Here is a 140,178-nt window from a genome sequence, read left to right on the forward strand (position 1 = left end):
TAACATATTTTTATGAAAATAGTTTTCTTCCAAAAGAAAACAATAGCGTGAAAACACTGATATCGTTTCTGTTTTTTTCCAAATGTCTTCAATGTCTGGCTTAATGGAAGACGGCCGAATTTACATGCCGTGCTCCATCTGTGCAATATGTTGCTTTGATTGAAGTATCTGAAAAAATATCCAGCTCAACATTCTCCTTTTTCGTAAAAATTGGTAAGGCCCCGCCCACTACGGAGCAGCCAAGAGGTTTGACCAACCAGGCTAGTCTAGTTGTGAACGGTTTCGGGAGAAAGCGTAGCCTGGCGCGCCAAGAGGCAGTTGGGCTGGGATTGGACAACAGACGCGTCCTTCTGATAGTTGCCCCCGCCTCCGACTCCCGCCCCTCTTTTTTCTCAGTGGTAAACCAGCTATCCCTAACGCATGCGTCTTAAGGAAGTTGGCATTTCTGCCCGCCCACTACGGAACCTTCTGTTCCCGCTCCAGTTTCCACGGAAACTACAAGGGTGGCCAAGACGGAAGTAGTGTGAGGCGTGTGGGCGGGGTTAGGTGCAACAATGTCGACGGCCCTGCTGCGGCGGGGCTTGGAGCTGCTGGGGGCGCCCAAGGGTGAGGAGACCCTATCGGGAGACGGCCGGGACTTGGCGGGGGTTCAGGTCATGAGCCTGGAAGTAACGGAACAATCCACTCCGGGCTTATCTCTAGTACGATGGGAAGCCTGCGCGCCTTCCGACCCGGGTCCGTTTCTCTCTCCCCATAGCCGTCAAGGCCACTCCGGGCCAGGCCAAACCGAGCGGGACACCGATGAAGCGGCCCCGAAAAACGAAGATGACCCATGCCGGGAAACTGCGGAACTCGGCCAAGGGAAAAGTGCCCAAGTCGGCTCTGGGTAAGCTCGGGAAGGGGCTCTTGAGGCAGGGCTTGAAACGTTCGTCAGGCATTTCTAGAATACCTGCTGCGCCCCGTGCGCTGAGCGGAGGCTTGAAACACATTTTTCCAGTTCTCGTGGTCTAACCCTAACCCTAATCCCTGGTGGGGAGAGAGGCATAAAAAGTTTCAAAATCAACGCGGTGTGATGAGGGCTTTGAAGAAGATTTGTGCTCTGAGAGACTGACAATAAAAGGTCAAATCAGACTTCTCCAAGGAAGCGACACTTAAGCCCAGATCTGAAGGAAGTATAGAGTAGCCAATGGGAAGAATATTCTAGAGAGAAGGGCATGCAGAGTCAGAAGAGGTTTAGAGAGAAGTTTGTTACCTTTGAAAACCTGAAAGAAAGAGGCCTAGTAAAAGTGAAATATAGTGAACAAAGCTCAGAGATGGAGCATTTAACAGTTGATCTCTGTGTGCCTGGCGCTGTTCTAAACATTGTACAAATGTCCACTCCTTTAATTCCCAACAGCAACCCTGTGAGGTCAGTACAGATGGTACAGGTGACAGCCAGGCAGTGTGCTTTCAGAGCTCTGCTCTTACCTACTCTGTTCAAGTGGAAGGCACTGTGAGCTGGGCAGTGGGGAGGGTGCAAAGATAAGAGAACTGTGCAGGTAGAAGATATGGTGAGAGGGAGCGTTGATGGGCTTCAGTGGTGAAGTGGCTATGAGGATGGAGGAAGAGGGAACCCAGCATGGAGCCCAGTTTCTTTTTTTTCCTTTTTCTTTTTTTTTTTCCCCCAGAGACAGAGAGAGAGTCAGAGGGATAGATAGGGACAGACAGGAACAGAGATGAGAAGCACCAATCATCAGTTTTTCATTGCGACACCTTAGTAATTCATTGATTGCTTTCTCATATGTGCTTTGACCGTGAGCCTTCAGCAGACCAAGTAACCCCTTGCTCGAGCCAGCGACCTTGGGTCCAAGCTGGTGAGCTTTGCTCAAACCAGATGAGCCCACTCTCAAGCTGGCGACCTTGGGGTCTTGAATCTGGGTCCTTCCACATCCCAGTCCAACGCTCTATTCACTGCACCCTGCCTGGTCAGGCGGAGCCCAGTTTCTAAAGAGCATTTTGTGGGATGTAGTACCACTTAAGGAGATGTAGACTTGGAGAGGGGCAGATGTGGGCAAGAAGGTGGGAGGATATGTGGCAGGACTTGGTGAGCAAGAGTGTCTATGAATCCCCAGGGTATGGTGTGTGAAAGGTGTTCAAGTGTTTGTTAAAAGAACTGAGAAGACCAAGGAGGAAACAGCCCAAGCAAAAGTGTGGAGTCAGAAAAGTTAGACTCTTCAGCAACAGTGATGTTGGTGTGAAGAGCATAGGACACCAAAGGTGCTCCCATCTAGCCCAGACCTTGTCCCATAATTGGCACATAATTGATGAGTGAGTGGATTTTCAAGCCTCTTTGGCTGCCACCCCTGTGAATACATCATCTCTCGCCTGGATTATTGTGAAAGCCTCTTAACTGGTTCCACCACCCTAATCTTTTTCTCAGCGCAACATCCAAAGTGATCTTATAAAATCATGCTGGACCTTTCTCTTCTCTGCCCCACACCCTCCTGTGAAAGCCTGAGTTCTTATGGTGCCTTATGAGGCACCTCATGGTCTGCCCCTTCTACTGCTCTCTCCGCCCCTTCCAGCCACCTTCTGTTCTTCAAATACATTAATCACACCTCTGCTTTAGAGCCTTTACACTGGCTGTTCCTTCTATCTGGAATGCTCTTCTCCCAGATAATACACTCTCTCCCTTGAGCCTTTGCTCAGACATCATTTTACTGAGGTTTTCTCAGATCCTCAGGTTTAGAATTGGAGCCCTCCACCCCGGCATTTCTCATTGCCATTTACTATTTTTCTCCATAAAATGTATCACTTGAAATACTGTTTACCACCTCTCTTCCCACTGGCGTATAAGCTGTAGGAGGGCAGGAATGTTTGCCTGTCAGTTTCCTGCTATATGCTCTTCACCTAGAACAGTGCCTGACACATAGTAAGCACTTAGGGCATATTTCTTGATTAAATCACTGGAGCAACTGGGAGCCAGGGGGACTTGGAGCAGGATCTGTGTGGAGTGGATTTGACAGAAAGGAACCCAGGCCATTGCAGTTATCAAGGGAAGGAATGACGAAGCCTGTGGCGGGGCCATGGGGATGGGGCGGGGAGTAATGGGGATCTGTCAAGTAGGGACCCAAAAGGCTTTGAAGGCTTTCAGGGAGTAAATCTAAAATGATACTACCATGCCTACCATCCACAGCTGAGTTCCAGAAGCGAGAGCGTCAAAACTACCTTGGAATGAATCTGAAGTTTATGACCAGTGCAAGAAGCACCGTGCCTGAGTCCATCACCCAGCAGGTTTGGCTATGAGAAGTAGGCTGGGAAGAGAGAACTGAGGCTGCTCCTGGGGATTCCTGAAGATCTCAGCCCTGAGCATAGGGTAGAGGTTGGGCTACCCCATGGGCTCCTACATGGTTGTAGTGTGAGGGGTCTCCCCGTGAAGGGCTGAGAGCAGAGCAGGGCAGGTGAGAGGGTGGGCCAGGCCCTGCCCTCCAGGAGGCAGGTGTGCGGACCAAGAGAGGGGGCAGCACTTGGCTAGTTGTGCCAGGTTGTGCGGCTCCCTCATGTCCTGACCCCGCATGCCCCAGATTGTGCAACAGAACCGGGGTCGCAAGGCCTGTGACCGACCTGTGGTCAAGAAGAAGAAGAAGAAGGCCGAGGGCACCGTGTTCACTGAGGAAGACTTCCAGAAGTTCCAGCAGGAATACTTCGGCAGCTAGGCTCCCGGAAGGGCATAGTGAGCGAAGCACTCAGGCCCAGCTTCCTCCCTTGACTTCACAGCCACTGCTGGCCCTAGGACCCTGCCATGTATAGCGGGAACCACACTGACTCAAGGAAGTCCTGGAGCTGAAGCCAGGGACAGGCTGGAGGGGAGCTGGTGAGCAGAAGGCCTAAGGATGGATTTAAATGCAGACAGGAGCTGAAACCCACAGGCTTGGGAGCAGTTATCTACCTGCCAGGAAGGAACAGTTCTGTTTTGTTTGGTTTGCTCTTGGCTGCTTGCTGTGGAGAAACCAGTTACTGGGCCCTCGGGGGCCATACCTCTAGGAGTGGGGGGGCTGCTGGACGTGCTTACATTTCTTATAAACGTGGGCCCGAGAGCTGTGTGTGTGCTACTGATCTGACTCCTGGGCTGTCACTCATCTCCTGTGGCACCAGGGGCCTTTTGTCTCTTCGTCATCTCCCAATATGATCTTTTTTTTTTCTTTTTTACAGAGAGAGGAATAGATAGGAACAGACAGAAAGGAACGGAGGGAGATGAGAAGCATCAATCATCAGTTTTTCCTTGCGACACCTTAGTTGTTTATTGATTGCTTTCTCATATGTGCCTTGACCATGGGCTGAACAGCAGACCGAGTAACCCCTTGCTCGAGCCAGCGACCTTGGGTCCAAGCTGGTGAGCTTTGCTCAAACCAGATGAGCCCGTGCTCAAGCTAAAGACCTCAGGGTCTCAGATCTGGGTCCTCCACATCCCAGTCCGACACTATCCACTGCGCCACCGCCTGGTCAGGCCCAATGTGGTCTTAAAGCACCAGGTCAGAGGTCCTCCAGTCCAACCCCAGTGTAAGCAGCCACCCAGAGCAAGTTCACCCAGCATCTGCTGACAGCCCAGAGGGGCCCTCCTCCCCTGCAAGTGGCAGCCATAGCTGAGAAGTTAGCCCTTGAGACAAAAATAGCACAACAGCTGCTGGGCACTCTGTTCCAGGGTCTGGGGAGAGGGAGTGCTGCCAGCCCGTTGCCCAGGTCCTGTGCTCTTGTAAGCAAGTGGGGAGGGGTGTCAAAGGCCACAATTTTTTGTTGTTTTTTACAGGGACAGAGAGAGAGAGTCAGAGAGAGGGATAGATAGGGACAGACAGACAGGAACGGAGAGAGATGAGAAGCATCAATCAGTTTTTCGTTGCAACACCTTAGTAGTTCATTGATTGCTTTCTCATATGTGCCTTGACTGTGGCCTTCAGCAGACCGAGTAACCCCTTGCTCGAGCCAGCAACCTTGGGTCCTTCCACATCCCAGTCCGATGCTGTATCCACTGCACCACCTCCTGGTCAGGCCACAATTTTTGTTTTAACTCTGTCACATGAGTTGGGGGACTGGTGGGGAACTCAGGAGGTGACTTCTGGAAACAGTTACAGATTCAGGTCTGCCCGAGCAGAAAGGGGCTGAACCACCATGGGAGGCAAGGCTGGACCTTTCCAGCGGCTCAGTGCCTGGCAGGGGCACATGTTGATCAGATGCATGAGTGACTGGAGGGGGCTGACCAGAGCTACCCTCAGTGTCGAGGAGATAACAAGTTCTAGAAGGCAGAGGGCCTTGGAGGGATTGGGGGCCTCCTGGAGAAGAGGGACCTGGACACCTTCAGGCAGGTCTTACCCTTCTTTCCCCTCCACCAAAGGGCTCTATAGGCCATGGCATTGTCTGATGGGCCCCTGTGGCTGGAATAGCTGGGGAGTGACAGACAGTATGTCAACATCACAGAGTTCTTGTATGCCAGAGAAGAGAGGGTTCCAGCGTGATCCCCCCAACACACCCTGGAGCCTCTATTCTTGGTTATTAACCAGCTTTTCATCCTGAGAACAGAAGGGGCCACAGAACTGCCTGGGGCAGAGTTGGACCTGGTTCTATCTGCAGGAAGCCTCCATCTGCACAGTATGATGCAGGCCATCAGGAGGTCAAGGCTACAGGGAGAGGAAGGTGCTGTGACCTAATTGGCATTGACCCACCTTAGATGTGTTTGCTCCTAAGAAGGGAGAGGGTGGTCAAATCCTCCACACCCCTTCTCCCTCCCTCCAGCTGAACTTTAATGACTGGTGGGGAGAGTTACAAACCCAGATAGCCTTAGGGACTCCATGTTTTAAGCAGCTCAGCTAGAAGCTGGCTCAGCTGCTGGTGCCAGGAGTTTGCTTCTCAGAACAGCCTGACCAGCCACTGAGCTCTAGGGCCCCTTTCTAACCAGGGCACCTGCTGTTAATCACCATAGGTTCGTGGCCTTACTGGGTATAGAGATAGGTGAGAACGGGGCTCTGCCACTTCTCTGCTTGTGGGTTTCCCAGTAAGTCTTAACATTTATGCCACGTAACAGGGTGTGTGTCCATGCCCCCTTTGCATGACTAACAGTAGTAGTGTTCACCCCGAGATTCTGGTCTAACAGGTTGTAGTAGGACTCAGGGGTCTATATTTTACAGTCATCTGAACAAGTCTGGTGCAGGTGGTTAGAAGGTGATAGGTTCCCAGGGGAAGGCTGGCACAGGCTCTGGAGGAGGATGTGTCTGTCACCATGGGGGAGGCGGGGGGGGGGGGGTGCTGCTGACCAGGAGTCCTAGGACCTGGTGACTGAAGATCTCGGAAGGAAAGAACGTGGCCCAATGAGAAGATGCTGAAGGAGGAAGCCTGCCCCAGTTGAGACATGATGGATATGAAGTACCTGGAATCCTTTGTCTCAGGTGGTTTTGGGACTGCTGACTGATTTGGGGTGAACTACCTACACTCCCTGGTCCTCTGATGTAAAGGGTTTGCCAAGGGACTAGGCAGGAGTGGGGCAGAACTGCCACATGTAACCTCCCTGGGGCCCAGCTACAGGCCAGTCCAGAGCTGGTATGGAGAGGGTTAACTCAAGTCCCCACAGAGAGGCTCCCAATCCGGGGACTTCCTGAGGGCGCTGGAGCTGAGCCATCTTGAGGAGGTGGGTGGGACTGGCCCCTCAAAGTGTATGCCCACCTGAGTCTTTGCATGGGCAGGCTTCCTTGGGTACTCCCCCCATTCTCTCTGCATCCACTAACTATCCCCCATCTTTCAAAGCCCAGTTCAGGCACCCTTTTCTCCAGGCTTGTCCGCTGTAACCTGTCACCCAGGAGTCCTGGCTTCTTCCACTGACAGACAGCCCTAATTCCTGGAGCTGTTACTTTACTTGGTCTGACCAACCACCTGCTATTCCCCACTGGGCTTTGAGCTCCCTGCGCCCCTGCCCACATGGTTTCTGAAGGCCCTCAGTGTTTCCAACCTCTTCAAAGGGACGCAAAAAAAGCTGGACACTGTAAGAACACCGAGGTTCTAGTGGCTCTACCATTCTCCTGAAGATCTTCCGTGTGCTTGTTTCCCGTAGGACCTGGGCGATGGGAGTCATAACTCCAGCTTCATCTGATTATAAGGTCTGGATGAGAACTCACACCAACTGCTTAAATCAGTACTTGGCTGTTATTAGTGACACCCGCATCCCAACCACGCTCTAAAGCAGTGGTCCCTAACCCCCGGACCAGTATGCAGAGAAAGAATAACTTACATTATTTATATTTTTTGAACGGTTTTATTTTTTAAAAATGACCAAATTCCGTTACATCCGTCTAAGACGCTTGTCTCGGTCACGTGATACATTTATCCTCCCACCTTAAAGGCCGGTCCGCAGCCCAAAATAGGTTCAGGACCACTGCTCTAAACCATCTACGCATCAGTTTTAGTGTTAACCACTTGGTTACAGACCCAATGATCTTAGTCAAATTTGCTTAGGCTCAGGGTAATTTCTGCCATAGCAATCCCCCAAAACAATTTTCACCAGTCCCCAAGTATAAAAATGTTGAGAACCACTGATATACACTGCATCTTTGCATAGGAAACTAATCCTTTCTTTGGAACTGGTCCTAGGGAACACGAGAAGGGACCTGGCCAGGAAAGGCCTAAGGCAAAAGGAAATGTCTGCCTTTTATTAGGAGTCACCCAGTCACAAGACCAGGATTGCAACAAGGCAGCACCAACGTTCCCAGTGCTGCACCTGTCAGGCATTTCTAGGGATGGTAGTCAAAGGAGCCTAGCTGTCTGCCAACCTTTGGGCACAGCTCTGGCAGGAATGTAGACCAATTGTAGGAATCCTTTACCAGCTCTCATGTTTTGTTGCAGCAGAAACCTAAGAGCTGCGGTCTTCCTGAATGGTTCTGAGGTTTCTACAGAACCGTAAAAGCTTTTAAGTAAAATCAAACCACCAGTGCATCCAGCCGAAGATGAGAAGCCTTATCTGGGAACTCAACAGATGCTGGCCAAGGCCAGATGAAGGGAACAGGTAGAGCTGGTGTGGGCTGCTCCACCCAGTTCCCCAGGCTGAAACTCCCAGTGTTGTTCCTAACCAAGGGTTACTGTGGGATCTAGCCCAATTCACAGGTTTGGGGAAACCACCCAGGAACCTGCCACGGAGGAGTAATGGCATAGCCCAACCTCTCTGGCCTAGGGTCCAATGTCAAAGCCTATGGTGCAAAATCTAATTCCAGGATTTGGTGGGGTCATCTCCTTGAGGCAAAAAAAGACATAACAGTTTCACTACAAAATATTGTACTTTCACTACAAAATATTTATTACAACACATGGCTCCAGCACAAGCCACTTATGTACAAGCACACACCAACTATTCTAACGAGAGGGCCTTTTTCTTTCCCCTTGCCTTGCGGACCTCCTCTATTAAGTCTTTCAGATACTGGATCTCCTTAGCCAAGGAATCCGCCTTCTCTTTCAGAGCCTCATTTTTCTTTTCTAGCTCTTTACACTCCCCAGTCAGAGCCTCCTGCTCTGCCCTCTTTTTCTGGCGGTACCTAGTGGCTGCTGTCTTGTTCTGTTCCATTTTTTTCAGCTTTTTATCTAGTTTCTCACCCTTCACTTTTGCTACTACCACCTTCTCTCCAGAGGGATCATATGGTTTGGGGCGAACAGAACCACCAAGGTTACTTGGAGACAGCAGGCTTTTATTTGGAGAGGTCCTGGAGGTAGAGGGACTATGCTGGGGAGAGCCCAGATAGGACTCAGGGCTCATACAGATGCCACTGTCATTGTCTGATGTGGCATCTTCCTCCTTTATGCATTGAGGAACTATGGTAATATAAGCAGTGGAGTCTGATTTCCTATCTCCTTCAGAAATATCAACCTCACTGCCTAGCTCTAAACTAAAGGAATGATCTGCAGTGGGGGACAGGGTCTCTGGGGAAAGGGGAAGCGGTTGGAGGAAGGTAAAGGGGTCAATCTGGTCAGTTTTTGGTAAACTTTCTGGAAGATGGCCAATTGGGTTCACTGTCTTGGGGGGCTCCTTTTTAATCTCCTGTTCTAGGGGGTTAAAGAGATCACACGTGTCATCAAATGTGGCCAAAAGCTCCTCAGGCATGGTTTCCAGGTCATCTAAACTGAATAGGGCATCAAAGTCAAACTCCTTAAGATCCATTTTCTCCACCATCCAATCTGTCCCGGAGAAGGCATCCTCTGCAAAAGATTTTAAAAAGAATGAAATAAATTCAGCCAGATGCACAAAGCAACAAACTCCTACCACCAAACCTCACCGGTAAACAAAGGGCAGGCACTCACCCTTACCGTTGTCTGAGGCTTCGACCAACCCATCCACAGTCAGCCATTCGGAGGAGCCCGCCTTAGCCTTGTCGTTGGAGAACCCATGAGGTTTGAAGTGCTTGGCCACCTCCAGGTAGTCGTCTAAGAGACCTAGGCTTTCTTCAGCCCCCAAACCCGACTGGTCGAAGGGGGACATCAAGTCCCCCACCAACACCCTGCTGCTCAGGAAGCTCATCTCGGTCATGTTGTGGGGCTTTGTTGGAATCGAGGAATGTGCTTAATTCGAAGGTGTCTTTGTCGGTTACAGCAATGCTGCTGCTGAATGCCGTGAAAAGCCTGAACATAAATCAGAAACAAAGTTCCATCAAAAATCAGCTGCTCTGAGAATTCCGTCTTTTTACTCCTAAGACAGGATGGCCCGACTCTACTTGGCTGTAGAACATCGGGAACACGTGGCCCCAGAGCCATTGTGCCGACCTTCCCCGTTCCCTCATCAGAGAGCACAAAATGGACGCCCTCGGAGCTCGGCCTTTCCTCAACCGGCCACAAGAGGAAGGTGCTGCATCCTCACGTCCAAATACGGCCGCGACCGCGCTGCCTCGTCCTCGTCCTCGTCCCCGCCCCCTGTGACTCACGCCTCCCCGGCCGCGCCGCCCTGCCCCGCCGCCATCTTTGCTCCTGCCACGTTTCGCTAGGCGCCCGGCGGGACTCCAGAGACTAGGCCACCAAGGGTGTCTAACCCCGGGGCCAAGCCGCGCTCTCACAACTCAAGAGAGACGGCAGGTCCGCGACACCCAAACAGGACCCACGCGTCCCAAACGCTCATGAAACTGCTTCCCACTCGGCGACACCGCCACGCGCCCATGCAAGCCGCAAACAGACCCAGGGGCACAAGGCCAACCCCCTACTTACGCCATGGCTTAAGCCGCTGGGGGGTGCCGCTGCAGAGCCTGGTGCTGCTGCTGCCGCTGCTAAGGCCAATGCTGCCGCAGGCACTGCTGCCTCTAATGCGCCATGGCGGCCGCGGACCTGCGGATGCGGAGATAGGAAGGGCCTCGCTAGCACTCTACATAAGCAGATAGAAGAAGAAGAAATGGCCGCAACAAGCTGACCGCGGGGTATTTATACATTTGGCTTTATGAGGACGCATCACAAAGAGAAAATCCTTCCGCTGATGTCACGTGATCATCACCTCCCACGCACTTGTTTTCCTCTGTCGACGCCCTATCATTTTGCAGCCAACGCCCTTTTCGTCCAGGGCGTGGTTCTAAAGAGAAAATGAATTATTTTAAAGCCTCAAGAAAGGAAGGACGCATTATTTTACAAGGTTTCTGAGAGCTAAGAGTCACTCTTCCCTCTGCCGCCAGAGCGCGGAGGGATCTACCAGGCACGCCCTGTTTCCGGTATTCGCTGAAGGGGGGGGAGAGAAGTATTTCACGCCAAGAAACGTTTTTATAGTGAAGTCCGAGGCCGATTTATTATCGCGCGAGATGCCGAGAAGAGCGCGCATGGTGTTGATTGGTCAGGCATGGTGAGTCATATATATTTCGAGTTTTTATTGGCTCAGGCCCCGAGGTGGGTGGGCTGTTCAGTGATAGAGCCTGTGTTCGGGAGGGAGGGAGTGGGTGGGCTAATCACCTGATGCATTTCCCGCTTAAGGGTTCTGACGTTCGACCGCTCTTCTTGGTGGCACTCCTTTGCTGTGGCCTTCTCAGGCTGGCCTGTAGCTGCCCATGACCGGTTCTAACCCAGTGAGTTCCAAATAGTGGCGTCAGACCCCAACCCCTGCGGTCGCTAGTTGCCTGCTCTTAGTGTGGCTCCAATTAGGGACCAGGTTGCAGCTGGAAGATGAAACTAGTCAAAAAGACCAATCATTTCTTGTGCGCTTTCACCACGAGGAAGGCCCTTCAGTACTGAAAAGGGAGGCTGAGGACCTCAGGTGGAAGGTCACCTGATCCATGCCCACCTACCAACAAAGGCTAGCTGGCGTCCTTACTGTGAACTCCGTCAAGTTGAGTTGGGAAGATGCATAATCCTGTAGCCCAACCTATTATATTTTTCCGTATCCATTCTCCTAAAATGTTTGCTAGCCTATTAAAATATTCAGTCTATTACAGGGGAACTTCTTTTGGTTTATGTAAGTTCAATTTCTCTAAGAACAGGAGAGGTTTTATTCAACGGGGACTGCCAATTCTGTAACTCCCAAGCATCCACTTCCTAGCAAGTCCTCCTAATGGCAGTGAGAAAAAGAACCCACTCCCACTCGCGGGGGTGCCAGCAGTCCGGGTCCGGGCCAGCAACTTGCTCTGAGGAACTGTTAGGAGCGCTTGAAAGCTCTCTCTGTCATCCTTAAATTCCCTCCACGGTGAGGCCCTCTCAGAACAGAAACCCTGAGTTTCTACCTCCATTCATTTCAGTGGGCCATACAAATATTTCTGAGGGCTGTGCTGTCAAAACATTTGGAGCCTGGCCTGTGGTGGCGCAGTGGATAAAGCGTCGACCTGGAAATGCTGAGGTCGCCGGTTCGAAATCCTGGGCTTGCCTGATCAAGGCACATATGGGAGTTGATGCTTCCAGCTCCTCCCACTTCTCTCTCTCTCTCTCTCTCTCTCCTCTCTAAAAATGAATAAATAAAAAAGAAATTTGCCTGACCAGGCGGTGGCGCAGTGGATAGAGCATCGGACTGGGATGCGGAAGTACCCAGGTTCGAGACTCCGAGGTCCCGCGCGGGCTCATCTGGCTTGAGCAAAGAGCTCGCCAGCTTGGACCCAAGGTCGCTGGCTCCAGCAAGGGGTTACTCGGTCTGCTGAAGGCCCACGGTCAAGGCACATGTGAGAAAGCAATCAATGAACAACTAAGAAGTCGCAACGCACAACGAGAAACTGATGATTGATGCTTCTCATCTCTCTCTGTTCCTGTCTGTCTGTCCCTGTCTATCTCTGCCTCTGTAAAAAAAAAAAAAAAAAGACATTACATCCTTTAAAAAAAAAAAAAAAAAAACATTTGGAAAGCACTGTCCTAGATAACTACAGACCATTGACTTTATTCATCTAGCTCAATTTCTTTACAATGGTAAATAGAGGACTAATGTGAAGTCACATACAATTCTCAAAGACAGTATGGGGTAGGGGTTAGAAGATAGATTCTAGAGGTAAACCCAAAAGAATTCTGGCTCTTCCATTTATTAGCTGAGATATTTTGGTTAAGTGACTTACTTTAGCTGAGCCTCAGTTTCCTCATCTGTAAAATGAGGCTGATCCTTATCCTTGGAATGAGGTAAAAAATGTGTAAAGCACTAAGCAAAGTGCCTGGTACTTGGTAAGTGCTCAGTAAATGATTACTATTAGAACTCAATGCTTCTGAGCCTGACATCCCAATACCCACCTCCCCAGCTCCATTACATCTTCCTGCTTCCTCAGAGGATTCCTATCATTTACTGAGATGAAACCAACATCTATAAACAACTGTTATGTGGAAAGCATACTGGATGCTGGGGTAAGTGTGGTTTTTCTTTCCCCTGGGGGAATCACAGTTAATGAAAGAAGTTTTCGAGTCTTTCAGTGCAGAGGTGGTAAGAACCCTGAGCCACTACACAAGGCTTCCAAAGGCATAACTAAGGACCCACAGGGCATGTCCTCCTTTTGCTGTGTATCAAGAGATTTGTTAGGGCCTCCTAAGGGTGACCATGTAGATGGCTCAGAAAAGTAACACTGTGCTCGCTTTGGCAGCACATATACTAAAATTGGAACGATACAGAGAAATATTAGCTTGGCCCTGCACAAGGAAAAAAAGAAAAGTAACACTGCACCAGTTTTGATAGTGCAGTGGTCATGGAAGAATGACTTCATTAAGAAGCTTGTCACATCCATTGTATTATAGAGACCCAAATCAAGCACTTTAATGCTCTAGCTGAAATGAAGAACCAGTACCACTCCTGTGGGAAAATGTTTCATACCACACACAAAAGTCAAAGCTGTTGAAAAGGAGACTTTTATTTTCTTCTTCCCGTGCTGAGAAAGAGCATCATATCCCCTAGCTTTATTTCCTCCCTCAAGGAGAAAAAAGGGCAGCAGTTCTCTGGGTCTCAGGGTTAAGCTGCTTCTATGTGGAGCTAACCAACACAGGACAGAAAAATTGGTTACAGATCCCAAATCTACCAGCCAAAATCAACTTCTACAGAAGGGCAGGCAAGTGACTGGAAGGCAGATTGTGGATCTGGCATGGGACAAAGAATGTAAAGACTACAAGGTGATCAAAATGAAAAGGTAAACAACACACTGTATAAGTTAACCCGGAACCCACATCTCTGTTACTTTGGCCACTTAAAAGAGTCAGCAGTGTCTAAAAGGGCTACAGCTGCACAGCTCTAGTCCTAGGTGTCTCTTTGGCCTTGAACTCCAGCAGGAAGGGCAGAGTTCTAACAAATCCTGTGACAGCATAAGTTCTCAGCCAGGGTCATAGTCTCAAGAAAGATGTATCACAGCAGAGAACTCTGGACACATGCAGGGATCCCTACTTACAAAAACCCCTTGGGGCCTCTCCAGGGCCTTTTGAGCCTGAGGCTGATTCCTCATCAAAACCACTTGTGCTCTCAACTTCAGTGGCGTATAAGGGAACAAAGTCAGCTAAGCTGGAGTGTCAACCAGTAGACCACCAGAGGCCGACACCCAGGAAGACTGTAGGCCTCAACACAGCTTTTCCAAACATAAGCTTTGATTATTTATCTGAAAAAGTCACACCCTAGTGCAGTGGTTCTCAAAGTGTGCGCCAGGGCGCACTGGTGCGCCTTAGACTTCCAGGTACACCCTATGGTATTCCAGAGAAATATGTGCCTGTTGGGGGACCAAAAAACCAACAGGGTTTTTGGAGTTTAGATTTGAGGGGGACAGAGGTGTGGGGAATTGGCTGTAAGCTGACAGTCTGCCTAACCCCCACCTCACTTGCCTGATTAGGTTGCAAAAGGCTATTAAACTGAGGTGTTGGATTGTTTACACTACCCCCCATGTTCCTCAGAAAGGCAAGTTTCTTCTATCCTTTGTTTGGTGTAAAGTTAAGATGATATGTACGGTGGGGATTTTCTGCACTTAACACAATTAAGAGTAAAAAGAGAGGAATTCAATGTATTGATGAGGAAATGAGAGTGCCTTTCAAATATATACCCAAACAATGAAGAAATTGCTAGGACACATCAGGCTCATGTTTCTTATAAACACAAGAATGAAAAAACACATTTGCACCAGGACCTGCCAAATTTACTAAAATCTTACTAAGAATGAATGTATCTATATATATAAAAAGATAACTTTTTTGTCGTTTATTTTTTAACCCCTCTTTTTTAGGAATTTTAAAAAGCTTAACATAAAAAAATGTAACATAAAAATGTTTTTAATGTCAGAATAAATTTAATTTTGTCATATTTATTTTGTTTAATTACCATAAAAGCACACTTGGACTTTATATTTTTTCTTTAATATTTGACTTAATTATTATAACATATTTCTCAGAAATTTGTATATAGTGCGCCTACAATTATTTGTAGGATTTTAAATGCGCCCCGACTTCAAAAAGTTTGAGAACCACTGCTCTAGTGTCCAAAGAAAAATACTGTTGTCCTGAACTCATTTTGGGGGGAATGGGCAACAGGGAAAATCAAAATACACTTTGGAATTGATTAGACTTTCAAGATGATGATTATGTTATTTAAGCGTGGTTTGCTAACGTAGATGGTGTAAAAAAAATTTCCAAATGGAGTAGGACTAGATGCTATTACTTCAAGAAAGATAGGAGTTCCTGAGTAGAAAGGCGGACTGGTGGGAAAGGCAACACATCTTTCCCCAAAGAGTAAAAGGGGAAGGGGAGCAGGATGGTGCCCTCTTCCACCCAAGAATCTCAAAGTACTTGACTGTCTTCCATGTTTTATGATGAGGCCTGCTGAGCTGGTCAGCAAAACCATGAGAACCAGGGCTGGGAATTCCCACTGCTTCTAGTTCCAAGGACTTCTAAGAGGTTTTCGCTTGTGAAATGGCAAAGTTACGGTTTTTGGTTTTGTGAAATATATACTGCTCACAAAAATTAGGGGACATTTTATAGCTTCATATTAATTTTGAAATATCCCCTAATTTTTGTGAGCGGTACATTGGGAAAAACAAATCCTTTATCTCAATGAATAACCACCCATCCTTTGGCAACACTTTCTCAGTCTGCCCCTCTCCTGGATGCCATGCCAGGCTCCACCCATTACCCTCAAACCACTCACCCGGGGCAGCACTTGGGCACAGAGTCTTAAAATTCCAGTTTGATTGTGATAAACAGCCAGGCTGGAGAAGCCATCTCAGGGTTCTGGGCTTTGTACTGCTCATTCTCTCCCAGTACCTTCACACAAATTAAACAACTGAACCACTTTAAGGGACCCTTACATATGTATAAGAGGCAGGAAGATCCTCCAAATGTAGCCAAGGTTAACCTTAGTTCTCAACCCCTAATTTGTGACAAAAAGGAAACAGGAATCTCTACTATAAATTCACAGGATAGCTGAGGTTTCAATGCTATTTACAGAGCCGTTTCATATCGCTGTCATTGGGAAGGAATGCGACAGCTGCAGAGAGCTTCATCAGAATCTCGCTGATTGGGGAGGTAGTAATAGGAAAAATAACAACACTTGATAGGAGGAAAACAAAATACTAGTTGGACAGATCAGAAACAGAATTTTCAGGCTCTAGCCATAAACAGAAAAAAAAACCACAGAACAAGAAGGTACACTGACATTGTGTATTAAACACACCTCTCCACCCTCAGGATACTTTTTACATTGCAGTAAGTAGTGCAGCTTTAGCAGTGGGAAACAAGGAGCATAGGAAGTCGCACCTCCCTGCTCTGTGTTTTAGCTGTGTGCTCTCTTCCCAGGTAGCACCGATCTCCCCAGGTGCTGGGTGAGAGACAGAAAGCAGGGGGCAGGGGGATCTGAGCATGTCTGCTTGCCCTTTGGCCTCTGGAGGTGCCTGGAGAATTCAACAGACAGCCCTCTCATATTCCTCTGGCAGACTGTTGGGACTGTTCTTGCTCTAAAACAACATCCTAGAAAGGCAGGGCCTGATGGAAGAGAAACATGGTCACAGCCTCAGCTGGTGAGTGGATCTTCCAGCTGACATTCTGCCGGCTGTCAACCTCCCTTCAACCTCTACAGTTAACTAAGGCTGTGCTATTGAAGGCCTCATTCTACTTGGCAATAGGCAGGGAAAGGGGTGAACAAGAGCACTTGCGCAGCAGCGCTGCCCTTGCAGCCCCCTTCCCTCCCACGTAGTCAGACTTGCACACAGTGGCGCTGGTCTGGACCAGCCCGAGATGATGCACAGGCATCAGGCACCCAGACCTCCCCCATTCTGCACTCTCACTGGTGGCCAATAAGAAACACACTCTCCAAATAACTGCATTCAGTTTATCTCGAGCCCTCTCTCCTGTGTGAGTCAATAACACTGTTCCCATGAGACCTTCTCAGCACTGAGGGTATGAGTTGGTCAGGCAGTCTTTCCCAAGAACCTGGGTCAAGGGCCAGCTCTTCCGCCACTTTACCCAAGAAACCCTAAATACTATCTGTACACTCTCTGCAGAGTTCAGCTTGAAAACATGCAATCATAACTTCAGTGACATTCAGCTAAAGGCATTGTCTTGATTAGGCAATGTGCTCCAGAGAAAGGAGCTAAACAGAAGGCATGAACAAAAGGAAAAGGTCGAGAAGACACTGAACAGAACAGGCCAAAGGGCAAGGCAGGGCAGACAGGAGCAGAAAACCTGGGCCACATGCAGAACACCAAGTGGTTTCAACAGCTTGGGCCCGTGTTCCACCTTCTCAATTCATTCTAGAAAACTTAGCCTAGAACAAAGGGGAGAGAGAGGAGTAGGGGGCACAGTGTTTGGTAGCAAAAATAGAAAGGGTTGGGTTTGAGAAAATAGATGAAATAAGAGATGTCTTTCCAATCAGCATGAAGTGACCAGGGTAATGAACAGCAACACAGAAGGGACCTAGGGACCCTGTGAGGCACCAACTATATAGCCAAATGTTTCTAACGGAGAATCCAGGGCCTGACTGCCCAACACCCACTTGGGCCTTCACCTGCCCTACGTCTGCAGCAGCACCTCTGGCTCAGACAATGAGCAATAGAGAGTGTATCCCAGTTCGTCTATTTCTTCAGGGGTGAGCTCTGCAAATAAGTTCACCTTGGGGTTTAGGGCACTGGGCAGGACTCCAGCCTCTAGGTACCTGATGAGTCCCCTCAAGGCCTGAAGGAATCGATCGGCCAGCATATCTGAAGACCAGTCAGACTCCTCCTGGGCCAAGTGGAGGATGACATTTGTGAGCTGGCTGGCAGTGAGGTGGCCCAGAGCTGGGGTGGACTTGCATATGGCCTTAAGGATCTTGAGGCACAGAGAGCGGCAGCCTGAGTCGGCCTGGTCCAAAGCCCGCAGGCGTGCCATCTCAGCAGGACGCAGGCTCAGCCGCCACAGGTTATCATACTGGGCTAGGCGGTGTGGTCTGGCCACCAAGACAGTGTCACCGAGGGTCACTGATGGCAGGAAGTCAATGACAAGATGTTTGTCACGCTCATACTGCACTTCCAGAGTCAGGGCCCCTGGGGGTGGTGCTGGTCGGATCACATAATCCAAGAGGGACCCTATGGCCGGCCAATTGATGGAGCCAGCCACGACCTTCTCAAATGTGTCTGCCACTGTCTTTGGGGAGAGGTAGCCCCCGACTACACAGCGGTCCCAGTAACTGCTACCACGAGGAAAGTACTCTGGGTTCTCACGACGAACTAGGAAAAAGCCAGGGACATTCATGATGGTATCCTCGCCAGGAATACACGACCACAGGTTCTGCTCCAGCACAAGGGGCACAATGAGTTGGATGTGGTCAGCTGTCACCACCTGTTGGAGAAGAATTAAAAAGGTTTTGAGGGATTTAATCTGCTCAAGAGACCAACTTCTTGAAACACAGGGCCTTCCATCTTATATTCCCCCAACAATGAAGGAAACTAAGGATTCTTTCTTGTCAACCTTTCCTTCTTTAATTTTTTTTTTAACAGATAGAGAGAGGGACAGACAGGGACAGACAGACAGAAACAGAGAGATGAGAAGCATCAATTATCAGTTTTTCGTTGCGCATTGCGACACCCCAGTTGTTCACTGATTGCCCTCTCATATGTGCCTTGACTGCGGGCCTTCAGCAGACCGAGTAACCCCTTGCTCGAGCCAGTGACCCTGGGTCCAAGCTGGTGAGCCTTTGCTCAAACCAGATGAGCCCGCGCTCAAGCTGGCGACCCTGGGGTCTTGAACCTGGGTCCTCGGCATCCCAGTCCAACACTCTATCCACTGTGCCACCACCCAGCCAGGCCTTTAAATTTTTTTTAAAGATTTTATTTATTCATTGGGGGCTGGGGGGAGGAAGCATCAACTCTCATACTCTCATTGTCCCTTGACCAGGCAAACCCAGGGTCTCGAACCAGCGACTTCAGCATTCTAGGTTAACGCTTTATCCACTATACCACCATAGGTCAGGCCTCCTGTCAACCTTTCAATTCAAATAATAGACATAGTGAGGACTCGAACCCAGTCTGTCAGACACCAGAGCCTAGGCTCATTCCACGTCGTCTTGGGGCACGAACACAGGACATTCCCCACGCCTTGAAGACCCAGTAAGAAAAAAAACTAGAAAGAAGAGACAGGAACAGGAATATAGGAAGGAAGAGGCCTCTGTTTCCTAGAGGTTGTATGACTAAAAATAAGAAAGGGTTAAAGAAGACCAAGATAAATTCAATTTAAAAATAAGGCCCTGGCCAGTTAGCTCAGTTGGTTAAGAGCATCGTCCGAAAACAACTATGTCAAGGGTTCAATCCCCAGTCTGGGCACATATGGGAAGCAACCAAAAAAATGCACGACTGAGTGAAACAACAAATGCTTCCTTTCCCTCTCCCTCCTCCTCTCTCCCTTTTTCTCTGTCTCTCTAAAACTCAATAAAAATTAAGTCCTGGCAAGATAGCCAGGTTGTTTTGAACATCATCCCAGAGCACAGAGGTTACTGGTTCGACGATCCCCTGGTCAGGGCACATACAGGAGCAGCTCGATGTTCCTGTCTCTCTCTCAAAAAGAGAGAGAGAGAGAGATCTATATCTTTTCTTTTTAAAGGTAACTTTTTTTTTTTTTTAGGCTTATTCATTTTAGAGAGAGAGAGAGAGCAAGCGAGAGAGAGAGAAAGGGGGAGCAGGAAGCATCAACTAGTAGCTGCTTCCCATATATGCCTTTACCAGACAAGCCTAGGGTTTTGAAATCATGACCTCAGCTTTCCAGGTCAAGACTTTATCCACTGTGCCACCACATGCTAAACAAATAAAACAAAGAAGACCCAAGATATGATCTCCAAATGCTCTGTGTGCAGAACTCAGAAGAAGTATGACTATATAGTCTTTCTGGCAAGCCTGGTACACTGATCTTTTATACCAATAGCACTATTCAGAAGCATCTTGGTCTGTACCCAGCACTGTCCTTCATAAGAACTGCCGTGTTACCTGCAGATCATCATAGAGGCTGCCACTCAGGTACATGTCCCGAAGTGGCATGTCAGGCAGCTTGGCCCGCAGGAAGCCCCGGAGCTCGGCACATATGTCCACAGCAGCTTGCTTGGCCCGAGCCTGCTCGCCAGCAGGGATGGCAGCCCGGTTCCGGTAGTAAGAAAGAAGTTTCTCCTGCAGGGACATGCGGAGTCGTGACTTCTTCAAGTCTACCTGGCCCTTCCTGGCCAATGACTTAGGCCGGGGTGGGCAGAATGTATCTGCCAAGGCAAGAGAGAGAAGCATGTCAGCTCTTCCCAGGCTTGCTCAGTCCATGGCTGCCTCAACCCAGAAAGAAGGGCTTGGCACAAAAGGCAAGTCCTAGCATGGTGCCTGGCACATATGTGCTCAAGAAATGTCAGCTGAATGCAGGAGTAGTACCGAGAGCCCACAGGGAAGTCCCAGAAGAGGCAACAGGCTTTCTCACCTGTATCAAAGGCCGAGGAGTCTGTGGGAAGGGTCTGCAGGGAACGGCTCAGTCCTGTCTTCATGTCCTTGTTCAGCAGTCGGGAGGAGCCCATCCAGTTTGGCTCTTCCCAGCTCCTTTTCCCTGAATGGCTCAGGCGGGTGGGACTGGTAGGGGCACTGATTGCCCTATCATACATCTGTAATAGCAGCAAGGACCCCACACATGTACCTTCCTTCCTGTTTCCCTCCTTCCCAGCAGCCTTGCCCTAGTGAGTGTAAACCACTGCTTTTCCAACACCTTTGTTTTATTCTAGATTATGGAATACTTTTCTCCATGTAGAAAAGTTCAGGAAATATGAAATTATATAAATAAGAAACAGGTTTATCCATAATGTCACAACCCAGAGGTAAGTATTACTATTTTGATATACTATTTATTTCTGGAAAAAATATTATCATTTCCCTGTATCACTAACAGTGAATTGGTGTTCAACATTATGGTACATTTTCTGACTATACAACATTATACCTTATGAGTGTAATGGTGAACACTGATTATTAATTTATTTAACAAATACTTACTGAGTGGCTACTACGTGCCACTAACTGTTCAAGGTACACAACATACAGCACTAAACAGAGAAACCCAATCCCTGCCCTCATGGAATTTTCAGTCTAGTTAGAGGGACACAGGCAATACATAAACAAGTTAAATACAAAGCATGCAGACAGAGATAAATTTTAAAAATAAAGTAGGAAAGGGGAAACAGGAAGTATATATGTGGTGGGGGTGTTGCTATTTTAAATAAGATAGTCAAGGAAGGATACTTTTATTATTTACAGTTTTTTACTTGCTGGAATAAACTTCTTTATTTGTATCTCCAATGATTTATTTATGGCAGAAACCTAGCAGGGGACTTAATTCTCTAAGGTCTCCTCTAATAATGCCAAATGACCACGTTACAGTCCCATGAGCAGCATCAGAGTCTTGTTCCAGATCAGCTCCATTCTGAGGAGACAGCCCCCCACCTCTCCCACCCCGGCCTGGGCTGCAGGCACTTACCCGCTTAACTGCCAGTGTAGCGATGCCCAGCATGGCTGCTCCACCCACCCCCAGCACCAGCCGGGCATTGGAGAGCACAAAATCAATGGCTGTGCCAATGCCATTGTCATCCTTCTTGCCTTTGCGCTCACCGGCGCCTGCCATTGCTCACCTGAGAATGAAGGCAGAACACAGCCATCACCACCTGTGACCTCAAGAACTGTCCCTCCTGTCTCCCCAATCAGGCCAGTACCCAACCAGTTCAGGGTACTCTGAGTTCCGGCAAATCCACTGAATGCTCTGCGGTGAAGAGGGTGATGCCCCCTCCCGTGATACACCTGCATGCAAGGGGGGGGGGGCCCATCATGTTTACTGTGGGAAAACCTCTCCACTAAACTACTGATATTATAAAAAGCATTAAGCTTATTTCAGTCCTTTCTTGCATTAGAGTACCCCCACCACACAATACAACCCTCTCCTTTTCCCTGCCCAACATTATAATGCAGATTGTGTTTTGATCCTTTGGTCATTACTTAATGGAAGGTTTGATCTCAGAAGGTCTATCTAACAGATGACAGGAAGCTCATCTCACCCCAATGTATCACTTCACACATAGGGAGGTGACTTGCTAGAGGTCCCAGAGAAAGGAAATGGCAGAGCTACCTCCAGAACTCAGGATTCCCAACTCCTACTACAATGCTTTTTCTACTGTATCATATTTACCCTTACTCAAGTCAAATTCTTCCTGTTCTATTTATTTTCTCCAAAACACAATAAAAAAGCACATAAAATACTATGGACCAAACACTGCACACAGATTCATGACTAAAAGTCTATATGTAAGAAGAAAATAACCTCTGTGGACACTCCCACTTAACAGATCTTTGTTTTTTCAGGCAAGTGTGCAGGGGACTCAACCAGCTCAGGTGAGATGAGAAGAAACACAAAGGATACTGTAGACTTGGCTGGTAACTGAAAAACAAAAAAATCTACCTAATCAAATGCACTTGGAAAATGAGCTAAAAAATGCAGACACCTAAAAGAAGTTCTTGGGTAAAATACAGAAGAGGCTGGCCTCCAGTACATAGCTCAAGTGAGGCAAGCATACATTTGCTCCCTGGCAACAATGGAGTCATCCAGACTGAAGTTCCCCTTGTCCCCAAATAAGCCCATTTCCCACGGAGTTAGAACCCTGGGCCTGACCCAGATAAAGGATGGCGAAACGGTTCGGATCTGAACCCTGCTCTTTACGGCTGCTATTCTCTTCTATCTCCTGTGTCCCACATACCGGGAAGTATTGAATACATAGGGAAAAACAGAGCTGTACACCTTTCAGGATCCCAATTTACCCAGAATGGGAGGATGGAGGCAAGGCCCTGGTGCACCTTCCAGTGTCAGCATTCCTTCTAATACCATGTTACAACTGGGATTGCTAGTTTCACAGCTCATGACAATTGCCTATACCTCCCTATCCCCCAATAAAGAAACATTTCTGACTACTTATTCCAGCAATTGAGTTAACTAGGAGTCACTGTCAAATCCAATAATATTTTATCCCTAACTAGAGTTCACAACATTGATGGTACTTTTTTCCCCATTTTACAGTCAATAGAAGCTTCATGTTAGGGACATATGAGATCACTTGGACAAATGAAATATCTCCCCACTTCAAATGCATAAAGCACGCAAGGAAGAAGAGTTCAGCTCTGTATTTATATGATAGGTGGGCTCAGGCAAGAGTGCTAGTCATTTTCTCTCCAGTGGCCACTGAGACAGAGAGGGGACATATCAAACTCAGCTGAGGCAGAGTAATCCAATCAGGACCATGTTGAACATTACATGGTTCCCAGAAATAATGATGGCCACTATTTTATTTTTATTTTTTAATGAAAGAACTTTTACTGATATATTCACAATAGGGAGAGACACTGGATGCAGGCCCCCCTAAATCAGTGTTTTTCAACTGCAGTCTGCGGACTGATCCACCAGAAATTTCGTGCTAGTCCTCAAGAGTTGAACACCTTGATGTTATATGAAGATTATAGACCCAGTGATCTTGGCCAAATTCGCTTATGCTCAGGGTGATTTCTGCCTTAGTGGTCCCCGAAATAATTCTATTTTCACCAGTCCCCACATGTAAAAAGGTTGAAAACCACTGCTCTGAGTGATCCTTGGATGTGATGCAGCAGACCAGAGGGCATGTCCTCCCTCTGAGCAGAAGCCAGAAGGAGCCCCCCTAAACCATTCAGTCCCTGGCCCTTCTGATGTAATGACTAGTAAGAGCAAGGCGGTGATGCAGCAGAATAGAAGAGCCTGGATTTTTGAGTCAAATCCTGAGATCTAGTACTTCACTGTGAGCCCTGACTTATTAGTTAGGTTACCTCAAATGACTTAACCCCTCAGCTATGAAAAGGGGATAATGATGACTGCGTGGCCTAAATCATAGGGTTGTAGCAAAGAAAAAACATCCACTAAAACACTGTATGAGAATGCTTTATAAACTGTAAAAGTACTCCAAAAATGTGGGCTTATCATTAAGTTTTTTAAGATTTCTACCCACAGGACAAACAGTCAACTTCCAGAAAGCAGTCAGCAATCCACACTGTCCTCTAAAACTCACACTGATGCTATCCTGGGCTTGAGATCAAAACTGTTTGTTGAGCAGGCTTGTGAAAAGGCTTTCCTACTCTAGGGCAATATGCTCCCCCATCCAAGGACCCAGTGGAAAAGGAGAAAGCATTCATGAACCCCAACAGGGAAATATAAGCTACTATTTCATTTACTGATTTTAGAGAAGAAGGAGGGAGAGAGAAACACTGACTTGTTCCACTTATCTGTGCATTCATTCTTTGTCTCTTATATATGCCCTGACCAAGATCAAACCTGCAGCCTTGGTGCACCGAGACAATGCTCTTACCAACTGAGCTACCTGGCCAGGGCTAAGCTCTTATTATAAAAGTTAATGCACTGGCCCTGGCCAGTTGGCTCAGCAGTAGAGCGTCAGTCCAGTGTGTAGAAGTCCTGAGTTCGTTTCCCAGCCAGGCCACACAGAAGAATCATCCATCTGCTTCTCCACCCCTCCCCCTCTCTTCCCCTATCTCTCTCTTCCCCTTCCGCAGCCAAGGCTCCACTGGAGCAAAGTTGGCCTGGGAGCTGAGGATGGCTCCATGGCCTCCACCTCAGGTGCTAGAATGGTTCCTGCCACAACAGAGCAACAGCCCAGATGGGTACAGCATCACCCCCTGGTGGGCATGATGGGTAGATCCCGGTCGGGCACATACAGGAGTCTGTCTGCCTCCCTGCTTCTCATTTCAGAAAAATACAAAAAAAGAAAAAAAAAGTTAACACATTGAAAGTGCTTTTCCACTGTACACTGTCCTCTCAGGTTCTGCTGCTCTAGCTTGGAGCCTCCTAGGAGACAAAAAACTCCATCCCACAAGAAGAGAGGGGCCTGGCTCCTCAGTGTAACCAAGAAGGAGCACCATTGATGGGTACAGAGTTTCAGTTGCACAAGATAAAATAGTTCTGGAGATGTTATACAACACTGTGAATATTCTTTTTGGTGGTGGCTTTTTTTTTTAAGCTGGCACCCTAATCCACCAAGGATGATCTCTCTTTCTCTCTCTCTCTTTTTAATTTATTGATTTTGGGGGAGGGAGAGGGAGTAGGAAAAAGGGAGGAAGAGAGAACGAGGGCAAGAGAGGGAGGGAGGAGGAGAGAGGGAGGGAGGGAGGGAGGGAGGAGGAGAGAGGGAGGGAGGGAGGGAGGGAGGAGGAGAGAGAGAGGGAAGAAGAGAGGAGGGAGGGAGGGAGAGGGAGAGAGACATTGACTTCTTGTTCCACTTATTTATGCATTCATTGGTTGATTCCTGTATGTGCCCTGATGGGGATTAAACCTACAACCTTGGCATAATCGGGACGCTGTTCTAACTGAGCTATCTGGCCAGGGTGCTTTTCTTTTTGCCATTTTAAAAATACAACATTTAGGCCCTGGCCAGTTGGCTCAGAGGTGGAGTGTTGGCCTAGCGTGTGGAAGTCCCGGGTTTGATTCCCGGCCAGGGCACACAGGAGAAGCGTCCATCTGCTTCTCCACCCCTCCCCCTCTCCTTCCTCTCTGTCTCTCTCTTCCCCTCCCGCAGCCAAGGCTCCATTGGAGCAAAGATGGCCCAGGCGCTGGGGATGGCTCCATGGCCTCTGCCTCAGGCACTAGAGTGGCTCTGGTCACAACAGAGCGACGCCCCGGATGGGCAGAGCATCGCCCCCTGGTGGGCATGCCAGGTGGATCCTGGTTGGGTGCATGCGGTAGTCTGTCCGACTGCCTCCCCATTTCCAACTTCAGAAAAATTAAAAAAAAAATTTTAAATAACATTTATTGCTTACTTAGATGGTTTGATACAGAACAGCTTTTCTTCTCATTCTGAATTTGGACATACTATACAACTGAATATGAAGAGGAACAAAAAGTACCAAAACCAAATTTGTGCTTCTGTTCCTGTGGCATAAACAATGTGAATGTTCTTAACACTACTGAACTGTATGCTAAAAAGTAGTTACAATATTTAGTAGAAGGAACACTGACCTGGTGGCCGGAGAAGGGATGGAGTATCTGAGTGCTGCCAACATTTCAGGCAAGTTATTTAACCTGGCTCTCTAGGTATAAAAATGGGAATAGAAATATCACCCTAAGATAGTGGAAGTGATGAGTAATGGAGGCCTGCAGCTTCCTAGGATGACAGCACAGCTATGAAAATTTCAACTTATTTGACGTGGAAAAGTTGTATGACTTCTACACATCAGGTTTGAGTACACAAAACTAGATAATGTATACTCAGTATGTACCATGTGCTGGACATTTTACACATATTAATTCCTTTAATCCTCACAACAATCCCAGGAGGTCAGTCACATTGTTATCTCCAATTTTCAGATGAAGAACTAAGGCAAAGTGTAAGTAAGTGGCCCAGGATCACCATGACAGTAAACCGTCCCAAGATCTGAACCATACTTCTGGGAGAAGTAGCTTACAGTGGTCTCAGGTAGCTTGCTCACATTTCCTTTCTATTAACCACCAGACCACAAGCTTCTTAGAGGCATTTAGGCTCATTTACTGCTACTACCTCGGGCTAGCAGTGTTTGACACACTGTAAGTACTGTATTTCCCCATGTATAAGATGCACCTTTTTTCAAAAAGTTTGGGGTCTAAAAACTGGGTGCATCTTATACAGAGGTTGTAGATTTTTTATTTGCATTTCCCGCTTTTTCGCACTTGTTTTTGCGCTCATTTTTGAAGACAGTGATTCGTCATCAGACACACACAGATGAGGACAAGCTAATGGATGGGAGTTTTGACAGTGACAAGGAGTTGTATGAATTTTATGATGAATAAAACTTGAGTTCAATAACTATATAATACTTTTTTTTTCAAATTTCGGGCCCCAAAATTAAGATACATCTTATACATGGGGAAATACGGTATTTATTGCACAAATGAGGTGTTTTTTGTTTTTGTTTTTGTTTTTCGAGGAGGGGGTGGTGGCAACCAGTAATCCAACTCACAGTCAAATTAGATTAGGAGCACAAAGACTCAGTAACTCACATTTCATTCCAGACTCGCCACCCTTCCTGGGGCAGGCAGGCCCCCATGGGCATCAACCCACCCTGGCCCTCCACTGCCAAAGGCTGGTCTGCCAATTAACCTCTCCGTGGCTGAGGAGAATCTAAAACCATTGCATAAGGATCCTCCTCCTGTTTTCCCTCTTGAGGTTAAAACAGTACCATCTACCCATCTGGTAAGCCTTACACCTCTGTTATCTTTCATTTTTCTTTCTCCTCCTCCTGCCTCGGCCAGCTGCTCAGAGTCCCACTGCTGTTCATGTTGTATTTATGTGCAGCTGCCCTACCAGCTCAGTCCCTCATTCTCATCTAGCCAAATTCACTGCCTCTGGTATCTCTCACCAATTATTCTCCAGGCTGCCAGTGCCACAGTTCTTCTCCCACGACATTTCACCACTTACAAAGCTGTGATGGTCCCCCTACTATCAGTGGTCACAATCTCTTCAACAGGAGATTCAGTGTCCCTCTGTACCTGGTCCAGCCTCAACCCTAGCCACCTGACTTACAGGTGCACCATTCAAGCTATGTCAGGCTCAAGTTTCCAGACTACAAAGTACGTTTCCACCTCCACCTTTGCTTATTCTTAACCCTCTACTCAGTGACATTCTACTTCTCATTTGAGGCAGACCTCAAGTGTCCTCTGTTCTATACTACCTGCGATTCACCACAGGCGTCCCCAAACTATGGCCAGCGGGCCACATGTGGCCCCCCTGAGGCCATATATCCAGCCCCTGCCGCACTTCTGGAAGGGGCACCTCTTTCATTGGTGGTCAGTGAGAGGAGCACTGTATCTGGCGGCCCTCCAACGGTCTGAGGGACAGTGAACTAGCCCCCTGTATAAAAAGTTTGGGGACCCCTGCGTCTATCATCACCTACTAAGGCAGTTACATTCTTGCCCTTGGCTCTAAGCTCTGTACCCAACCTTCTAACATAGAGCTGCTCACACTGGAATTCTTCCTGTTCACCTCCACATTATACCAAGCCTTTTGATGGACCATGTCCTTCGTTTCTATCCCAGAGCCTTACCAGAATGCCAGTGCCACAGAAGGCCCTCCAGGAAAGTGGCTGAATTAAATATAATCATTAGGTTATATTTAGTGGGACTTCTTAACAGCTGGAAACGGGGAGAAACAGACAGACTCCCGCATGCGCCTGACCGGGATCCACCCGGCACGCCCACCAGGGGGCGATGCTCTGCCCCTCCGGGGCGTCGCTCTGCCGCGACCAGAGCCACTCTAGCGCCTGGGGCAGAGGCCAAGGAACCATCCCCAGCGCCCGGGCCATCTTTGCTCCAATGGAGCCTTGGCTGCGGGAGGGGAAGAGAGACACAGAGAGGAAGGGGGGGGTGGAGAAGCAAATGGGAGCTTCTCCTATGTGCCCTGGCTGGGAATCGAACTCGGGAATCGAACCCGGGTCCCCCGCACGCTAGGCCGACGCTCTACCGCTGAGCCAACAGGCCAAGGCCATGTCAAGTAATTCTAAGTGCTGTGTGTGCACTGTCTCATTTAATTCTCATAACAATTAAGAGGCAAGTACTATTATGTCCATTTTACAAATGAGGAAATGGAGGCCTGGAAAAGTTTAGTGATTTACCCTAAATTCTACAGCTATTAGCAGTCAGGCACTGTCCTCTGACATCTGTACACTATATTTTGCTTTAAATTACAGACTATTGTAACAGACTACAGTTATGTTTGAAGAATGTGATCAGACCCACAAGGTAACTGAGTGCACTGAAGAATGAGCTAGTCTGGCCTGACCAGGTGGTGACGCAGTGGATAGAGCGTCGGACTGGGATGCGGAGGGACCCAGGTTCGAGACCCCGAGGTCGCCAGCTTGAGCGCGGGCTCATCTGGCTTGAGCAAAAAAAAAAAAAAAAAGCTCACCAGCTTGGACCCAAGGTCGCTGGCTCCAGCAAGGGGTTACTCCGTCTGCTAAAGGCCCGCGGTCAAGGCACATATGAGAAAGCAATCAATGAACAACTAAGAAGTCGCAACGCGCAACGAAAAACTAATGATTGATGCTTCTCATCTCTCTCCGTTCCTGTCTGTCCCTGTCTATCTCTGCCTCTGTAAAAAAAAATAAAATAAAATAAAAAAAGAATGAGCTAGTCTGGAACCGAACCCTAAGAGTTTTAACCAATGTCTTTTCTAACATTTTCATTTATAAAATGGTGATAATAATTCTATTCCACTGGGGCTTGAAACTCAGGCTCTATTTTTTCTCAATAAGGCAACAAAGTTCTGTTAATATGTCTGCAGTTTCTCCACTAATTTCTAATGATTAAAGGACTTTGGTCACTAAAATAAAAAGGTCTCCCTCTCCTGGTCCCCTGCAACAGAAAAAAAAAATGAAACCTATAGGAAAAAGGGTCTACCTACCTGAAGCTTCTTACTGCATCTGGGAGGTAGGGGAGGGAGAGAGCAGAAGTGTTTACAGAAGGCACTTCTACCCTCTTTCCCTTGGAATTAGGATGAGAAAGGAAAGCAAAGGATCCTAAATAATTCCCCCCAGTTTGCTGTGGAGGAAGAACAGGCCCTTTTCCAGCTGCCTCTCCCGGGCTTCAGGATCCTCTAGCTTCTGATTTTTCCGGAACTCACGGCGGATGGAGGCAAGGTAGAAGTCCCGGTCAGTGTAGCGAAGCTCTCGGCCCTGGCGCAGCAGAGCTCGGTAGAGACTCAATACTGCCTCTCGGCTCCATGGGGCCATGGGGGACCGGCAGGGGCTGGGCGTCAAGCTATAAGCAGAAGGGAAAAAACAGAAGTCTAGAATCAGAATTAATAACAGAAAGGCCTATAGAAATTATCTAAAATTCAAGAGTTCTTAATCTAGGTCTCAGAGACCCCAACACCATGCTACAACTCAGTGGCAGGGTTAGGACTAGATCCCAGTCTCTCAATCCCCCTTTCTGGGAAAAATTACACTGAAGGGCCAGAACTTGGAAGTGAAAATGCCTGGGCTTGGATTCTGGCCCTACCATTTACCACATGACTGTGGACAAAGTCCTTAACACCTCTAAGCATCAGCTTTTTCACTTGTAAAATGGAGATGATATGTTAACAGTCCTACCATAATTTTGAGAACTATGTGAGATAATACATGTAAAGTGCTCGTAGTACAATTTCACTACAGGGGTGGTCTAGAGACTGATTGAAGCCCTCTCCACCATAATTAAATCCTGATACCACTACTAATGAGTAGATCACCTTGGGCAAGTTTCTTAACCCCTTTTGTGCTTACTTCAGTTTCTCATCTGTAAAATGAGGATTAAAACTGTATTCTGCCCATATGGTTGGTATGAGAATAAAATGAGTTAATGTATGTAAACGTGTTTAGAATAGCACTTAGCACATACTGCACACTCTAACAGCGATGGCTATTACTAGTACCACCAATCCTGGTTTGTAAATGCTCAGTATTAGATTTAGTTTCACAAAGACTGCCACCATCCTCCTTCAGTAACAAAATCCTTTCACAGAGTGTTATCATTTGTAAAGTGCTTTGTCATCTATTATCATATTTAAATTAAAGAACCTATGAGGTGATCAGGGCACATAACAGTAAAAGTGAACACCTGCTGTTTACTATATACCATGCATGTTCTAAGCATGTCCCATATCTCATTCTATTAACAATACCAGGATCATCATTAGCCCCATTTTAAGTGGAGGAGACTAAAGCTCCGGAGGGGTGTGACTTGCCCACAGAACGCAGCTGTAAAGGGGGCTACCCTTCTGACCCCAATTCTGACCGCCTCTGTACAGTCAATTACCACTTGCTGGGGTAATTACAAGTATACACACTTCTTGGTGCGCTCCAAACTTTCCCAACACAGCGCCTGGCTCATACCAAGGGCTCAAAACTAAGCTGAATGGAAAAGGGAATTCTAACAACGTCCCTATGTGGAAGAAATGATCACCCTCGTTTCAGAAATAAACTAATGAGACTGAGTGAATGAGGTATTTGACTGGTAAAAGGATCTGGTCTTTGGGGCCAAAGTCAGCTAGTCATCAGCCTCTGGCCTTGCTAACTTCTTGCGTGGGCTTGAGCAAGCTACCGTCCCTTTACCTCAACTGCAAAGGGACTACCCTCGGCCCCAAGGGCCTCCCGGAGTGGGAGAGATGAGTTTTAAAAATCAACAGGAAAAGTGCTTTATGAGGTAGGAGGCGACTGTCACGCAAGGGCTGTTAGTACAGGTCTCTCGGCGAGTGGGCGGCTGAGTCCCGGCAGGTCCCCAGGTGCTCCACTGACCCCCGGGGGGATCGGGTCGAGTAGGGGTGGAAGACCCAGAGGCTGGGGCAGGCCGGCTCGGGGCGCCGGAACGGCTTGGCAGAGAATACTCAGGGCGCAGTGGGGCGAGACCCCCGGCGTCCTGGCCCGGGCCGGATAGGGGACTCCGGCCACCGCCCTGAGAGGAGGCCCAGCGAGCCCCAGCCCCCGGCCCTCACTCCTCCCCTCACTCACCCGCGGACCGCGCGCGCTACCACTCCTCGATATTCGCCTCTCGCCCGGTACCTCTAACCGGGTCACCCACCAACATGGCCCCTTCACTTCCGGGACACGACCTTGTGCGCAGAGCTGAGAGGAGGGACTATAGAGGCGGACGGAGGCGGGAGGACTTCCGGTCTCCCCTGTCCCAGCCTCTATTGGGGTGGGCCCAGGACCTTCGTCGGGTGTGTCCCCTTGATCGGACCGTGCGCACGGTCCTGAGCCCCGCCTTCTTCGTGGCGTCACTAGAAACGGAACTGTGGAGAGCGTTCAGGCCCCGCCCTCCCGGAGGGACGTGCTGCAAAACAACAGAGGCGGAGAGCGCAAGGGGACGTCAGCTGGGTAGACCCCCCCAAGCCTGCTGCCAGCCCTGTAGCCTTTCAGGGGATCAGGCCAGACCTTAGCACCGTCTGGCTGGGACTATGGGGGTACCTGCGGGAATGCTAACACCAATATTCCCTATCATAGTTTTCAAAACTCTTCCAAGCCCATATTGTCAGATCGATTTCGAATCTTTTCATTCTTTTTTGTTGTTCCAACTTCCCAGGCCCCTTATCTCCTGGCACGCCCCTTCCCTTCAAGGTCCACCTCAAATGTCCCCTCCGGAAGTCTTTTCCAGCCTCTTTCTTACCCCTTATCCAACACACTTAGGTGCCTCCTTTGGGTCCTCCAGAAATGTCTGCATACAGTTAGGGTTTTTAAGCTGGTCAACAACAAAACATTTATTGGCTCCTGTAATTTACCAGGCACTGTTTTTTAATTCATCCACTGGCTTCTCTGTCTCTCACCAGCTCCTTATGACATCTGTAAACCTCGTTGGGTGCCCAGCTCTGAGTGAAGTCAAGGAATGCTGGACTCTGGCGTCAGGCCCAACTGGCTCTCAGTTCCAGCTCCACTATTTAGGGACAGCTGCCCTCTGGCAATTTTCCTAATCTCTCAGCCTGTTGTGAGGTTTTAAAAAGGTATCTAGCACTTAAGGAGTAGTTGTTCTTTCATTAGTGACCTTTGCCGAGGGTCTCTAATCTGCCACAAGCAACAGAGAGATCAAGGATTTCCTGATAGCTCAACCACCAAATATTTCCAAGATCTGACCACTCCCTTCCTCACTGCCCCCTCCCTGGTCTGAGCCCCTATCTGATTTTATACAATAGATGAGAAAACCCGAGACCCAGAGAGATAAGTCATTTCTCTGAGATACTGAGCTAGGCAGCAGAAAAGCTTGCAGTGGAACCCAAATCTGTCTGACTCTGAAACGTGTTCTTTCCTCTCTTCCAGGCTGCCCTACTTTGCTCTTCTCTTTAAACACTTTTGTGACCCAAATAAATCTAAATGGTGACATTTCCAGCTAGAAGACCAGGTGACCTTTCGTATACCTTCTGATCCTGCTTTTCTATAGAATATTATTTTTAGGAGGGAAGGAAGGGCGTTCCTTGGGGTCTGCCCTTCAGATCAGTTCCCCTAGACTCTTCTTGTTCTTCAGGGTTTTCTCTTTACCTCCAGAATCACAAGGCCCCTCCTGCTTCCAGTGCTTCCATGGCAACGTGTGGGAGGGGAGAAGACAGGGCAGTTGAGGCAGGCCTCTGGCATCCACAGGTGTTCTTGGTGACTGTTGTCTTAGAGACCCCAGCAAACTGATCCAAACTCAGAGCTCTCTGCTGGGTTAACAGGACAGGGGACCTTCTGGGATCTCTCTGGCTGATACTGCAGTTTTGACAGAACCCCTGGTCTCACATCTGGATGATGGCAACAGCCTCTTATGGGATCATGACTGGAGGGCAAGCGAGAAACCTTTTTCAACAAAACAATGACTCACACATAATAGGCATTTAATTGTAGGATTAATTAATTAATTAACAATTTCCAGAAAAGTAGAGGGTTTGGGAGAGTTGAACCATTTCCCTTCAGTCAGACTGATCAACTCCAGTCTAATTTGAAGGGGCATATGGGGTGGTGATGAGCATGGGGCAATTGGTTTAAGCTTTGTGTGCTTTGATTTCTTCATCTGTGAATTGGACAAAAATGGACAAAACATTTTTGTTGACTAACCCATGAGAACTAGCAGTATTGTTCCCAATGTATTAACCAAGTAGTCACTTATTCAACATTTTGTGAGCACCTAGTCTGAGTCAGGACTAGAGGCATGAATGTAGAAATAAAACACGCAGTTCCTGTCCTCAAGAAGTCCAGGGTCAAGCAAGGGACAGACAAGTACATGGACAAGAACTAGGAGAGAAGCCTTGACCGTGGGATGCAGAAGAGCTTGTGAGCCAGTGTAGAAGCAGGGAGGTGAGCACGACCTGGCTGGAGCACAAGATAGGGAGGTGAAGGCATGAGACATGAGGCTGAACAGATGAGCATCCTAGGGAGGAAGTGATGGCCTGCAAAGTGTGCTTCAGGCGGTTACATCGGCACCACTAGTCAGTTATAAGTTTGAATCCCGGCTCCACCTCCTGATGGCTAGGTGACCTGCAAGTAGGTTCTCAACCTCTCTGAGCCTTGGCTTTTCTTTTCTTTTCTTTCCTTTCCTTTTTTTAATTTTTTTAATTTTTTATTTTGTGTTTTTTTTTAGTGTACACGTGAGAAAGACAGAAACAGAGGCAGAGAGGAAGGGAGAGAAATGAGATGCATCAACTCGTAGTTGTGTCACTTTAGTTCTTCATTAATTGCTCCTCATACATGCCTTGACTGGGGGCTCCAGCCATGCTTGTGACCCCTTGCTCAAGCCAGTAACCTTGGGTTTCAAGCCAGCAACCTTTGGTCTCAAGCCAGCAATTGTGGGATCATATCTATGATCCTACGCTCAAGTCGGCGACCCCACGCTCAAGTTGGTGAGACTGTGCTCAAATAGGATGAGCCTGTGCTCAAGCCAGTGACCCGAGGGTTTCGAACCTGGATCCTCAGCATCCCAGGCTGATGCTCTATCCACTGCATCATTACTAGTCAGGTCTTGGTTCTACACTCATAAATGGGGACTAATATAAATAGCTAAGTAATCAGAACTTGAGTTAACTCTTGCTAACTAAAATGGAAGAAGAGATAAGCAGGTCAAGCAGATTTCTGCAATGAGAATTATAACTGTGGCTGAGGTTTTAGGAGCTCATCAGGTGATGGAACAAGGAGTAATCCAAGCAGACAGTGGGGCCATGGCCCACTGGAGAGCTCAAAAGACTAGAACCTAGAGGATGCAGGAAAAGAGGTCCAAGATAAGACTGCTGAGTCCCAGCTGGGTATCTCAGTTGGTAGAGCATCATCCCGATAAGCCAAGCTTATGTTTTTGATCCCCAGTCAGGGCACATATGAGAATCAACCAATAAATGCATTAGTAAGTGGAACAATTAAACAATGTTTCTCTCTTCTCTCTCTTTCTCTCTCCTCTATCTCTCTTCCTTGCTTTCTAAGAAAAAAAAAAACTGGTGAGGAAGATGGAAGGCAGGGCCCAGAAGTTCACAGCTGGGATTTGGCCTTGATCCAACTGCATTGGGAAGTCTGTGCCATGATCAGACTCACATCTTGGAAAGAGCAGCCTTGCTACTTTATAGGGACTAGACTGGTGGGCTAAGACCTGCAGGAGATCAATCCCCAGGCCTCTGAAGTATCCCTTGAGAGAGTCATCACTGGACAGTAATAGTTGGTACTTGCCCTGGCTGGATGGCTCAGTTGGTTGGAGCATCGTCCTGAAACGTAGAGGTTGATGGTTCAATCCCTGGTCAGGGCACATACAGGAACAGCTCAATGATCCCGTCTCTCTCTTTCTCCTCCCCCCACCCCCTTTCTGCTCTCACTGAAATCACAGCCCTGTGAGGACAGGGAATGAAGAGTAAATGGGAAGTGAGAAGAAGACAGTAGTTTTTCTGGGAATGAAAAGGGCAAGATGAGAAGATAGGTTGAGGAGAGAATTGGTAGAGGGAGAATTGGTAGAGGGAGCATCCTCAAGGGACAAACTGGAGGCCTACATGGCCCGAAGGAGATGGAGGGGAGCCTGAGAGAGCAGGCCAGGTACCCCTTACCTACGAGGGAGCAGGGCAAGGCAGCCCCAGGCTTCCCTACAGAAGGCAGAGAGGGTGAGTACCCTGAGGCCTGCATCTTACCAGTCTTCTTCCCTTCACTTTGCCCAGTAGGACATCTTACAAAATTGAGACCCTCTGTAAGTGCCTGCTGCCCTGAATTGGAGGGAAATTGCTACTGGATAACAAGACAGAAAGCTCAGTCCAGCCTACTTCTGCCTCCCCAGCCCTTCCAGGGGAGGACCCAGAGTGGAGTGAGGGTACAGGCACTATTATTACCCGGCTGATGGAGGAGTTGGCTGTAACCGGATCAGCAGAGCTCTGGGATGTGAGCCAGCCAGAGACCCGGAAATCACTCACAGAAAGAGCTGCCTCCCTCATAATAGAGTTTGCTATAATCAGATGTCATCGATCCTGTACTCACTAAACTAAAATCTGATAGCCCTACACAAGAGTGAGGTTTCAAGTGAGTGAAACTTTACTGCCCACGTTGTGCCAGGTGGTGTTGAAAAGGGCAAAAGGAATGGAAGCTTGTTTGCTGAACACTCTCCCTTTGCCAGGCAGCAGGATTGGGAGCCAGGGGCGGGCAGACGCACAGGCTCAGAGCCTCGATCCCAGCACTTCCACCTCCCACCTGTGCAACCTCTGTGAGTTTCAGGACTTAGGAGAAAGGTGGGTAGGCTGAGTACAGTGCCCAGCCCAGAGCAATTGCTCAATGAATGTCACTTGGTCTCCTTTTACATCCTTTATCCCCGTTGATCCCTACTACAGTCTCATGTGGGCTGGGTATTAATGTACCCATTTTACAGCTAGGCAGCACCATTCAGGCTAATTGTAGCCTCTACCTCTATCTCCACCTCCTCATCCTCAAGGGACAAACTGGAGGCCTACATGCTAGGCTGGTCCAAGAAGTGTTCTCCTTGCTACACAAAGAGCTTTGTAAGTCCCAGAAAATTATAAAAGACAGCTTTCCAGGTTTGCTCAAATAGTTAAACAGGGGTCCCCAAACTTTTTACACAGGGGGCCAGTTCACTGTCCCTCAGACCGTTGGAGGGCGACTATAAAAAAAAAACTATGAACAAATCCCTATACACACTGCACATATCTTATTTTAAAGTAAAAAAAATAAAACAGGAATAAATACAATATTTAAAATAAAGAACAAGTAAATTTAAATTAACAAACTGACCAGTATTTCAACGGGAACTATGCTCCTCTCACTGACCACCAATGAAAGAGGTGCCCCTTCTGGAAGTGCGGTGGGGCCGGATAAATGGCCTCAGGGGGCCGCATGCAGCCCGCGGGCCGTAGTTTGGGGAACCCCGAGTTAGAAGATCTGGCAACTCTAGGCTTCCGACCTATGCTGGGAAATAGTCATCACCTTTGGACAGAGCATGAGCTCCCCAGCTCACCCCAATCCCCCTCACTCCCTATTGTCTCATCCATGGGTGCTCACTCCTTTCCATTATCTATTGGGCTCCTATATAGTCTTCTGAGTCTGCCAGGCCTGTGTAGGATTTCTCATCCTACATAGGAAGAAAAAGGAATAAAAGAAAAGTCCAGGCCCTGGCCGGTTGGCTCAGCGGTAGAGCGTCGGCCTAGCGTGCGGAGGACCCGGGTTCGATTCCCGGCCAGGGCACATAGGGAAGCGCCCATTTGCTTCTCCACCCCTCCGCCGCGCCTTCCTCTCTGTCTCTCTCTTCCCCTCCCGCAGCCGAGGCTCCATTGGAGCAAAGATGGCCCGGGCGCTGGGGATGGCTCTGTGGCCTCTGCCCCAGGCGCTAGAGTGGCTCTGGTCGCAATATGGCGACGCCCAGGAGGGTCGCAACATGGCGACGCCCAGGATGGGCAGAGCATCGCCCCCTGGTGGGCAGAGCGTCGCCCCATGGTGGGCGTGCCGGGTGGATCCCGGTCGGGCGCATGCAGGAGTCTGTCTGACTGTCTCTCCCTGTTTCCAGCTTCAGAAAAGAAAATGAAAAAAAAAAAAAAAAAAAAAAGAAAAGTCCAACTGCCCACCAGAGTCACGATGAGTACATTCTCTGACATACCTTTCCAACTCTCATCACAAAGCACTGAAACTTAAAATATAGGAGAAAGCTGAAATAGCATAACTCATTTTGAACCTGGACTTAAGTCCAAGGTAAAAGTCTCCATAGCCCAGGAAAAGAACTGAAACCAAAGCCCCAGGTATAGGACTAGAAGCTAGACTCCTGAGGATGCTGGGGCTTGCAGAGTTCCCAACCCATCTGCTAGGAGTTCCGGAAGAAGACCATGAAGGGATGAAGAGATGCAAACCAAGGATATTCCGGTCGAGGAAGAAGTGTTCCAGGACGCAGATGGGTATGGTGGGCCTAGGGTCACTGGGCTTAGAGCCAGGGTATAATGAATGGCAGCTCTCACAGCTGTTAGAGACCTTAGTGTTTATCCAGCTCAACCCCTCCCTGCTGGATCTAACACATATACATGCGCGCGCACGCACACACACACACACACACACACACACACACGTCAGCCCAGAGATCGAAGAGACAGGTCAAATTGTAATTTTTAAACTTTGTATATCTTTGGTATATTCATCTGGGAGTCACTTTTTGGTGTAAGGCATGAGGGAAAGATTGTAGTCTTTTTACTAAATGGCTGTCAGATAATTATAAACTAATTTTTCTTTCTCCTGATGCCACAAGATGCTACTTTTAACCAAACACTGTGCATATTTGAGGACCCCACCTTCAGGTCTTCAGAATATTGTGACTACTTTGAATCTGCTGACTCCTGGATCAGCGTGACCTCCCTCCAGTCACAGCTCTGACGGGGCCACTTTGAGTCCACAGGTCAGAGTCCTCCTCAGGGGGTCAGGTTTGTCCTAAGGACCCACCAGAACCAGTTATTGGAGGCTGGTCTCTCGTGGCTGCTTCTCTCTGCACCTGCTCCATTCTTCCCCTTTCTAACCCACTTCCTCTGACAGGCCCAGGTCATCTCTTCAAACCAGGCCATGCCAAGGGCAGTGCTGCCCACCTGCAGGTGGATGGACTGCCTTTGAGTCAGGGGTCTACTCCAGTCCAAGGATATGGCACAAGGTGGCATGACAGAGTAGCAGGGTGACTTAGCACTGCAGATGATGGGGAGCCACAGATGATGCTAAAGTTAGGAAGGGGTAGTGAGAGGAGCAGGTCCAGGGCTGCTGGGTGTGGTTGTTCATGCTGCACACTGAACAAGGGCACCACACCCAAGGGGCGCCTTTCACATCAGACCTGTGGAGTTGTAGGTTTCTTTGGACATTTCTATGACAGAAGGCAGTGATGTGTCTTCTTCTAATGAAACGAGAACATTACGGCAATTTTTCAATAGCTGAGAGTAAAATGTAACGAGGAGGGGATGCCCTCCCAGTGTGCACGAAGGCCTGTACAGACTGGGGTAGCCCTGTGTGGAGAATGGGTTGGCTGCAGGAAACTGGCAGAGGGAGAAGGAAGAGCAAGGGACCGTTTCCGCATTGCCCGGTCAGGGTCCAGGCTGTATGGCAACACCAGTAGTTAAGCCAAGATGTGTTCCCAAGGATGAGAGGTGCTGGGAAAGACCCTAACTGTGGTTTAGATCAGTGGTCCCCAACCTTTTCTGGGCCACGGACCGGTTTAATGTCAGAAAATATTTTCACAGACTGGCCTTTAGGGTGGGACGGATAAATGTATCACGTGACCGAGACAAGCATCAAGAGTGAGTCTTAAATGGATGTAACAGAGGGAATCTGGTCATTTTTTTAAAATAAAAAATTGTTCAGACTTAAATATAAATAAAACGTAAATAATTAAGTTATTTATTCTTTCTCTGCGAACCGGTACCAAATGGCCCACGGACTGGTACTGGTCCACAGCCCGGGGGTTGGGGACCACTGGTTTAGATGACAGTTGTGATGTTTGTACACGTTCTTTGTCCTTTGAGTCTTGGAACTTGACCCACTGATGCTCTCCTGCTCGGTTGCGGGCAAACAGCCTTTCCCTTCCTGGATGTCTTGGCAACCCGCAGTCCAGGCACAGGCTGGAGGATGGGAGCCCTTTCAGAACACAGCTCCGCAGAGGGAAAGCCATTCCTATGGGTGGGCCTCTGCCCTCTGTGAGGCAGAGGACAAGTGACCCTAACCAAGGAAGGCAGCTGCCCTGGTCTGCCAGGGTGTGGGGGTCTTTGGGGTTCAACTGTTTAGGGACATGCTGGTGGGGTGGATATCAACATCTACCACCATTAATAACACAGGTGTGGGGGCATCAAAGGAAGGGTGAATTATTATGTGTACAATTCAGCAGATTTAGTGAGTGCTGCTAGGCCCTGGGCAGAGTGCTGGGGACATAAAAGTGAGAAAGACACAACCAATAGACAAGACAGATGCTCCAGAGGTGTCTGCTGTTAGTGTTCATCCCAAAGCTCTGCCACCTCCTGTGCAAGTTCTGGAAAATTCATTTCCTCATCTGCAAAGGTGGAGAAGAGGATGGGCCCCTCTCCGCTGCATGCCTTCCACATTTTGAGGTTCTCCTACCACTCCCTTCATTGCTTCATGTTGTTTCCTAGGCTTGGCTTTCTACTTATAATTTTCCATGATTCTAATTTTTATATATTTGTTTTTCCATTTTGTGGAATGCATTTGTATAAAATGTCTTCAATCCCAAGTGGCGTCCAGCCAGAAGAAAGAGGAAGGAAAGGAGAGCAGGGAAGCAGCACCACATGTAGCTGACATGCCTCGCCCTACCACTAGGAGGCACTGCAGCACCAGGAGAGGGTGATGGACACCCTGGTCCTACATCCTGCCCGGGACCATGTACCTTTGAGCAATTTCTACCTTTAATCTCCCTCAACCCTCCCATCCCCCACCTCCAACCTCCCATGCTTGCAAGTGGGAGGAACCCCCACCCCAAATACCATTAAATTCAACTCGAAAAGCTGATCTTCCAATGACCATCACATTGGATCAAATGAGGTGATGTGAGCAAAGTGCCTGGCACATACACAGAAGATGCTCAACAGTGTGTCCTCCTACTCCTGTGATTCTTAACCTGGGCGGTGTTGCACTTCAGGGGACATTTGTTTAGTAATGTCTAGAGACATGGTTGATTGCCACACTCAGGGGAGTGGATGCTACCGGTGTGTAGTGGGCAGAAACCAGGGATGCTGCTAAACACCGTATAATGCACGGTCCCACACAAAGAATGATCTGGTCCACAACGTCAGTAGCGCTGAGGTCAAGAAAACCTTACCTACTTCCAATCTATTTTGACCTCCTAGAGAACAAAAAAAAATGTGTCCTGTCCATTTCTATATCTTCCTCAGGGCCCGATGTCCTGTAGACAGTCAGTAACTGAGTGTAGGATTGAGTTGAAAGGCAAGCAGTGGCAAAAAAGATGGCATGGATATGAGGGGTGGGACAGGTGGGTGTCAGAACAGAAGCACTAATTGTCACAGAGGGGTCACGTGCCTAACTGCATTAGCACGGGAACTTCCTGAGAGATGAACTAAATTTCCAAAAGCAAAATTGCTTCCTAAGCATCCTAATCAGATCATGTTAAACACTAGCCATCAAGGGGACCCTTAAAAAGCTTTATAGAACTGAGCACCCCCCTATGGTGCCCCTGCCCCAGGAAGTGATCATGGTGAACTGGACTGGCTGAATTAGGAAATTCTCTGTCTTCTGCAAATCTCAAGAACATTGTGTCTTTTTCCTTCCATCACCAACCACATGTAAAGTGCTTGGCACACTGTGGATGCTCAGGAGACACTAGCCCCTGCTCTGGCCACTCAATGCTGCAGTCACTCCTTCCCATCTCCAGCCTTGGTCTCCCCATCTAACATGGAGGCTGCATAGCTACCCCACAGGCAACCAAGGCAGAGCTCAAAGTGTATCCACTCCCACCATCTCTGAGACTCTTCTTAGAAAACACCCAGAGGGCCCTCTCCCCAGGACAGTGCCGGTATCCATGGGTCCCAGAGGAAGCGTCCAGGAAGCCCCCCAGCCCACATTTTATGGCACCAGGCACCATCACTACACAAGTCCAAGGACAGCTCCATGGGATAGAGGTGACCAATCCTGAATGCTGCTATCCTCAGCTGCTCCAGAGGGTGATGACAGAACTAGCTCTGTAAATCCAGGCCTAGCTCTGTCCTGCCGTCAAGTGTCTGTACGACCTAAGGACCCCACAGGCATAGGGAGGAAGCAGCTGAGGTAGGCACGTTGGTCTCAATGCCCCAAGAGCACAATTGTGGGAGGACTGCTGGCCTCTCAGCAGAGGCACCAAAGTCTTCATTTAGATCCCCAGAAGTCCCTTTGCCATGAGAGAGTGGGTGTTGCCAGTCCCAGGCCTGCTTCTCCTTCCCTTTCTTAGCCCACTTCCACCAGTGAGAAGGAAGGACAGACACTCTGTGGTGCTGGAGGAGGTAGCTGCACCCTCCTCACCTGCTGTCCAGTCCTGGGAAGGCTCTCACCCCAAAGATCCAGCCCTCCATAGTGAGAGGCTGCAGCAAGACCAGAGCTACCCACTTGCAACCCCCCTGCCCCAGAGCACCCCCAAACTAGCCACACACACACCACTCTTCAGACTTTGTGGCTGTTTTTATTATTAATATTATCTTAAGCATCCCTTTAAGGGTGAAATGAAATCCAACCATTTACAGAGAAAATGATTTCAGAATGTACACATTGATTTTTCCTTACCAAAAAAATAATAATAATGGTGTCCTTAAATTATACATTTCCCAGGGCCCTGCTATTTGCTTGGACAAATCCTGTCTCCTGACCCCACCAGTCACTTTGCCCCAAAGCTCTCTCACGCCTGCCCCTGGGAACCAACATGGCCTAAGGGTATGCTGGGCCTCCTTAAATCTATAGGCCATAGGGCAGGTGTTCCCAGGGAAAGATCTGTGTATGTTGACAGGGCCAGTGGTGTACCAGCATTCACATTCACATTTTCGTTTCCCTTCATAATGGGGGAGTGGCTCAGGATTCCCCTGCCCCCTAAATTCCCAGTGTATGATGTGAATACATGTGAAACTCTTAAACCCACCCCTCTGACAGCTGTCATCTTGCAAGGGCCAGGCCTCCACTTGGCAGTGACCATGAACATGCCCTCCTGGGTCTGAGGGGAAAGGTGGGGCTTGACAAGTCTAAGCTCCTCCCTTCTTCCACTGCCCCTGAGCTGGTGAAACGGAAGCCAGCCTGGGAAGAGGACATCCTGCCGTAGTAGGAGGCGGCTAGGAGCATGGGATATGGAAGCTGGCAAGGAGGGAGATTTCTCAGCTGGGGCTTGGGCATGATTCAGGAGCCCTGAGACTGCCATTTCAGGGGTAAGCAGTGGTGGCTGGCCTCCTGAGTCACTTCTTAGCCCAAAGAGGGATTGGGGGGCTGCTGTAACTCTAAGAGAAGGGTCCCCTTGAGGGACTCTCTAGACAGTAGGGAGAGGGGGCAATAGAGCCCCTCAGCCTTCTTCTTTCCTGCCCACCAGAGACTGCATTACAGCCAGCTCTCCAGATCACACTCACACTGGGAACCTCCCCAGACAGAGCTGTAGCAAAGGGACAACCTCCTCTTCTGGCCTGTCAGGACATACCCAGAGAAAGTCCCTGCTGGAGGTTGGAGGGCACGGGGTGGAAGGATGGCCAAGAGGAGCTGGGAGGTAGTGGGCACTCAGCTGTTCAGCCCTCAGGTCAGGATTCTCATCCCTTGGACTGAAAGACAGACAGACAGATGAACCATGCATCCCTTTCAGCCTTGCTTTCCAGGCTCCCCAAGGGCTTTCTGCCTCAGTCATTTTGGGGTACTATAGGTGGTGTGGCCACAGGCTCCAGATCCCGGGTAAGGGGGTGGGCCTGCACTCTGCTCCCACATCCACATAAGTATCTATGTACAGGGACACATCAACACACACAAGTACACACAAACATGCACCCATGCCCATAAATACACACACATACAAACATGTACCATTCCACAGGCAGCCTCTGCACCCTGGCATCACTGGGGGAGCATCCAATGGGGCCTCAGGGAGGTGGTGTCTTACCTTTCCCCTAACTGCAGGCTCTCACTGCACCCCAGCCCTGGGGTGGCAGTGATGGGGGCAGGAGTAGGTTGTTCCAGGAGCTACAAACATGAGAGGAGGATCTCATGACTATAACAGTCATTTCTACCGTCTTTCCCTCCTCCAGCGCCAGAGATGCTTCCTGTCCCCTGTATCTACCTTCTCCATCCTTTTTAAGTAAGAGAACTAAGCTGAGGCTGGGCACATGGCAGCCCAGCTTCCCTTGCAGCTCCGTAGCCATGTGACTAAGTCCTGGCCAGCAGATGCGATCAGAAGTGACTTTGCCATGTCTGGTTTAAGGTGTTAACAGCAAAGGGTATGCGTTTCCCTCGCTTCCCCAGGCATGTGGTGGTGGCAACTGGAGCAACCACTCTATCCAGAACTGGAAGGCATGTATGAGGCAAGCAGAGCTGCCCTACATGATCCAGACCACCTCCCTCTAGACAGTTCCATTAGAAATACGCTGTCTTGCTTACACCACTGTATTTTGGGATCTCTTAATTACAGCAGCTTAGAATCCACTTTAATGAATACATTTCCTACCCCCATGAGGCAAACTAAGAGGAATGAGATGACGTATAACTGGCCTTAATGTCCCTCTTGGGCCCAGGGAAGCCTCATGGCCCCTTCCTGACCCAAGCCAACACCAAGAAGGGGCACAAGGTTATCTCCACCTGAGACAGTGGAGAGCTGGAGCTGTGGAGTCCAGTGGGAAAGGGACGCCCCCAGGTCTGACCTACTAGGCTGGCTGATGTCCCATCCCACCCTCAGAACTGGACTCCTGGCCTTGCAAGGACAAGACAGCAATATAAAAAGTAAGAAGGAACATCAAAGCCAGGTTCAGAACTAAAAGGAAGACCCCCCCCAGGGCTTCCCCAGGCCCCACACCTATGTCAGCTCAGGAGGGTCTGGGGAACACAAGGCCATCCAGTAGAGTGGTGTCCTGTGGGGCAGGTGGGCGGAGTTCTCCGCTCCTCTGGCCCAGCACTTCTGAGGACACTGTGCTCCTCCCAGTTGGGTGCTGTTTTTTATCCCCTCCTTTCTTGGAGTCTCAAATAGTTGGACCCATATACAACTATTTACAGAGCAGGGGACCTCCTGGCACATCCCCTTCCAACTGCAGGTCCAATTCCCACATGGCCTTGGTGAGAGTTCCTCCAGCTTCGTTCCCCACCCTCCCCTGTTACCCAGTAACCATCATGCACTCTACACTGGCACCGCCTAGCCACAGTACTCTCGGAGGGCAGAAAGGTCAGGCTCCCCCTCCTGATGAGGAATGATGTTTTTGAGCTCACAGGCCTGACTCCAGATTCACAAGGGCTTGAATAGGATAGATTCCCCTCTATCCATCTACTCCTGGTCTTCTTAAGAACCCCCAGAAGTTAGAAGGGGGCAGGAAGATAACAGGAGGGGCAGTTACCACCCCCCGGCCCTGCCACTGGCCCTAGAAGATCATGCAACCTTAGCCTTCCACCACTTCCAATTTGGCCCTGGCAGGTGGCCTTCCCTCGGAACCCCTGTTCCGCGGCCCACCTTCCACCGTGCTCTTGGGCTCCTGGTAGGGGTTGTCTAGCAGGTATCGGAACTGGTTGTAATTCTGGAGCAGGTACTTAGGGGCATACATGTGTTCACTGGGGTCGGCTGGCGGGTATTCCTGCTGCGTGCCATCAAACCAGCCCCCGGTGCGGATCAAGCTCCGAATGTAATTGAGGTCCCGCTTGTCCTCGTAGTCACCCCAGCGGGGAAAGTCACCGTTCTGGGCAGACACGAGCTTGAAGTAGATGCCCTCGGGCGTAAAGCACCAGGAGCAGTGCCACCCAGCAAAGTGCAGAGGACTGCCCAGCGACCACTGCACCAGTATGTGGCCGGTGCGGTTCTCGTACTGCCGAAAGTTGGGCATGGTGTAGTACTGGCGGCGGCGCAGGCGGATGCCGTCCAGCCCGTACACTGACTGCAGCATGTCCACCGTGCAGCCCGACACCACCTCCAGGGTGCCCGGCTGCTTCCAGAAGAAGCCATAGAGTGACTTACGCATGTGGAATGCAAAAGGCTCGGTCCAGCCGTCATAGAGCTTTAGGAAGAGCACGCCATCGCGCGCGGGGATCTCATCGGCATCGTCGATGATGAAGACGTCGTCGGGCCGCAGGTTGCGCAGGCGCGCCACGCCGTCCTGCGTCAGAAAGGTGCGCAGGTAGTCGTCGGCGATCCAGCCGTCCTGCCGCCCGCCGGGCGGGAAGTGGTCCAGGAAGACGTAGAGCACCTTGTGCCGGATGTACTCAAACGTGCCGTTGGTCAGCATCTCCCGGAACTTGAGCGGCCGTGGCTCCCCGTAGGCCGTGAAGTTGGACTCGCACACCACAAAGGCGTCCACCACGTCGCCTAGCTCGTGGAAGCGCACATCCAGCAGGTCGAACTCGTGGTTGATGTTGATGGCGTTGATGACCCTCCGCGGCACCTCCCTGGGCACCAGGCGCTCCTTGGTAGGCAAGTTGGAGTACTGCACCACGGTGGGCACACCACAGCTGGGCCCGTGCCAGCCCGGAAGGCACACGCACTCCACCCACTTGCGCCGAAGGCCCCGGCTCCCCACACGCTCCCGGGCGCTCAGCAGGTGCCGGGCTTGGCCCCTGGCAGATGAGCCATCGCCTGCCTCCAGCTTCTCCTCTGGTCGCCCTGATGGAGGCTTCTCCAGCATCTTGGTGCCTGGTTTGAAGCAGACACCCCCAGCTTTGGTGCGGATGAAATACTCAGTTGTGTCCTCGGGCAGCACGAAGTCCATTCGGTGGAGTTCCTCGGTGGCCTTGCTTGGTGACAGTGGCTGGAGCAGGGGCGAGTGGGAATAGAGGGGGGTACGCAGCAGGTCGGAACTCCCCGGCTCTGGGCTAGCTTGGGGCGTGACTGGGGCATTGTTCCAGAAGAAGCTGGACACCAGGTTAGGGCTGAGGGAGGCCAGTTCTCGGGGGAAGGTGACATAGGACAGGGTCTTAAAGAAGTGCAGGAAGGAGATGAGGCACAGGCCGGCCATACAGAACATGAGAAAGAGCTTGTAGCGTCTCATCTTCATCCTGCAGGAAAGAGGGAGAGAGCAGACGGGTCAGGGGTCTGCATTCCTGAGTGAGGGGAGCCTGAGGCCCTTCTAGGAGCTGAACTTGAGGAGGCCTTTGCTGCCACTGTTTGTGAATGTCCTGGCCACTTGCTGGTGACCTTGCATGAAGTCACTTCCTGTTCTCCCTCCCCAGGGAATTAAGCCTGCTAGTCCAACCTGCTGTACCCAGTCCCCCTGGAAGCCCCAGTATTAAGGAAACTCCCCTCCCAGTTCAGTGCCTTCCCCTTGCTCCCACAGTCCTTCCCCCCCCAAGAGACCACCAGGTCACCACACACCCAGCCTCTGCAGCCTTCTTCTCCACCTAGCTCACCCTACCCTGATTGTACCAGCTGCATTGCTCCAGGAACAAAATGCATCCTGGGAAAAGCTCAATCCTGCAGTGCAGCTGCCCCAGGGGGCTTACAGGTCCCAAATGAGGGGGAGAACAGGCTGCAAAATTGCAAACATGGGGGCTCTTCTCTGCACTGCCTAGGGTGATGTTCTGGCTCATTCATTTGTTCTTTCTTTCTACCTGACCTCCATTAATTTTATTTTATTTTATTATTTATTTATTTGTGGAATATTGACAAGTTGTTTGAATACCTTTTCACAGAAAAAATTCACAGGTCTCAAGAGATGCCATTTAATGCTAAAATATTTAAAGGCTAAAAGTAAGTAAAAGTCCCCTCACTATCCCATGCCGTATACCAGATTGATCTATTGATCTCTAGGCATAAATAATTTGATCTGTTAGAGGTATATTGCTGGTTTTAGATACACTTTTTTCTGTTCTCGGGTTAATAGTTTTCATAAATATCATATTGGACACTAAGGCAAATCAAACTTTTTCTTAATCAATAATAGATTAAAGAGATTTTTCAGATCAGTAGAAATCTACCATTTCCTTTTAAATCTTACATAATATTCAGTGGGTATTTTGAATGAATCAATCTCTATTCATGACTGGTTCATGAATATAACTATTATCTATTTATGCAGTATAATTTATCAATTCGTTATGGCTGAGGAGAGCCTCACATATATATATATTATTTACAATTTCAAGTTATTTGTAGTTTATCAGAAAAGTTACATAGATGAGACTTCCCCTACACTCCTCATGCAGTCTCCACCAGGGTCAACATCTTACATCACCACCATACATTGGTCACAATTAGGAAACTGAAATAGGCACGTTACTATCAACTAAACTCCACACTTTATTTGGATGTATTGTTTATCTCATGAAAGCCTGTGAAGCAGGAGAACACTCTCAGCTCATTTTGTCCTTAAGGCCAAGGAGGTGGGTGGGCAGGCTGGGAGGTTACACCCATTTGGCTGAGTGGAACCACCATTGACTTGTTTGGGGTGACCCACCAAGTCACAGGAGGGGTTGGGACAGAAACCTGGCCTTTGGCATCTGGTGTCTTCATTTCCCCTTCCATAGATTCCCATCTGTGGGGCACTGTCCTTTCACCTAGAACATTTTTTCCCTTACAGTGCTCCTTTCTGTGGCTTCTTCTCTGACTCTTTCTCCGAGTCATTTGGGTGTCTTCCTGCCACACTCTCCCTTTCACTTCTTAATTCTGAGGACAGCAGGGTACAGTGAAATGATACTGTGACCTTATTCATGCAAGGCTCCTCACCATTGTGAACCTCAGTTTCTACATCTGTGAAATGGGTACAGAGTTCTTGGCATGCAGTATGTGCTCAGTAAACTTTTGTTCCTTTCAATGCTCAAACCTGGAAAGCTACAACATAATTTCCAGCTACATGGTCATAGGGCACAGAATCATGAATGTGTGATCTAGAACAAATTTTAGGACCATTTCCTTCAACCTTTTCATTTTATAAAGGAGGAAACCAAGGGACTTCAAGGATTTTCTCAGATTTACAGAGCTGGAACATGAACCTGGGTGGCTTGACTCCTGTGCTACATACATACTTTTCCTGGCCTCACCCTGGCGAGGAGTCCTTAGCAAGCTAGTGAACAGTCTCGTGTCCAAGCCCCTGGTCAGGGCAGTACTTACGCTATCCAGTCCAAGATGTGCCATCTCCTGGACCTTCCTGGAGCCTGCCCACAGGTGGCTAGCACAGCTGACTGCAGGCAGGTAGGACAATGAGGGAAGGAGGCCTAACTTCTGCTGAATGTCAGCTGTCCCAGGACAGAGTGGAGCTGATCTCCATTGGCTTTTGGGAAGGTGGGAGAGAGGGCCTGCTCCTTGGCAGCATTTTGAAGTGGGTCTTCTGGACTCCACAATGGATTCCAGCCCTGCTCTGGCAAAGTGAGTCCAGGTGAACTAGGCAAGCAGGGTAAGTGGAGGGGCAATGGGGGGATCCCAAGAAAGGCAGAAGAGCTGTTGCCATGGCAGGGACCAGATGTAAAGCAACTGTAAAATTAGGTCAGAAATGCAGAAGCCTGCAGTGACCCACCTAAGGATTTCAGGACCTGGCAAGGGAGCCCTGATCCTTCTGGTATATTGTTTATCCCTTCTTGGGACCTGCCTCTGGAGGGCACATCCCAATCTCTGTCCTGGTTGGACTGAACTGGCCTGTGAACTGTGGAGGCCAGGGCAAGGCAGGGTAGAGCCAGGACTAAATCCCCTGGCAGCAGCGAACAAAGGCCTTAGCAGGTAAGAAACTCAGGGAGGCAAGTAAATGCCCTGCTTCTCACAAAGGGGACCCTGGGACCCCACTGAGATCACAATCACCCGACTCCCCAGGCTAGCTATTAGGATCGCTTACACCTGGCCAGCTATGCCCTTTGGAGGACAGACTCACCAATGCCCCTTCGTAAGGCCCCACCCCAGCTTGCTGCCAAGAATTGGAACTGAGCATGAGCATGTTTCTCTAATCACCTGGGCTGCTAGGAACCTCAAAAGTCAACAGCGGTCAGGCCAGAGCAAGTCATTGTCTCATAATCTACATTTTCTGGGATACCTTCACTCACAGCTACCTGTGTTTTTTAATTCTTATTCTTGGCCTGATTCCTTTTTATCATACATGTATATGTATATTACCGAGAGGGACAGGAAGGGAGAGAGATGAGAAGTATTAACTCATAGTTGTGTTACATTAGTTGTTCACTGATTGCTTCTCATACGTGCCTTGACCGGGAGTGCTCCAACTGAGCCAGCGACACCTTGCTCAAGCCAGCAACCTTGGGCTTCAAGCCAGTGACCTTTGGGCTCAAGCCAGCAACCATGGGATCATTTCAGTGATCCCGCGCTTTAGCCGGCAACCCCACACTCAAGCTGGTGAACCTATACTCAAGCCAGATGAGCCTGCACTAAAGCCAGTAAATAACCTTGGGGTTTCAAACCTGGGACCTCAGTGTCCCAAGCTGACACTACCCACTGTGCCACCAACAGTCAAGCTCTTCATATATTTTGATAAGTACTTAAAATACTTATTTTGTGTGACAGAGAAAGAGGGACAGATAGGGACAAACAGGCAGGAAGGGAGAGAGATCAGAAGCATCAATTCTTTGTTGCAGCACCTTAGTTGTTCATTGATTAATTTCTCATATGTGCCTTTACCAGGGGGCTGCAGCAGATGGAGTGACCCCTTGCTCTAGCCAGTGACCTCGGGCTCAAGGTGAGCCTTGCTCAAACCAGATGAGCTCGTGCTCAAGCTGGCGACCTCGGGGTCTCAAATCTGCGTCCTCCGTGTCCCAGTCCAATGCTCTATCCACTGCACCACCACCTGGGCAGGAAAAATATATTTTTAAAATTTTTTTATTGATTTTAGACAGAGAGAAGGGAGAGAGACAGAAACGTCAATCTGTTCCTGTATGTGCCCTGACCAAGGATCAAACCAGCAACCTCTACATATTGAGACGATACTCTAGAGCTATCTGGCCAGGGGCTCAAATACATTTTTTGACTGAGAGGCATATAAGTAGGAAACAGAATAAATACATAAGCATTGGGAACTGGGGTCTCATTTAAGTCTCAACCACCCTGACAGGTCACTGTAGCAGCTGTTTTTACAGATAGGGCAATGAGACTCAGAAAGCAGATACTTCCCCCAATGACAGTAAGTAGGTGGGCAAGTCAAGACTTGAACATAAATTCTGTTCCTAAGCCAGTGCCTGTATCCCTCCTTACAGCTGACCTCTCCCCAGTGCAGATAACGTGGCTGTTGGCTGAAGCCATGGAACAGAACTGGGCCCCAGCCAGTAGCATGTCTGCATCCATTATAAAGCATCATAGAGACAGCATCAGGTGTGTAACCATAAAGGTGATGGTCACTGACACAACCTAGCTATTGTCCTGAGCACATTGTACACACAACCTCATTGAATCCTCCCAACATGAAGCAGGCACCATTGTCATCCCCACTTCACAGATGAGGAGACTGAGGCCAGAGAGATGATGTAACTTGCTCAGTGTCACACAATTTGTAAGGGTCAGACTTGATTCTTTGGGGTCAATAGTGGGATTTAATCCAGTGGTAAAGCTGTCCTGAGCCCCTTCCATGTGCCAAGTTTAACCCAAGTGGGCGACAGGGTTCTATGAAATGTCTATCTGGTGACCAGTGAAGACAACCCTATTGGATGAAACAGCCACTGTCACATTTGACCCACACAACACCCTACAGGATGTTCACCCAACCTGTATTATCCATTAGGTCAGCAGCAACTTCCTGAGAGCATGCTTTGTGCCAGGCACTGTGCTAGACCCCGGGAGCACAGGAGTCCATGCAGCAAAGACACCCCCCCCCATGGAGCATGCTTGGGGTGAGCAGGGGAAGGGGCAGCAGTAAACAAAGAAGTCAAGTAATAGCATACATCAGAAAGGGTCATGCTCTAGAGAAGAATAAAGGAGAGGAAAGGAGAGGAGGGGGGTGGGTTCAGTAACAAAGAGGGTGGTCAAGGCAAGTCTCACCAAGATGAGCGTGCAGAGGAAGAAGGTTCCAGGCAGAAGAAAAAGCTGCTGCTCAGGAGGAACTACAAGAACAGACCAGAGGGAGGTGGATGGGCCCAAATCATGCAGGGCCTAGGGTCATGGCTGGAAATGTGGCTGTCATAGGCCTCTGAGAAGAGAAACATGATCTGCCTTGGGTTTGAACAGGCTCACTTGGGTTGCTCTGCTGAGAAGAGGCGGTCTCCCCAAGGGCAGAGTTCTCCCAGCCTTTTTCCTGACTGCCCACGGGGAACATTGAACCTTGCTTCCTGACTTCATATGAACCTGAGCCTCAGGGTCGCTTGTCCTGAGTCTAAATTCCCCCGTCTATAAGATGGAATATGAGCATTCTTGCCCTGCCCACTTAAACTGAGACTCTGAGTTGGAGAGACCAACCCACAGCCCATCCCTTTCCCAGTGCCCACCATGTTCCTATCTCTTCCACTGACAGTCTCTCAGCAGCAGGACTGTGAGGTCACAGGGAGGGAGCTGTACACAGCAGGTGCTCAGCGAGAGCACCCTCTGTTGCCCTGAGCCTCCTCAGAGGGCTCCCCATCACTTGCACGTACACGTTCTGGAACCAGACTGCCTAGTTCCAATCCTGACTCTGCCATTTCCTGTGTAGCCTTGGGTAAGCTGATAATTTTCTGTGCCTCCCTTTTCTTATTTATATAAGTATTCAGCAATCATGTAAAGTGCCTAGCACATACCAAGGGCTCAAGAAGCTTGAGCTCTTATCACTATCGCTGTTCCCCAGCCTGGCAGAGAGTAGAGAGAGCCTGGGGTCAGGGAGGAGCAGCCAAGGCAAAGGCTCAGAGCTGAGTTCTAGCAGGGCCTGGGCCCCAGTATGTGCTGTCCTGTTGGGGGCTTAGCAAGTGGGTCCTGGGCAGAGCCTGATCCTGATTGGGGTGGGGTGGGAAATGATGACCTGCTTCCTGGGGCTCCAGGGAAAGGAGGAAAGACCTGTGAGGCTTTCTAGGGACCTCCCCAGCAGGACACCCCCCGCCCATATTCCATTAGTTGTACCCAGCCCCAGGGGCTGGGTCTCCCATTGAGTGTATGAAGGTGGTGAGCAATGGGCCAGGTACTTCCTGGTAGCCAGATAATCATGGATGAAAGAGGCTGAGGCTGACCCTGACCTGGGATGGCAGCAGGACACCCACCCTGGGCCTCCTCCTCCTCCTGTGTTGACTCAGCCTCACAACCAGCCATGATTACGCCCCACCTGGCAGGTCCCGGCTGAGAATATTTTCTTCCTTTCCTCACTCTTCCCACTTCTACCCTTGGGCTCTGCTTGGAAGACTAATGGAATGAGGGAGGAAGCAGATGAGCCCAAACCCCACAACACAGCCATGACCTCAGGGTTGGGGCTCAAGGTGAGTCCAGTGGGGGCTCCTGGCCAGACAGAAGACAGGTGCTCACTAGAGGCTGCTGGCTGTGACTGTGGAGTTGGCCAGGAGGGCAGCAGCCTCCGGGGTGCAGACAACCATGACAGCTGTCACGGGGGTGGCAGGCAGCTCCCATGGAGCTATCCGTGGTCCTGAGATCACCTGCGCTGACCAGGGTCCTAGCTCAACCCTGGGGGTGCCATCAGGTGGCCTCACCCTGGTCTCTGCCAGCCTTCTCCATGGTTCAGTGGCTCATGTTCTTTTTTTTTTTTTTTTTTTACAGAGGCAGAGATAGACAGGGACAGACAGACAGGAACGGAGAGAGATGAGAAGCATCAATCATCAGTTTCTCGTTGCAACTTCTTAGTTGTTCATTGATTGCTTTCTCATATGTGCCTTGATCGCGGGCCTTCAGCAGTCTGAGTAACCCCCTGCTGGAGCCAGCGACCTTGGGTCCAAGCTGGTGAGCTCTTTGCTCAAGCCAGATGAGCCCGTGCTCAAGCCAGCGACCTCGGGGTCTCGAACCTGGGTCCTTCCGCATCCCAGTCCGACGCTCTATCCACTGCGCCACCACCTGGTCAGGCTAGTGGCTCATGTTCTAATGGCCACTTCACATGTTGGCCAACTTCTGACCCCCTTCCTGGTGTCCTCAGCTCTGGGACAGACGTTGGGGAACTCAATTCCTCCAACTGGGAGAGGGGGACAGCTGTGGTCTGTGTCCAGCAGCAAACAGGTCCAGCCCCTAGAAGGTGCTCAGGGCACTCTGTCAATGGGGGAAATCTTGGAGGTCAGCCTGCTACCCTCAGGCTCTACTCCTGGGCAAGAATTTGCTCATTTAACACCCCCAACCTGGAAGCACCTTCACCGCCTCTCAAAGAGTTCTTCTTGAAAGGGCATCTGGACTTTGAGCTGAAGTCCACCTCCCTGTGCTTACCTTCCACACCATCTCAATCCTGCTCCATGTGACCTGAGGGCTCTGCCCACCTCTGTGAGGAAGGCAGGGGGTGCATCTTTGCAGGCAACCCTGCCATGATCAGCAGCTCCCAAGACACAGAGTAGGCCAGTGGTTACGATGTCAGATCTGAACACTGCTGCTGGCCTTGGCAAGTTACTCCACCTCTCCATGCCTCAGTTCCTCTTCTAAATAAAGTGGAGGTATAACATTCCCTGTCTAATAGGATTATTGTAAGAATCAAATTAGTTCATCCATGCTAAGAGCTAGTAACCGGGCCTAAGCATACAGTAGGTGATCAGTAAATATTGGCTCCCAGTGTCACTTGAAGTCAGAAGGATTTGGTTTAAATCCCAGTATTATAACTTACTAGCTGTGTATCCTTAAGCAAGTTACATAGACTTTCTGGGCCTCAGTCTTCAGAAGAAGAAGGAAGATGTCATCTCTCCTTTGTAGTCCTGTGGGAGAGCTAGATGAGCCGAGATGTCAAACCCTACACGGAGCTTGACACTTGGTAGATGCTCTCAAACTGCCTGTTTCTTTCCTTCCATTTGGGTTTCCTGCCAGATGACCCAAGTGAACATGCAGGTCTGGTTCCCGGCCAGCTTTGTTGAAGGATTCAGCAGCTGCAGGGCTATGTGCCACCAACAGGCACCTACCACCTTCCAGGGCATTTCTCAGTGATTTACTGGGCTTTCCAAGGCCAGCCAGAACCTGAGGAATCTGGAGCTCCATGGAGGGTTCAGCTCCTCTCCCGGGGTCTGAAGGGAGCTCAAGAAAGCATATTGTCCAAACCTTTGCCCCAGGCCAGTGTCCCTGCCAAATGCCCATCTGACTTATGCTTGTCCAATTTTCAGAACTGCCCATTCCAAGCCTATAGGCTACTGGAAGTTCTTTTGTTGGCCTGAATCAGCCTACCTGGAACCTCTGCTATTGCGTCCATACCCTTTCTTGAAGTTAAGCTGAGCAAGTCAGCATACCAGGGATCAGAAGACAGTGACCATGACTTCTATACTCCCTCTGCCACCAGGACCAAATAAGGGTCCTTCCAACATGAGGGTCCATGATTCCACATCACGAGATGGACAGAGGAGGTGGCTAAAAACACCACAGAGCCCAGAGTTCTAGCAAGATCTATGAAACTGATGCTGTGTTTATTTCTTCCCTCCTCATTGTTTTATTCATTCCTTTGGTTCATATCCAGCAGGCAGGGCTCCAAAGATCAAGCCTAGAGGCAGGGGTCACTCTACAGCCAGTGCATTGTCCAGGCTACTGGTGGACATTTACTGAGAACTTTCTGTATACCAGGTGCTGTGGTGGGAGAGAAATTAGGGGCCAATAGCCAATCCTGGAGGAACTTACATTTGTCTCCACTTTGTAGATGAGGAAATGGGGGCTTAGGGAGGTTAAGGTACTTGGTTAGCCACATAGGACTAATGTAAATGAAACAGATGGAAACAGACACTCCTCCCCCAGGCATCCTGCACTTGCTGACTTGCTGCAGGCCCAGCAGGACTGCAGATTTTGGGGTCCTGCCTCAGCTAAACACAAACAGCCTGGCTGAGGGAGGACCTGGTGTACCAGGGATTCTGTCTCCTTGGTGCACCCCAAAGCAAGGACTCCTCCTGTTCCAGGTGACCAAAGTCCTAGCAAACTTTGTTCACCATGAAGCAGCAGCTATCACAGCTAGATAAGGAAACCAAGGCCCAGAGGGGAGAGGCACAGCTACACTGGAAACAAATTCTGGGACTAGCCAGGCACCATGGGAGGAAGACAGGGTACCTATGCCACCAGAATACCCAACTTGCCTGGGCACAGGGTCTAGGCCCCACTTTCTCTGCTGGCTCAGCTTCAGGGTGGGGGTGCAGAATGCTCAGTCGAATGCCCACGCCCAGAAGCCCTTTCCATGGTGAACCCTACCTCTCCCCCGCCTCCACAACCAGCTCCCTATCCACCTTTTCCCTCTCCATCTTCCAAGTCCCTCCATGCAATCCCAGCTTCTGCCAGCTACCATGGAGGGCAGACATGTATCTGGGAACGTTGATTTCCAAGGCTGGAACCTGTTCTTGCTCCCTGGGGCTGCCTTCCCTTTCCCTACCAGTCATTGGCCCACCCAGGACATCAGCTTCTGGCCCCCAAAAGCCCGTGGGCAATGGGGATGGAGAACATTCCCACCATGCCAGAATGTTCTATGGACAGCACTGTAGGCTGAACAGATGAGTCATCCTCAGGTACCAGCCAATGGGGTAGCCGAGCTTACAGCCTGCAGTGGCTCCACCGTACAGCATTGAGGCTCACAGCTGTTGTGATCTTGGCCTCTCTCGATCTGTCCCCATCTTGCCTTATTCATGCTAACGCAACTGTCACCACTTATTACATGCTTAAATATGTGCCAGCTGTTGGGGGGGGTCATATACTTGACCCTCACAACCATCCTTGGAGGTAGAAAGTATTATCCACATTTTACAGATGAGGAAACTGAGGCTCAGAGGGTAATACCACTTGTAGAGCATTCCTCTGATATCCTCTACAAAGCCAGTTCTCCAGGGCTTGAGACCCACACAGCTTCCACTTAGAGGGGCTGGGGCCAGGTGCCGGTGAGGCTGGCCTTGAAGCCACTGAAGACTCTGGGACAATAGCATCAGCCTGTGCCTGTGGGTGGCAAGTTTGTTATCTTCCAAAAGTGTCCAATAACACGCTCTTATTTTTTTTAATTGATTTGAGAGAAAAACATTGATTTGTTGTTCCATGTATTTATGCATTCATTGATTGACTCTTGTGTGTCCCAACTGGGGATCGAATCCGCAACTCTGGTACATCAGGACAATGCTCCAACCAACTGAGCTATTCAGCCAGGGCAATAAACATGTCTTTTTGATGGTGGAAACTCAAGGCCTGTGCTGGCCAATCCACCAGCCACTCACCGCATGTAGCTACTAAGCACTTGAAATTGGGGCAACTGAAGAACTTACAATTTAAATAAAATGTCAGTTTTAATAGCCACATGCAGCTCATGGCTACTGAATTGGACAGAGTAGGTTTAGGCTGGACTGGGGAGAAGAGAGGTAGGGGCCGGGTCCACTGCACCAGTCTCAGCATGTGGGAAGAGACAGTGGGAGAGGCTGAGAGGAGGACACTCCAGAGCACGGCTGTGGTGCGGGCTGGGGGTGGGGTGGGGGGACAGGGGATGACACAAGGAAGAGTAGAGGACAGTGCTGAGCTGTTGCTGAGGTGCTCATTAGATACTGGACGATAGAGAGAGGGAGCAGAAGGACACAGTCCTAGGGGGCCACTTGCCATCCCAGACCAGCAAGAGGACGAGTGGAGTGGGGAACTGATAGGGCTCTGTGGTGGGTGGGGAGAACAGATCTGGGCTTGGAGCTGTGGTGCAGCAGGGAGCCAGGTGGGTGGGTGAGGTCCTCACAGAGCTCAGTTCAGTGGAGGGATGAAAGACAAATGAGAAAACTAGCCAGGTGTCAGGGAGGGCTTCCAAGGAGAGGACTTTTCAATCAAGACCCAAGGTCCAGCAGGAGCCACTGCAGAGAGTGGGGAAAGCACCCCAGGCAGCAGGCCAAGGACACAGAGGCCTGTGTGTCAAGAACCCCCAGTGCCATGCAGCAAAGGGGGGGTGTCCTGAGTCTGGTGAGGGGCATACAGGGTGGCAAGGATGCCACCCTGTATGCCCGGGCACAAGCCTGGCCACTCATCTCAATAGCCACTCTGCTGGGTCTGCCTTCCTGATGCAGGTAAACCCTCTAGTTGGGCAAGGCTGGGGACCAATGGGCCTGGAACATTCTTCCCAGGAGATGGTGCCTCTATCAGCATTACCTTCTTCTTAGCAGCTGGCACTTATTGAGTGCTCCCGGGTGCCAGGTGCTGTGTGCACTTGCCTTCCTCCATTTATCCTCGCAGTGACTGGGCAGTGAGGAGACAGACACGGGAGTTGAGGGACCTGCCTGAGACCCAGCAGGCAGCAGGACTCACATCCAGACGCCACTGCTGGGGGGCCTCACTCAGCATCTCAGCGCAAGGTCTAGGCTGCCCCCTTCAGTCTTGCCGGAGGCAAGGGTCCCTCTCACCTCTGCTCCAGCCCCAGTAGGAACCAGCAGGCCTCCATTTTGCAGGTGCCCTGGAGAGCTCCACCAAGCAAACCCCTCTGCACAACGCTCCCCTCTCCACCCAGGCTGCACTCTGTGAGGCTGTGGCACAGTGTTTACAACCACATCTCTCAATGCCCAGGATCTATGAAAGGCTGAGGGAGCCCAGAGCCCCTTTCCAAACCCCCCTGAACTCCAGCAGAAACAGATCACCCTGGACAGGATTCTGTGCAGGCTCTCCAGTAGCTTAAAGAGGGTGGGGTGCTCTAAAAAGTAAAAAAACCCTCTGATGTAAGGTTAGAATGCAGGAGGCTATGGGGCCTGAAGCCCCTCAGGGATCTAGTCCCTGCTCTGCACTGCAGACCCCCATGCCAGGCTGCCCCCTACCCATCTGTACTGCCCCTCTTGTCCATACCCTCCTGTTCCTCAACTTCCACCCATCTCCTGCTCCATGATATTTCCCCAGCCCTGCTGGCTAGGAACTTGAAGATGAGCAAGGGAGGGTCCCACACTGGCTGGACCCACCACCCTGGGAGTTTCTGTTGGCCTCCTGTTTGCCTGACCCTAGCCTCTAGCCAGCAGGGCCGGGCTGCATGGCCTGGGGACACCCCAACCTCACACCCACGGCAGGGCGGGGGGCACTCTGAGGTTTATCCTTGAGCCGCATCTGGAGAATGCTCTGAAGCCTTTAGCTCCCTTCCCTAATTTTATCCTCCCATCAGCCCCCATCACTATGACAGAGTCCAAGTGACCAGCCTGGCCCACCCCTGGCTCGCCGTGCAAGTGGCAGCAGCGTTCTGGACCCAACCCTACGGCTTCCTGTTCCCCACCATTCCACCTTGCCTCAGTCCAGCTTGGCTCCTCCCTGGGCCCCTCCAGCCCACTTACCATCCCCTCACCTGACTTGGAACGTGCGTGCCTCAGGCCCCAGGATCGCAGCCCACAGGTGAGGCAGTGTCCCATCTCAGCCACTGCAACCCGGTGCCTGACTTTTATGGCTCAATGGCAGTTGTTTCCTCCCTGGAGGCTGCCCCCTGCACCCCAGGGCCAGTGAGACAGCAATTAGGTGACTACATGAGAAACTGACCTTTCTGGCCTGGTGCCAGTGCTGCCCTTTCCTGGGCCAGTTTCCCAGCTCTGTCTCTTCCCAGCTGAGTCGCCTAACCTCTCTGGGCTTCAGTCTCCTTGTTTGTATAAAAGGGTTACCAAGCAACAGTGCGAGGCTCCCCACCCTGCTGCAGCCGCTCCTCAATGCCGGGTGCTCGGGCAGGGGGAACATCGAGGTTTCTGTCTACAGGTGAGAGCCGTCAGTGCCCAGTGCTCAGTGAACCACGTGCCTATCTCCCCTCGGAGCCTCGCACGCTCCTTCTCTGGGCAGCCCACCCTGAACTGTGCCCTCAATCTCAGTGGGTTACTGGACATTTTCAGTAGAACACAGATGGGAAACAGAGGAACAAGGTACACGTGAAAGAACTTGCCCAGTGTCTTGAACAAAGCGGGGGCAGGGAGACCTGGGTCTGAATCCTGATTCTGCCCTCAGAGAACAGGAGCTGTCCTCCTGCACGTGGGCCCGGTACTCAGCAGCCTTGTGGGTGGGCGCAGTCAGGATGTGTGGCTGATCAAGGATGAGAAATTGGAGTGCCCATAGGAGACTCCCAAACAGCTCTTGCACTACCTGGGTTGAGCCGAGGCTCACCATTAGCAAGGCATTCATTCTGTGCTTGGAATTACCCTCTTCAGGGTTCTCTCAGGAGGGTGAAGGCATAAATCTGGCTCAGAAGAGGGTTGGGTGGTGGATCTGCAAGCATTCGTGTTCCTGGCGGGGGGGGGGGGGCGTGCTTGAGCACCTTTAAACATGTTGTCCCAAGGTCTCCTCCCACCTTCAGAGACCAACTTAGCCCTTGTCTCCCCTGGGTGGCCGCTCTCAACCCAGCCAGCTCAGGAGACCCCCATCAGCCTGGCGAGAAGCTTCCAGTTGGCCTACCTGTCTGCCCTGAAGGCTGTGAGTGCCTGAGTTCTGCTCCCCAAGCCGGCCACGCATTGGACTACAGAGAGGTGAACATCCAGTGAATGGATGAAGGATCTACCACTGCCCTCTGTGCCTCTGTGCCTCCAGCCGTCAGATCGGATAACGCCCACCTAGTAGGGTTGCTGAAGGCCCAAGTGGGGGCAGCTGAGAGGACACCAGTCATGGGGAAACTCCCCAAGGGCACAGGGGTCTGGTCATTTCTGGAGGGAGAGCCTGGCTGGGACCGATGGCAGGGGGGTGGGGGAAGGTGAGTGCCAGGAGGGAGAAGGAAGGAAGAAGAGAGAGACCAGGGTCCAGCCAGGGTGTGGTCAGAACAGCTGAAAAAGCAGCTCAAGCCTATAATAATTGAGCAAATGATTAATCATTAACAGAGCTTCTGATTAGAGAAAGGAGAAACTAGCTTTTTCCAATTCATAAATAGAAACGTGCAACCAGTCCTTGGACAAATGTTGACCAAGCCCCATGCAGACTTATCACTCCCGTCCTTATGGAACACAGAGGTTCCTGCACCTCGCAGCCACTCGGCCTCCAGCCCAAATAACCCACCTTGCCCTGCCCAGAGAAGGGAAGGCAGCGAGCAGACAAGTCCAGGGGGCTGCAGGCTGAGACCAGCTCTGTCCTGCCTGTTTCCACATCCCTAGGATGGCGATCAGGACTCCACACCTCCCAGGCTGACTGAGGAAAAGCAAGGCCAGTGAAGCCAGAGCCAGTGCCTTCTCAGAGCAGAAATTTGTTTCTGGGCCTGCTGTGTGGGATGCCCTTTCAGCGCCAATCTCTCAGGGGGCAGAGGGGAGGGCACTGAGATGAGACAGCAGCTCTTTGGAATCTGAACTCAAAGGGAGCTGGATTCAAATCTTTCCCGGCCCCTCCTCAACCCCCTGTGTGATCTGGTCACTTAATATCCCCAGGCTCAGAGTTCCCGTCCTCAATGTGGGACCATCTCAGCCCCTCATCCATGAGGAATAACTGGGGTAACATCCAGAGTCTTGACATAGACCAGCCTCTGAGCTCTTGAGCTGAGTGAGACTGGTGCACCCCCGCCCCACCGCCTCACCCTGTGCCTGGTTGAGGAGGGTGCTTGCTGCAAGGCCTGTCGGCACCTCCCTCCAAGGAGCCCCCAGGCCCTAACCCCTATCCTCCTCACTGGCCTCCTTCCTGCCTCTCCATTTTAAAAAATTCTGCCTTAAAATTCTTAATTTTTGAATGAGAATCCCTGCCTTTTCATTTGACACAGGGCCTCACAAATTCTGTCACCGCAAAGTTCCCATCAGGCCATGCTCAACACCCTCCTGTAACCCCCCCGTACCCTCCCCCCACACACTCAGAATGAAATCTAAAGTTCTGTGTCCACAGGCCCTGCCAACCTGGTCCCTGCCTCCTTGCTGACCTCACCTCCCTTGTCAGCTCAGCTCCAGCCACAATCCCTACCTTTCTGTCCCTCCACCCCAGGTCCACCTGTCTCAGGGTCCTCGCACTGGCTGTTTCTTCCACCTAGAATGCTCTTCCCTCAGATCTCCACATGCTGACCACCTCCTCAGAGAGGCCTTACTGACCGGCCAGCTAAAGCGGCCTTCCCCTCGCCAGGTCATCTGCTCCGCAGCACTCCCCACTACGGAAGCTGTCTGTCTCCTTGTTTATGTGTTAGTGGTCTGTCTCCCCACCCACACCCTGCTCACTTGGAATGTCAACAATAGGAGAGCAGGGTCACTGTGGGCCTTGGTTACCGGTCACTGCTGCTCCCACCCCTTAAGACAAAGCCTAGTCTGGATGCAGAGCTCCACAAACAGCTGCTAAATGACAACGGAACTCTTTTTGAGAGCCAATGACAGATTCTGAGTAACAAGTACCGTCTGGTCTGGGGGTGTGGGGGCCCTGCAAGCCTGGCCAGTGTATGCCCACACGTAGCAGGGGCTCTCCCTTGCTCCAGCAGCCCCAAGAAAGCGCCATGCCCTCAGCCCAGCTGAGATCAGCACTGTCCTGCCCAAGCAGCCCCGGCAGTGCCAGCCCTCCCTCTGGGCTTGCCTGTCCTTCCAGAGACAATATACAAAGGGCCACTTCAGTGCAGAGCCTCAGCTCCATCTCCAATGCAGAAGGCCTCAGGGTGGGGGATGGGAAGGGAGAGCCAGCCCCACCCCTCCTCTGTCCTCATGGGGTCTTCCCTTGCACAGGGCTACAGAATCAAGCTTAAGGCTAGGAGGCTTTGTTCCATGCCTTGCACTGTGGGGCAGGGGGGTAAGGGATGCCCCAGGCAGAGTGGGGACAAAGGTTGGTCCCCACATATCTAGGCAGTAGGAGTGGGGTGGTGATCCCACGGGCACTTGCCATGTGTACAGGGTGGCAGGTGTGGGTACACTTGTACTGAGAGGCCTGAGCATTAGCGGGGGTAAGGGAGAGAGGAACAGACCCAGTGAGACCTGGGCCAGGCCACAGGGAAGGCTGGGGCCTGCGTTCTGGTCAGCTTCCACCCTGCCTGGGACCCTCTCCGCTGCAAAACAAGGTGCAGAGAAATTACTCCAATAGTTTCCCAACAAGCTGTGCTGACAACCCATGACCGGAGCCTGACTCCCAGGGATGCTTGGACAACTTTGGAATTCTCAGTGTTGGAATTCCTCCTTTTGGGCCTCGTCAGTGATGTGACCATCCCCCCAGCCACCCATGCCAGGAGCCTCCCTCTTGCTGACCCCACACACCTATCATCAAGCCCTGTCTATTCTATGTCCTATGCTTCCCAAATCCCACCCCTCTTCCAGTGCCACTGTCCCGTGCTAGTTGCACCATGATCAACACTCACGTGGACAACAGCAGCAGCTTCCATATAGAGCTCCCAGCCTGGTCTCCATGAGCCACATAAAAGCCACACCTGACGCTGCCCCTCCCACCTTGGAGCCACTGCCCTCCGGATAAAGTCCACATCCTCTAGGAGGCTTGAAGTTGGTGTGTAATCTTACACCCCTGTCCCCAGGCCTGTCTCAGGAGGGCTCAGCTGAACTACACCTCCTCCAAGGCTCCCTGACCCTATCTTTGGAAAGACTCTGGCCTGCCTTGCAGCATACCTCACCCCACATGGAGGCTGTGCTGCCTACTCTCCTCCATCTACTCAGCCCCAGCCTGAAACAAACCTCAGTTTATTGAATGAATTAATGATCCTCCCCCAAATCCACATTTACTGTACCTTTCAGTAAATGCTGCTGGACTCTCAGGCCTTATCTGGGGCTTGGAAAAGTGCCCTCAGGTCCTAGTTATGCCTACAGTGTGATCCGGGCTCACATCCCCAAAAGAGCTGGTTCATCTCCATGAATTCTCAGGGTCCTTTCCAGTGGGGGTGGGGGTGATAGACAGGGGAGACAGGAAATGACTCCAGCCTTCAGAGTGCTCTGAGCAAAATGATGGCGGATGGCCAGGGGGAGGTATGGGAAGGAAGAGAATGGAAAATGAAGCAACAGATCCAAGTGGGTTAGGATCCGCCCCACAGGAGCTCATGGCTGTGAGCCTGGCACACAGTAGGTACTCAACAAGTCACTGCTAGTGCAGGAATGAGCCTGAACTCCGGCTCTGCCACCTCAGCTCTGGGATCCCAGGAAAGAACTTGACCTTCTCCCAGACCATTTGCTGACACAAAAAAGGGGAGGCTGGTAAGACCCATCCGCAGGATCCTCAGAAGGACCTGAGGAGGTGACCAGGCTACACTTGGCCCAGAGTCTGCAGCTCCTGAATCTGGGAAACCTGAGTACCACAACTAACCTCCTGCTGGGAGCTGTCTGGATGGGGCAGGTGCACAGCTGGTTGACTCTGCTGCTCTGGGCACCTGGCGAGCCTCCACTAGGAGCTGGAACAATGACCCCTTTCTCTTTCCCTACCTACCCAGTTACTCTCCCTCCACCCTTGCCTGCCAGGACACCAGCCCCTTTGGGTCAGGACCTGACTGTCTCCACAGGGGACACTCAGTAGCCTCACCAAGTGGCAGGAAACACAACACAGGGCTGCAGGCACTGGGCCCCTGCTCCTTAACATCATGAAAGTGACCACCCTGGCCGGATAGCTCCGTTACTTAGAGCAGCACCCTAAAAGACAGAGGTTGCCAGTGCGATCTCCAGTCAGGGCACATGCAGTGGCAGACCGATGTTCCTCTTCCTCTCATGCTCTGCCCTCCCTTTCCTCTCTCTCTAAAAAAAAAAAACCAATCAATAAAAAAATTTTTTTATATATCATGAGAACTACCAATCTGTTCTGATTGTGTTAATTACTTAGTCCTTCCCATGTGCTGCACCCAGTGTTTCAAAACAGGCTCCCTGTGCTCAAACATCCCACTGACTGTGGGGAAGGTGAGCAAAAACAAAACAGCAGCAACAAGCCCTGGGCCAAGTGTAGCCTTGTCACCTCCTCAGGTCCCTCTGAGGATCCTGCGGATGGGTCTTACCAGCCTCCCCTTTTTTGTGTCAGCAAATAGTCTGGGAGAAGGGCTGTAGGCACTTCTTCCTGGGATCCCAGAGCTGGGGTGGCAGAGCCGGAGTTCAGGCTCATTCCTGCACTAGCAGTGACTTGTTGAGTACCTACTGTGTGCCAGGCTCACAGCCATGAGCTCCTGTGGGGAGGATCCAGCTCGCCAGTGGAGGCTCAGTTGGTTGGAGCATTGTCCCAACGCGCCAAGGTTGTGGATTTAATCCCCAGTCAAGACACATACAAGAATCAACCAATGAATGCATATATAGGTGGAATAACAGGTTGATGTTTTTTTTTCCCTCTCTCTCTCCCTTCTTTTCTATCTAAAATCAACAAATAAATTTTATATATATAAAGTTTATCATACAGTCTAGAAAATCTGGAAATCATAGTGAAAGAACTAGGACAATCTCACACACCATTCTGCCACCTCTCGGGCTAACATTCTGGTCACAGGCTTTTTTCCAGTGCCTCCTTTTGCTGGAATGAATCATCGACATGGATTTCTTGCCAGCTTTTGGACAACATGCATTTTCTCTAAGGAGCATTGTCCTCCACTCTGCAGGACCAAACTGCCGACCTGAAGCCTGGGGACTTTGCTCTTTCGGCTCTTCCCATCTCCACAGACCTGACCTGGATGTGTTAAGGAAGGCTCCAACTTGGGACAGGAGTAGGGGTGTAGTGCGGTCCCACGGCCCCAAGCTCTCCTCCTACATATCACAAAGGGGACCCACAGCCACTCTCCATGACACTCTGGGGCAGTCCCAAGTGCCCCAGACGTCAACATTCCCTTTGTGCAATGGGTGGCTTCAGCTGGCCACAGGGCCTCAGGCGACCAGCCTGGCCCCTTCCCTAGGCTGAGGTGACAGGACAGTCTCCTGGGCTGGGCTGCACCATAGAGTTGCTTCTAAGAGCCGCACCAGGAGGTCCCTTGGTCTTTTCCAGAACTCTATCCCTTTGTCATCCAGACAGAAGGAATGGCAGGGTAAGCTCAACTGGTGGCCTGAGTGACCTCCACCCACGTCCTCCTGACCGGGTCCTCTCTTCACTCCACTGGTATGTCCTACCAAGCCTTCAACAGACCTTCCCTGCCCACAAGGTTCCCACTATCCCATGGTGCCAGACAGAATCCCCTTTAGGGTGGGCATCAGCATGGCTACCTGGAGGTGTCTTAAAACCTTTGAGAAGTACAAACGTTCATGCACGTCCTCATGCCTCCTGACCATCCAGAGTATGATCGATGTATTTTTAAAATGTGTAAGGCAACATTTAAAAAAAAAGGCAAATGCATGTTCTTCTTGTTTCCATAAATTGGTTATCTTTTTTTTTTTAATTTTTTTATTATTATTCATTTTTAGAGAGGAGAGGGAGAGACAGAGAGGAGAGACAGAGAGAGAGAAGGGGGAGGAGCTGGAAGCATCAACTCCCATATGTGCCTTGACCAGGCAAGCCCAGGGTTTCGAACCGGCGACCTCAGCATTTCCAGGTCGACGCTTTATCCACTGCGCCACCACAGGTCAGGCCATAAATTGGTTATCAAACAAACAAGATTTTAAGTTAATAAAACTGGAACTGGAAGGCCCTGGCCGGTTGGCTCAGTGGTAGAGCGTTGGCCTGGCGTGCAGGAGTCCCAGGTTCGATTCCCGGCCAGGGCACACAGGAGAATCCCAGCCATCTGCTTCTCCACCCCTCCCCCTCTCCTTCCTCTCTGTCTCTCTCTTCCCCTCCCGCAGCCAAGGCTCTATTGGAGCAAAGTTGGCCCAGGTGCTGAGGATGGCTCTATGGCCTATGCCTCAGGTGCTAGAATGGCTCTGGTTGCAACAGAGCAACGCCCCAGATGAGCAGAGCATTGCCCCCTGGTGGGCATGCCGGGTGGATCCTGGTCGGGCACATACGGGAGTCTGTCTGACTGCCTCCCGTTTCCAGCTTCAGAAAATACACACACACACAAAAAAACAAAAAACTGGAACTGGAACTAATTTCATTAAAAAAAAAACAAAACTCACTCTCAGGGGTCAGCAAGCATGAAAAAAACTCACTACTCAAAGGGTTAAAGGATGAACCAGGAGAGGAGGAAAGGGTATTTTCTGGACAAAGGAACAGCTTCTGCAAAGGTCCAAGAGGAAAGTCAGCACCTGAAATTCTAGTCCAAGTGGGGGTGCTGGTGCATCACCTCTCCCCACATACCAGTGCCTAGAGGGAGTGGCCAGGGTTTCTGTAACATTTCCCCCCAGTGGTGGATACAAGCCCATGGCCCATGCTCAGAAGGTCCCAAACACTTCTGACAGCAGTGACATGCCAGGCCTCAGACCAGCCTGAGGGGGCCAGGTCCCTGGACAGTCCCTAGAAGGGGGTCTTTAGGGCCAATCCCTTGTTGTGTAGTGACTCTAATGGTGGTCATTCTGAGTAGCCAAAACCCATTTGCCAGGCACCCCTGAGCCTCCGGCAGTAGCAGAGTCACACTCTCTGGTCTTCACCTTGGGCGAGTGCGCTGTGACCTTGGTCCCGTTACCTGCACTCTGCAGGCCTTGGCTTGGAGACCAAAGACTGTCCTGGGCTGTTCTGAGGACCAGATGGGGTCAAATCACGTACCAGCCTGAGCTCAGGCCTGGCTCTGTCCCCATTGGCTATGTGGGTTCCCCAACATTGGCTGCTTCAGGTATGTCTCTCCCCAGCCTGGGCAAAGGATCTCCTCCGACCTCCGCCCCCTACCGATCGATGTAGGGTGCCCTCCAGGGCCGGTCTTCTGACCCGGGACACAGGCACAGGTAAAAGAGAAGAGCCGCACCTCTGTGTCACGTGAGAACTGTGTGAGAAGAAGGGTATGAAAGTACTTTTTGAACTGCAGGCGCCATACAGGCTCATTCATGCTTTCGCCAGCCAGGCAGGCTCTGACTGAAAGAGTTACCTCCTGGCTGTATGACCCTGGCAAGTCACCTCCCCTGTCTGGGCTGCCCAGGGCTATGGAAACACTGAAATGAAATCGCTGAAGAAAGCACCAGCATCTCCTCAGGAATCTTCCACCTAAACCAGCCAAACAGCCTTGTTTCCAGAAGTGGCCCTCATCCGCCACTCTCACAATCACCATTCAACAAATATTTAAGAAATACTGCCCTAGCCTGACCAGGTGGTGGCGCAGTGGATAGAGCATCGGACTGGGATGCCGAGGACTCAGGTTCAAGACCCCTGAGGTCGCCAGCTTGAGCGCTCACCAGCTTGGACCCAAGGTCGCTGGCTCAAGCAAGGGGTCACTAGGTCTGCTGTAGCCCCACAGTCAAGGCACATATGAGAAAGCAATCGATAAACAACTAAAGTGCCACAACGAAAAACTGATGATTGATGCTTCTCATCTCTCTCCGTTCCTGTCTGTCCCTCTCTATCCCTCGCTGACTCTCGCTCTGTCTCTGTAAAAAATAATAATAATAATAAATAAATAAATAAATACTGCCGTAGCCAGAGCATCGTCCCGAAGTGCAGAGGTTGCCAGTTCGATCCCTGGTCAGGGGACATTCAGGAGCAGATTAATGTTCCTGTCTCTCTCTCCCTCTCTCCCTTTCTCTCTCTAAAATCAATAAAATAAACATTAAAAAAAATTTTAAATATATTTATCAAATACTTTCTCCATGTCAGGCATGGTGCCAGCCCCCCACACGTGCCTGTGTGCCCAGCCCGGGAGTCCAACCCTTCCCCTGTCTTCAGCAGCTCTCCTCGTTCCCCTTTCCCAGCCATGATTCACCCAGGCAGCAAAAGGTGGACAGCCATTAGGGGTTTATCCAGAGCATTAAGTAAGCTCTAGTGGTGGTGGTTGTCCACAGCCCACAGGGACCTATTTCCCAATGGAGACAGCAGCAGCAGGTGCTCCTGGAAAAAAGTAACAGGGACCTAGATAGACAGCCCTGTCTGGGGTCCTACTTGTGACAATTCCAGCCCTACCATTTCCCAGCCTTGAGCCCTGGGCCCCAGGACCCCTCCCACTGCTGAATAGGGATAAACAATAGTACCTCTCAGAAAGTTAAGAGATTTCCATGGTATAACGCAGACAAAGGGCTTGGCCCAGTGCCTAGCACATAGAAAGTGCTCAATAAATAGCAGCAAATTATTACAACTGGGAGGTTGAGGTGGGGGAAACAGCCTGGAAAGTCATCCATCACGGGTCTGTCGACCAGAATCTGGAAGCCCACTCTGTTCACCCCCACACCCACCCACACAGCTCAGACACTGGTCTGTGCTGCTTCTGCTCCTTCTGGGACTTTGGGCAGCCAGTTGGGCACCTGGAGGACAGCAGGCCTTGAGGCCGATGTCAACACAGCTCTAACATCTAGTCCTGGCCCTCAACCTGCCCCTCCCATACCCTCAGGGATGCCCGCTTCAGTGGGAACCAAAGTCTTGAGCCAAATAAGTTCTAAATTTCTAAAACAACAAAGTAATTAGGTGTGTAAATGATTCCTATTGTTCCAATTTTATTTTTAGAGAAGAGATGAAAATAACTGAGGAATTTCCATTCCAACAGGGAAGTTTCCATTTCAGGGACCCTATTAACCTTCTGGATTATGGGTAAGGCCTTGGGCCCCCTTGTGGGCCCTATTATAGACCACTCCGTGATGCTCCATGACCCTTCTACCAAGCCTGTTTCCAGCCAGTGGGAGGCTCTCAGCCCCCCGTGAAACCTCACATTTCCCTTCTGGGAGATGGGACAAGCAGGGTCCTTGTGACCATCCTGCCATAGCCTGAGGCTGCCCTCTGGAGGGTCAGTCTCCTCCACTAGGGCTGGAGAAAGGGAAAGAATAGACAGAAGAGCAGAGCTGCTCCCTTGGGCTGAGACTCATTCATTCATTCATTCATCTGAGCTCCTATAGGTCTGAGGAGCTTGGTCTAGTGGGAACATGTGACAACAAGCAAGCTCTGGGGCCCACAGCAAGAAGGCCAGGACTCACACAGGCTTCCTTACACGAGTGATGCTCGAGTTAATATATAAAGGACAGGTCAGCACTCACAAGACACTGTGCCTCCACTTTCCCATCTGCAAAGGGGTTATCACGGTACTTTTGTCACAGTTTGCTGTAGAGATGCAATAAATGTTAGCTATTAATATTACTTATGGATAGGCACATGAGAGGGGCTATAAGGCCGAAGACAACAGCAGAAGGGGGAGAAAGGGTGTGATTTGGGGTGAATAGCTGGCATTATGGAGGAGGCTTTTAATGGGTGACAGAGTTTCAGTGAACAGAAGAAGAGATGGGTGGAAGAAACATTCAGAAAAGGGAACAGCAAAAGCAAAGGAATAGAATTTGAGGCTTGGGACCTCTTTGGACCACATCCCAGAGCTCTGTTAAGCTAAAGCTTGGGGTCAACAGGCTATTCTGTGCAGAAGACCAAGACCAGGCCAAGGTCAAAGGGAGTCCCTAGAAGAAAGATCTAAAGCAAAAGCAAGGCAGGGTCAGAGGCATAAAGCTCCAGGGAAGGAAATACCAGCCCTCTGTTCCCTCTGCGCTCAGTCCTACTGCGGATACTTATTCAGAGTGGTCTCTAGCCCCACCCTCAGCCTGTCCAACATCTAGCCCTACAAACCCTTCTACAGTACAGTATGGCGTGGCAGCTCCCCAAGTCCCTTCCTTTTTGTTCAACCATCATTTATTAAGCACCTACTGAATGCCTAGGTGCTGAGCTGGTGTGAACCTGATGGTGGGAACCTGCTCCCATTATGAGATCATTAAGCTGTCCTCAGCTTGAAATGGGCCCTGCTGGGAAGATTTAAAGTATGGAAATGGGCCAACACTGCTCATCAGACAGACAGCTGCCAGCACACCACTGCCCCCTGCCCAAGTAATGTACATAGAAAGAAAGGTCCCTGCCGATGGGGACTCACAGACAGAAGGAGAAGACAACACGAATGTGGCCTACACATGCATTGGGGCTGACTGTGTAGTCTCTGAGGAGGCAGGGGTGGGAACAGGGAGATTCATTCTGGAAGGAGGGCAGTGAACACCCACCAGAAACTGAACCAAGCTGTTCAAATAGCAATAGTGTATACCATCCCCATTTTAGAAACAATGAAATTGAGGCACAGAGAAGCAGAGTCACTAGTCCACAGTCACATAGTAAGAAGTAGCTGGGCTAGGATTTGAACCTAGGCCACTGGATCTGAAATCCTTGCTTTTTAGCTTCTGCATTTGACTGCCCTATGACACAATTATTATGACTCTCCCTCTGCCCCTAAGCAAACAGCACAGAGCTGGGTGGACCGTGGGTACCCAGCAATATCTGCTGCCCAACTGGATTCTAATCTTCTGAAGGCAAGGCCTACACTCTCGCCACCTGGCTACCTGGCACAGCGCCCCTCACAGGAAGACATCATGTTTGTTGACCTGAATGTCTGAAGGAACTTCTGGAAAGGAGCCCTGGTCCCCATGTGGTGGATTAGAGCTGGCTGGGAGGGGATGCACCATGCAGTATGGGGAACAAAGAGGCTTTGGCCTTGGAGAGCACAGCAGGGTCCCTTGAATGCCATGGCTGGTGGCCAGAAGGTGGTAGAAACCCAAAGGGGCAAGAGGAGGCTGTCTGCGAGGACTGCCCTGTCCCTAGCTCACTGCTGCTCTCCTCTTCTCCTTGAAGGAGGATGTGGACACTCAGTTCTCCCAGCCTTCAGCTCCCTCCCAGTCACATCCAGCCCTCACATGATCCTCACCAACACCCAGTGAGTGAATGAGTGGCCAGGCAGCTGGCATCGATGTCCCTTTCTACAGGTAAAAACACCAACGCAGCAGCCAGTCATTTCCTATTTCTCAGGTGCCAGGTACCCTATGTGCATTATCTGCATCATCGCATGCAGTCCTCTCCACAACTGTGTGAAAGATTCTCCCCATTTGACAGATATGGAAACTGAGACTAAGAAAGATGATTGCTTGAGGTGGTCCAACTACCACAGAAAAGAGATCACCAGTGTTCGTCAAGCAGCCCTGACCACATCAAGGGCACTGGGCAGACCCTCAGAAGGGGGGCAGCTGAATCAGCTAGTGTCCCCCCCAGCCCTGTCAGGACAGAGTGCCAGCTCCCTCTCCTCCACCTGGTTCTCCCTCTCCTCCACCTGGTTCTCCTTTCCTTCAGCCTTGGCTTCCCTCTCTTCACCTGGCTTCCCATTTTGGCCATTTGAGTGCTTGACACCCCCCAACCCCCATCCATCTCTCAGCACACACCAGGTTTTCACATCTCTAGGCTGCTTCTGCTCAGGCCATTCCCTCAACCAGAATGCCTCTCCCACGTTCTCCATAGAGTGAACAAACTCTTCCAGCATACTGTGATCATCTCTACAAGCAAGTTCTCTCTCCCCCTTGGGCTGGCAGCCCCTCTTCCAAACTTCCCTAGCACGCTGTGCTTTTCTCCCTAGCACTAGGAAGCATTAATGACTCCACAGAGTTGCCAGCTCCTGGGGGGCAGGAGAAGGAATTGTCTTGCTCTTCCCTCCAGTCTCACACTTGGCCCCATGCCCAGATCTTTAGTAACTGTCCCGGGAGGTGACACACTAGTGCCTATAACTCCCCCATCAAGGCAGACGCTGACTGGTGTACCAGGACTATAGGGTTGTGGAGAGTGCCAGTTCTAGGGGACCACGGAGGCATCTCACTGGGGTTGTGTTCCTGCCCACACCCCTTCTGGGGCATCTTCCAGAGCTCGGAAAGTCACCTGACCTCAGGCCACCAAGACTGGCTGAGACCCATCTCTGCTTCTCCTGGCATTCCAGCTCAGGCACCCCCTCACCCATACACTCAGGCTCGCTCCTCTCTCCACCCCAGGTTCCAGAACTCACTGTTTGCAGATATTTATAGCGCCCTCCCCCAGCCAGGTTCCCTCCCTCGCTGTGGGCAATGCAGTGGAAAAAGCGGGAGCCTCTCCACAACGGTTGGGGTTCTCTCCCCACATCCCCTGCTCGGTCCCCAAAGGCAATCACAGTCCTGCCCCCGACCAGCACCCCGACGGCGCCTGGGCCTCTACCGCCGCAGCCGCAGCCCAGGGTCGGGGGTGGGGGGGAGGCGGGAGCTAAGGCCTCCCATTCCTCGCCCCGCCCCGCGCTGGAGGTTTGTTGGGGGGCGCAGGGCACAAAGCACTGCTCAAGCTGGGTGCTTCAGTGACGACCCAAGCCGGAGCCGGGGAAGGAGGGGTCGCAGAGATGAGGCTCTGCCCTCCGGGGCAAGGAAAAGCTCTACTGTGCAGCCGATTGGGGGAGGGGGCGCCAGAACCCCTGCATCCCTCCCCCATCTCGGCCCCCCACCCAGCCCCCTGGCCTAATGCTCCCGCCCCCGGCCCCAGAGGTCAAGCTCCGGGAGGGGGCAATGAGAGCCGTGACTGGGGACGCCGCGAGCGCGAAGGAGGCGGCGCAGAGATGGAGGGAGGGCCAGGAGTGCGGGATGAAGGGGCTGCAGCGAGGGCCCCCAGGACGCCAGGGTCAACTCACCCATCGCCTGCTGGGTCTCAGCAACGGCGGCAGCAGCGGCGGCGGCGGCTCCGCGGCCCCCGGGGCCCCCGGCGGGGAAATGCTGGCGTCCGCCGCAGCCTCTCGCCCCATCCCGGGCTCCGGCGGCGGCGGCTGCGGCAGGCGCCCGGCATCGCAGGCGGCGCGGCCCCGAACCGGCCCCGATCCCCGCCCCTTTCCCCCACCTCCACCCCGTCCCGCGGGCCCGGCACGGCCGCCTGGCTGCACCCCGGGGCCGCAGCGGGGACCCGGCAAGCGGACGGCGCGGGGGAGGGCCCCGCGGGAGGCGCGCGGGGGTGCTGAGGCGAGGCCCGAGCACGGCGCGCAGAGGTGCCCGCTCTCGCCGGGCTCTGGCGGCTCCAGCCCCCGCCCCGCCCCCACTGCGCCCCCTCCCCTCCGCCGCCTGCCGGGCTCTGTTCGCTGCGCGGGGCTGGGGCGTCTCGGACTGAAGTCTTGGGCCGCAGCCGCTCCGCGCCGCCCGCGTGTGCGATCAAATGTATGTGTGAGTGTGTGCGCGCCCCTGCCTGTGACCGTGCGTGCGCCAGCCCACGGCCCGGTGCGTCCTGTGCGGTGGTGTGTGTGCAATGGAAGGCGGGGCGGGTCAGAGAGTGTGCGCATCTGGCGTGTGCATGGGTCTGCGTGTCCGGGTCTGTGTTTTGCAGTGTGCCTTGTTCTGTGTAACCTACAGTGTGTTCCCAAGACTGTTCCTGTGTTCATGGCTGTGCACATCTGCTTGTGCCTGGACCATGATTGTGTGAACACATCTGTTACTGTGTGCAGAGGAGCCTCTAGATTTTGTATTGTGTGCGTGCCTGGCCCTGGGCAGCTTTGATGACATGTACACGCATTTGTGACGTTGCGCAGAGGCCTGGTCTTATACTGTGTTGCGTGCATTGTGCTGGGCCTGTTATCCTGTCTACACAGGTCTGTGTGTCCTTGGGGGTGGCCGCAGTACACCCGCCTGTGGTCCACTGGCCTTCACCTGCCTGGCGTTCCGATCCCTTCCATGCATGCATATGCCCAAAGTCTGTGTGCAGGCCTCGCTGGGCTCCCAGGTACAGACCTTCCCACCCCTGCTTCCCTCCTTGGTGAGTAGGAAGCCCGCCTTCCCTGCTCACCTCTTGAGCTGACTTGTCTCGGGCCACTCCGCCTGCAGCTGTTCTCCTAGCGCCCATTTCACACTCTGGCCCATCATGCTCTTGCTGGGCACTCCAAGGCAGCTTCCTCGCACTTCCTGCCTTTCCCGCGGCTTTTTCCGCTTTGGAGGCTCCATCCATCCATCGGGCACTTCCGCCTACGTGTGCAAGGCATCCTGGGTACACACCAAGCGCCACTGTGGGCCATAAGCGAAGGTGCAGCAGGCATTGTCGGGAGATGCCTCAAGGCAAGGTCTCAGCAAATATCTGCAAGGGCATTCTGGGTCTTTGCTGGGCCTTTGATAGGTGCCCACTATCTACTCTCATCCATCCTTGCCAAGCACCCAGAGTGACCCTTCTCCACCATTCATCTGAAAAGGTCTTTCTCCCTGAACCTTTGATGGCTCCCACTTCCTTAATTAAGCTCTGTGCCTAGGCAAGGCAGAAGGAGGCCATGATGACCTGGCGCTATCCTTTCTCCGGCCTCACCACCCACTGTTCTCCTGTCTCTCTGGAGGCTCCCTCTAAGCCAAGGGTGGGCAAACTATTGTCTGTAAGGGTCAGATTGTAACTATTTTAGGCTTTGCTGCCCATGGGGTCTCTGTCTCAATTACTCAACTCTTTTTGTAGCATAAAATCAAGACAATATATAAAAGAATGATCATGGATGTGTTCCAATAAAACTTTATTTATGGACACTAAAATGTGAATTTCATATAATTTTCACATCACAAAACATTATTTTTTGCCTTTCTCCAACATTTGAAAATGTAAAAACCATTTCTAGATGGTACTGCTCTAAGTACATCCCTGTACTCTTTGTAACATCCCACAACTCACCTGCTTCAGGTACTCAGACACTCCCCAAATCCTATCCATTCTGCCCACAAAATGTCAGCCTCTTCTTTTCTCTCCCACCTACTCCTCCAGCCGACTCTTCGTCCTTCTCTTTCTACCACCCACATAACCCTAACTACTGCTCATACATGTTTTCCTCCAATTCTCCATGACTCTGCCTGGGGACTTTGGCCATCTGGAAAGGGCCAGCTCAGAAAAGCTTTCCTTGCCCCTGACTTCCCCTGGAGAATGTGCTGTCCCTCCACGGCCTCCTGCAGCAGCTTGGCTATCCCTCAGACTGTGAGAAAAACACTGTTTCAGGTCTGTCTCCCCCAGTGGATTTGTTCTGGGCATCTCAGAAATCTCAAGGCTGGCCCCTAAAGTGGTTCTGAACAAACCTCCCCAAAATGTGCCACTTTGAGCATGTGGACAATTTTGAGTGGAAGGCAATCAAGACCCAGCAGACTCAAGGAAAACCTTTACTTCTCCCTTAATTACCTAAAACAATATAGATGGGGACCTGGCCCAGAAAGAGAAATGACTTTTTACTTGAATGATCTTTCTGTAAGGCAGGACAAATATCTAAATACCAAACATCTGCTCTTCTTATCCTGTGACTTAGCCTTCTCCCCTTGGAAGCTCAAGCTCCTATTCCATTCCTTAGCTCAGAAAGGCTTATAAACCTCAATTGCCCAACTCCTCCTTGGGTCTCATATCTTTGTGGGGGCCCCAGTACAGGGGGTCCTCAGGGTATGACAGTCTCGACATAGGACGTTTCAAGTTTACCAGCTCAATTCCATAAACACTTTAAAAAATTGAGACGTGAGTGTTCCGGCTTATGCCGTTAGTGTCATACTTACTGACTACATGGGGGAACTAGTTTAGTTGCACGCAGTGGAAGAATATGCAGTACAGTGTGTATATTGCAACATATTTATGTCCTTTTCCTTTTTCTGTGACTTGGTTGTGTTTTATGTTTGTTTGTTTTTTTGGCAAGAGAGACAGAGCAAGACAGAGAGAGGGACAGATAGACAGGAAGGGAGAGAGATGAGAAGCATCGATTCTTCATTGTAGCACCTTAGTTGTTCATTGATTGCTTTCTCATATGTGCCTTGACCAGGGGGCTTCAGCAGAGCGAGTGAACCCTTGCTCAAGCCAGTGACCTTAGCTCAAGCCAGCAACCATGGGGTCATGTCTATGATCCCATACTCAAGCTGGTGAGCCCGCACTCAAGCCAGATGAGCCCATGCTCAAGCCAGCATCCTCGGGTCTTCTGCTTTTGGGCTGATGCTCTATCCACTGTGCCACCGCCTGGTCGGGCGTGTTGTTTTGTTCTGGATTATAATTTTACAACTGTGTTAGAGTATGTAAGTGACTTAGGCCAGGGTGTGTTTTGACTTACACCAAAGTTAGGGTTATATCACTGTCATAGGAATGAAACCCAAGGACACCCTCTATGTATGTAATTAAATTTGTTTCTTTCCTATTAATCTGTCTTATGTTAATTTGACCAGCAAAATAACCTAGAAAAGTAGAATGAAATGTTTTCCTCCCCTACACCCCCAAGCACTAAGCTGAGCACAGACTATCATATCCCTTAATTTTCATAGCTACCAGCAAAGTAGAGGACTTGAAGTGACATGCCCAAGGTAACAAGACTGGGGACCCCGTGAACCAAGACTCCAACTCAGGTTTGTGAGGCTTTCTCTTCTTCATTCTCTTTGCCTGGATGCAAGGGCAGTCTGTAGCATTTGTCTGTCACCTAGTGTGTGCTCTTTCTGCCCATTATAAACTCATTCCCCTAAAACTATGAACTCTAAAGGTCTGGAACAAAGCCTGAGCCTCAAATTTGCATTTTTGTCCTTTGAAAATTGTTAATTGAGATGGATGAATAAGTAATAGCTACTCTGTACAAATGTGAAAATTACTGAAGGGTGTCCACTAAAACCAGAAAGTAAGAATGGAAACTTCCCAGCATCGGCCCCAGCCACCCAGTTTCCCTCTAAGCCTGTTTGATGTGAAGTCATTTTTTTGTGACCTAAATACCAATACATTATACTTATGGCTTGGCTAGACTCCCCCTTTTCTTTTAAATAAAGTTAAAAACAAACATGCTCACCTGTTCTTGACTCCCAGGTCCTGCCCATGAGGCAGAATGAGAGGTAAGAACTTGTGGAGCCCTGGTCAGTTGGCTCAGCAGTAGAGCATGGGTCTGGAGTGTGGATGTCCTGGGTTCTATTCCCGGTCAGGACACACAGGAGAAGCAACCATCTGCTTCTCCACTTTTCCCTCTCTCCCATCTCTCTCTCTTCCCCTCCCACAGCCATGGCTTGGCTGGAGCAAATTGGTCCCTGGTGATGAGCATCACCCCAAAGGGGCTTGCCAGGTGGATCCCAGTCAGGGCACATGCAGGAGTCTGTTTCTCTGCTTCCCCGCTTCTCACTTAAGGAAAAAAAAAAGAACTTGTGGGGTGGGTCCTATTGTACAGAAGTAATTAATTTCAATCTAGGGTTTTGGATAAGTTGCTTGACTCTCAGTTTCCTTATCTGTGAAATGGGAATAAAGAGGGTTCTCTCATAAGGCTCCTTGGAAGGTGAAATGGATTTCTATACATTAGGTGCCCCCCCCAGGGGGCCTGTCATCCAATCGGTCTTAGCTGTCACTATGACTGCAGGACTGTCTCCTGAACCTAGAGTGCAGGGCTGGGCATACAGGAGGCATTCAATAAATATTTGCTGGAAAAAAATAATGCCACCTGTATGCATACTACCTGTCATTAAAAAAACAGTGATTGTCCATTTCGACCTGTCTAAAAGTGGCTACTTTGGGAAAGCTGTGTCTCCAAAGCCCTGCTTCAATGGGCTATACCCTGCATTTCTCACTGGGACATATGTGGTGTTTTTAGACCCATGCAGGAGGAAGGATCCAAAGGTAGGCACCCCCATCCCCACCCCAGGAAAATTGTGTGGAGGAACAAGAGTGAAATTCCCCTGGCCTGGCCTGCCCTGCCCAGAGCTGGCTGGGTCAGAAAGTCCCTGCGGGCCTGCTCCTGGCATTCCAGCCTCCCCCTACCCTGGCCTTTGTTCTCCTGGCCTTTCCAGATTCCCAAGCTTCTTGGGACTCCCTCCAGCTCCACTGGCCCTTGGTTGGGGCCATATCAAAGTCAGCCTCTATCTGCCCATTGTACTCTCACAGTGTCTAGGGAGCTGTGTGTGAAAAATATCTGCGCTCCCAGCCTGAAAGATGACAAGTGCCTTGTTCAGTCACACATACCCTGCCCCTGGCGGAGTCCAGCACACCAGGTCACTTCACCCTCCTGGCCAGTCCCTGCAGCACAGGAGCCCACGTCTGAGGGAGGTGGCCAGGAGTTGGAGCCCTTCCCACAGGCTTCCCGATATCATTTTTTCCCTGCTAGTGTTTACAGAGGCCTGGCACACAGAAGGTGCCGACAGGTGGAGAAGCTGAAATTATCATTAAGACCTGAGTTCAAAATAGGTCCGCTGCATGTTCCAGTCATTTCTGTGCCCTCAGCTCCAGTTTCCTCATCTGGAAAATGGAGATAATCACTGCCCTGGCATCACAGTGCTATCATGCAATCTGGACCTGCCATCTTCTCCTTTTCTTCCCATCATATCTCCATGCCATCAAAGGAGGTATGGGGGAATGCCTGGGCTCAGTAGGTGGTCCTCCCTCCCCCACCTCCTCTGGGGCCAGGCTGCCTGACAAGGAGGCTGTGGCAGCCGGAGTTGAGAGGAGATACAAGATTAGCTAGCCCAAGGTGGCATCACCTTACAGCTCTGCTGTCCCCTTTCACCTGGACCCTACTTGGCTCTGGGAACAATTGCTAGGTCTGTTATCTCTTTCAGGAGCTGCTGCCTGGCGCTGATAGAACTGCATTCACATTCCACTCTGGCTGAGTCATCTCAGGTCTACCCCTGGGTCCCTGGTGAGGAGTCCCCTGCCCGGTGCTACAGGCAGAGCAAACTATCTCAACGCTTTGGCTTCATCTGCAGAACAGGCTTGAGGATTGTGGCTTGCTGACAGCTGGCAGCAGTGGTATTCAATTAATGTTTGCTGGCTTCAATGTTTGCTTTGGTGGCGCATTGGATAACGAGTCAACCTGGAATGCTGAACTTGCCGGTTTGATACCCTGGGCTTGCTGGGTCAAGGCACATAAGAGAAGCAACTACTGTGAGTTAATACTTCCTGCTGCTACCCACCTTTCTCTCTCTCCTTCCCCTAAAATCAATAAAAATAATTTTTTTTAAATCTAAAAGAAAAACTATTTCTTCCCTTCCTTCCTCATCACCTGTTGACAAAGTCTCTAGACTTGGCATCTTCTCCCCTCCATGCACTCCATCCATTCATTCCCTCACTCATTCCTGAGCGCCTCCCCAGAGCACACAGCATACAGCCTTCTGAAAGGCCTGAAGTTTCTTCAACTTTTCTCATCTCTACACTTTGGCATATATTGTATTAGTCCTTCTACTCAAAGAGCCTTTCTGGAAATGCTGTTCGTTCTTCAACACAATCTATGTGTTCCCTCCCCTTGAAGGCCACTTTGACTCCTGGTTCCAGAGGCCTTGCTTCCGCAGACCATCTCTCTAAGTACTCATTCCACCTTCTCAGCCTGCAGGGTGCAGCTCAAATGCCTCATCTCTCAGAGTCTCCTCTGACTTCCTCCTGAATTCTACCTTCGTGGCCCACTGCAGGTGTCTGGGACCCTCTTTGGACCCTAAATACTTCTTGTCTGGTATCCTGGTCTCCCTGGGATCTCTTTGGGCACAAAGATGAGAGGGGTTTCCCCTGACACCTAGCTCGGTGCTGGGGGACAGAGGTCCAAAAATAGGGGTCTCCTGATGCTCCAGGTTGGATGTCTGAGCCAAGTCCTGCTAGTTAGACCCTCTCTGTCTGGGTAACCTTGGACAAGTCCCTTTCGGCAAGCCTGTTTCCATACTTGTCAAGTAGCGGGGATGAATTTGACAGGGGTTCATTACCTGGGGGTCAGATGATCCAGAAATCTCCTAAAAGTCCTTGTAGCATGATGTGTTTGTGGACATGTGAATGTGTACGCCCATGCATAAACATGGGTATGAGTATACTCATGTGAATGTGAGTGTGTGCATGCGTGTGCAAATATGTATATGTGTGCCTGCCTGTCTGTGTATGTGGAGGTGTGCACACACATGTGCCTGTTTTTCTGGGAAAGGGTCCTTGGCTATTACCGGATTCTGTGTTCAGTTCCCAGGTGATGGGCTCCTACTCCTTCAGATGCTCCTCCTCCACTCCCCGGGGCTCTCCAGATTTGCCCTTTCACCCCTCCACAGCTCCTGCCTACATTCTTGCTGTAGTTTCCCCACTGGTATTTCTGCTTCTGCTCCTGCCCCATAGAGCAGCCAGGGTGACCCTGGGATGCACAAGTCAAACCACCTCCCTCCTCTGCTCAAACTCTCCTGGGGCTCCCATCTTACCCACAGGGAGGCCAGGGTCCTTCAAGGGTCACAAGGGCACTCCTGGTATGACCTGGTGCTTCCCTTGTCCCTTACCTCTACATTCCTTGCACTCATTAACCTCCTTTGACTGGCTGTTCATTGTCTGGGCTGCTCTTCCCTCCCACCCCTGGCATCACAAGGCTCCTTCTCCTCACAGTCTCAGTGCAAATGCAAGACCTCCTCAACCACTCCCTCGGTGATCCCTCTGCTGGGCCTCCTTTCTCCCCTAGCACTTTTTTTTCCCCAAAGTTGGAAATGGGGAGGCAGTCAGACAGACTCCCACATGCGCCCAACCGGGATCCACCTGGCATGCCCACCAGGGGGCGATGCTCTGCCCATATGGGGCGTCGCTCTGTTGCATCCAGAGCCATTCTAGCACCTGAGGCAGAGGCCACAGAGCCATCCTCAGCGCCCGAGCCATCTTTGCTCCAATGGAGCCTTGGCTGCGGGAGGGGAAGAGAGAGACAGAGAGGAAGGAGAGGGGGAGGGGTGGAGAAGCAGATGAGCGCTTCTCCTGTGTGCCCTGGCCGGGAATCAAACCCGGGACTCCTGCACGCCAGGCCAACGCTCTACCACTGAGCCAACCGGCCAGGGCCTCTCCCCTAGCACTTTTCACCTTCTAGCACACGAAGTAATTTCCATTTTTCTTGTTCTTTTGCTTGTCTCCCTGTAGAACAAAAACAGTACAAGGGCTTTTGTCCTGACTTTGCTGTTGGCTCCCCAGTACTTAACACAGCCTGGTACATCGTAGCTGCTCAATAAATGCTGTCACATAGGAAGGAAGCCTCAATAAACCCATATTGGCCTCCGTGAGTATGTTTGGAGAGATGCCCCTCATCTATAAGTTCTTATATGGGTGGTGTGAGGGCTGGTGAGAGTGCAGAGAGAAAAGTACTGGTCTTCCAAGCAAGGGAAGACCATGGGACTGGAAAAGTCCTCCCATTAGGACCAGGGTTGCCATGTGGTTGCAGATAGATGGGACCCAGGGTTCAAATTGCCTTTTATATTATGAGCTGCACACTTAGCTGGATCCTGGCAACCAGTCCTAGAAACTCAGAGCCTAGTCTATCTCTACCCTTCTGCCTGCCCCAGGCAGCCCCCACAGCCTCACATGCCCAGTCCCCGGGGGAGAACACTGAGGCACAGCACAAAGCCACAGCCCACTCGATGGCTGGCTACTCAGCCAGAAAGTAAGTGATGGACACATAGGGAGCAATTTGTCCTGAGGACCCCACAAGCTCCAGGGAATCCACAGGTGCTGAGAGTTAGACTGAGTCAGCAGATGGAAGCTGAGCAAGTGACAGAGGCTGCAGCCCATGGCCAGCCCAAAATATAGCCTGCTGGAGTGAGGGGCTCGATGCCCTAGACAGGGGTCGGCAAACTCATTAGTCAGCAGAGCCAAATATCAACAGTACGACGATTGAAATTTCTTTCCAGAGCCAAAATTTTTAAACTTAAACTATATAGGTAGGTACACTGTTATTAACTTAATTAGAGTACTCCTGAGCTGGCCTTTGCTAAACACTCAAGGGGCCAAAGAGCCACATGTGGCTCGCAAGCCGCGGTTTGCCGACCAAGGCCAGGAGAACGGGCTGGGTCACACATGCCAGCAGAGAAGAGTAGAAGCACCCAGACCTATATGCACACACCTGGTACACCTATGGCATGGCCACCCCATTGGCCAGTAGGTGCACTCACTGGGAGCGCCCCAGACCAGTGTCACACACGCACGCGCGCGCGCACACACACACACACACATGCCAAGCCTTATACATACTGGCCTGCAGACACACTCCATGTGTACACACACAGGACACACCTCCCTGTACCAACAAAGCCAGGCTGGGCACTCCCCACAAGCTCACATGGCAACATTCCACAGGACCAGCACAGGGAGGGCAAGGCTGGGCACAGCCCACCCAGAGACCCGTCTCCTCACTCCCATCCCCTGCTCTCATCCCACAGCCGGCACCTGCTTTGGCAAAGATGCCATAAATGGAGATGGGGGCCCAGCCCAGTGATGCTAACTCACAGCCTATCTACAGCAGTGTCAGCTCCTGGGGCTCATCAGTGAGATTCCAGCCTCACAACTGCCAAGTCCTTGCCCACAGCCCTGTGGCCACATCTCCCAGGCCTGGAAGGTGATCTTTGGAACATCCAGTCTGTTCTCACTTGTCTGAACCTAAAAGCCATGAGCCCAGAGGAGGCCTGCTAAGGATCTCCAAGGTCCTTTGGGTCAGGAGGTTTTCTGGTCTTTTTGATGACCAGAAATTTAATTAACATGATGATGCAGGGAACCTTGCTCAGGGGGTCGGGCTGTCTAGCTGGAGCCAGGCTGATGGGTGAAACTGGAAGAAGAAAGAAAGTCACCCATGAAATGTGTGGTAGGTAGCAGGAAAAGGCCACAGGGTTGGCTCTCTGCCTGGGGGCCTGTGCTGGCAGCAAAAGGCTCAGCCACAGACCTTCAAGCCATGTATACCCTGAAGTTGTTGGGACTGTCCAAATGTTGGCTCAATTGAACCTCATACCTGCAAACTGGGAGAGGGGGCTCCTGTCCCATGCAGCTCTGATTACATACTTTTTATGAAAAGACAGTCACTCTCTCCCATGGCAGCTCTTTATCTTGGGACAGCTTGGGATGCTAGAAATCCTAGATCCCACTGCCTGGAACCAGTCAGAGCAAGTCAGTTTCTGCACTGACACCATGGTCCTTCAGAAATTTGGCGAGAGTCCCTCCCCCCTTTCTCCTCCCAGGTTCTTTATTAGCTTCTCCTATTCCATCCCAGCCCACCGTCCCACACGCTACCCCAACCCCCATGGCTTGATTAGCGCAGACACACACAGAGGGCCTCTTGGCTTCCTGGTCTGTCCATCCTCCAGTCCACATGGCCTGCTTTTGCCCTAAGTTTCCTGGCTGCTATTGTACAATTCCTGCAAGCTGCTACATGAAGGACAGGGGCTTGGCATTTGGAAAGGATCATGGGCTCAAAAAAATTCTGGTTTAAAAAAAAAACCTCAGCCACATGATAATATAAGATTCTGGATTAAAACATGGATTAGGGAAGTAGGGTTCAAATTCTGTCATTGCTGAGGCTTTGGGCTAGTCATTTAACTTCTCTGTGCCCCAGTTTCCTCTTGAGTGAAATGGGAATAAGAATTGTACCTCCGGCATTGGGCTGTTGAAGGAATGAAGTCAGTTTGTACATGGTAAATGCTTAGAACAGAGTGCTATCATCACTACATCTTCTAGGTGGCATTGCCTAGAAACTTGTCTGCTCAGTCCTTCTCAGTGACTTCTCCACCCCTTCTAGTTTAAGGTCATGGAATCTTCTAGCTGGAGAACTTTGAAACCATTGAGTTCTAACCTACTTGCATTACACCACTGAGGAAACCAGGCTCAGAGAGAGGCTGGGCCTTATCAGGCCAGAGGAGGCTGCTAGGACAAGACCCCATAAGCATGGCCTTCAACTCATAGCAACACATGTGGCCCGAGGCCAGGCCACTCTCTCAGGGCCTGCAGTGCCACCCTTCAGAATATAGCCCCGGCCAGAAATAAGGCTACAGAGGTCAGGGCCCTAGGATCTGAAAGCCTAATGCGAGGCAGAGCAGGTACTGAGCTCCAGGGCCTGGGCTGGGTGGCCATGGTGCAGCTCCTGAGGTCTTCGGGGGATGGAGGTAGGGGAAGGATTTACATGTCTGTTCCCCACTAATCCCCATCAACATCAGAATCTGGGAATGACATTTTCTCAGAACCTGAGAGGCCGGGGCAGGGCTGAGGCGGAGCTGTGGGGAGGAAGTTTCTCAGTGTCAGGAAGGCACAGGGCAGGGCAGGAGGAGGACAACAGCCACAGCAATGCTCCCTGCCAGCGGCACCCCCTGCAAAGCCAGGGCACGGCCTATAGGATGTTGTTACCAGCAGGATGAACAGGCCTCACCTCATTCCCCACTGGGGCTTGGCCACCTCACCCTCAGAGGGCAGGGAGCAGGATAGATGGGGCCGAAAGGGCCTAATACTGAAGAGAATGAGCTCGGAGGCTTCTGTTGCCCCTGGGCCTGGCCAGAGCCAGCCTTGCTTCCTCGTCCAACTGGAGCTGCACCCCGGAGCTTCCTGGGGAGCCACTTGTGGGGCAAGGTGTAGAAGGGCTCAGCTAAGATGGCCCTGGGAGCCAGCCCAGGCCACACAGCAGGAGGCGGCCAGCAGCTCACAGGCTGCCCCTCCTGTACTTGCTCATGGGTCACCAGCCACTCTTCAGCCCTTGTCACACAAGAGCATGTCAGTAGGCAGTGTTTGGCTCTGAGGGCAGGATCCTTGCATGGAAAAATGCCTGCTAAGATGCCTGCCAACAATTCCCCCCCAACTGGTAACTTGGGCCCCACAGCCCCCTACCTGCCCTCCCTTGGAGTCTGGGTGGCCTGTGTGCAACTTGCTGTGACCCACAGGATGAGGTAGAAGTGACTGAGAGATTCCAGGCCAAGGTCCTAAGACACCTTGCATTATTCATTTCTCCAGTTTGGAAGCCCAAGGCCATGTGAGGAAATCAGATTTCTCTGCTAGAGAGAGTTCCCGAGGGAAGAAGCCCTGGAGACCATATAGGGTGGAGAGCAGCCTAGCCCCTGGCAGTCAGTCACCCCAGCCTACACTGCACAGAGCAGAGACAAGTGGTCCAGCAGGCCTGCCCAGCTCTGTCCGAACTGCAGAATTATGAGCAAATCCATGCTGGTGGGGCTGCTTGCTACTCAGCAATAGATAACCGATACACTTCAAGTCCTGAAATCTTAAGGTCCTAAAATTTCAGGCTTACAGCTATATGACAGTCAGAGCTTCCACTGGTGGCCTGGGCAAGTAACATCACTTCTCTGGAACTTGGTTTCCACCAGACAGGGGTAACAACGGCCCCACGTGGCTTGGGGTGAGGGTACACACACAGGGAATGAGTGAGGCAGTGGAGCACAGGCTGGCCCAGAGGCTGTGTTTGAGAGACGTGAGCGAGGTGTGGAGGCCTGGCTGCTCCAGCCCCCTGGAGGGTCTCTGGGCCACAGCTCTGACCACAGGATGATGGTTTCTCTCTTCCTGAGAGACAGACAGTGCCTGGCTGGGACTGCTGCTTCCATCCAACCTGCTGAGGCAGATGGTGTGGGAGGCAAAGAGGGTCATTCTCTTCTCCCACCTCAAGGAAGCCATCAGGCTCCTGATATTTGGGGTTTTTTTTGTTTGTTTTTGTATTTTTCTTAAGTTGGAAATGGGGAGGCAGTCAGACAGACTCCTGCATGCGCCCAACCGGGATCCACCCGGCATGCCCACCAGGGGGCAATACTCTGCTCATCTGGGCCGTTGCTCTGTTGCAACCAGGGCCATTCTAGCTCCTGAGGCAGAGGCCATGGAGCCATCCTCAGTGCCGGGCCAACTTTGCTCCAATGGAGCCTTGGCTACGGGAGGGGAAGAGAGAGACAGAGAGGAAGGAGAGGGGGAGGGGTGGAGAAGCAGATGGGCGCTTCTCCTCTGTGCCCTGGCCGGGAATTGAACCTGGGACTCCTGCACGCCAGGCCGACGCTCTACCACTGAGCCAACCAGCCAGGGCTGGTATTTGGGTTTTTGAGTTAAAAAGTTCTCTATAACTGAGTCAGGTGGGCCCCTCCCCAGCTGGCTAAAGCTTCCAGGAACCTGGAGACACCAGGATCCCATCAAGGGCTGTTGCTGCAGGGACCTACTAGGCACCCTGTCTGCACAGGGACCACATCACCTCTAAGACTCCCACAGTCTGGTGAGGTGTACAATGTGAGAGACAAGGGGACTTCCCCAGGGCCACAATGTTTGTGACTCAACCCAGACTGGTGGCTCTTCACGTGTCCTTCTATACCACTGGGTTCTTTCTTGAGTCAGTGACCACCAGCCAATTTGAGGGGTAACACCTGCTGTTCAGACCCACCATACCTCTGCCAGCGCCCCAAGCCCTGCTGCCGGCATGTCCCCATGGGAGCCACTCTTGTGGCGCAAGGTATGGAAGGGCTCAGCTAAGATGGCCCTGGGAGCCAGCCCAGGCCACACAGCAGGAGGAGGCCACCAGCCCCCAGCAGGAGGTGGCCACCAGCACACAGCAGGAGGAGGCCACCAGCACACAGCAGGAGGAGGCCACCAGCACACAGCAGGAGGAGGCCACCAGCCCACAGCAGGAGGAGGCCACCAGCACACAGCAGGAGGAGGCCACCAGCACACAGCAGGAGGAGGCCACCAGCCCACAGCAGGAGGAGGCCACCAGCCCACAGCAGGAGGAGGCCACCAGCCCACAGCAGGAGGTGGCCACCAGCCCACAGCAGGAGGAGGCCACCAGCCCCCAGCAGGAGGAGGCCACCAGCCCACAGCAGGAGGTGGCCACCAGCCCACAGCAGGAGGAGGCCACCAGCCCCCAGCAGGAGGAGGCCACCAGCCCACAGCAGGAGGAGGCCACCAGCACACAGCAGGAGGAGGCCACCAGCCCACAGCAGGAGGTGGCCACCAGCACACAGCAGGAGGTGGCCACCAGCACACAGCAGGAGGTGGCCACCAGCCCCCAGCAGGAGGAGGCCACCAGCCCACAGCAGGAGGAGGCCACCAGCCCACAGCAGGAGGAGGCCACCAGCCCACAGCAGGAGGAGGCCACCAGCCCACAGCAGGAGGTGGCAACCAGCACACAGCAGGAGGTGGCCACCAGCCCCCAGCAGGAGGAGGCCACCAGCACACAGCAGGAGGAGGCCACCAGCACACAGCAGGAGGAGGCCACCAGCCCACAGCAGGAGGAGGCCACCAGCCCACAGCAGGAGGAGGCCACCAGCCCACAGCAGGAGGAGGCCACCAGCCCACAGCAGGAGGAGGCCACCAGCCCACAGCAGGAGGAGGCCACCAGCCCACAGCAGGAGGTGGCCACCAGCCCACAGCAGGAGGAGGCCCCCAGCCCCCAGCAGGAGGAGGCCACCAGCCCACAGCAGGAGGAGGCCACCAGCCCACAGCAGGAGGTGGCCACCAGCACACAGCAGGAGGTGGCCACCAGCACACAGCAGGAGGAGGCCACCAGCCCACAGCAGGAGGTGGCCACCAGCCCACAGGCTGCCCCTCCCCTGCACTTCCCCTTCCTCCCTAGCTCATTTCCGGTTCTCCTGTTGAGAAACTGCCAGAAACAGAGATGCTCACCCCCCAACAGAGGGACTATGGGACCAAATTTCTACACAGGAGGGGCTTGTGTAAGAGGAGGTCTTGAGCAGAGATGGTGTTCTTAGCTACTCTTGACAGCATGCATACCTTTTTTTAACCCTAAATTATCTATCTCATTAGGGCTGGTGGAGATTGGGGGTTACCAAGACCCCCTGAAGACCACCCTGGTGCTGCCACAACTGCTGTCCGTAGGTGCCTGTCCTCTGGTGGCAGGTCCTCACTAACCCACATACACAGTTTTACCCTCCACCCCCCACCCCTCTCTCCTGTTGGTCCAGACTCATTGCTCACTGCCGGCTGCCTCCTGAAAGCCCTGACCCCACACTCTGGCCCCAGGGAAGGAGATGGTTCAAAGCAGCTGGGGCTTGAGGCTGGTTCCTGAACTGTCTTCAAGAGCAGACTCCAAAGAGGAAGCAAAAGCCCAGAGAGGGGGAGTGATCTGCTCATACCACACACAGAGACAGAGCTGAGCCTGAAATCCCACCCCCTCCTTCCCAGCTTCCTGGTCACTTCTTCGAAAGTCACAGGAAATGGCCCTCCTGGGACTGAAAGGAGGATGTGAAGTGGCCCCAGCTAACCCCACCCCATTTCTAGTGACCACCACTCCTCTGCCACTAAGATTATCACCAACTTTTTTAAAATGCCCATTCTTAGAAGGTGATTTACCTTACCTCCATCTGTTTCTCCAGATCAGGAGGGACCATCTCCACTTTATAAATGTGGAAGTTGAGGTGGGAGAGGTTTAGAAGTCCCAGAGCCAAAAGGTATGGAGCCAGTCCTGAACCCAGGCCTGTCAGGGGGGTTTCAGAGCTCCTGCTCTCTGACCCCGTGTCCTCCACCGAGCAGCTCAGAGCAGGGAGTTTGCCCTACCTGCTCCCTTTACCTAGTGCCCCAAGTCTACTGGCGTGGGCCCTGAGGGCAAGAAGAGGCATTGATCATCACATGGTGTTGGTCAAATAAGTTTTTAAATATGATATATATGTTTGCTCGCTTATAGTTTATATTGGGTGTGGGACACAGGCTATAAGCCGGCAAAGTCGTTATAGCCTAAGGCTTAGTTTTAAGACTAAGCTTTTCCCCACACCCTTGACTGTTGCATGATGTGGGGTGGTGCACTCTCATGAGGAATCCCATTAAGCTTCAGATAAGTGACTTTGTATCAGAGACTTCCTTGTTTATATATTGGATTAAAGGTTTTGAATTCTACAGTATAAAATGGGGGCAGACTGGAGCGCTCTCTCTCTCTCTCTCTCTCTCTCTCATCTCTATCTCTATCTCTATCTCTATCTCTATCTCTATCTCTATCTCTATCTCTATCTCTATCTCTCTGTTCCTGAGATTAGCATTAGAGAGGAGAGCAGAGAAAGGCCATGTGGATTCAAGGAGAGGCAGCCAAGATGGCAGAGTGCTAAAGGAGAAGCCAGTTTGTGCAGAGAGAAGGAGATGAGGAACAGAGGTGAATAAGACTGGTGAGCCAGAAACCTTTGATTCTAGGAAACTTGGATAAGTCAGTGGCTTTGGGAGCCCTGAATGGAAAGGGAAGTGTTTTCTCCCTGTGTGTATTTCTTGCTCATTGGGTGTAAGCTAGGATAAAGATGATGGCCCACCAGTTCCTGGCTCCATTGTTTCATTACCGTCTGTCCGAATCCAATGCGAACCTGCATAGGCCAGGCAGCCGTGATGGTGGCCGTGGCTACTGGCTTTACACATGGCAAACCCTCAGGCTGCAGGAGGGGCATCTGCTACATGGACTCACAAGCTAGGCCTGTTACATCTATATTGGCACACAACTGTGAGTCTCTGATGTCTCCAGCCCTGGAGCCAGGAGAAGGGCTGCTTCTAAATCAGGTCCAGCCCTGGCCAGGTAACTCAGTTGCTTAGAGCATCATCCTGATACATCAAGGTTGTGGGTTTGATCCCCAGTCAGGTCATATACAAGAATCAACCAATGAATGCATGACTAAGTGGAACAACAAATTGATCTCTCTTTCACTTTCTTTCTAGAATTTATCAATACATTTTTTTAAAAATTAAGTATTTTCCCTGACCGGATAGCTTGGTTGGTTAGAGCATTGTCTCAGTACACAAAGGTTGCTGGTATGATCCCTGGTCAGAGCACATACAGAAACAGATCAATTTTTCTGTCTGTTCCTCTCTCTCTAAAATCAATAAATAGTGCTGGCTGGATAGCTCAGTTGGTTAGAGCATCATACTGACGCACAGAGGTTGCTGGTTTGATCACTGGTTAGGGCACATATAGAACAGACTAATGTTCCCATCTCTCTCTCTGTCTCTCTCTTTCTCTCTCTCTCACTAAAATCAATAAATAAAATTTAAATAAGTAAATAAATATTTTGGGGGTTTTGTTGTTGTTTTGTTTGGTTTTTGTTTGTTTGTTTTTGTTTTGTTTTGCTTTTTTTTTCAGAGACAGAGAGTCAGAGAGAGGGATAGATAGGGACAGACAGACAGGAACAGAGAGAGATGAGAAGCATCAATCATCAGTTTTTCATTACGACACCTTAGTTGTTCATTGACTGCTCTTTCATATGTGCCTTGACCATGGGCCTTCAGCAGACCAAGTAACCCCTTGCTCAAGCCAGCAACCTTGGGTCCAAGCTGGTGAGCTCTGCTCAAACCAGATGAGCCTGTGCTCAAACTGGCGACCTCAGGGTCTCGAACCTGGGTCCTCAGCATCCCAGTCCGACGCTCTATCCACTGCGCCACTGCCTGGTCAGGCAGTAAATAAATATTTTAAAGATTAAATATTTAAATTAGGTCTGGTTGACAGTCACTCCTCCCTCTTTCGGCTGCTACCTCTGCTTCCCCAGGAGAATTCCAGGCCCCGCATGTTCCTGCCTACCAACCCTGAGCCCCTCCTAGGGTGGAGAAGTTGAGGCTCAGAACTGAATAACGACCTGTCCAAGATCATGCAGCCATGCCATATCATGTGACGGCCAAATGGGGCCAGAGACCTGGGCCTCGGCGCATCCGGAAGAACACCCACCCCCTCACCCCACACTCCTCTAGCCTCAGCTGTGTGACTTTGGGCAAGCCGCCTTCCCCAAGCTTCCCTTTTCCTGAGGCCTCGGTAAGTCCACCTTTTTCACCACTGTTTCTGGAGCACTCACAAAGACTGCTGGGGTGTAGCCTCCTCCCCATCATAACCAGCCCTTCAGAAGCAGGCAGGCATGTGGGGGGGGATGGAGCAATCTGAGCCCAGAGAAGGTGTCAAAAGGACCCCTCCCTCTGAGTCCTTTTGTTTTCCTCCTGGCTTGCTGCTGATTACTGTCAGATGATATTCATATCATTTTCTTGTTTGTTGTCAGTCTCTCCACTGAACAGGACTTTTGCTTGTTCCTAATCGGTGCTGTCCTAATCGGGACGCACAGGCACTCAGTGCATACTGCCTGCTGGACTGAGTAGGTCAGATGGGGCCAGACTGGCAGACATTGTGATATAAAGGAGAGGTGATGGAGGCTGAGCCAGTTGAGGTGGGGCTGGAGAGGGGAAGTGAGACCACAGGACAAGGTGCTATCGAGGTGCTGCTGTCAGAGATGTGGGGAAGGAAGAGGAAGTGCAGCTGACACCCCAGTGTGGTGTCTGACAGCCACCCACCCCTGACAGCTGGGTTCAGGTTGGGTCCCAGGTGGGAAATTGCAGGGTAGAGCAGGAACTGACATTAGTCCTCATAGGCCCACCCACACCCCATCTCCTCAAACTCTCTCTGGCAGGCCCAGGATGCACACCCCTCCCCCTGGAAGCCTTCCCTGATTCTCCCCCTCCACACCCAGCCCCACGATGAATTCCTCCTTTCTCTCCACTTGAATTCATGTATTCACTCTCTCATGCACCCAGGAAACAAGTCTGAGACTGGCCCTAGGGAACACAGAGATGACCGTGGCTCGAGGGAGATAGACCCAGAAGCCAAACCACAGCATTACTCAAAACCAACAGTCCATGAAAGCTCTTGTAAAAAGAACATTTCCCATGAACCCTGGGGTGGCCTCCAGCCATTTAAAAAAAAAATTTATTAATTTATTTTAGATAGAGGAGACAGAGAGAGAGAGACAGAGAGAGAGAAGGGGGAGGAGCAAGAAGCATCAACTCCCATATGTGCCTTGACCAGGCAAGGCCAGAGTTTCGAACCGGCGACCTCAGCATTCTAGGTCGACGTTTTACCCACTGCACCACCACAGATCAGGCCTCCAGCCATTTTTATTGCAATGTTAACTGCACCCAGGCAGAGCCCAGGGTAAACCTCTTGTGTTTATGCTTGCCTCCAACAGGAAAACCAAAGCAAATTTATAAAACGTCAAAAATATTAGCAGAACCAGTGAAAATTCAAACTGACAAGAGGACTCATCACAGACAGGCCCAGTCACAGGGCCCACTGGTCAGCAGCTTGAAGAGTTCAATGAAAAGTTGGTTCTCTAGGGCTTGGTGGCCTTGATTCACTCCTTCCTCCTCCGTTCATCCCCCACCCACCCCACAAGGCCCTGGCTGGGTCAGATCCTGGACAGTGTATGGTTGTCCTGAGCACCCAGGCCTTTGGGGACTGTCTCCCCCATCTTCTCTCATTAGCCACCAGTGACTATAAAGTCTCAATAACCCTGGACCCTATAAATCCAAACACCCTAGGGGCAGGATTTATTTTTTTTTAATTGTGGTAAAAAATATATATCATTATATTTACAGTTGTAACCACTTTTCAGTGTGCAGTTCAGAGGCATTAAGCACATTTCCATTGTTGTGCAACCATCACCACCATCATCTCCAGACCTTTTCCATCTTCCCGAATTGAAACTCTGTCCCCATTAAACACTAACTCCCCCCACCCCCGCCCATTAACCACCATTCTACTTTCTGTCTCTATGAATGTGATGCCACTGGGCACCGCAGACGAGTGAATACTTTTGCAACTGACTTATTTCACTTAGTATAATGTCCTCTAGGTTCACATGTTGTAGTACATGTCAGAATTTCCTTCCTTTTAATGAATAATATCCTAGCGTATGGATGGACCACATTGTGTTTCCCCACTCACCCATGATGGGCACTGCATCCTCCGGGGGGCTGTTTTTGCCTTTTGGCTATTGTGAACAGCGCTGCTGTGAACACTGGTGCAAACAGCCGTTCGAGTCCCTGCTCTCAATTTTTGGGGATACACGCTGAGAAGTGGAATCACTGGGTCATATGGCAATTCTATGTTTAATTTAGGACTTATTTTTTTTAGTTTCAGGAGTACTGCACAGTGGTCAGAAAATTATACATTTCCCACAGCGCTTCCCCCGATATTCCCAGTACCCATCAGTACCCCATTACTCAATGTTATTGACTAATTCTCTCCCTGTGCAGTATTTTACATCCCAGTGACTCTTTTGTAACTACTAACTTGTACTTCTTAATCCCCTCACCTTTTCCACCCAGCCTCTCAACCCCCCTCTGGCATTCATCAGCAGGACTTACTTTTAAGGTGATACACTGTAGTTCCGATGATCCTGAATATTAGAATTACAGCCAATTTGTTCTTAATTCATAGACTCAAAGCCCACTAAATTTTAAACCCTCATAAACTGCAGATAATGTCCTGAGACTTGAGGTTGAGACCCTCCAGAGCCGCACTGGTGGAGGAGGCGGCCAGCGCACACGGAGGTGTTCTGTGCGGGGGTAATCGCTCGTATTTCAAAGACTTAGTATGAGCATGAAGTCTTATTAGTAATTTTTACATATTGATTAGTAATTAGTAATGCTGCTATGTTGAGATGATACTATTTTGGCTATATTGAGTTGAAGAAACGATAGCATTAAAATTAATTGCTCTTGTTTCTCTTCACTTTTTAAAATGTGAACACTGGGGAATCTAACGTGGCATGTATGGCTTGCATTACTTTCCATTGGAAGCTTAACCTAGTGGTTTTAGTCCAGGTACTTTCCGAGTCTAGAGGAGCCACCTAAAACCTGCAAGCCATGGCTGGTGTTTTTATGTACTTATTTTGAATAGAGGTGAAGTTCACATAACATGCAATTAACCATTCTGAGGTGTACAATTCTACATGCCATTTAGTACATTCACAATGTTGTAGAATTATCACCTCTCTCAAGTTTCAGTTTCCCATCATCCCAGAGAAACACCCCATGTCCATTAAAGTAATCACTCCCCTTCCTCCCTTCAACCTGGCCCTGACAACCACTAATTTGCTTTTGGTCTCAATGCATCTGCTTATTCCAAACATTTCATTTAAAGGGAATGAAACAATATGTGACCTTTTGTGTCTAGCTTTTTTTTTTATTCTTTTTTTTATTAATTTATTGTGTTTACATAGATTCTAGTGTCCCCTTGAATACATCCTCCCCTCCCCCGTGTTCCCCAGTATGTCCCTCCCTATCCACGTCCCCATAACGCCCTCCCCCTTCCCTCCAGGATTTGCTTTTCTGCTCTCATCCCATCTTATCAGCCTATCATCCCCTTTCCCTCTGTCCTCTTTCCTTCTGGATCCTTTGATCCCGCCTCTGTCTCTATTCAGCTCCTCAATTCATATTATTCGTCAGATTCCTTAGATGAGTGAGGTCATATGATATTTTTCTTTCTCTGCCTGGCTTATTTCACTTAACATAATAGTTTCTAGGTCCATCCATGTTGTCACAAAAAATAATATTTCCTTTTTCATGGCTCATAGTATTCCATTGTGTGTGTGTGTGTGTGTGTGTGTGTGTGTGTATCACAGCTTTTTAATCCATGTTGGGCAGATAAAATGTATTATGCTCACTTTGTAAAAGATAACGCTGCCCACGTGGAGGCCGTTGCCCAGGTGATATTAATGTGTGTTGGGGGCAGGCAGGATCGTTGTAGCCTGGGGCTTGGTTTTGGGATTAAGCCTTTCCCACCCTTTTTGATGTGGGGTGGTACAATCCAATCATGCCTCAGAGAAGTGACTTTGTATTAGAGACTTCCCTATTTTGTATATTGGATTAAAGGTTTGGATTTCTACACTATAAAATAGGGGCAGAACGGGAGCTTGCTCTCTCTTGGTTCCTGAGATTATCATTAGAAGAGAGAGCAGAGCAGAGAGCAGAAGGAGGCCATGTGGAGTAGGCCAGGAGAAGCAGCCAAGATGGCGGAGTGCTGAGTGAGATGCCAGTTTGTGTAGAGTTTGTATCTGGGATAAGGAAGGAAATGGGGAACTGAGGAGAATAAGGTTGGTGAGCTAGAAACCTTTGATTCTAGGAAACTCGGATAAGTCAGTAGCTTTGCGAGCACTGAATGTGAGTGGGTTTTGGAGCCCAGTGTATGTTTTTACTTGCCCGCCGGGTGCAAGCTAGGATTAAAGACTATGGCCCACCAGTTTGTGGCTCCGTTGTTTCTTTACCGACTGTCCGAATCCAATGCGAACCTGCATGGGCCAGGCTGTGATGGTGGCCTTGGCCCTGGCTTCTGGCTTTACAATCCAATTGTCCACTGACGGGCACTTGGCCTGTTTCCAGATCTTGGCTATGTAAACAATGCTGCCATAAACATGGGGGTGCATTTCTCCTTTTGACTCGTTAATGTGGTGTTCTTGGGATGTATTCCCAAAAGTGGGATGGCTGGGTCAAAAGGCAGTTCGATTTTTAATTTTTTGAGGAATTGCTATACTGTTTTCCATGTTGTAAGGTACCAAAAAGCTGAAAATTAATATTATATTCTGGGAGGAAAGGTCAGGCTTTCCTGTCCTTTCCTTGAAAAATGGAGGAAAAGGAATGTAAAAGTCTCCTGATTTACAAGGACGACTAGGATCATTTGGTTTTAAGTTCTCTGAAAGAATTAAGGTTAACTAAGGAATTTCTTCTCTTTCAATAGGAGGCAGAATTTACATACCACCTTGGCATTGATTGTAGTTCCTCCCTCTCGTGGAATCTTGAGAGTAAAATACCTCTAGGCTAGTGAGGGAAGAGGAACCCTGAAAGATTTGTACATATCTTTTTTTTTTCTCTTTTTTTTGGTACATATCTTTGATTATGTTACCTTGAAAGTCTTAATGTTTCTGTGTATCCCCTAGACAAATGTTATAATCTTGTTAATAATTGTGCCATAATGTCATGCTCTCCCCCGCCCGTGTGTGATCAAGGGTATATAAGCAGCCCCTGAACTATTTTTGGGACTGCACGATTTGGGCCTGCAGATGCCCCATGTCAGCCATATGCAGCTGGCATATTAAAATTTCCTCCTTTAATATAACTCTTCAAAATTTATCTGGATTGGGTGTCTCTACGTGACCTTGATGAAGTGAGGTACAGCAGTGGTCCCCAACCTTTTTTGGGCCACGGACCGGTTTAATGTCAGAAAATATTTTCACGGACTGGCCTTAAGGGTGGGATGAATAAATGTATCACATGACCAAGACAAGCATCAAGAATGAGTCTTAGGTCCTGGCCGGTTGGCTCAGTGGTAGAGCGTCGGCCTGGCATGCAGGAGTCCTGAGTTTGATTCCCTGCCAGGGCACACAGGAGAAGCGCCCATCTGCTTCTCTACCCCTTCCCCTCTCCTTCCTCTCTGTCTCTCTCTTCCCCTCCTGCAGCCAAGGCTCCACTGGAGCAAAGTTTGCCCGGGCGCTGAGGATGACTCCATGACCTCTGCCTCAGGTGCTAGAATGGCTCTGATTGCGGCAGAGTGACACCCCAAGATGGGCAGAGCATCACCCCCTGGTGGGCATGCCGGGTGGATCCCGGTCGGGCGCATGCAGGAGTCTGTCTGACTGCCTCCCTGTTTCCAGCTTCGGAAAAATGCAAAAAAAAAAATGAGTCTTAGACGGATGTAACAGAGGGAATCTGGTCATTTTTTTTTCTTTTATTTTTTTTACAGAGACAGAGAGTGAGTCAGAGAGGGATAGGCAGGGACAGACAGACAAGAACGAAGAGAGATGAGAAGCATCAATTATTAGTTTTTCATTGCGCATTGCAACACTTTAGTTGTTCATTGATTGCTTTCTCATATGTGCCTTGACCGCGGGCCTTCAGCAGACCGAGTAAATCCTTGCTGGAGCCAGGGACCTTAGGTTCAAGCTGGTGGGCTTTTCCTCAAACCAGATGAGCCCGCACTCAAGCTGATGACCTCGGGGTCTCGAACCCAGGTCCTCTGCATCCCAGTCCGACACTCTATCTACTGTGCCACCGCCTGGTCAGGTGGGAATCTGGTCATTTTTAAAAAATAAAACATCGTTCAGACTTAAATATAAATAGAACGTAAATAATGTAATTTATTCTTTCTCTGCGGACCAGTACCAAATGGCCCATGGACCGGTACCAGTCCGCGGCCTGGGGGTTGGAAACCACTGAGGTACAGTGCCTTTCAGAATCTGGGGTGCAGTACTTTATAACATCCACAGTGGCTGCACCAGTCTGCATTCCCACCAGCAGTGCAGGAGGGTTCCATTTTCTCCACATCCTTGCCAGCACTTATTCTGTGTTGTTTTGTTGATGAGCGCCATTCTGACTGGTGTGAGGTGATATCTCATTGTGGTTTTAATTTGCATTTCTCTAATGATTAGTAATGTTGGGCATTTTTTCATATGCCTATTGGCCATCTGTATGTCCTCTTTGGAGAAATGTCTATTAATTTCTTTTGATCATTTTTTGATTGGATTGTTTATCTGCCTGGTGTTGAGTTTTACAAATTCTTTATAAATTTTGGGTGATCCTTATCAGATGTATTGTCAAATATGTTCTCCCATTGTGTGGTTTGCCTTTTTATTTTGTTCATATTATCTTTAGCTGCGCAAAAGCTTTTTAGTTTGATATAGTCCCATTTGTTCATCCTGTCCTTTATTTCCCTTGCATGTGGAGATACATCAGCAAATATATTGCTGTGAGTGATGTCGGAGAGCTTATTGCCTATGTTTTCCTCTAGGATGCTTATGGTTTCATGACTTACATTTTATCCATTTTGAGTTTATTTTTGTGAATGGTGTAAGTTGGAGGTCTAGTTTCATTTTTTTTGCAGGTAGCTGTCCAATTTTCCCAACACTATTTGTTAAAGAGACTGTCTTTACTCCATTGTATATGCTATTACCACCCTTGTCAAATATCAATTGTTCATAAAGGTGAGGGTTTATTTCTGGATTCTCTGTTCTGTTCCATTGATCTATATGCCTGTTCTTATGCCAGCACCAAGCTGTTTTGAGTACAATGGCCTTGTAGTATTACTTGATGTCCGGAAGTGTGATACCACCCACTTTATCCTTCTTTTTCAAGATTGCTGAGGCTATTCGTGTTCTTTTTTGGTTCCATAATTTTTGGAATATGTAAAGCCAGTAGCCAGGACCACCATAATCACAGCAGCCTGGCCCATGCAGGTTCACATTGGATTTGAACAGTCGGTAAAGAAACAACGGAGCCAAAAACTGGTGGGCCATCATCTTTAATCCTAGCTTGTACCCGGCGGGCAAGTAAAAACACACTGGGCTCCAAAACTCACTCACATTCAGTGCTCACAAAGCTACTGACTTATCCGAGTTTCCTAGAATCAAAGGTTTCTAGCTCACCAGACTTATTCACCTCTGTTCCCCATCTCCTTCCTTCTCTCTGCACAAACTCTGCACTAACTGGTTTCTCACTCAACACTCCGCCATCTTGGCTGCTTCTCCTGGCCTCCTCCACATGGCCTTTTTCTCCTCTCCTCTCTGCTCTCCTAATGCTAATAATCCCAGGAACCGAGAGCAAGCTCCTGTTCTGCCCCCACTTTATAGTGTAGAAATCAAAACCTTTAATACAATATACAAAATAGAGAAGTCTCTAATACAAAGTCACTTATCTGGGGCATGATGGGATTGCACCACCCCACATCAAAAAGAGTGGTAAAGGCTTAGTCCTAAAACCAAGACCCAGGCTACAGGCATCTTGCCTGTCCACAGCCCTCCCCCAACACACATTAATATCACCTGGGCAACAGGCTTTCCATGTGGGCAGCGCCATCTTTAACAAAGTGAGCATAATTTATTTTATCTGCCCAACAGAATATTTGTTGTATATCTTTGAAGAATGTCCTTGGTATTTTAATAGGAATTGCATTGAATTTATAGATTGCTTTGGGAAATATGGATATTTTAATGATGTTTATTCTTCCTAGCCATGAACACAGTATATGCTTCTACTTGTCTGTATCTTCCTTGATTTCTTTTATCAATGTTTTATAATTTTTCAAGTACAAGTCTTTAACCTCCTTGGTTAAATTTACTCTTAGGTATTTTATATTTTTTGTTGTGTTGTAAGGTACCAAAAAGCTGAAAATTGATATTAATATTCTGGGAGGAAAGGTCAGGCTTTCCTATCAGGCTTTCCTGTTCCGTCCCTCCTTTGAGGAGGAGGGGAGAAGAATGTAGAAGTTTCTGGCTTGCAAGAACAATGGGTCATTCAGTTTTATTTATTTATTTTTTTTAATTTTATTTTTTTATTATTTTTTTTACAGAGACAGAGAGTGAGTCAGAGAGAGGGATAGACAGAGACAGACAGACAGACAGGAACGGAGAGAGGTGAGAAGCATCAATCACTAGTTTTTCGTTGCACATTGCGACACCTTAGTTGTTCATTGATTGCTTTCTCATATGTGCCTTGATTGCGAGTCTTCAGCAGACTGAGTAACCCCTTGCTGGAGCCAGCGACCTTGGGTTCAAGCTGGTGAGCTTTTGCTCTAACCAGATAAGCCCGCGCTCAAACTGGTGACCTCGGGGTCTCGAACCTGGGTCCTCTGCATCCCACTCCGATGCTCTATCCACTGCGCAACTGCCTGGTCAGGCGGGTCATTTAGTTTTAAATCTAAAATAAAGGTTAACCGAGAAACTTCTTCTCTTTCAATAGGAGGCAGAATTTACATACCACCTTGCATTGATTGTAGTTCCTCCCCCTTCCTGGAATCTTGAGAGCAAAATACCTCTAGGCTAGTGAGGGAAGATGAACCCTGAAAGATTTGTAAACATCTTTGATTGTGTTACCTTGAAAGTCTTAATGTTTCTGTGTACCACCTAAACAAACATTGCCAGCCTATACCATAATGTCATGCTCTCCCCCACCCGTGTGTGATCAAGGGTATATAAGCAGCCCCTGAACTATTTTTGGGACTGCACAATTTGGGTCTGATGCCCCATGTCAGCCATATGTGGCCGGCATATTTAATAAATCTCCTCCTCTAATAAAACTCTTCAAAATTCATCTGGATTGGGTGTTTCTACATGAACTCGATGAAGTGAGGTATGGTGCCTTTCATAATCTGGGGTGTGGTACTTTATAACATTTATAATAGTGAAGGGGATTGTTTTCTTAATTTCTCTTTCAGACAGATCATTGTTGGTATATAAAAATGCCTCTGATTTCTGAATATTAATTTTATATCCTGATACTTTGCTGAATTTCTTTATCAGGTCCAGTAGTTTTTTTACTGCGACTTTAGGGTTTTCTATGTACAGTATCATATCATCAGCAAATAATGCTAGTTTTACTTCTTCTTTTCTAATTTGGATGCCTTTTATTTCTTCTTCTTGTCTGATTGCTGTGGCTAGGACTTATAGAACTATGTTGAATAAGAGTGGTGGAAGGGGGCACCCCTGCCTTGTTCCTGATTTTAAGGGGACTGCTTTTAACTTTTGCCCATTGAGTATGATGTTGGCTGTGGGCCTGTCATAGATGGCCTTTATCATGTTGAGGTATGTTCCCTATATTCCCACTTTGCTGAGAGTTTTGATCATAAATGGGCGCTGGATTTTATCAAGTGTTTTTTCTGTGTCTATTGATATTATCATGTGGTTTTTGTCCTTTTGTCTATGTGATGAATCACATTGATTGATTTGCAAATATTGTACCAGCCTTGCCTCCTCAAAATAAATCCCACTTGATCATGATGTATAATTTTTTTCATGTATTGCTGGATCCAGTTTGCTAATATTTGGTTGAGAATTTTAGCATCTAAATTCATCAGGGAGCCTGACCAGGCAGTTGCGCAGTGGATAGAGCATCAGACTGGGATGCAGAGGACCCAGGTTCGAGACCCCGAGGTCACCAGCTTGAGCGCGGGTTCATCTGGTTTGAGAAAAGCTCACCAGCTTGGACACAGGTCGCTGGCTTGAGAAAGGAATTACATGGTCTTGACCATGGCTGAAGGCCTGTGGTCAAGGCACATATGAGAAAGCAATCAATGAACAACTAAGGTGTCACACGTGCAAAGAAAAACTAATGATTGATGTTTCTCATCTCTCCGTTCCTGTCTATCTGTCTCTGTCTATCCCTCTCTCTAACTCTCTCTCTGTTTCTGTAAAAAAAAAAATCATCAGGGATATTGGCCTATAGTTTTCTTTCTTTGTGTTGTCTTTGCCTGGCTTTGAAATCAGAATTATGCTTGCCTCATAAAAAAAGCTTGGAAGTTTTCCCTCCTCTTGAATTTTTTGAAATAGCTTGAGAAGCATAGGAGTTAGTTCTTCTTTGAATGTTTGGTAGAATTTGCCTGTGAAGCCATCTGACCGTGTCTAGCTTTCACTGAGCAGAATATCCTCAAGGTTTATCCACGTTGTAGCAAGTATCAGAACTGCATCCCTTTTTCAGGCTGAGTAATACTCCAATGTGTGGCTACACCACCATTAATGGATCCATTCTTCTGCTGATGGACATTTGGGTTGTCTCTGACTTTTGGCTAGTATGAGTAATGCTGCTACGAACATTTGCATATGATTTCTGTATAGACATACCTTTTTGTTTCCTGGGAGTAGAATTGCTAGTTCTGTTGGTCTTTTTTTATTATTATTATTTATTTATTTATTTATTTTACAGAGACAGAGAATGAGTCAGAGAGAGGGATAGACAGGGACAGACAGGAATGGAGAGAGATGAGAAGCATCAATCATTAGTTTTTCATTGCGCGTTGCAATACCTTAGTTGTTCATTGATTGCTTTCTCATATGTGCCTTGACCATGGGCCTTCAGCAGACAGAGTAACCCCTTGCTCGAGCCAGCGATCTTGGGTTCAAGCTGGTGGGCTTTTCCTCAAACCAGATGAGCCCGCACTCAAGCTGGTGAGCTCAGGGTCTCGAACCTGGGTCCTCTGCATCCCAGTCCAATGCTCTATCCACTGCGCCACCGCCTGGTCAGGCTCTGTTGGTCTTTTTAACATTCACCTTACTTATCAAAGTTTGAGACATACACTGCCAGATAGTCGACTTGTTCCTCAGGGTGTGTTCAAACAGACCCTTGAATGCCACTGAAGGGAAGTCTGGGTGCTGGTTGGGCCCCCAACCATGTTGGTATTTTTAGGACTTTGTTCTTGGGAGGACCAGATTCTCCAGGGAGAACGCTTCAGTGTCCTGCCTAGGGGGTAAAAGCACCACTGCTTCTGGGAGGAGGGCAGGGGACTGGGCAGGGACTCTAGCACTCAGAAGCCCCAGGGAGCCTTAGCTCCCTGTTTTTCATATGATTCCTCTCTCCCTCGCCCAGGGACCCAGAGAATGACCCGTTTTCTGCCATGGTGGAGAGGGTGACTGGCTGGCAGTTCTGGGAGGGGATGTGAGGGTCTGATTGACCATTATTTTACTCCCACCCATTGCCCTTGCCCGGAGTTGCAGATGAGGCTGAACCCTTGGTGATTCTGTGGGGATAATAATGCTGGTGCTCAGCCCTGTTCACTTGGGATTGGGATGTGGCTTTTCTGAGTCCCTAAAGCAGGAGTCGGGAACCTATGGCTCACAAGCCAGATGTGGCTCTTTTGATGGCTGCATCTGGCTTGCAGACAAATCTTTAATAAAAAAAATGTTAAAAAATATAAAGCATTCTCATGTATTACAATTCATTCATTTCCTACCACTCATGTTCATGGTTGTGGGTGGCTGGAGCCAATCACAGCTGTCCTCCGAGACAACACCAAATTTTTTTTTTATTTATTTTTTTTGTATTTTTCTGAAGCTGGAAATGGGGAGAGACAGTCAGACAGACTCCCGCATGCGCGCGACCAGGATCCACCCGACCAGGATCCACCCGGCATGCCCACCAGGGGAGATGCTCTGCCCACCAGGGGCCGATGCTCTGCCCCTCCGGAGCGTTGCTCTGCCGCGACCAGAGCCACTCCAGCGCCTGGGGCAGAGGCCAAGGAGCCATCCCCAGCGCCCGGGCCATCTTTGCTCCAATGGAGCCTTGGCTGCAGGAGGGGAAGAGAGAGACAGAGAGGAAGGAGGGGGAGGGGGTGGAGAAGCAAATGGGCGCTTCTTTTATGTGCCCTGGCCGGGAATCAAACCTGGGTCCCCCACACGCCAGGCCGACGCTCTACCACTGAGCCAACCGGCCAGGGCCACCAATGAACTTTTTGATGACTTTTTGGATAAAGATAAGATAATCAAATGAATAAAAGACATGCCTCTGTTGGCAAGAACTGTTCATGATCGTACCATCATGATGGCAAATCAAATTGAGGCAACACAAGTGAAGGACATAAATGCAGCACCATTCTTTTCTCTCGCTTTGGATGAGTCAACAGACATAAGCCATTTATCCCAGTTCAGCGTGATTGCAAGGTATGCTGTCGGTGACACACTATGTGAGGAAAGTCTTGCTGTTTTGCCTATGAAAGAGACAACAAGAGGGGAGGTATGTGGCCGGTATCCACAGCCATCATCACAGCTGCCTGGCCCATGCAGGTTCACATTGGATTTGAACAGTTGGTAAAGAAAGAACGAAGCCAAAAACTCATGGGCCATCATCTTTAATCCTAGCTTGTACCTGGTGGGCAAGTAAAAACACACACTGGGCTCCAAAACCCACTCATTCAGTGCTCACAAAGCTACTGACTTTATCCAAGTTTCCTAGAATCAAAGGTTTCTAGCTCACCAGACTTATTCACCTCTGTTCCCCATCTCCTTCCTTCTCCCTGCACAAACTCTGCACAAACTGGCTTCTCCCTCAGCACTCCACCATCTTGGCTGCTTCTCCTGGCCTCCTCCATGTGGCCCTTCTCTGCTCTGCTCTCTCTGCTCTAATGCTAATTTCAGGAACTGAGAGAGCAAGCTCCCGGTCTGCCCCCATTTTATAGTGTAGAAATCAAAACCTTTAATCCAATATACAACATAGAGAAGTCTCTAATACAAAGTCACTTATCTGGGGCATGATGGGATTGTACTACCCCACATCAAAAAGGGTGGGAAAAGCTTAGTCCTAAAACCAAACCCCAGGCTACAAGCATCTTGCCTGCCCACAGCCTGCCCCTAACACACATTAATATCACCTGGGCAATGGCTTCCACGTGGGCAGCACCATCTTTAACAAAGTGAGCATAATATATTTTATCTGCCCAACAGGAGAATTTATTCAAGTCTTCCACTGAGTTCGCTAAAGAAAAAAATCTACCAATGGATAAACTTATTTTGGTGTGTACTGATGATGCTCCATGCATGGTGGGGAAAAACAGAGGATTCGTAGCGCTTCTTCATGAATATGAAAAGAGACCCATCCTAAGTTTTCACTATATCCTACATCAGGAGGCGCTTTGTGCTCAGATATTTGGCGAACAGCTTGGTGAGGTGATGTCGCTGGTCATTCGGGTGGTCAACTTTATTGTTACCCGAGCTTTAAATGATCGCCAGTTTAAAACACTGCTGGATGAAGTTGGGAATAATTATCCTGGTCTGCTTCTACACAGCAATGTGCGTTGGTTGTCAAGAGGGAAGGTGCTCAGCCATTTTGCAGCTTGTCTGAGTGAAATCTGGACTTTTCTTGAAATGAAAAATGTTGAGCATCCTGAGTTAGCTAACACTGAGTGGCTCCTGAAGTTCTTCTATCTCGTGGACATGACTGAACATCTGAACCAGCTCAATGTGAAAATGCAAGGCGTTGGAAATACAGTCTTATCCCTTCAACAAGCAGTGTTTGCATTTGAAAACAAGCTGGAACTCTTCATTGCTGACATTGAAACAGGTCGTTTACTACATTTTGAAAAACTGGGAGAGTTTAAAGATGCATGCACAGCAAGTGACCCTGCTCAACATCTTGATCTCCAGCAGCTAGCGGGCTTCACATCTAGTCTCCTGCAGTTATTCAAAGCACACTTTGGAGAATTTCGTGAGCACACTCATCTTTTTAAGTTCATCACCCATCCACATGAGTGTGCAGTGGACAGCGCCGACCTGAGTTACATCCCCGGTGTCTCCATCAGAGATTTTGAGGTACAAACTGCTGACCTGAAGGCCTCAGACAGGTGGGTGAATAAGTTCAAGTCACTGAATGAAGATTTGGAAAGACTTGCACGACAGCAAGCAGAGTTGGTGAGCAAACACAAGTGGGGAGAAATGAAAAAACTTCAACCCCCGGACCAGCTGATTGTCAAACTTGGAACACTATTCTCATCACATACCACACACTGCAGCGTGTGAGTATTGCTGTACTGACGATGTTTGGCTCTACGTATGCATGTGAGCAGTCTTTCTCACATCTAAAGAACCTTAAGACCAACATATGATCACGTTTAACGGATGGAAGTCTCAATGCCTGCATGAAGCTTAACCTCACCACGTATTAACCAGACTACAAAGCCATCAGCAAAACCATGCAGCACCAGAAGTCGCATTAATGGTAAGAAGTACTTTATTCATCATTGGTTAGCAACAGCAGAGCAACGTTATTAAAAAGAATTCAGAGACTTATTGTACTTTAAAAGTGTTGGTCTTATATAAAATGCACACATTTACTTGTATTTAGTGTTAAACATATTGTATGGCTCTTACGGAATTACATTTTAAAATATGTGGCGTTCATGGCTCTCTCAGCCGAAAAGGTTCCCGACCCCTGCCCTAAAGGCAGCTGCCACTCTACCTCTATTCCAGCTTCAGAAATGGTGCGGATGTGGTCTCCTGTCCTGCTTGCCCATCCTTGTGGGCTTATACCTTAAAGAAGAGAAAGAAATCTATTTCTGTAGTCTTCACAGGATTTTAGAGGAGGAGAAATTTGATGCATGGGTTTAATCTGCCATCTTTAGCAAAACTATCAGGTCAATACTAGCCTGGCAATCCCAGGATGCCCCTACCCTTCAGAAATATTCCAGGGCCTGGCCAAGTCCCCTGCTCTGGGAAGTTTCCCAGAACCCATCAGTGGGAAGGGCCTCCCCTCGGCCTGGGTCCCGGGGTGCATTCTGCCTGGAATTCCAGGGGCTGCTTTATCTCCCTGGGAGACTGGGAGGCCCTCCAGGGCAGGAGTGTCGATGATGCATCCATGACTCCCTCCTCTCTTTACCCTCCTAGCCATGGTCCCTAGCGTGGGCTGCACACAGCCAGTGCTCAGCCTGTTTTGTTTCTGGATATATATAAATAAAAAGGGTAGGGCACACCAGGAAGAAGAGACAGCCTGGGCAAAGAACAACATCTCTGGATGTTCTTCTGCCTACCTTGAGCCCTTCTCAGATCTCTCTCCTGGCCCTAGGACCATAGGGGAGCTCGGAAGTTGAGGAAGGCTGTGACAGGGACTTCAATTGCAGGCTGTAAGAATGAGACGGCACTCAAACTCCAGGTATGCAGGCTTTATTAGCGGAGAAAGACCTGTCGGGGCACTTTTCCGAAAGAAGAGCCCCAAAACCAGACTGAGGTAAAACTTTATAGGGTTGGGGATAGCCTCAAGCAAGGGTGTGCTGGTATGTTCGGCTTTCTGGAATACTCCTCTTTGGGGTGATTGACCAGCTTCCTGGAATTGCTTTGTCCCAGGGGCGATTGTCCGGTAATTAAGGGTGGGGTCAGGCAGCCAAGCGGAACAGCAAAAGGGCAGTTGTAATTCGTTTATCACAGGCCACCCCACTAAAGGAACTGACTGAGGCCCTACTGGTCCCTGCGAGGCACGCACAGCAGACAGAGCCTCAGGCCCAACATTCTTTTATGGGTCCATGTTAACAGTTTATTTTCTTTTCTATTAATTTTTTAAAATTGATTTGAAGGGGGGGGAAGGAAGGAGAGAGAAAGAGAAACATTGGTTAGCTCTTCCACTTATTTATGCATTCACTGTGTTACTTGTAAGTGCCCTGACTGGGGATCGAACCCACAACCTTGGTATATAGGGATGTCACTCTAACCAACTGAGCTACCTGGCCAGGGCTGGTTTATTTTCTTTTAAATAAAAAAAACAAACATTAACTTTTAGTTCAAAGAAATGTTTTTATACCAATGCAGTCCTAAAATATAATTTTTAATACATTTTTGTGGAAGTGGCTATGAAGATCTCAATGTATCTTTGCCCTCTGCCAAGGGTCTGAGTGGGGTCCTATTCCTTTCCTCAGAATAGCTGGGTCCAGCTCAAGTCAATGCCACAGACACTACTGTGTGTTGGGCACTGGACCCCAGAGACCAAATGTTCTTGCGTCCTCCCCAGGTCCACTGCAGCCTGCCCTGTGCTCAGAGGAGCCACGGAGCCTGGGAGAGAGGCAGAGCAGGGGAAGGTGTTCCTACAGAGGAAGGTAATGTTAGCTGGATCTTGAGGATGAATAGTTCTCACCCTGTGGAAATAGCCTCCCACGCAGCAGGGAGAGCATCAGCAAAGACATACATGCACAAGGTCTTGCCTGTTCCCAGCAGTGTGAGAGCTTTGCAAACTAGGCTGAGGCCGAAGCTCAATCCTTTCCCATGCCATCACGTGCCAGGTGGGTGCAGCCTCTGCTCGCACACCAGGATGAAGGGAATCTCCTGCCTCCCACAGGCAGCCCCTGCCAATGTTCAACATCTCATTTGCCATTAGAAAGTTCTTTCTGATTCTGAGCAAAAATCTTTCCCCTTGTGTTGAAAGCTCTCTCATCTGTCATCATAATTATCGAGTTTAGTGGGGTCAGCCTGGGACATGCTGGGTACCCTGTGATGTGCTGAGGTCTACAAACCTATAGGACTGACATAGTCCTCTCCCTGAATTTTTTTGATATTAATTTTAAATGTTTGTTTTTAGTGAGAGAGACAGAGAAATAGGGACAGGCAGGGACAGACAGGAATGATGAGAAGCATCAATTCTTCCTTGTGGCACCTTAGTTGTTCATTGATTGCTTTTTCTTTTTATTGCTTTCTTATATGTGCCTTGATGGGGGGGGGGAGACTCCAGCTGAGCCAGTGACCCCTTATTCACACCAGTGACCTTGGGCTCAAGCCAGCAATCTTGAGCTTCAAGCCAGCGACCTTTGGGCTCAAGCCAGCAACCCTGCTCTCAAGCTGGCAACCTTGGGATTTTGAACCTGGGTCCTCTGCATCCCAGGACGACACTCTATCCACTGCACCACCACTTGGTCAGGCTTAAGTGTTATTTGTTTGTTTGTTTGTTTTTACAGAGACAGAGACAGGGACAGACAGGAACGGAGAGATGAGAAGCATCAACCATTAGTTTTTTGTTGCGCACTGCGACACTTTAGTTGTTCACTGATGCTTTCTCATATATGCCTTGACCGCAGGCCTTCAGCAGACCGAGAAACCCTTGCTCAAGCCAGCAACCTTGGGTTCAAGCTGATGGGCTTTTGCTCTAACCAGAGGACCCCGCGCTCAAGCTGGCGACCTCAGGGTCTCAAACCTGGGTCCTCTGCATCCCAGTCCGACGCTCTATTCACTGCGCCACCGCCTGGTCAGGCTTAAGTGTTATTATTATTTTCTTTTTGTATTTTTCTGAAGTTGGAAACGGGGAGGCAGTCAGACAGACTCCCGCATGCTCCCGACCGGGATCCACCCAGCATGCCCACCAGGGGGCGAGGCTCTGCCCATCTGGGGCGTTGCTCTGTTGCAACCAGAGCCATTCTAGCGCCTGAGGCAGAGGCCATGGAGCCATCCTCAGCACCCGGGATTGGAGCAGCAACTTTGCTCCAATGGAGCCTTGGCTGCGGGAGGGGGAGAGAGAGACAGAAAGGAAGGAGAGGGGGAGGGGTGGAGAAGCAGATGGGCGCTTCTCCTGTGTGCCCTGGCTGGGAATCGAACTCAGGACTCCTGCATGCCAGGCCGACACTCTACCACTGAGCCAACCAGCCAGGGCCTTAAGTGTTATTTTTTGAAAAAACATTGCTACTGCCCTGTTAGCTCAGTTGGTTAGAGCATTGTCCTGAACCACCAAGGTTGCAGGTTTGATCCTGCAACCTATGAATGCGAAACAACAAAGGAGTGCTTCTCTTCTCTCTCTCTCTCTCCTCTATTCCTCTCTCTGTATCTCTCTAAAAAAACAAAAATATATTGTTACCCACTGCAGGTTTTGTTCAAAAAGCCAACATTTGTGACATAGGTACTGGTGCAAAGAAAAGAAGTTTATTCAAGAGCCAGCAGCTTGAGAAAATGGGGGGACTCCTGTCCTCAAAAATTCATCTTAACAGCTCAGACACCTTGGCCAGATTATTTAGGGAATTAGGGAATTAGGGAGAGGAAGGATTTTTATGGGGAGGGTGGGTATGTAGTTTCTCTCAAGAAAGAGACTTTCTTATTTTCATGGCTGGCTGGACTTCCGTGGTCCTCTTGGCCTTGTAACTGAAACTGAAGTTAGCAAGCAAGTCATAAACTAGAGTTATTATTTTTCTGAAACTGGTGTCTTCGCATTCCTGGTCAGGTAGACCTCTTGGCCTTACCTGAGAATCAAAACTGTAAGCCTCAGCATGGTGGGAGAGAGGGAAATGGGTTGAGGTGGAGTCATGTATTTTCTACTTGTGTCCTTTTTTTTTTGTTCTTTTGTTCTCTCGATGTGTGTCAGCCAGGAGGAAACAGGCCATTGAACTGGACTGAGAACTTGGCCAGAGGTGAAAGCATAGGGTTGATTATATACTTTTGATTTGTTACAGGATATGTAACTTTGATTACTAGATTGCAAATATTAAACCACAATTACAGTTAGAGTAACAAGCTAGGTTTAATATCTACTAAGATTTTTTTTTTTTTACAAAGACAGAGAGGGACAGACAGACAGGAATGGAGAGGGATGAGAAGCATCAATCATCAGTTTTTCGTTGCGACACCTTAGTTGTTCATTGATTGCTTTCTCATATGTGCCTTGACTGGGGGGGCTACAGCAGACCGAGAAACCCTTGCTCAAGCCAGCGACCTTGGGGCCAAGCTGGTGAGCTTTACTCAAACCAGATGAGCCTGCGCTCAAGCTGGCAACCTCAGGGTCTCGATCCTGGATCCTCCGCATCCCAGTCCGACGCTCTATCCACTGTGCCACCGCCTAGTCAGGCTCTACTAAGATTTTTTTTTTTTTTATGAAGCTGGAAACGGGGAGAGACAGTCAGACAGACTCCCGCGTGCGCCCGTCCGGGATCCACCCAGCACGCCCACCAGGGGCGATGCTCTGCTGCAACCAAAGCCACTCTAGCGCCTGGGACAGAGGCCAAGGAGCCATCCCCAGCGCCCGGGCCATCTTTGCTCCAATGGAGCTTTGGCTGCGGGAGGGGAAGAGAGAGACAGAGAGGAAGGAGGGGGGGTGGAGAAGCAAATGGGCGCTTCTCCTATGTGCCCTGGCCGGGAATTGAACCCGGGTCCCCTGCACGCCAGGCTGACGCTCTACCGCTGAGCCAACAGGCCAGGGCCTCTACTAAGATTAATATAAGTATCTTCACAGAAAATCTTTCTTAAACTTACTTTATTAGTATATTCCTTTTAAAATTTTATTGACTGGTTTTAGAGAAAGAGAGGAAAGTAGAGAGACAGACAGAACATCAATCTGTTTTGTTTTTGTTTTTTTAAAATTATTTATTTATTTTATTTATTCATTTTAGAGAGAAGAGAGGGAGGGGGAGAGAGAGAGGAGAGAGAGACAGGGGGAGGAACAGGAAGCATCAACTCCCATATGTGCCTTGACCAGGCAAGCCCAGGGTTTTGAACCGGCAACCCCAGCATTTCCAGGTCGACGCTTTATCCACTGCGCCACCACAGGTCAGGCTGTTTTTGTTTTTTTTTACAGAGACAGAGAGAGAGAGGGACAGACAGGGACAGACAGACAGGAATGGAGAGATGAGAAGCAGTCAATCATCAGTTTCTAATTGCGCATTGCGACACCTTAGTTGTTCACTGATTGCTTTCTCATATGTGCCTTGACTGTGGGCCTTCAGCAGACCAAGGAACCCCTTGCTGGAGCCAGCGACCTTGGGTCCAAGCTGGTGAGCTTTTTGCTCAAACCAGATGAACCCACGCTCAAGCTGGGGACCTCAAGGTCTCGAACCTGGGTCCTTGGCATCTCAGTCCAACGCTCTATCCACTGCACCACCACCTGGTCAGGCTCAATCTGTTCTTGTATGTGTTCTGACCATGGATTGAACCCATTAACTTGGCATATTGGGATGACGCTCTAACCAACTGAGCTACCCTGCCAGGGCTATTAGTATATTCTTATTTTAATTCTATTCTATGGCTAGTCAGACTAATATAAGTAGTACGGCATATTTATTCCTCGTTACAACATGTTGCTTTTGTACTAAAACAAACATGGGATATTATGGATTTGATTAAAGAATTCACCTATTCAAAATAAATTCTGAGACATCCAATTTCTTACAAACCCCAAACTTTAGAGGTATAGGGGTAGGAGTCATTTTCTGTGGGGCATATACATTTCCTGTAGAAAAGTTCTAGAAGCTCTTCTCAGGATAATTCATTTATCTGTCCGTTCATATTCATCTGACACCCCTTACACCCTGTCCAAGGGCTGTCCCTGGGCCACGGGGGATGGAAGGAGGAGAGTGGCAGGGGTGGATCCCAGGGCTGGGAGGGAGCAACGAGCAAGCACACAAATGACTCGGGGAGGCAGGAGGCAGCACTATGGACAGTTCTTGAGCTCAGCACTGTCTGGACCACAGGATAGCTTTGCTGAAGTGGTAAGTGCAGGAGCTTGATTAGGGAGGGTATGGAAACAGCCAGAGAGCTCTGACCTTGAGGCAATGGGTGAGCCTCAGAGCTCTCCTGGCCCCTACCAGGGAGAACAAGGCAAGAAGGGGCTGCACTAAGCAATTGATCCACACAGCCTGGGGTTCTGACCTCTGGGGGTCTCTGGGCAGGAATGGAGTTTGTGAATTGGTGTCAGTATTCCTCATTGCCAGCTGCCAGACACCCGTGTCTGCCTTCAAGGAGCCTGCCCGGGCTCATGGAAGTGTCAAGTGCCTGTCTTTGCTCTGGGCTGACATCACCTCTGCATGGGAACAAAGCTCGAGCTCATGCCGAGCCCTCCGGGAAGAGCAATGATCTGTGTCCTTCTTTGGTTTCCAAACAGGGGGACCGAAAGGAAGATCATGAAAGAAGCCCCTGTTGAAAAAAAAAGTTTGGGGGCCCATCTGAGATCCTCCCGCTGGGCTTTGGTGGAGAAGAGGCAAGAGCCACAACCACTCCTCAACGCCTGGGTTCTACAGAAAGCTGCAAGGAGCACCTGCCATTCGGGGCCCCAGGTGGAGCCTTCACTATACATGACGTTCTAGTGCGCACATGTGGTGGCAGTGGCAAGGGCAGAGCTTCTCTGGTTCTACCTGACCTGGCCTCAGGAAAATTGGGCACCCTCCCCACTGAGGCCATGTGGAAGGGGGGGTCAAAGGCTGGAGAGGGGCTCCTGCTGGCTCTTGGCTTGGTGTCGGCCATCTGCCCACCTTGTATCAGAGGGTGGAGACTGGCCCATGGCTGCGCAACTTCACCTGGCTGCCTTGGTACTGCTTGTCCTGACCCTTGCCACTTCTTAAATCTTAAAGATTCCTAAGCTCCCCCTCTATTCCTCATCTTACAAAGGGAAACCAGAGGCTAAAACATTGTCTCTTTCACCTTCAGACAGGGGACAAAGCCAGCAGGACAATGCCCTGCCCCCACACACCTAGTACAAAGCAGGTGCCAGGTGAGGCCCTGGGACCTAGGGGCTAGACAAGGCCATTTGTGCTGGGACTACGCCCATACCTGTCTGTAGCTCAGTCACTCACCTGTGAAATGGTACACCCACCACCCTCTCAGGGTGCTGACATGGTGACTCTGGTAGTCAGGACACCCTGAGGGACAGCTGAGGAGGCCAAGGGGGGCAGAGCCTGAAAGGCAGTTCTGCAGTGCCTCCTAGACTGCAGAAGGGGAGGGGTCCGGAGTCCAACACCCAAATGCTGAGCCAGGCTTTGTTCCTAAGCTATGCAATATTTCAGTTTTAGTAGCAGATATTCTTGTGATAGATGAGTTCTCAAGTCCCCAAAAGCAGAAAGAGGAATGTTTTGGACTAATATTTATAGAATGTTCTCCACCCAAACAAAACCAAAATAAAGCAAAATAATTCTCTGCACACCCAATAACCGGTCAAAAAAAGGGCGAGGACTCTGTCTTGGTGACCTGCAGCTCTAATGGCCACATCACTACTGGTAGTCAGGAACAGTGAGGGCCCCGGAGGACCTGGCCTGCAGCGGGAGAACTGTCACCTCTCCAGCTGTGTAGGAGACCAGAATGGGTGCCAGAGCCCAGTATTCTCCCTCTGGGCTGAGTGGCAGCAGCCCTTGGGCCTCTCAGGAGGCCAGTTCACCTTCCAGTCCTGCATCCCCAGCCTGGGAGCTGGTGGAAGGGAGGCAGCCACCTCCCTGGGTCACACGAGTTACACTAGACAGGAGTAAGAGCACTGGTAACACCATGACTGTACCACCATTCATTACTTCTTTACTGTGGTAAAAAAGTGATTCTATTTCTTAGAGACCAAACAGCACACCACCGAGACATTCTTGAAGAGGATCCCCATTGTTCCCAAGTCTTGGTGACTGATTTTAAATCCTTTCACCTGAAGAACAGAGATGGCTTCGTAATGGAGGGGGAGGCTCTCTGTAGAGAAGCACATTTCTTCTGTTCCTGCCAACCTTCCCTCGGGATCCTGCTCTGGGACCAGAGTGAGCAGGGCCTTGGAACCGGATTTTGACTTGAGTCCTAGCACACTGGAGGCCACTCAGTGGCCAGTCCCTGGTGAGCTGTGTCTGAGGCCTTGTGGGGCAGGAGGCTAGGAGCTACGGAGGGCTACGGAGGGGTCAGCAGAAGCCAGGAGCCTCAGGGAGTGCAAGAAGGTGAGTTTGGCTCTACCTTGGACCATGTGACTTGGGCAAGTTGTGAGTCTCCTGGGCTTGTTTCTCCTGAGAGAACAGGAGTGCAATCTCCCCTCCCCACAGAAGGCAGAGGTACACTTGTGGTCTAACTACAACCAGTGCACATCTGAAGCCCTCAACCACAGAGCAGCAGGTCTCGAAGAACCTCTTCCCTATCAGAACCGTTTCCCACCGTTCCCTCTTTTGCATGAGCCTGGCCTGACCAAGACTTGTTCTAACAAACTGTGGAGCCAGTCGAGACCGTTGTCACTGTCGAAGTCCGCTGATCTTCATGGCTCTCCAACCTGCGGCATTCCCCAGCTCCAGGAAAAAACCCTCAAATGTAGAGTCTGCTCACCCTGACTCGGGGCCTCCCCCTCCTGACAAGAGTGGCCACAGCCCCCACTCACTCAAGGCATACCCTTGCCTCTCTGGAGCCATCTCTGGGAAGCCCACCAGCTCAGTCTACCCTCCTTGGGAGGCTCCAGGATGGGTGCTCCTCTTGGACCAGCTACCTCCAGTTCCTTTCCCCTTGACCTCTCTGCAGCTATCCCAGGCCCCCAACTCCTCTGGTCTTCCTGGACATTTACCACTCAAAACAATCCAGGCTGGCCCAGGGAAGAGGCACAGGCTTCAAAGGCGCAGACATCCACTGGGATTCACTCTGGGCATTGGAGAAGAAAGGGGGACCTACCACCCAGGGGTGACTGGGTCTCTAGCACTGGCCACAGGCTCCTCCAGGGAGAGGTGGTGGCCAGACGGGGGTAGACTTGAGAAAGCAATGGCTGCTGGGCCTGGACATGCAGGGTCACAAGAGGACCTCTTCATATTCTGCCCACACGCTGGGCTCCTAGGCCAGCCCAGGGCGCACTTGCTCCTTTGTTCTAAGAACAGCGATGGTCCCCGCTGAGGCTGCCTAGGGAAAGGCCACCAGCCCCTGTGCAGTGACAGGCGTATCTGAGGGGTCCAGTCTGCACTGGCGCTCTCTGAGAGAGTGTTCTTTACAGCACCGAGAGCTAGGGGTGAGAGTGTGGTGCGGGGTGAGGACTGGGCACCCACTGGCCCCCATGGCATAGGCAAATGGCAGGAAAAAGCGCATCCTGCCCCGGTGGTGGGCCCCTTGTCTTCATGTATGGTCCTGCTCAGGCTGCACTGCCTGGTCGGGGCTATGTTGCTGTCATCACACTTGACTCGCCATGGTCCACGCTCCAAAGGCGGTAAAACTCAGCGAAGTCCACATAGGGCTCAACACGGCCATCCTCACCAGGTGGGAGTGAGTGGGCAGGCCGGGAGCGGAAGAGCCCCCCGTCCGAGCTGGAGCTGCTGCTCTGGGTGTGTGTGTTGGTGGATTGCAGGGTCAGGGTCGGGCTCTGGCTGTGAGACGACAGAGGAGAGTTAGTCAGGGGCCTTGGCTTCCAACCTGGGGACAGAGAGGACCCTGTTTCAGGCCACAGGCCTCTCTAACAAAGATGACCACAAGAACCAGCTCAACCACATGTTTTAAGGAGCAAATGAAAATTCAAATGTGTTTTTCAAGCTCTAGCTATATGTGGCTATTTAAATGAACTAGAATTAAAATGGATCACTCATTTCCAGTACTCAATAACCATGTATGGCTCGTGGCTACTGTATGTGATCCAGAATCCGCAGAGCATTACTAAGCTAAAGGGCATCCATTCCAATCACCTGGAATCTGTCCTGATCCAAACCCCACTGATCACAGGCCGGCAGGGGTTACTCTCCCAGAAAATCTTCCTTACTCTCTCCTTACTCCTTCCTTACTCACTAGCTGCGGGGATGGGTCCTCCATGTTCTCAGAGCTCCCTGGGCACCAACCCTCTGTCACAGAGCATATAACAGCTGGAAATTACCTGCTAGCCCACTGCCCTGCAAATTCCCAGCACCAGGCCAGCCCACAGTGGGGCTGAACTAATGCTCAGATGCAAAACGGAGGGAAGGGACTGTTTAGGGCCCAGGAAGTTAGAGGTGCAGAGGATGGCTGATTCTCCTGCCTGGATGGGGACACTATCACACACAGCTAATGGATTTCTCTCGGCAGCCCTGCAGGGGCAGGAGGCCACCCCAACTGCACTTGGGATGCCCACTGCTCAGCTGTCTGGCAGGCTCCTCCAGCCCTCAGTGGTGGTAGCAGCAGCAGCATGGGCGCCGGGAGAAGGGAAGCCTCCCCACCCCCCGCAAAGAGGGAAACAGCACCACTCCCTTCCTGATGGCTCTTCCAATTGGCCACATCCTCTGAGTGGGCTGGGTGTGGCATCTCTATTATTCTGTGAAGGGCTGGAATGTGGAAACCAGATCCTGGTTTCCTGGAGTGGTGGGGAGGTGTGGGGGTTATGCATTCCACAGCAGTAAAGGGGGTGGGGTAGACACCAGACCTGTAGGCAGGTCAGCAGTGAGGAAGGGGCCTCCCCAACCCCACCCTCAGGCTCCAGACTTCCTGCTGCCTCCCCTCCCCCTTGCCTTAAACTAGAGAACTCACTTCAAAGCTAAATCAGACATTTTAGTTTGACAGCACAGGCTCTGACAAGCCAATACAGGCCGTTCGTTGTCCCCCAAGCATGGACGCTACTGGAGAGCCACCCTACATCATACACTTCAAGAGAATAAGAAGAGAACCTTCCAGGTAATGAAAACTAATACATGGGACCCACAAGGAAATGTGACCAGCAGGCTGTCAATACTGGCTGCCTGTCTGTTCAAGGAAGGCCTCTGTTGCTCTGTCCCTGGAAACTTGCCCCCTCCCAGGTTCTACTTCAGTGACATGTTGAAATCTGCAGTGCTGCCTCCTCCCGCCTCAGCATCTAGGGGGGCCTCCCAGAAAGGGAGGCAGGGCATTGGAGATGTACCAGACCCAGGGCCTCTCACCCAAGATCACTCAGCTATAGGACTTGACCAGTGGCATTCCTGCTCATATACCAAGGGCTGCCCCAGTAAGCAGGCCTGAGAGTGGCTGGGGTGGGGTGAGGGCTTACTTGGTGAGGGTGGGAGTGGCTTCATCCAGGGTGGAGGCACTGTGGGCCCCGTTGACCAGCTGGCCCTGTGAGGGCATGACGAGGGAGAGGGTCACGCTGGTCTTGCTGGTGCTCTGGGCGCTGGAGTAAGGCACAGATACGGGGTACACACGTCCTCCTGTGGCTTTGGGAGGAAGAAAAGGGTGGTGGGAACAGGGCTGCTCAGGGCCGGATGGGGGTAGTGGCTGAGGGCTAAGAGAAAAAGATGGTGACCAAGTCTGGTTCCCAGCTGCAGCCTGGCCCTCTGCCCCTCGGGACAGAGAAGGGGGTCCAGGGGCTGAGACTGCTAGGCCGGGCAGCACAGCATCGCTGGCACTCAAAGCAGGAGGACGATCAAGTGCTGAGCCACCTAACAAAAGGGTTACTGCCTGGCTCCCCGCGATGATGCTCTAATCTGCGGGGATAAGTACGCTTCTAGTTGAGGCTGGCCCAGCAAAAATATGGTTGCTATAACAAGCTAGAGACTCCAATAACCCTGGTGTCTGTGGAGAACAACCCATCCGAGCATGCCTGAGCATAAAGCTTGTTTGAAAAAAGAAAAAAAAAAGTGCAGTCCAGGAGCTGACAGTTTGGACTCTAAGCAGCACAGGGGGGGAAGTGCAGAAGGAACAACTGTCTGCCTGACCTGTGGTGGCACCGTGGATAAATCATTGACCTGGAATACTGAAGTCACCGGTTCGAATCCCCGGACTTGCCCAGTCAAGGCACCTATAAGAAGCAACTACTACGAGTTTATGCTTCCCACTCCTATCCTCCTTTCTCTTTTAAATCAATAAAAGTCTTAAAAAAGAAAGAAAGAAAAAAGAACAACGGCCTTATCAAGCAACTTGATCCCAGAACCAAAAAAGCAGAAAGTAAATAGTGTTGCTCTCACCCCAACATGGCCCAGGGACAGAGCCAGGCACCAGGGACCTTCTGTCCACATACCTCGCCTCACCTAAGTCTCTTCCTTTTAGGGCCTCAGTTTCCCTTTCTGTAAAAGGTGTGCTATCTTCTTGAGGAAACACTAGGGTCAAGTGCCTGACATAGGACTCGGTCAGTGGCAGCCATCGCCCCTATCATGTGGCCTGGTGGCCATGCAAGCACTCTGCACTCATAAGGAGGTAGCCAGGGCTGATGGTATTTCCTCATTTCATAGACATAAAGGAAAACGAAACAAAGGCCGCTCAGAGAGCATGCAATAAGAGAGCCCAGATTAGAACTGCTCAGTCAGGCCTCCCCCTTGACCTCCTCCATTCCAGGCAGCAGGCCCATTGCCTCAGCCACTCTGTACCCCACCCCAGTCCCAAAGGCCTCCTCAGGGGGCTTCCTGTCCACACTGCACACTTACCTGGGGCTGGGGATGCTGTAGGCTGGCTCATTTCGCCCAGCGGGTAGCCAAAGTTCCTCACCAGCAGGGTCATGTCCTCGTGCCTCAGGCAGAACTTGGCACGCTCCCCACCACTGGCGAAGGTGTCACTGTGGATGCGCTTCACCCGGTCCACCACAGCCTGGGCCACTGCATCCAGAGAGGTCTGCTTGGCGAACTCAGTGTCAATCATGGCAGCGATCTCCTGGGGGCAAGGTTGGTGAAGCAAAAGTCTGGTTAGGAACAAGGGGGCCCAGGGACCCTGGGCCATGACTCTAGCGCCTGCCTAAGCAAGACACTTAGTGCCTGCACGTGGACGTGCACACAGGCAACTCTAAGACGTTTCTGGTAACAGTACTTGGAAGAACAGAGTCTGGAAACATTCTGAGGGTCGTTCTGTAGGGGCCAGTAGGCGAGTGCTGATGCGGCCACACACTGGAACCCCAGCAGCTGTTATGAAGAAGGCCACCAGCCTCAGCTGTAGGTGTGCAGGACTGGAGGTGCAGTTCCCACCAGCCACAGATGTAATCCGAGATTTTAAAGGTATTCAGGATAATCCTTCTAGAACTTTTTCATTAAAAAAGGTGTGACCTTGTGATCTCTCTTATTTTTGGCCTCCCCACCAATCAAATGGGTGTAATATACACCTCCCTGGGTTATGATGAGCATTGAAGAACATAACAGATGCACAGGCACTCTGTGGACTGTTAAAAAGCTCTGTATAAATTGTAGTTCTCACGAAGTTTTCTTTCCTGGAAAAAACTCACTGAAGGCTATGATATGTCAATTTTGCCAGACAATGAGATACAGAATGAAGACAGGGTCTTTTCTCTTGGAGAATTCCACTGTCTAGTGTATTCTAGAACCCAGTAGAAGTCACCAGATAATTCTATCATAAAGGCCAAAGAAAAGAAAAGAAAAGAAAAAAATCACACCGATGATAAGATCAAAAACACAAAATCCTACATGCTGGCTAGCCAGTCTCCTGGACGGAGGCGGGCAGGGGCAGGTAAGAGGAAATGGCCTGGGGCCAGTCAGGCGGGCTCTGCTCCCACGCTGGCCAGCCGGGTCACCTCAGGCATGACCTGATCTGTGAGCCCAGGTACCCTAACTGGATGTGGCAGAGAACTGCTGCTCCTTATGTTCCAAGGCTACTGGAAGGAATAAGATAAACTAGGTGAAAACCTTGAACCTAGATATCAGGAGATAGTTAGACACGTAAGACTTTTCCTTCTCATTTTTAATTAGAAAGGGCAAAGAAGAGAAAAGGTTACCTTCCTACAAGACTCAGGCAGAAAGAAAAACGCGACCTGAACTCATCTGACCGACCCAGAGATCCAAGGTCAGGTAAAGGCAGCTTCCCTTCAAAAGTGTCCTTGATGTGACTGCTTTAGTGACACCTGTGTGCCATGTATGTGCTCTGAAGTGTAGGAAAAATAAGCAGCTCCCACCAGCTGTGTTTATCCCCCCAGGTGAGGGCCTAGTCCTCACCACAGTCCCATGAAGCTGGTTATCATTCCCATCTGAGAGATGAGAACAAACTGCAAATCACCCTGGTCGCTCAGAGGGAGGTGCAGGAAGTGGGGTAGGGCAATGGTCCCCAACCTTTTTTGGGCCACGGACCGGTTTAATGTCAGAAAATATTTTCACGGACCAGCCTTTAGGGTGGGATGGATAAATGTATCACGTGACCGAGACAAGTGTCAAGAGTGAGTCTTAGACAGATGTAACAGAGGGAATCTGGTCATTTTTAAAAAATAAAACATTGTGGCCCTGGCTGGTTGGCTCAGTGGTAGAGCGTCAGCCTGGCGTGCAGGAGTCCCGGGTTTGATTCCCAGCCAGGGCACACAGGAGAAGCGCCCATCTGCTTCTCCACCCTCCCCTTCTCCTTCCTCTCTGTCTCTCTCTTCCCCTCCTGCAGCCAAGGCTCCACTGGAGCAAAGTTGGCCCGGGTGCTGAGGATGGCTCTATGGCCTCTGCCTCAGGTGCTAGAGTGGCCCTGGTTGCGATGGAGCAATGCCCCAGATGGGCAGAGCATCGCTCCCTGGTGGGCATGCCGGGTGGATCCTGGTCGGGAGCCTGAGGGAGTCTGTCTGCCTCCCCATTTCCAACTTCAGAAAAATACAAAAAAAAAACCCAAAATAAATAAAACATTGTTCAGACTTAAATATAAATAAAACGGAAATAATGTAAGTTATTTATTCTTTCTCTGTGGACCGGTACCAAATGGCCCACGGACCAGTACTGGTCCACGGCCCAGGGATTGGGGACCGCTGGGTTAGGGGACTCCAACTCTGCCACATGGCCCTCAGGCCACGCCCCCTCTGCACTCAGCGCCACCCAGGACCTGCCTCCAACAGTCTCCAGAGCAACGTGTACCCATGGAAAGTCCCGTTCATCTCAGGGCCCTGGAGGCTGACATTGCCTCAAGCCCAGAATGATCAAAGCTTTGAGTGGGATGTGTGCTCTTGGAGCTCTAGGCTTTTTCTTCCCCATCTTTGAACCCAGACAGATGTCTCACAATGGCATCTGAGAATCAGCACGTTGGTGCTGAGCAGGAGGGCTAGCCGGGTCCCCAGGGGAGCATGCCACCCTGCAGCCTGGGCAGCCACACTCTGCTCAGACCCACCTCACCTGGTTGGCCTGCCCAGGCCCGTGGGCTGCTTCCAAGGCCTTGTATAGCCCCTCGGACATAAGCACCAGGAAGCCAGTCACCCCGTCCAGGGGCTGTGCGCCATGGATTTCTGGCTCCGCAATGATCGGCTTGGACTTGGCAGCACTGGGGGAAGAGAGAGTGGAGGGGACAGCTGTGCTTGGAATGGCCCCTAGGGAACACTTATTCTGCTAAGGGGAAGAATCTACTCAGATGTAAAATAAAACGCACATCTGATAAGAGGAAAGAAAGAGAGAAAAGAGAAAATCAGAAAAACAGACCTATTTTTGGAAGGCAGCTACTAAAATCAAGTTCCGAGATTTCAAGAAACTAGAGGGCACCTGGGGTCAGGACGGCAAAGGTCAAACGCCTGATCCTGGCCCCGTGCTGTATCTCTCGTCCATAGAGCCTGGGCAGTGGCAGGGGGAGGGCGACAGTGAGAGGAAAGAGTTTTCTTCTCAAAGTACACTCCTTCTGGGCTCCTCCAAAGCAAGTGTCAACCTGACCCAGACCCCACCGATACTATCTGCACAGGGGTCCTTTGTGATGTACTCTCAGAGCCAGCCAGGGTGAGAAAGTGCCTGCACGTGGACGTGCACACAGGCAACTCTAAGACGTTTCTGGCAACAGTATTTGGAAGAGCAGAGTCTGGAAACATTCTGAGGTTCATTCTGTAGGGGCCAGTAGGCGAGTGCCGATGCGGACATACACTGGAACCCCAGCAGCTGTTATGAAGAAGGCCACCAGCCTCAGCTGTAGGTGGACAGGACTGGAGGATGGGAACCTGCTGAACAATGCGAAGTGCAGGACACTTGAAAGGGTATGCTAGTAACTTAGTGGATGTTTCGAAAAGGAAGCCCTCCCATCCCCACCCCACCCAACACACACACACACACACACACACACACACACACACACACACACACATGTGCGCGTGCACGCACATGCACAGGGACTTTGGGCAGGGTACACAAGAAACTAGCTTCTGGGGAGGGAACCATGGCATGGGTAGGAGGAAGATATACACAGCATGGTATTTTCTTGGCACTGTTTGAATTGTTTCAAATCACATGTGTACTTTCTAATAAAGCAACAGAACTCCACAAATTAGAGGCAAAAGGTTCCAAACTCAACTGTCTAAACCCTGTACAAGTAAGAGGCTCTAACTTGTGCTTCTAAGACATGATGAGGTCTGGCTTCTGACAATGGGCCTTTGGCATAATTTCTCCATGGCTCTGGCTATGATATTAAATGCCACGATGGGCCTGACCAGGCCGTGGTGCAGTGGATAGAGCGTCGGACTGGGATGCCGAGGACCCAGGTTCGAGACCCCGAGGTCGCCAGCTTGAGCGCAGGCTCATCTGGTTTAAACAAAAGCGCACCAGCTTAGACTCAAGATCTCTGGCTTGAGCAAGGGATTACTCAGTCTGCTGAAAGCCCGCGGTCAAGGCACATATGAAAAAGCAATCAATGAACAACTAAGGTGTCACAATGAAAAACTGATGATTGATGCTTCTCATTTCTCTCCGTTCCTGTCTGTCTGTCCCTATCTATCCCTCTCTCTGACTCTCTAAAAAATAAATAAATAAATAAAATTTAAAATAAATAAATAAATGCCACGATGGGCCACATACAAAGACATGCCTATTTTTCCAATCAATGTTAAGGACATGTGCTCAGAATTCAGGCTGTTTGGGTTCAAGTCCTGTCTCAGTCCATGGCTAGCCCGGCAACTGGAGAGGCTACCTAATGTCACCATGTCACAGTGTCCTCATAAAATACCAATGGGTAATAACAGTACCTATCTGCCAGGGCTGGGTAAGGAGTGAGTGAGAGAATGTGTGCACAGAGCTATGCACGGCGGGCACAATAAAGGCTCATATCACCCATCTGTTGCTACGGGCGCTGGGTGGCAGCCAGCAGGGATGTGTCCTTGGAGGGAGATATATAACTCATCTCGCACCTCTGCCCTGGCCCTAGCCATAGATAGCACCGACCAACAGGCCTTCGGTCTGCCCCTATCCATACCGGACAGCTCAGGCTAACCGTGGCCTCTCCTGTTAAGCCCTATGGCACTGGTTGCTACCCTTGGCTTTGACTCCTTGCCAGAGCAGCTCTACAGGAGTTCTGGCCCCACCCAACCTTTCTGAGAGGAAGGAAGAGCCTCCTTGCTTGGGCTCTGGGCCACCTCCACTACACCTACTGTCCCTAGAGCCTAAGGGGGGGATCGGTGCAGCTAGGCCACCCACCTACCTGAGTAGGTCGATGTCAGTGTAGCCATATTTGACCTTATAATCCCCGATGCGCCTGGTGCTCTCCTGCCCACAGATGATCCCCACTTGTTTGATCTTTCCTGCGTCCAAACCTACCAGGGCAGAACAACATGACAAGCCAGACCTTGTTCATAATAAAGAACAAAGGGGACAGCCACATCCTGAAAAAAGGCACCAAGAACCCACAGAACAGGAAACGAAGTCACACCAGGTGCCTTGAAGAGCAGCTAACCAATGTCGCCCAATGTCCTCAGTCCCCATCCCCATCAGAACACGCCCTCACTGAGAGCCCTTCCCGCATGGTCCTCAGCTCCAGCACTGTCCAGCACAGCTGCCTGGGGGTGGGGGAGGAGTGGCTGTGGTGGCAGCTGGAATTTCAGGACTTCTACGGCCTCTCAGTCTCCACCAACAGCTTCGAGGGACTCTTGGAAGCATTCAACATGCACTAACACTTTTAATCCTCATCACACCTGAGGTAGGTGTTACTATGATCTCATTACATAGGTGGGGAAACTGAGGCACAGAAAACTCGAATAAGTTTCAAACATTGCCAACTAGTAAGCAACAGAGCTGGGACTCAAGCCCAGAAAGCCTGGTTCCAAGCCCAAGTTCACAGCCCATCGACTCACAGCTCTCTCCACAAGACCACCAGAAGAGGGCAAGGGTGGGCCACCAGGGCGCCTTCCCGCACTGACCCCTCGGCTCATGTCCCTCACTCACCTAGCTGGGAGAGGCGGAAGAGTTCATCCTCGTTTTCCGTGGTGTGGTCCACATTCAGCTGTGTCACCTGTAGCCCGTCCACCGTGGATTTGCACAGAAGTGCACGGTTCGTACCTACAACAGAATTTGAGCAGCTGAGCAAAGACTGAACATAGGTAGGAAAATGCCACGTGGAGAAGAGAAAAGGCAGGCATCTCACACATGGAAATCCTTGAAACATGCAAAAAAAAAAAAAAAAAAAAAGGCTCAGATCCCTGGGTAAGTCACCAGGTAGGGAAAGCTGATAATATTAAGGAATTAGGTTAAACTTTGCAGTGCCATCCTTGGATGATCATGATGATGGTTTCAATAAGAGATCTTTTGTCCAGGGAGACATACTGAAATATTTCCAGATACCAGGCCACGCTGTCTGGTATTTGCTTCACAACAACACAGGGACAAAGGGCTGTACATTACGTGAGACTGGCCACGAGGAAGTGACTGTTAGGGCTGGGAATAGGCACATGAGGGTTCATCAAAGGCTAGTCACTTTTTTTTTGCATTAAAAATTTTTTTTCCCATTATAAAATCTTAAGGAAAAGAGGAAGAGGACGTTATCAGTGAGGTTTCTGTAGAGCTCCTACAGTAACTGGCACCCTGGGGTACAGCCTTCTCAGGTCCCCTGATGGCCTCTTCTTTGCCCACAAATTCCACAAAATGTCCCTGTGACTCCTCGTCCTCTGGCCCACACCCGGCCCACCTCATTGCCCTCCACGGGATGCCAAGTGGGTCTTCCATGGACGAAAACTTCTTCTAGAAGAGGAAGCCACTGAGGCAGCCCGGACAGGGACACAACTCCTCCCAGGCCACAGGCCAGTTAGGGGCAGCATGGGGATTAAGTCAGGACACCTGCGTCCCAGCTAGTACTTCCAACTCCCCCCATCGGCACTGGAAAACATTCCTGTAGAGTAACAGGAAAACCACCCAATGGCTTGCAGACTCGAGCTGCAGGTCCTATGTATCTGGAAAGCAGACTGCCCAGACAACGCGCAGACCCCCCAGAGCTGACTTCTCCCAGCCCCACGCCCCGGGACAGACAGGCGGCTCACCGACATTGGCGACATAGAGCTTGTTGTTAAGAAGGACAGCCACGACAGCCATGGCCCCTCCCGAAATCTCCCTCTCCAAGACCTGGAGTCTTTCGAGGATCTTCTGATACTGAGGAGGCAGCTGGTGCTGGGGAACACCCTGTAAGCCACCACTGGGGGTCAGAGCAGGCCGGGTCCTCAGAGATCACCCCCACCCTCTTATGGAGCAGGAACCAGAGGCCCGGCCGGGAGAGAAGCTGCACTTCCAGTCCGGCTTCTCCAGGAAAGCCAGAGGCGAACCTTGCATGTTGGGTCGGCTCTTCAAGTGCTAGGGGGTGACGGGAGTGGAGAGGTGACGAGGCCATGGACAGAATCACACTGGGGACTAACCTGAAAGGACCTTTTCTCACTCTCTGTGCTGCCCACCCCATGCTGAGCCTCAGTAAAGCTGTCCACAGCAGCCCAGGAGGCCCCTTGGAGGGTAAACCCATCGTTCCCTACATCCCCCAGTCAGGAACTGTCCCCTAACTCCTGCTGCTCTGGCCCAATTGGTGTCAATGGCCCAGGAGTGACACGGCAGATGACTCTTTGGTCCTAGCAGAGCCAATCCTGACGTGCTTCTCCTGGGAAGCAGGCGAGGGGGGTTACCTCTGGCAGCTGGGACTGCAGGCTCGCCTTCTCAGCCAAGGTATCATCAATGGACTCCAGGAAGCTCCTCTCCACCACATCGAAGGCCTAGATGCACAGAGAGGACAGGGACAGGTGTCAGGGCAATGGCTGGTTCAAAACATCACTGTCACCTTGATGCTGAAATGCCCCCGACTAATAACAACAAACTGTATGAAGTGCAGGTCATCACGTGGTGGGGGCTTCACATGTGGCACTGCAGAGCGACCAGAGGATAAAGTTAAGAACATAGAGGTTGAGAGCACAGGTCTGGAATCAGGCCACCTGATTGGATTCCGGCTCTGCCTCTTGCCAGCTGGCAGCCTTGGTCTCCTCATCGATGAACAGGGGTAAGTGTTGTTCTGAGGATCACTGAGCACTCAGTACATGGCTGGCTCACAGTAAGTCTAGATCAACGACTGCTGCTGTCATTCCTACATCCTGCTGGCCCGTGAACACTGGTCATGCTGCTGCCCTTCCTGGGGGGACTGGCTAAGGATCACTGGCACAGGCCCGGGGGCTGAGGAGGGCACGCTGGCCCTCAGGTGCTGAGCAGAAAAACGGCTGGGAACACTGGTTTCGAGGAACAGGAATCCATCCTCCTCATCCACACTAAGGAGCTTCCAGGAAGATATCTCCAAAGCAGCAGTGAGCAGAAACAGAGCTGGCAAAGGAGCAGCAATCAAGTGAAAGAGAGGAGGCAAGGCCGGGGCACTGGCAGCAACCACAGGCTGGGCCCTGAACCACCAGCCTGAGCCACCCTAAATCAACAACCTCCACTATACCCTCTTGTCCAAGGGTCCATCCCTATGTCCCCATTCCCCTGGGCTGTCTCCTCCAGAGCCAACCCTGCCAGCTGTGGGTAAGGACCGCTGCTAGTTGCCTGCTCCTGGGCTCCCCATGGCTGCTGGGAGAGGCTCTCAAAGCTGGGTCCTCTGCAGAAGAGAAGCAGCAGACAGGATCTTCAGAACAACCCTGGCTATCTCCAAACTTTACAGTTGCAGGGCCACATTCCAAGGCACATGATCCACCCAGCTGTGGTCGGCTGGCCCGAACACCATACCTGCAGCAGCACACGACGCACGTCGGCCTCCATGTGCTCAGCGTTAAGCTGGCCCAGCAGGAGCTCTGCGGATAGTCGCTGGGCCACGAAGTTAGTCACCCGGTTGCCATCATAGCCGTTGAAGACCCCATATAAGAAGCAGTTGTTCTCACTCCTGACAGAGAGAGAGGTAGGAGGCAGCCTGAGACCGGAGACTCACAGAAAAATGACACCAGTTCCACCAGTAGAAGGGGAGGAATATTGAGGGAAACCAAAGATATAGCAGCTGTGGTTTCAGGTGCCCATCTGGCCCCCCCACTTTGACCATAATTTTACTCCAGCCATGACTTTCAGCTTCCCACCCCACTGTAGCAAGCCCTCCGCTGCTCTGAGGTCTGGATGTAGAAGGTGGGAGGGATGGCTGCAGATGCCATCTCCCATGGGCCACATCTCACTGGCAAGGCTTATGCAAGACAGTTGCAAAACCGCTGCTTTTTCTTGCTTGCAAGCCTCCTTCCAACGCCCAGGAGAGCACTCCCAGCACTCTCACCTGAACTTGAGCCAGTTGTCCTCCGGAGGGTGGCTCTCAGTACCCTTGCCATCAGCAGAGTAGCTTCGGTTGGAGGCTGAGCCCACCCCAGAGAGGTGGCAGAGCGGCAGGTCATCTGTCCAGCTTGGCTGCTGCTCCTGCCAGGATGCCAGGAAATTCTGAAGTGTTATCTTTTCCTCCAGGGCAGACCCCATCTCACCTGTTTCTTTCCCCAACAAAAACCCAGCACACACAGAGCCCCACACAACAAAGCAAACTCTCGGTAGAAAACTCTGGTGGCTCCTCACCTCTCCCTGCAGTGGCTCAGCCTCCAACCCCTTGGGCACTGGTTAACAGTGCAGATTTCCAAGCCCCACTCCCAAAATGTCTGCTCCTGGTAGGGGTCAAAGGATCTGCACTGCAGGCAGCCCCTCCCAGGTGACACTGAGAAACTGACTTACAAGCTAGTCTTAGTCACAGTCACTACCCCAGCATTGGGGCTTCCACTCGCTAGTCCCCGCTCCGCTATGTCCTCTCCCATTTGCCCCAGCCATACCTGTCCACCTGCACCAAATGCTTGCAGTGCCCTGTCCATACCCACTCCTCTCCCCCACATGGAATGCCCTCCACATCCTTCAGGACTCTGGCACAGGAGTCACCATCTCCAGGAAGCCTTCCTTCAGGGACACCTTCCCCAGGTTTGGCTGACAACCCTCTTGTGTATTCCTTACTACTTGTCTCCCTCACTCCTGCCTGTCTGTGTTTGACTGACATTCCACCCCACGGATCTCAAACCAGGCTGCCCAGTGTAATCATGAAGGAGCTTTAAACACATGTATCACACACAAATCCAGGCACCAGCCCAAACGTAGATTTTTTTTTTTTTTTTACAAAGACAGAGAGAGTCAGAGAGTGGGACAGACAGACAGGAACGGAGAGAGATGAGAAGCATCAATCATCAGTTTTTTGTTGCAACACCTTAATTGTTCATTGATTGCTTTCTCATACGTGCCTTGACTGCGGGCCTTCAGCAGACCGAGCAACCTGTTGCTGGAGCCAGTGACCTTGGGTCCAAGCTGGTGAGCTTTTGCTCAAACCAGATAAGCCCGCGCTCAAGCTGGCGAGCTCGGGGTCTCGAACCTGGGTCTTCCGCATCCCAGTCCGACGGGCTATTCACTGCGCCACTGCCCGGTCAGACCCAAACATAGATTTTAAATTTCCTAAATCTCCTTAGGGTGCAATCTGGGCACCTGCATATTCTTAAGCCCCCGAAATGACATTGATGCAAGGCCCAGGCAAGGCCCACGGCCTCAGTGAAAGCCTCCCCACACCAGCCCCCACCTGAGAACCATGTCTGGTTCCCACAGGCATTCCCAGGATCACTATGTTGAACTGGAGCTAATGAAAACAATTGGGAGAATTAAAGTTCAATTGAAAGGAGAAAAAATTTAGATTGAAAGCTTTATTGAAATATTAAATAAACAAAAGCACTGTGCACAACCTCTTTACAAGTTAGCAGTAAATCTTTGAAAAACGATGTGAAAACCACTTCAACAGGCTTTTGCAATCAGACATGTAAAAAGCCTGTGGTTAAGCTTCTGTGGCAAATTTCATCTTCTGTTTATTTACAAATTGACAAGGAGTGACTTTTTGGCTTTCTCTCTTTTTCATTTTAATTGCTTTAACGCTGCATTTATTCTAGCACTTCAGGTCTGTACTTTGCACCCTGGTGCAACTTCTGTAGGGTGAGGAATTTACTTTTATTCATAAACTTACATATAATAAAATGGACTGTTTTGGGGACACAGGTCTATGAATTTTAACATGAGTAGAGATTTGTGTAACTACAGTTCGCTCAAGATACAGAACAGCCCCATCATCCCAAACACAGCTTGGCTTTGCCCCTTTGTAGCCATGCACTCTCCTGACCTCTGGCCGCTACCGACCATTGCTCTACCACTACATCGTCTTTACAAGAATGTTATAAATGAATTATGCGGTGCATAACCTTTCTTTTTTCTTTTTATTGGGATAAAACACACATAACATAAAATTTACCATCTTAAGTGTACAGTTCTGTGGTATTAAATACATTCACATGTTGTGCAACCATCACCACCATCCATCCCCATAACTCTTTCCATCAACCCAAACTGAAATTCTATATCCATTAAACAGAGGCGGTGGAGCAGTGGATAGGGCATCAGACTGGGATGCGGAGGACCCAGGTTCAAGATTCGGAGGTCACCAGCTTGAGCGCAGGCTCATCTGGTTTGAGCAAAAGCTCACCAGCTTGGACCCAAGGTCGCTGGCTCGAGCAAGGGGTTACTCGGTCTGCTGAAGGCCCACGGTCAAGGCACATATGAGAAAGCAATCAATGAACAACTAAGGTGTCGCAATGCTCAAAGAAAAACTAATGATTGATGCTTCTCATCTCTCCGTTCCTGTCTGTCCCTGTCTATCCCTCTCTCTCTCTCTCTGTCTCTGAAAATACAAAAAAACTGACTCCCCCTCCTGCCCCCCCCCACCATTCTACTCTAGGTCTTTGAGTACATAACCTTTGAGACTGGCTTCTTTCACTCAGCATTATACCTTTCAGATTCATCCAACTTGTAGCCTGCACCAACAGTTTATCCCTTTTAATTGCAGAACAGTATCCATCACATGGATGTAGCACACTTTATCCACTCATCCGCTAACGGACAGCTGGGCTCTTTCCAGTTTTTAATAATTATGAAAAGAGCTGCTATAAAGATTCATGGGCAGGTTTTTGTGTGAACATAGTTTTTCATTTCTCTAAGGTAAATACTGACAAGTGAGACTGCTGTTTAATGTATCAGAAACTGCCAAGCTGAGTGGTGTACCAGTCTGTGTCCCCACCAGCAATGCAAGAGGTTCCTGTTGTTCCACATCCTCACCACATGGTATTCTTTTTTCTTTTTCTTTTTCAATTTAGACATTATAAGAGGTATGTGGTATTTCACTGTGGCTTTACTTTGCACTTCCCTATGGCTAATAATTATGTTGAGCATCTTTTCATGTACTTATTTGCCATCTACATATTTTCCTTGGTGAAGTACCTATATCCATTTTTATTTTTTCATTAAAAAAATATTTTTATTTATTCATTTTTTAAAATTAATTTATTTTTTAGAGAGGAGAGTGGGAGAGAGAGAGAAGGAGCAGGAAGCATCAACTCCCATATGTGCCTTGACCAGACAAGTGCAGGGTTTCGAACCGGCGACCTCAGCGTTCCAGGTCAACGCTTTATCCACTGGGCCACCAAAGGTCAGGCTATTTATTCATTTTTTAAAGAGAGAGAGGGAGGGAGAGAGAAGGGGTGGGGAGTAGGAAGTATCAACTCCCATATGTGCCTTGACCAGGCAAGCCCAGGGTTTTGAACCGGCAACCTCAGCATTCCAGGTTGATGTTTTATCCACTGCGCCCCACAGGTCAGGCCTCTAGGTCCATTTTTAAACTGGGTTGCTTGTTTTCTTTTTTGAGAGACAGGAAAAAAAATGAGAAGCATCAACTCAGTTGCAGCACCTTATTGTTCATTGATTGCTTTCTCTTATGTGCCTTCTCAGGGGCAGAGCTCCAGCAGAGCCAGTGACCCCTCGCTCAAGCCAACGACCTTGGGCTCAAGCTAGCGACCACGGGGTCATGTCTATGATCCCATGCTCAAGCCACTGCCTTGGGGTTTCTAACCTGGGTTCTCAGCATCCCAGGTCCAAGCTCTATTCACTGCACCACCACCTGGTCAGGCGGTTGCTTGTTTTCCAATTGTTGAGTTTTGAGAATTCTTTATATATTTTGGATAAATGTCCTTTGTTGGATACGTGATTTGAAATTTGCCCCAGTCTATAGCTTGTCATTTCATTCACTTCATAGGGTCTTTTGCAGACCAGAAGCTTTTAGTTTTGAAGAAGTCCATTTTGTAAATTCATTTTCTTCTTTCGTGGTTCATGCTTCCACTGTCATGTCCAAAAACTCTTTGCCCAGCTGCAAGTCACAGAGATCTCCCATATGTTTTCTTCTAAAAGTTCTATAGTTTTACATTTAGATCTGTGATCCAATTTGAATTGATTTCTGTATAAAGGAAGTTTACGTCAATGGTTTCTTTCTTTTCTTTGCATATGGATGTCCAACTGTTCCAACACTGTTTGTTGAAAAGACTATCCTTTCTCTACTAAATTACCTTGGCACCTATGTCAAAACTGAATGCCTTTAACATAGTTTGAAATCTCATCCTTTGACAGATTAACAATCTTACTCAGCTGTCTATATTGTACTGATAAGTGTTCCTATACAGTGTTTCAAATGACTTCTAAAAAAACTATGACCAGAATAAAAAGTGTGGAAAGCTAACCCACTTTGCACCAAACACAGGAAGAAAGTAACACTGCAATCAAAGGTTTGTTCTACTTGAAAAGCCAGATATATTTTTGGGCCTCAAGTGAAGAGGCTACTGACCCTACAGGTGCAGTCACATAAATAAACATACACTTACTTTATTATTTATTTATTTATTTATTTATTTAGAGAGGCAGGAAGAGAGAGAGAGACAGGAACATTAAGTTGCTCTTGTAGGTGCCCTGACCGGGTAATCGAACCCACAACTTCTGCACTCCAAGACGATGATCCAACCAACCAAGCTATCTGGTCAGGGCTTAATTTTTATTGATTTTTAGACAGAGAGAGGTAAGGAGAGAGAGGGGAGGGGGAAGGAAAGCATTTGTTGTTCCACTCAGTTGTGCATTTTTTGGTGGCTTCCCACATGTGCCCTAACCAGGGGTCAAACCTGCAACCTTGTTGCTTCGGGACGAAGCTCTTAATCGACTGAGCTAACCAGTCAGTGCCTAACATACAGTTTAAAACAAACTGTTTAGCCTGATCAGGTGGTGGCACAGTGGACAGAGAGTCAACCTGGGATTCTGAGGACCCAGGTTCAAAACTCCAAGGTCACTGGCTTGAGCATGGCGTCACCAGCTTGAGAGTGGGACCACCAACATAATCCCCTGGATGCTGGCTTGAAGCCCAAGGTCACTGTCCTGAGCAAGGGGTCACTGGCTTGGCTGGAGCCTTTTGCCTCGTCAAAGCACATATGAGAAGAAATCAGTGAACTAAAGAGATGCCATTATGAGTTGATGTTTCTCATCTTTCTCTCTTCCTGTCCATCTAGCCCTCTCTCTCTTAAAAAAAAAAAAGTTTATATAGATGAACCTTACTGAGCAAAGCTCTACTTATTTCACATCGGCACTCTTTAACCATTAAGTTCCTAGCCACTTTGATTTGTCTTGCTATAAACTTAAAGAAGAAATGAGAAAAAAATTACCCAAAGGGCATATTAAAAGGATCCATGGTGAGGCAAGGCCTCCCTCCCCTTTTCTGTCTTTGCAAGTCTTATCCACCCACAAAGGCCCCGCTCACATCCAACCAGGGCCAGAGACCCGTGTTCCCCAAACTTCAACCATCCACTCACCATCTCCAAGAAATTATCCACTTCATATTTTTTTCCTTTAAACGACCACATTTTCTTTTACTCAAATGATTTTCATTTTGAATGTAAACTCCTTCAATATATATTTTTTATTATTAAGTGAGAGATGGGGAAGCAGAGACAGACTGCTGCATGTGCCCAGACCAGGATCCATCTCGCAAGCCCCCTATCAGGTGATGCTCTGCCCGTCTAGGCTGCTGCTCCGTTGCTCAGCAACCAAGCTATTTTAGTGTCTGAGGAGAGGCCAAGGAGCCACCCTCAGTAACCAGGGCCAACTTTGCTCTGACCAGGGGGAATCAAACTCGAGACTTCTATACACTGGGCCAACGCTCTACCACAGAGACAACCGGCCAGAGTCAACTCCTTCAGTATTGTAAGTGGAAAACCAGTGTTACTTCTCATATCTTTAAAATAATAAAACACAAAAACAGAACCAGTTTATCAAATTCTAGTTGAACCTATTGCCTACTGTACATTCTGAGCTGGATCCCTTTTCTGTTAACAAAAAAGAGAGACTAGAAAGAATCAGAAAGGTGTTAACCAATGTCACTCCAATAAATTTGATTTTAAAAAAAGAAAAGTGTTGGCCCTGGCCGGTTGGCTCAGCGGTAGAGCGTCGGCCTAGCGTGCGGAGGACCCGGGTTCGATTCCCGGCCAGGGCACACAGGAGAAGCGCCCATTTGCTTCTCCACCCCTCCGCCGCGCTTTCCTCTCTGTCTCTCTCTTCCCCTCCCGCAGCCAAGGCTCCATTGGAGCAGAGATGGCCCGGGCGCTGGGCATGGCTCTGTGGCCTCTGCCTCAGGCGCTAGAGTGGCTCTGGTCGCAATATGGCGACGCCCAGGATGGGCAGAGCATCGCCCCCTGGGGGGCAGAGCACCGCCCCTGGTGGGCGTGCCGGGTGGATCCTGGTCGGGCGCATGCGGGAGTCTGTCTGACTGTCTCTCCCTGTTTCCAGCTTCAGAAAAATGAAAAAAAAAAAAAAGAAAGGTGTTAAGGACATGTAGAACCAAACCAAGTCTTTCTCTTGATATACCATCAGAGAGTTTAAAAGAGAAGTTTCTCCGTGGCCTCAACATGACTACTGGGCACCCCACTCACTGGCCCTTATCCATTTGGCTCTGTGGCAACTCTCATGCTATAACCTGGTATTACTGAATAGATACCTTATTAAACTGATTCAAATATATATATTCAATATTTTAATATCTCTGAAGTTGGTATGTTATTTATAGCAGTGTTTTCTTTCTCAGTAATATATAAAATAATGATGCATCCTTACAGTTAATGGCATCTTAGATCCAATGACATATGGGCAACTTCTCAAACTCTCATCAGCAATCCTTCAGTGGAAGGCCCTGCTTAGAATGCAGTCTCCCAGCACCTCAAACATTCAGTGACAAAAGGCCAGAGAATTACAGGAGGTGGTATCCGTGTGGGAGTGGGAGAGTATGTGGTCCTCCCTGAATACAGCAGGGGCCTTGATATCACTCTCACATTGCTGCGGCCGGGTGCGCTGTGATCGTGTTCCTCCACTCCTCTCTACCTCCACAGGGATTATCCACGCCACGCAGCCATGGCTGATTCTAATACAACACACCAGACTCCCAAGTCTCTTGCTTCCTTCCTCTGTACTTCTGAACAATTTTAGGAAAGGTCATGGATTTTCTATTCACACAAACCACCCACCTCTCCTCCCCAGCACACACTGATGCATACTTTCTCCCACGCCCCAAATGCCAGGCCTGCCAGCACCAGCAGCAAGTGGCGCTTTGACACCCCGAACGTGAGTCGGCTGGGAAGCTGAGACAGGGGCGTCTGACGCTTGCACAGCCTCGTCAGAGCCTAGTGAGTACGTACAACAGTGAGCACGAACCACCTTAACTCTTTGATGGTTTACAAATTCATGTCTCACAAAAAACTTAATAGAAAACACAGTAAGAAAGAATGTCATTTCAAAAAGCCTAATTTTAACTTGAGTGTGTCAAGGATTTTCCAAGATTCATATTTTGGTACAAAAAGTTTCCACGGTGATCCATCGAAATGTATTTAATCCGTTAAGGGCGTTATAAACACTTTGTGTACGTATTTAAGTACTAGCTCCTCATATACATATGTGAGCATGTCGCATAAAAATAGTCCATGGCAGTCCCCACAGAGACTCATCACAAACTCCTGGGCAGCAAGTGGACACAGCACGGTTCCAAGTCCAGGCCACAGCTTGAATATCAAATTATAGTATGAAAAGGCCAAGTGTTTTTGTGGTGAAAGGACCGAATTCCTTAGAGGCAAAAAGGAAGCTCAGAAAGGGAGAATAATGCCCCCAGGAAGATGACTCAGGGTGGGGGCAGCAGTTCTTCCTCTCCTAAAAGCTTAATACACCCAATGCCTGCTGCCATCTCTGTCTTGCTGAATGACCCCCTTTTCCTTCCCTACTTCTCTGGGACAAACTCCATTCTAGGGCCCCCACCTCTCTCACTAGGGTTTTCATCAAAGGTTCTCTATGTTGTCATCAAAAATATAGTTCTAAAACACTTTTTTTTTTAATTCAGTGAGAGGAGGGGTGGCAGAGAGACAGACTTCTGCATGTGCCCTGACCGGGATCTACCCAGCAAGCCCACTAGGGGGCGATGCTCTGCCTGTCTAGGGTGTTGCTCCAACATCTCCCCTTAGTGCCTGAGACGGAGGCTGAGGCCATGCGGCCATCCTCAGCGCCTGGAGCCAACTCATTCCAATTGAGCCATGGCTGCAGGAGGGATAGAGAGAGGGAAGCGAGAGAGGGAGGGATGGAGAAGCAGATGGGTGCTTCTCCTGTGTGCCCTGACTGAGAATTAAACCCAGGACATCCACATGCTGGGCCAGTGCTCTACCACTCAGCCAACTGGCCAGGGCCTATAATACACTCTTAAAGGGGCTACTAAACTACTAATAATTGAAGAGCACTTACTGTGTGCTGGAGCAGCTGGGCCACATTCTGCCAGTGTATGAGACGGTTGTAGGTGACAGCCTAATGGACATTTTCATTTTAATGGGTGCATGTTTATTTTAGTGTACATTAGAAAAATATATGGCTAGCACCTGTGATTAAACAGATATAATTGCTTGGAATATGTCTAAGTAAAAAGAAAACTGAGTACAAGTTAAGTTTTTTATAATTAAGTAAATAACAACATACACATAATCAAATTTTTGATTCTTTCAGCCCTCAATGTACTCCTAGGTTCCCCAACGCAGTAAAGGGCACCGCTACAGCTCCTGCCAAAACCTTGGAGTCCTGGACTCTATTTCCTCCGTCATGCACTCCACATCTGATCTGTGAGCAAATTACATTAGCTCTTCCTCCAGAATATAGCCAGAACCCAGTACTTCTCACCCTCCTCTGCCATCGCTCTGGCCAAGTCTCTGTCATCTCACATCTGGACAACTGAGTACCACTCGGCAGGTGGTACTAGGCTTTTTCCAATTACAAATCAGATCATGTCATGTTGCTGCTCAAAACCAGATGCGAGTTTCACATCACACTTAGAACAGAATCCAAAGTTCACCTGAGGATCCACAAGGCTCCCTTGGACCTCGGCTACTACCACTCCCCATGTACTCCATTCCAGCCACATTGGCCTCCTTGCTGCTCCCCAAGAACCACCCTGTCGCCTTGGGCAGGAGCATTCCCTCCTATATCCCCCACTTCATCTTATCAAATATTGAGAAGTCTTCCCCTACCATTCAGTCAGAAACGGCCCCTCCACCTTTCTGTGTATGAATCCAGACTATTCTCCCTCACACTACCACCTGGTGTTATGTTATAGATATTATATCATATGTAATCTGTTTGTTCATTGTTTACTGTCTCCCTTCCTAGAATAGAACATAGGCTCCATGAAGGCAGCGTCCCCTGCACTTACACAGTGCCTGCCACATAGTGACTGCTCAGTGACATTTGGGGGAATGAACACAGGCACTCATTGCAGAACTGAAGGTGGAACTTCAAGCCTGCAGTGTTAGCATGCCAGGCTAGGAGTGTTAACATGTTAGTTCACTAATACTAACAACACTTCTGGAAGTCCTCTCAGGGAAACCAAGGTTCAGGAATGTTGAGTGACTTGCCCAAGGCCATATAAGATTCATACTCTGTTTTATCAGGCAGCTGGGTTCTTTTGAACACATCAAACTGTCTTCAAAAGCTCTTCTTTTCTTCAAAAGAACTTTGAAGGTGCCACACTGCTTGGGACGAAAGGAGACACTCCTTAGGATGTCATTCCACTAAGTACACTGCCATCTGGCCCCAGCACACCCTTCCAGCACCCTGTCAGCAATTCTCCAGCCCTTCCTGTAAACCTCTACTGGTCTGGTCAAATCTGACCATCCACAACCCCTCTCAGTACATTGACCCCCGAGTGCCTCACATATTGTGTTAGTGGTATATGGCTCCTTCTCTCAGGCTAGTCTGCAGTGATGGTGGGCAAATGTCTTGAGTACTCATCTTCGTATCTCCGGTACAGACCAGTAGGCTTCACAGCCATCTGCTGAATGATGGTGTTTGAGCTGCTCTCACCAGACTCAGGACAGTGGAGGACAGGACAGCAAGCCCCGCACACCACCTGCACACTCAGACACCCTGTGAGTAGAAACATCTTGATCATCATTACGGTGGGAGAGACATTTCATATCTGATGCTATGTACTTAATGCTAACTATCCTATCTTTCTTTTTTTTTTTTCCCCAAAGATTTTTTTTTTTTAAGATTTTTTTTTTTCTTCTCCTTTTTGCATCCTTCCAAAGCTGGAAACAGAGAGGCAGTCAGACAGACTCCCGCATGTGCCCGACCAGGATCCAACCGGCATGCCCACCAGGGGGTGATGCTCTGCCCATCTGGGGCGTTGCTCTGTTGCATCCAGAGCCATCCCAGCGCCTGAGGCAGAGGCCACAGAGCCATCCTCAGCGCCCAGGCCATCTTTGCTCCAATGGAGCCTTGGTTGCGGGAGGGGAAGAGAGAGACGGAGAGGAAGGAGAGAGGGGGGGTGGAGAAGCAGATGGGCGCTTCTCCTGTGTGCCCTGGCCGGGAATCGAACCCGGGACTCCTGCACGCCAGGCCGACGCTCCACCACTGAGCCAACCAGCCAGGGCCTTAAGATTTTTTTTTTATTATTATAGAGAGGAGAGAGAGAGAGAGAGAGAGAGAGAGAGAGAAGGGGGGAGGAGCAGGAAGCATCAACTCCCATATGTGCCTTGACCAGGCAAGCCCAGGGTTTTGAACCGGCAACCTCAGTGTTTCCAGGTTGACGCTTTATCCACTGCGCCACCACAGGTCAGGCTAACTATCCTTTCAAAGATTCCACCTCCAACTAGGAACACATTCTGGAGCTCACCTTCTGTCTAACCTGAGTCCCTTTGGCTCCAGGGCACCTACAGGGGAGGGAAACTGGCAGCCAGTCTCTTCAGCAAGCCAAGTCACCTACAGCATTCTGCATTTGCCACAATCCAGCAGGTTTTTGGAATGTTTATTACAATGGAGACATTTACACAGGAGCCCCTCCTCTAGATTACAAAGCAGAGGGGCACAGTCTGCCTAACTCAATGACAAAGCTGACCTGCCAAGCAGTAGTAAAAGGGGGTGGGGACACACTGAAGGTGTGGAGAGGAGGAGGTCTATATTCCTCCCTACCCAGTGGGAGCTGCTGTCCTGGAAGAGGAATTTCAGAGGCTACACAAAGCCTGTCATTAACATGCAACAGTAAAGATCAGCCCCACACCCCAATTCTAATGCTTCAAGTACCTCAAGGGCAGGTGGGCCAATGTTGAATACTGAACCTGGCTACAAATGCTTTACTCATTATTTTACAAATATTCACTGAATGTCTGACACCTAGTGGTGGTCATTGATGGTGACACTATTCATTATAAATCACAAGCCCCGTCTTCAAAGAGATCACTTTCCAGTACAGGAGGCAGAGAAATTCACAGGCAATTACAACAGACTGATATGTCTGGGGAGGGCCCAAGGGACCAGTACTCTGCCCTGGCAGGTGAAAATAGGCCCAAGGTGCCAACATGTGTGTGCATCTATGCACGTGTCAAGAGGATACAGAGGCTGGAAGACATCAGCAACAAACCCAACAGGGTCCAGACTGCAGGTAGCGATGAGTCTCAAGACAATCCTCCCACTGCCTGCTTTCACCTTATAAATAAGGAAACTGAGACCAACTGAGGAACAGGGAGTTACAACCAGGCTGCCCGACTAGTTATTCCTTTGGTGTAGGTTAGAAGTTAAGAAGAACGACTGCCTCATTTTAACTCTGCCGCGGCCACTTACCAACTGTGTGGCCTTGGGCCTCAGTTTCCTTATCTGTAAAACAGGAATAATCACAGTTCCTATCTCGTAGGGCTGTTATGAAAATTAATCTCACAAATGTAAAGCAACTGGCAAAAGCCTAGAAGTAGTAAGCGGTACATAAATCGCTACTGCTGCTATTATTATCATCATTCCACGACTGCTCAGTGCCAGGGCTGGGCTGTCCACCCCTGTTCTCTCCGCTGCCCTGCGCCACACTCCTTTCCGGCTCTTGAACTTCCACCCTCGACTTGCCCTTGACGCTGGGGATAGTCTAGCACCGGGTTCCGAGCCCCTGACTGCCGGGCCGGCAGCGCGCACGCGTCCCCGTCCTGGGGACTGGGAGGTGGGGGCCAGCCCGGGAGGGAGAGGAGGCAATCGCACCCTGCCAGGAAGAGGTACTCGGCCCAAGGCAAAGAGAGAACTTTACCTGCACCAGACAGCCCCCCACCTCCCTCGGGGCTCCCAACCCCCGGCCCGGAGAGCGGGTCAATTCCTCACACTCTGCAGCAGGCTCCTCCTCTGCGCCGCCATCTTGGAGGGACCCCGTGGGCGCGCCCGCCTCCCATCAGAGCAGGCGAGAAGGGCGTCTAGAGCGGTCCGAAGCCGGCCTGGAGGACCGTGTTGCCAGAGAGCATGCGCCTAGTGCCACCCCACGGCCGAAGAGGGACAGTGCCCTAGTGGAGCGTGTGCGCAGGCGCGCTCTTCCTCCTGGAAGATACAGTCTTCCTTAAGTGATTGCTCCCCGCCCATCTTCATTTGCATACTTTTCCCAGGATGCCTTTCAGGTGGAGCTCCCAAAGCATCGGACTAGGATTCTTTATGAACACGATAAGGGCTACAGGGGGTGAATTATTCATTCACTTATAGTTTTTGGGTTACCATGCCTGGCCCTTTAAGGGTGAAGCAGCAAGCCAGACAGGCCTTCAGAAAGCTAACATTTTAATTGGGGATGACAATAGTTACATATGTACCATATTTCCCCTGGTATAAGACACTCCCATGTATAAGATGCACCTTAATTTTGGGGCCTGAAATTTGGGGGAAAAATGTATTACATAAAGTTATTGAACTCAAGTTTTATTCATCATAAAATTCATACAACTCATCACTGTCAAAATTCCCATCCATTAGTTTGTCCTCATCTGTGCCTGATGATGAATCACTGTCTTCAACAATGAACACAAAAACAAGCACGCAGAAAAGCAGGAAATGCAACTAAAACAATCTACAACTACTGTATAAGACGTACCCAGTTTTTAAACCCCTAATTTTTTTTAAAAACTGTGTGTCTTATACATGGGGGAATACAGTAAGTCTTCGAAGTGGTGCTAAATTCTAGGAAGAGAAGTTTATGGATGTGGCTTGGGAATGCAGTGTTAACTGGCAGCAGGGAAAAAAGGCCAGGCCAAATGGTGGAGACAGCAAGTGCACAAGGCAGTGAGGAAAGGGAGTGTTTGGGTTCTAGAAGCAGATGTGTTAGGAGGTCTCTATGGCTGGAACAGAGATAGAGGAGGAGTGAG

The 140,178-nt window shown here is 50.1% G+C and overlaps 6 protein-coding genes, 1 long non-coding RNA gene and 1 other non-coding gene across 19 annotated transcripts; 3 read left to right on the plus strand and 5 right to left on the minus strand.

Annotated features, from left to right (window-relative positions):
• The first annotated feature begins 472 nt into the window (after window positions 1-472).
• RPS19BP1 (ribosomal protein S19 binding protein 1) lies at window positions 473-4,076 on the plus strand. Its single transcript, XM_066253078.1, has 4 exons — window positions 473-606; window positions 758-886; window positions 3,176-3,273; window positions 3,564-4,076. Exons 1-4 carry the CDS (start codon window positions 555-557, stop codon window positions 3,693-3,695), a joined length of 411 nt encoding a protein of 136 aa, XP_066109175.1. The 5' UTR covers window positions 473-554; the 3' UTR covers window positions 3,696-4,076.
• Window positions 4,077-8,285: 4,209 nt separating this feature from the next.
• Window positions 8,286-10,370, minus strand: ATF4 (activating transcription factor 4). Of its 2 annotated transcripts, none has more exons than XM_066257523.1 (3): window positions 10,201-10,370; window positions 9,313-9,624; window positions 8,286-9,204 (listed from the first exon to the last, which is right to left on the minus strand). In XM_066257523.1, exons 2-3 carry the CDS (start codon window positions 9,530-9,532, stop codon window positions 8,363-8,365), a joined length of 1,062 nt encoding a protein of 353 aa, XP_066113620.1. In that variant the 5' UTR covers window positions 9,533-9,624; window positions 10,201-10,370; the 3' UTR covers window positions 8,286-8,362. The 2 variants fall into 2 exon arrangements, with proteins under 2 accessions (XP_066113620.1, XP_066113610.1); XM_066257513.1 differs by having other exon boundaries at window positions 9,307-9,624; window positions 10,201-10,369.
• Window positions 10,371-10,529: 159 nt separating this feature from the next.
• LOC136324532 (uncharacterized) lies at window positions 10,530-13,797 on the plus strand. Its single transcript, XR_010729111.1, has 2 exons — window positions 10,530-10,819; window positions 12,681-13,797. It is a non-coding gene; the product is annotated as an uncharacterized lncRNA (long non-coding RNA).
• Window positions 13,001-13,104, plus strand: LOC136321719 (U6 spliceosomal RNA). Its single transcript, XR_010728841.1, has one exon. It is a non-coding gene; the product is annotated as a U6 spliceosomal RNA (small nuclear RNA).
• On the minus strand, window positions 13,263-29,675 carry MIEF1 (mitochondrial elongation factor 1). Of its 2 annotated transcripts, XM_066257502.1 has the most exons (5): window positions 29,552-29,675; window positions 21,512-21,677; window positions 20,317-20,494; window positions 19,848-20,110; window positions 13,263-18,210 (listed from the first exon to the last, which is right to left on the minus strand). In XM_066257502.1, the coding sequence occupies exons 2-5, from the start codon at window positions 21,536-21,538 to the stop codon at window positions 17,404-17,406; spliced, it is 1,275 nt and encodes a 424-aa protein (XP_066113599.1). In that variant the 5' UTR covers window positions 21,539-21,677; window positions 29,552-29,675; the 3' UTR covers window positions 13,263-17,403. The 2 variants fall into 2 exon arrangements, with proteins under 2 accessions (XP_066113599.1, XP_066113590.1); XM_066257493.1 differs by lacking the exons at window positions 21,512-21,677; window positions 29,552-29,675 and adding an exon at window positions 21,361-21,504.
• Window positions 29,448-29,660, minus strand: LOC136324530 (mitochondrial ribosome and complex I assembly factor AltMIEF1). Its single transcript, XM_066257539.1, has one exon. The coding sequence runs from the start codon at window positions 29,658-29,660 to the stop codon at window positions 29,448-29,450; it is 213 nt and encodes a 70-aa protein (XP_066113636.1).
• Window positions 29,676-42,013: 12,338 nt separating the features above from the next.
• MGAT3 (beta-1,4-mannosyl-glycoprotein 4-beta-N-acetylglucosaminyltransferase) lies at window positions 42,014-73,017 on the minus strand. 8 transcript variants are annotated; one of them, XM_066257609.1, is made up of 4 exons: window positions 62,744-62,838; window positions 45,028-46,559; window positions 43,477-43,556; window positions 42,014-43,144 (listed from the first exon to the last, which is right to left on the minus strand). In XM_066257609.1, exons 2-3 carry the CDS (start codon window positions 46,556-46,558, stop codon window positions 43,498-43,500), a joined length of 1,590 nt encoding a protein of 529 aa, XP_066113706.1. In that variant the 5' UTR covers window position 46,559; window positions 62,744-62,838; the 3' UTR covers window positions 42,014-43,144; window positions 43,477-43,497. The 8 variants fall into 8 exon arrangements, 7 of the variants coding, with proteins under 7 accessions (XP_066113706.1, XP_066113714.1, XP_066113698.1 ...); XR_010729114.1 differs by having other exon boundaries at window positions 43,477-46,559; XM_066257617.1 differs by lacking the exon at window positions 43,477-43,556.
• Window positions 73,018-113,070: 40,053 nt separating this feature from the next.
• On the minus strand, window positions 113,071-139,255 carry TAB1 (TGF-beta activated kinase 1 (MAP3K7) binding protein 1). 3 transcript variants are annotated; one of them, XM_066257632.1, is made up of 11 exons: window positions 139,157-139,255; window positions 126,852-126,988; window positions 126,323-126,476; window positions 125,242-125,328; window positions 124,615-124,753; window positions 123,527-123,640; window positions 122,787-122,898; window positions 120,515-120,659; window positions 117,863-118,085; window positions 116,494-116,656; window positions 113,071-114,877 (listed from the first exon to the last, which is right to left on the minus strand). In XM_066257632.1, the coding sequence occupies exons 1-11, from the start codon at window positions 139,187-139,189 to the stop codon at window positions 114,670-114,672; spliced, it is 1,515 nt and encodes a 504-aa protein (XP_066113729.1). In that variant the 5' UTR covers window positions 139,190-139,255; the 3' UTR covers window positions 113,071-114,669. The 3 variants fall into 3 exon arrangements, with proteins under 3 accessions (XP_066113729.1, XP_066113747.1, XP_066113737.1); XM_066257650.1 differs by lacking the exon at window positions 139,157-139,255 and adding an exon at window positions 136,731-136,988; XM_066257640.1 differs by having other exon boundaries at window positions 114,794-114,923.
• Window positions 139,256-140,178: the final 923 nt, after the last annotated feature.

Source organism: Saccopteryx bilineata, chromosome 1, assembly GCF_036850765.1.
Source record: "Saccopteryx bilineata isolate mSacBil1 chromosome 1, mSacBil1_pri_phased_curated, whole genome shotgun sequence".
In the NCBI taxonomy this organism is placed as follows: Eukaryota; Metazoa; Chordata; class Mammalia; order Chiroptera; family Emballonuridae; genus Saccopteryx; species Saccopteryx bilineata.

What these genes read in the sequence shown, in the direction of transcription:
- RPS19BP1 (XM_066253078.1), top strand. Translation starts at nt 555, where the DNA reads ATGTCGACGGCCCTGCTGCGGCGGGGCTTGGAGCTGCTGGGGGCGCCC. An exon ending in GCTGCTGGGGGCGCCCAAGG is followed by an intron (nt 607 to 757) that starts GTGAGGAGACCC and finishes CTCTCCCCATAG; the next exon opens with CCGTCAAGGCCACTCCGGGC. An exon ending in AGTGCCCAAGTCGGCTCTGG is followed by an intron (nt 887 to 3,175) that starts GTAAGCTCGGGA and finishes TACCATCCACAG; the next exon opens with CTGAGTTCCAGAAGCGAGAG.
- ATF4 (XM_066257513.1), bottom strand. Translation starts at nt 9,532, where the DNA reads ATGACCGAGATGAGCTTCCTGAGCAGCAGGGTGTTGGTGGGGGACTTG. An exon ending in AGCCTCAGACAACGGTAAGG is followed by an intron (nt 9,205 to 9,306) that starts GTGAGTGCCTGC and finishes AATCTTTTGCAG; the next exon opens with AGGATGCCTTCTCCGGGACA.
- MIEF1 (XM_066257493.1), bottom strand. Translation starts at nt 21,504, where the DNA reads ATGGCAGGCGCCGGTGAGCGCAAAGGCAAGAAGGATGACAATGGCATT. An exon ending in CTACACTGGCAGTTAAGCGG is followed by an intron (nt 20,495 to 21,360) that starts GTAAGTGCCTGC and finishes CTGCTATTACAG; the next exon opens with ATGTATGATAGGGCAATCAG. An exon ending in CTCCTCGGCCTTTGATACAG is followed by an intron (nt 20,111 to 20,316) that starts GTGAGAAAGCCT and finishes TTGCCTTGGCAG; the next exon opens with ATACATTCTGCCCACCCCGG.
- LOC136324530 (XM_066257539.1), bottom strand. Translation starts at nt 29,660, where the DNA reads ATGGCCCCATGGAGCCGAGAGGCAGTATTGAGTCTCTACCGAGCTCTG.
- MGAT3 (XM_066257568.1), bottom strand. Translation starts at nt 46,558, where the DNA reads ATGAAGATGAGACGCTACAAGCTCTTTCTCATGTTCTGTATGGCCGGC.
- TAB1 (XM_066257632.1), bottom strand. Translation starts at nt 139,189, where the DNA reads ATGGCGGCGCAGAGGAGGAGCCTGCTGCAGAGT. An exon ending in TGCGTCGTGTGCTGCTGCAG is followed by an intron (nt 125,329 to 126,322) that starts GTATGGTGTTCG and finishes CTGTGCATCTAG; the next exon opens with GCCTTCGATGTGGTGGAGAG. An exon ending in TGCAGTCCCAGCTGCCAGAG is followed by an intron (nt 124,754 to 125,241) that starts GTAACCCCCCTC and finishes GGTGGCTTACAG; the next exon opens with GGTGTTCCCCAGCACCAGCT.